At 36.0% G+C, this 121,901-nt stretch overlaps 10 protein-coding genes and 1 long non-coding RNA gene across 14 annotated transcripts; 7 read left to right on the forward strand and 4 right to left on the reverse strand.

Moving 5' to 3' along the window:
- Positions 1 to 9,672: 9,672 nt before the first annotated feature.
- LOC105232827 (SET and MYND domain-containing protein 4) lies at positions 9,673 to 13,783 on the forward strand. The gene is made up of 3 exons (XM_011214698.4): positions 9,673 to 10,525; positions 10,583 to 11,706; positions 11,784 to 13,783. Exons 1-3 carry the CDS (start codon positions 10,262 to 10,264, stop codon positions 12,118 to 12,120), a joined length of 1,725 nt encoding a protein of 574 aa, XP_011213000.1. The 5' UTR covers positions 9,673 to 10,261; the 3' UTR covers positions 12,121 to 13,783.
- A 117-nt stretch (positions 13,784 to 13,900) lies between these two features.
- Positions 13,901 to 37,976, reverse strand: LOC105232828 (uncharacterized). Its single transcript, XM_011214699.4, has 2 exons — positions 37,286 to 37,976; positions 13,901 to 15,889 (listed from the first exon to the last, which is right to left on the reverse strand). Exons 1-2 carry the CDS (start codon positions 37,416 to 37,418, stop codon positions 14,871 to 14,873), a joined length of 1,152 nt encoding a protein of 383 aa, XP_011213001.1. The 5' UTR covers positions 37,419 to 37,976; the 3' UTR covers positions 13,901 to 14,870.
- Positions 37,977 to 41,611: 3,635 nt separating this feature from the next.
- LOC105232830 (proteasome subunit beta type-6) lies at positions 41,612 to 42,469 on the forward strand. Its single transcript, XM_011214701.3, has one exon. The coding sequence runs from the start codon at positions 41,710 to 41,712 to the stop codon at positions 42,367 to 42,369; it is 660 nt and encodes a 219-aa protein (XP_011213003.1). The 5' UTR covers positions 41,612 to 41,709; the 3' UTR covers positions 42,370 to 42,469.
- Positions 42,470 to 42,665: 196 nt separating this feature from the next.
- Positions 42,666 to 44,037, reverse strand: LOC105232829 (enoyl-[acyl-carrier-protein] reductase, mitochondrial). Its single transcript, XM_011214700.4, has 2 exons — positions 43,659 to 44,037; positions 42,666 to 43,592 (listed from the first exon to the last, which is right to left on the reverse strand). The coding sequence occupies exons 1-2, from the start codon at positions 43,894 to 43,896 to the stop codon at positions 42,733 to 42,735; spliced, it is 1,098 nt and encodes a 365-aa protein (XP_011213002.2). The 5' UTR covers positions 43,897 to 44,037; the 3' UTR covers positions 42,666 to 42,732.
- A 155-nt stretch (positions 44,038 to 44,192) lies between these two features.
- LOC105232831 (rac GTPase-activating protein 1) lies at positions 44,193 to 47,150 on the forward strand. Its single transcript, XM_011214703.4, has 5 exons — positions 44,193 to 44,335; positions 44,445 to 44,547; positions 44,618 to 45,575; positions 45,642 to 46,453; positions 46,516 to 47,150. The coding sequence occupies exons 2-5, from the start codon at positions 44,460 to 44,462 to the stop codon at positions 46,584 to 46,586; spliced, it is 1,929 nt and encodes a 642-aa protein (XP_011213005.2). The 5' UTR covers positions 44,193 to 44,335; positions 44,445 to 44,459; the 3' UTR covers positions 46,587 to 47,150.
- A 358-nt stretch (positions 47,151 to 47,508) lies between these two features.
- On the forward strand, positions 47,509 to 49,879 carry LOC105232833 (enoyl-CoA hydratase, mitochondrial). The gene is made up of 4 exons (XM_019992692.3): positions 47,509 to 47,654; positions 47,727 to 47,862; positions 48,749 to 49,467; positions 49,562 to 49,879. Exons 2-4 carry the CDS (start codon positions 47,766 to 47,768, stop codon positions 49,625 to 49,627), a joined length of 882 nt encoding a protein of 293 aa, XP_019848251.1. The 5' UTR covers positions 47,509 to 47,654; positions 47,727 to 47,765; the 3' UTR covers positions 49,628 to 49,879.
- A 2,429-nt stretch (positions 49,880 to 52,308) lies between these two features.
- Positions 52,309 to 74,353, forward strand: LOC105232834 (synaptogyrin). Of its 3 annotated transcripts, none has more exons than XM_049454042.1 (6): positions 52,309 to 52,554; positions 53,266 to 53,498; positions 70,171 to 70,405; positions 70,509 to 70,648; positions 72,328 to 72,505; positions 73,625 to 74,353. In XM_049454042.1, the coding sequence occupies exons 2-6, from the start codon at positions 53,370 to 53,372 to the stop codon at positions 73,666 to 73,668; spliced, it is 726 nt and encodes a 241-aa protein (XP_049309999.1). In that variant the 5' UTR covers positions 52,309 to 52,554; positions 53,266 to 53,369; the 3' UTR covers positions 73,669 to 74,353. The 3 variants fall into 3 exon arrangements, with proteins under 3 accessions (XP_049309999.1, XP_049310000.1, XP_049310002.1); XM_049454043.1 differs by having other exon boundaries at positions 52,309 to 52,547; XM_049454045.1 differs by having other exon boundaries at positions 52,310 to 52,474.
- Positions 74,354 to 75,494: 1,141 nt separating this feature from the next.
- Positions 75,495 to 81,323, forward strand: LOC125777898 (uncharacterized). The gene is made up of 2 exons (XR_007422453.1): positions 75,495 to 79,855; positions 80,031 to 81,323. It is a non-coding gene; the product is annotated as an uncharacterized LOC125777898 (long non-coding RNA).
- A 2,783-nt stretch (positions 81,324 to 84,106) lies between these two features.
- On the reverse strand, positions 84,107 to 84,658 carry LOC105232835 (protein CTLA-2-alpha). The gene is made up of 2 exons (XM_011214708.3): positions 84,471 to 84,658; positions 84,107 to 84,393 (listed from the first exon to the last, which is right to left on the reverse strand). The coding sequence occupies exons 1-2, from the start codon at positions 84,597 to 84,599 to the stop codon at positions 84,169 to 84,171; spliced, it is 354 nt and encodes a 117-aa protein (XP_011213010.2). The 5' UTR covers positions 84,600 to 84,658; the 3' UTR covers positions 84,107 to 84,168.
- Positions 84,659 to 87,859: 3,201 nt separating this feature from the next.
- On the reverse strand, positions 87,860 to 99,040 carry LOC105232836 (procathepsin L). 2 transcript variants are annotated; one of them, XM_049454040.1, is made up of 3 exons: positions 98,699 to 99,040; positions 90,849 to 91,216; positions 87,860 to 88,771 (listed from the first exon to the last, which is right to left on the reverse strand). In XM_049454040.1, exons 2-3 carry the CDS (start codon positions 91,184 to 91,186, stop codon positions 88,060 to 88,062), a joined length of 1,050 nt encoding a protein of 349 aa, XP_049309997.1. In that variant the 5' UTR covers positions 91,187 to 91,216; positions 98,699 to 99,040; the 3' UTR covers positions 87,860 to 88,059. The 2 variants fall into 2 exon arrangements, with proteins under 2 accessions (XP_049309997.1, XP_049309996.1); XM_049454039.1 differs by having other exon boundaries at positions 98,681 to 99,040.
- An 11,483-nt stretch (positions 99,041 to 110,523) lies between these two features.
- On the forward strand, positions 110,524 to 115,114 carry LOC105232837 (uncharacterized). The gene is made up of 2 exons (XM_049454041.1): positions 110,524 to 110,754; positions 114,109 to 115,114. The coding sequence occupies exons 1-2, from the start codon at positions 110,632 to 110,634 to the stop codon at positions 115,024 to 115,026; spliced, it is 1,041 nt and encodes a 346-aa protein (XP_049309998.1). The 5' UTR covers positions 110,524 to 110,631; the 3' UTR covers positions 115,027 to 115,114.
- Positions 115,115 to 121,901: the final 6,787 nt, after the last annotated feature.

The following is a 121,901-nucleotide window of genomic DNA, read 5'->3' on the forward strand; positions in this document are numbered from 1 at the left end:
AAATCGCATGATCTTGGTGGCCAACTTACGGGTCCATTTCTTGAGATGAATTGTTGTCCGAAGTTTTCCCTCAAAATGGCCATAGAATCGCGAGCTGTGTGGCATGTAGCGCCATCTTGTTGAAACCACATGTCAACCAAGTTCAGTTCTTCCATTTTTGGCAACAAAAAGTTTGTTAGCATCGAACGATAGCGATCGCCATTCACCGTAACGTTGCGTCCAACAGCATCTTTGAAAAAATACGGTCCAATGATTCCACCAGCGTACAAACCACACCAAACAGTGCATTTTTCGGGATGCATGGGCAGTTCTTGAACGGCTTCTGGTTGCTCTTCACCCCAAATGCGGCAATTTTGCTTATTTACGTAGCCATTCAACCAGAAATGAGCCTCATCGCTGAACAAAATAAAGCGCGAAACACATTTCGAACCGAACACTGATTTTGGTAATAAAATTCAATGATTTGCAAGCGTTGCTCGTTAGTAAGTCTATTCATGATGAAATGTCAAAGCATACTGAGCATCTTTCTCTTTGACACCATGTCTGAAATCCCACGTGATCTGTCAAATACTAATGCATGAAAATCCTAACCTCAAAAAAATCACCCGTTATAACTGTAGTGTTTCCCAAAAGACCTCAAACAGCCTGCTACGCTTGCGTCACCTATTGGTTTTCTCTATAAATTAAACTACCATAATACGAGGTATGACAATTAAGTAATGAGACTAATTCCATGAAAACCGTATATTTGAAAATTATTGTACAACTCTGCCATCCCCTTCAAAGTAGTTCCCTTGGGCAGCTATACAGCGATTCCAGCGCGTTTTCCATGCTTCGTAACATTTCTGGAACGCTTCGACTGGGATGTCCGCGAGTACCCTCGTCACGGCCGCCTGGATGTCCGTAATCGACTCAAAATGGGTTCCTTTGACCACCGATTTTGTTTTAGCAAACAAAAAAAATCACAGGGTGACATGTCGGGTGAATAAGGCGGCTGTTGTAACACGGCGATCCCTTTAGAGGCCAAATACTGGGACACGCTGAGGGCGGTGTGGCACGGCGCATCGTCGTGATGAAGAATCCACTTACGAGCGATGTCTGGGCGCACCCTGTTGACTCGTTTTCGCAATCTTTCGAGTACTTGGCAATAATAGACTTGATTCACAGTTTTCCCCGGTGGAACGAATTCTTTGTGGACGATTCCACGGCTATCATAGAAGGCAATAACCATCGTTTTCACCTTCGACTTGCTCATGCGAGCTTTTTTCGGGCGGAGGGCGCGCAGAGACAACCATTGTGAGCTTTGGCGTTTGCTTTCCGAGTCTAAGAGCACTATCACCATACACTCTTACAATTTTAGCGTACGTTTCCGAAGCTGTTTCGCCCAATCTGGGGCAAAATTTTATCGCGACGCGTTGCTCTTAATTTCGTTTTTTCATTTTCGTGACGGCCACTACAAGCACACGTCTACTCAACTTGACGCAGCAGGCGAACTAAACAAGCTAGAGCGATGGTACATATATCAATGGAGAGGGGATGGATGCCGGAAAGGAGAAAGGTCACAGGTTTACCACAAGTGCGGTCTCATTACTTAATTGTCAAACCTCGTAGTTAAGTTAGGGTGGGCTAAGTAGTCAGTCTTAACAGTGAAATTACTTGAACCGGTCCGTTGACTCATATAATAGATCACCCTTACAAATCGACAAACGTTCTAAGCCTTTCAAAAATTTGTTAAGACGATTCGCCGAAGGTAAGACTAACGAGATTTTCAACCTTAGTCTCGCAAAGGTTGGATAATGGAGGAGAAAGTATCTGGATATTTCCCCCACACGCTCTTCCGTCAAGGCTTTTAGCCTTATCGCATGAAAGCTCATTGAAAAAGTCAAGTAAGACCCCTTTCGATTGCTACAAGATAAAATTTGGTAAATTCAAGCACTTCAGAGAATCTCTTGCGTTCTATTCTAAGCCAAAAGCATCTTGCAGTCCAATAGGATCGGGTTATCGAACAAATACGAAATACGAAATTTAGTACCAGATAACTTAAAACACGTAGACAACATATTTAGTATATTTTCTTTACTCTTCGTGAAATTTTTTGAGTATAGAATGTTCCAGATCAGCAAATCAATTCAACATCGAATCGATCCAATAAATACTACCAAGAGTACGGGAGCGCTCTGTGTGACAAAGTTGCTTTTGTCTAATAGACCATACCTTGGAAATCCTCCCCAAAAGCTGCTTCATAACTTTCCCGCCCGATATGATAGTCTTTGTCTTTCGGAAGCAGGTTCGCCGAGTGAAGTCCAGTGTTTTGACTCTTGACGTCATATGCATATGAATGTACAAGCGAATGTACTTTTCATCGACGATCACGACCCGACGAAAGAACTCCAACGGATTATGCTTAAAAAACGACAAACACTGCTTTGAAGTGATCTCACGATTGCGATTGTTCTTCCGCGTTAGCAAACGCTGGAAATCATTGCGCTAAAACCTTTCGCTTACTCAATATTTCATGTTATGGGTTTTTTCAATAGAGACGCTACAAAAGTAGACCGATATGGACAGCAAACGGCGCCACTCTTTTGACATTTATCTTCAAGAAGGTTTACCATTTCATCACGAAAAGATATACAATCCAACAACGAGTCGAAAATAAGTCGTAAATTTCCGGTTCAGTGGGACAAAAAAGTGCCCGTAGTGTCGAGAATATTGCTGCCGCTAGCTCATCAATTGAGGAAGGCCTAGACGTCCTCCATGAGTCACCATTGCATTCCGAAAAAATTACAGTTTCATTGGGCCGTACTTCTTCCATACTGATCAAGACCGGCACGTTACTGTGAATGGGAATCACTACCGCTCAATGATAACCGAATATTTTTGAACCAAATTGGTTGATATGGACTTGGACAATATGCGGTTCCAACAGCGCGGTGCCACAACCACAGAACGAATGTCACAATCGACTTATTGAAAACCAAGTTTGGTGAACGTGTTATCTCACGAAATGGACCAGTCAATTGGCCGCCTCGGTCACGCGATTTTATGCCGTTAGGCTATTTCCTGTGAGGCTACGTCAAGTCTATGGACTATGCCAACAAGCCAGCAACGATTGATGAACTTCGTATGAATATCGAACGTGAAATTGCAGCAACATTGGTCGAATTATGCTTCGATACTGTGGTAATGCGTAATAATTATTGAAAGCTTTTAATTGCAATGCGAGTGACAATAAATTTTATACGATATCATAAAGTATATCCCTCGCTTCTGGCCGGTAATTTGGATTTCAGTAAACCCTCAACTCGCGCATTTAATCCTCAGGAAGAAGTTCTAAATCCTTTCGTGTAAGCTGCTTCCGCATATCACGCATGCGATGCTCATAAAATTCCCATCAAAAAATTGCAATAAAATATTATAAACCTTTGAAAAGTGTCCGCTGACGGGGAATTTGGATTAAGTAATACATACATACATATATACACATAAAAACACTTACGGAACTTTGGATGGTTTTAAAGTTAAGACAGAACACGTAAGAAAAGACGAAGTTGAAGCGAAATCGAACATTTCAAAATTGCATGGAGTGGAATATAATTTCGATAAAAATGATGTGTGAAACTAAACTTAAAAAAATGCTTGTATTTTTGCGATAGATATGAGATTATGAGCTTAAAGCTCAGAAAGCTCACGCCTCCGATGTAAAGCTTTAGTCAGAGATATTACTACAACACAGGGCTTCGGTTCGCCAAGTTCAAAATTAAGCCTAAATATGAGTAATATTTACGCCTTTGTGTTAGGTAAGAAATCTGGAGTTAAAAGCTCGGAAAGCTCACACCTTCTATCTATGTAATAGAGATGAGGTTAGGAGCTGAAAGCTCAGAAAGCTCACTACTCCGCCGTAGTACTTTGGTTAGAGGTACATCCAACCGTAGAGCTTCGGTTCGAGCACAGTTTTCGAAAGGCAACAAAAAGTTTTTTGAATGTGGATCCTTGAGCTTTAGGCATGACAAAGCTTTGAACGGATTTCTGCGATGAAAAAGTTTCAGCTATTATCCGTCGCCATCGGTATTCTTAACTCGCCCGTTAAAACCGAGACTCCTACTACAAATAACAGAAGGAACTCTATCAAATCAGCAAAATTGGAATACCTTTCGCAAAATATAGGCAACGGGTACAAATAATGGAGAGTGGCAAGTAAAGACGATTATTATATGCCATAATTCCAGAATTTTTATGTAAAAAATATAAAAATTTATTGACTTACATGTGTACCATCAGAAGATATTTTAGGAAACCACGTCCCAAAGCGGATATGCCAAGAAGCTTTATTAGGTCTGTGGAGCAAAGTTTAAAGGCTATTTTCAGATTTTAAATAATCATAAAATTATGTGTGGAATTTATATAAGTTTTTCTATTTTCAGTTAATAATATTACATAAAGTAATTAAAGCTTAAATTGATTAGCTTTTTCCGACTAAAGATGTGTAAGGTAGGCTTAGAAATATATATTAGAACTAAAGCTATCACAACTCCCAGAAAATAAGTACGAGTATGTCGGTCTTTTCAAGCAGCTGTAAAAATTATTCTAAAAATTAATCATTTCCTGAACAGGGACCAAACTCAAGTCCTTGTATGGAAAGCTTTTTTATTTGTCAAGGTATTTTTACGAAATTTGGCTCTGATTTTTATCTTATACATCGCTACAATCTACTGCCAAGTTCTTCATTCGATCAAATCCAATCTAAGTCCAAGAAAAAAATCTTTTTGTGTGGTTATATAAATGACACCGGTGAACCGTCTGCTACCTTCGATGCAACCGAGTTATTTTTCTTCTTTTAAAAGTATTTTAATGTCGTTCTTTAACATTTACATATATTATATAACACGCTTGCATACGGCGTGTTAAGGTCAAAAAGCGCACATTTAAAATATATAAAAATTGAAAGCTACACTAAACCCACATAAAAAAGCGCAGCGTGTGCGGCCGTGTATTAAAGGATACAAATGGCCTGCAGGAAAGTCGTAACTTGAAGCGAAGAATCGAATCGTAATTCCCGCCGAAAAGATGCGGCGACTAGCAGAAGGTTTGAATATCGGAGAGTACCCTTGTAGAAATAGAGAGCATACTGAAATTATGCAGGGTACACTTCTCCAACCTGCTGAATGGCAGTGAAAGCATAGCACCTGGGGATGGTGAACTCGATTCCCGAGTAGATGACGATGGAGCAGACGTTTCATTGCCCAACCATGAAGGAGTTCGAACAGCAATTACTCGTCTCTGAAGAACAACAAAGTGGCAGGCCGATCAATTACGGGCAAGCTATTCAAATGAGGCAGCTAAGAACAGACAAAGGCATGCATCAGCTTCTTTGTAGAATATGGTCGGAGGAAAGCATACCTAACGATTGGAATTTAAGTGTGCTCGGCCCAAACCACAAAAAGGGAGGCCACGCAATCTGCGCCAATTACCGTGGGATAAGCCTCCTCAACATCGCATATAAGGTTCTATCGAGCGTACGGTGTGAAAGACTGAAGCCCACCGTCAACAAACTGATTAGACCTTGTCAGTGCGGATTTAGTTCTGGAAAAGTCGCCCACACTTTCACCATGCGCCAAATCTTGGAAAAGATCCGGGAAAAGAAAATAGACATCGTCGATTTTAAAGCTGATTTTGACGGAAAGTAGCTGCCTTTTTGCCGCTATGTCTGAATTTGGTATACCCTCAAAATTAATACGGTTGTGTAAACTGATGTTGAGCAATATGAAAAGCTCCGTCAGGATCGGTAAGTACCTCTCTGAACCATTCGACACCAAACGAGATTTCAAACAAGCCGACTTCTTCAATCTACTCTTGGAGAAAATAACTCGATCTGCAGAGCTGAGTAGCGAAGGTACAAGCTGCTGGCGTACGCCGAAGACATTGTCCTCAACAACCGCGCCTTTAGTTCTGTTTTCAACAGGTTGAGCTAGGGCAAGACGAAACATTTCCTGTCATCAAACAAACAGTCGTCGCACACGCGCCTTGGTTCAAACGTCACTGTTGACAGTGATAACTTTGAAGTCGTCGATAATTTCGTCTATCTTGGAACCAAAATCAACACCAACAACGAAGTCAGCCTCGAAATCCAACGCAGAATATCTCTTGCCAAGTGGTGCTACTCGGAACTGAGAAGGCAATTGAGACGTGAAGTCTTCTCTCGAGAAACAAAGAACAAACTCTACAAGTCACTCATCATCCCCGTATCTGACACAGCTCGTGACTGCTGCTGAGTGCTCAGTACGTACTTTCCTACAGGGTATTCATTAACGGCGAATGCCAGACGCAAAGCAGAAAGTGCGTATACTTAAGTGACTTTGACGCAAGGATGCCTAATGCTTTTGCACGCATTAAATTCTAACCGCACATGTTTACACACACACACACACACACACTTATATTAATACAGATATAAAAAATATATATATATTTATATGTATATTCAATATACGTGCTGATATTCGCTTTATACTTCATACTTGGTAGGCATAAAATTAATGACAACCATTTTCAAATAATTTACAGTACGCAGATTTTCCTATAAAGGTCGGCTATGCAGCTGGAGAGTGGAGAGTGGCGAGTGTAGAAGGCAAGTAAGTAAGACAAATCTTCGGATGATAACTGTGCTGCAAAATACGGTTATAAAGGCAGGGTAAAGCCTAACGTGGGGTGTAAGTTTCAACAAGTGATTTCATTTCTTTGCGGAAAAGTGGGGAAAGACGGCAAAGAAATAAGCTTTGCTCTGCTGTATTTACACATACACATAGGCAGGTAAGTAGTATATAAATATTCATCACAAAGAGGTTAGCAATATTTTATGATTTCTGCACCTCCGCTCAGTGCTGGCAACAATTTTCGTTGAATCACAATCCACTTTCAACGCGCTTAGTTTTCACGCCAATTTAACCCACAAACTCGTGGTTACATATGGAAGAATTGTGTGTGCATGAATAAAAATCAGTGCAAATTGGCTTTATGCTTTAAATATATGTATATATGTATATAAATTAAAAGTGAAATGAATTTTCAACTTCATTCGGCAAAAAATGGTTTGAGGGTCCAGTCTAAAGCACTCAAAACCGTCCTTTGGACTTCGGATGCTAACTTCGATAAACGAAGAAATTACTTTTTATACCCTGATCATTGGAAACAGAAGTAAACGTCGGAGACCTTATATAAAAAAATATAGTATGTAACAGGGTTTTCAATGAGACCGCTACAAAAATAGCGATACTGCTGCAATTTCACGTTCGAAGTTAATCAATTGACGTTGGCTTGTTCGCACAGACTGTAGACTTGAGGTAGCCCCACAGAAAATAGTCTAACGGCCTCAAATCGCACGACTGACGGGACGGGAACAATTAACTGGACCATTCTGTGAGATAACACGTTCACCAAACTTGGTTTTCTATAAATCGATTGTGACATTCACTGTGTGGCTTGTGGCGCCGTTCTATTGGAACCACATATTGTCTAAGTCCATATCATCCAATTCGGACCAAAAATATTTGGTTATCATTGAGCGGTAGCGATTCCCATTCACAGTAACGTGCTATAAGCTTCGCAGAAATTGTTCAGCTGCCATACGCACGGATCGATCAAAATCAAGTCCTTGTACGGAAACTTCTTTATTGGCGAGGGGTATTCTGGCTTCCGTGCAACCAAAGTTAACATTTTTTCAAGTTTTCAATTCTTATGAGAAAGAAACTGCCTCCGAAAGTTGAACCGCTGCTATAGCGCTGCTAAAGCAAGAAAGAAAAGGAGAAGTGAAGATATCCGCAAAAAAGGATAAGAGGCTTTTTCTTCTTAATTGCACACAAACTAAGGAAAATATTTCCAGTTTTTTGTTCATTTACGAACATGCGATGTATATAGACCTAATACAGCGGTGTATGTTGTCGTTTAGCAACACTAAAAGCTACGTCAGGCTCGAGCAGATCCTCTCCCAGCCCTTCGATACCAAGCGAGATTTCAGACAAGGAGACTACCTATAGTGTGACTTCTTCAATCTATTGCTGGAGAAAATAATACGAACTGCAGAGCTGAACAGAGAAGGTACAAGAGGACAGCACGCCGCTCCGTTAGTTCTGCTTTCTCCAGAATGGATAAGGATGCGTTGCAAATGGGTTTGGTAGTGAACGAGGGTGAAACGAAACATCTCCTGTGATCAAACAAACAGTCGTCGCACTCAAGCCTTGGCTCCCACGTCATTGTTGACAGTCATACTTCGTAATCGTAGATAATTTCGTCTATCTTGAAACCAGCATAAACACCAAAATTCAGCTCAGAATATCTCTTGCCAAGTGGTGCTACTTCGGACTAAGTAGGCAATTGAGAAGTGAACTCCTCTCTTGACGAACAAAGACCAAACTCTACAAGTCACTCATCAACCCCGTCCTGCTCCAACTGAGGAGTCGACGGTACAAGTTTTCGAGAGAAAGGTTCTGCGGAACATTTATGGTCCTTTGCGCATTGACAACGACGATGCCGGAGTCGGTGAAACGATGAGCTGTATGAATTATACGAAGACATTGACATAATTCAGCGAATTAAGAGATATGCTAGGTCATGTCATCCGTATGGGTGAAAACGCTCCAGCTCTGAAAGTATTCGACGCGGTACCCGCGGGGGGAAGCAGAGTTAGAAGAAAACTTCCACTCCGTTGGAGAAATCAGGGGTAGAAGGACCTGGCTGCACTTATTATCTCGAAATGGCGTCAAATTGCGAAAAGAAGAAACGACTGGCGCTCTGTTTTAAACTCGGCTATAACCACGTTAGCTGTGTCTACGCCAGTAAAGAAGAAGAAGAAGTTCAAAAGTGAACGTCTATCTGCTCCTTTCTCACGTCATCACTGCAAGGATTTTAAAACTCTACACTGTTAAGTCCTCAGCAACCATCTTTCCTAACATAAACGTTGCTGACTTCTTACAAAACAAACGGACGGACGTTTATATATTAGGTAGCTCCAATATGGTCGCCTAGCTGTCGCAGAATGTTGTTGAAAAAGATGCAGACATCGCTTCCTTCCGCTTCCTGGTCTCTTTAATATTTAAATCCTTTTTATTAAAAAAGTAGTTTGGTTAGTTAAGAACGCCACCTGTTTTTCAGCGCCATCTATCAGTAAAAGCGTGAGCCAATACAAGGTGAGAGACAAGAAACGAAAGATAGTATAGTTAAGACTTTCTTCCCATTTATAAACAATATGACATTTTTTATTTATTTCAATTAAGGGTTAGAAATGAAGCATTTTATACTCTACTTTTATTAAAAGAATTTTTTAGTAATACCAATTAATCAACCAATCGACCCTACCAATTTATCGGCTAATTAGAATCAAAACACAACGCTGGTTCGAACGCACTGTTGCTATTCCAAATGTAGCCATATCTACAATAATATAAATAAATTGCTTAAATTGTTTTTAAAGTTAACGCCTTCATAATAAGTACATTTTGTTAAAACGAATACTGCGATTTGGAGATGCTATGAAAATGTTTGATTTTCTTTTAATGTCACGCAAACTATTAAATTTGACTGTAAATTTACAAAAATACTGTTAACGCGCTCAACAATATGGCAGCATTTCGGCGCATACCACGAGCAAACCACGAGAGCCGCACGCACACACTCTCGTTACGTATTGACATTTGTGACAGCTCGAGGAAAAGAAGATGAAATCTTCGAACATATTTTTGTGATATATTTAAAACAATTTTTTTGGTTAAACTACACATATTGTTTTATAAAAATTAATACGTGACCACTGATATTTCATATAAAAGTGAAACATATTTAATTAACTCCTGGTTTTCGTCAATAAAACGTTATTGGAAAAACAGGCGGTGTACGACGGGCCCCTGAGTGCTGTGAGCTAAAAGAGAGTGTAGTGTGTTGCATGCAGTGTGCCGACTTTGCATGCGGCTGCTGCCATAAGAGCCCCAACCACGAGCAGCTGTCAAACGGGAGCAGAAAATTCTCGCACAAACTGTTGGTGAAAGAACGGCATGCACTTGCGGCTACCAGCAGCAGTACGGACGTATATAAGAATTGAAAGTTACATTTGGATTACGCGACTTTTCGTTATTCGGCTGCTGTACAATATTACTTTATAGGAAATCGCTTATACATTTTTATATATTTTGATTGCTGCACACGCTAACTAACCGTAACTATACCATCTACTGCCAGGCGAAGAAGCTGAAGCCACACGTTTGTTGCAAACATGGATGTCTATGATGTTAGTGATGATCTTGTCAAGAAGCTGAACGATTGGAAGCTAATTGGCATAATATCAGGCAAATTTAACGAACTGAAAGAAAACTATTCTAAAGTTAACTTTGTTGAACATGTACTGATCGATTTTAAATATATTGACAAAATTATGTTAAATAACAAATTGCGCGAGGAGAAGTGCGATAAAAAGAGCTCCGAATATCGTATGCTTGGAAATGAGCAATTTTCACTAAAAAATCGCAAATATTTTCAAGTAGGTTAATCACATTTAAATTAAGCCAGCAAATTAATTAATATATTCTATTTTTAGGCATTGGAGCTCTACAATAAAAGTATTTGCTATTCGGAGCCTGGTTCTGAGAATCTCTCTATCGGATACGCTAATCGCTCGGCGGTGCTTTTTGAATGGAAACGCTTTCGGGAGTGTCTAGTTAATATTGAACTGGCACGTAAAGCCAATTATCCAGAACGTTTAATGCATAAACTCGATAAACGCGAAAATGATTGTCGCCAACTGCTGGCAACACAAGCGCCCGATGTTCAACCATATGAATTTCAAATGTCCTTTGAACCGCATCCACAAGTACCCATCATTGCGGATTGTCTCGAAATGCAATATACCGAAGAGGAGGGCCGGTTTATAACCACGAAACGTGATCTGGTCGTTGGTGATCTAGTCGCCACCGAAGAACCATTTTGTTCAACACTCTTGCCACCGATGCGGTATATACGTTGTGCCACCTGCAAAGTGGAAAACTACTTATCACTTATACCCTGTGAGAGCTGTTGCTCGGTGATGTTCTGCTCGGAGCAATGTCGCGAACGTGCTGTCGCCACTTTTCACAAATACGAATGTCCCATCATCGATTTACTGCATAACATGTTCAATAAAATTCACGGCATTGCGTTGCGCGTGTGCCTATCAGCAATAGAAATCTTTCCCACCATTGAAGAGTTGATGGCGTTCTGTGAGGATCCGGAAAATCAAAATAAGTCTGCATTCGATTTGGACTTTACGAATTTTACGCCACGCGAACATTATCGCGCCATACATGGACTAGTGACGAATCGACACTTACGTTCCGTATCGGATCTATTTCAGCGGTCAGTGGTGTGCGCAGTACTGAAGCATTTTGTTATCGAGTTTACGCCATTAAAAGAATATCTTGGTGGTGAGGAGGGCGAAAACTTTTTCACCGAATTATTATTCAGACATCTGCAAACATCGCCATCGAACATGCACGGCATCGATTTGGTGGAACAGGTGAATGAGACAAATGACGATACCACACATTCATCCGGTGCTTTTGCCTTTCTTTCGCTGCTCAATCATTCGTGTGCACCGAATACACTACGCGTATACCTGGGCACCAAGGCATATCTCTTTGTCTTCCGTCCAATACCTGCCGGCGGAGTGCTGTACGACACATATGGGTGAGTAAAGGCATAATTTGCAATTATTTTAAAATCTACAATTTTTGACGTGCTTTTATGCATTGCTTCATTTGTAGTGTACATTTTGCCGTCACTACACGTGCGCAGCGTATACAAAAACTATCTTTGCAATATCATTTCACCTGTAAATGTGAAGCCTGCGTCAACGACTACCCCAACTATGTGCATATGCAACCTAAAATATCCGTGCCCTATGCGAATGATGAGACGGACAATGACAGTCTGATACGTTATGACTACGATTTCGCCATGGATAATTACCGTAAATACTGTGAATTCCTGACGAAACATGCGAACGCCTACCCCTGCGCCCAAATCAGCTCAGCAGAGGAATGCTTAAAAATGGCATTGCATATACTCGTCGATGCGGTGCCGTTAAAAGCTAAAATGTAAACTGCTTAAGCCACCAGAAACACACATCTAGCCACAAGCACGCAACATGTGTATGCTAACAATGTTCGCTTGCAATAAGTCAAATTTTCTTTAGTTTTTTTTTATTTTTCAATTGATTCATACATTTGGAACACAACATCAAAACACACACACAAAAAGTTGCATTTGCATATATTTAGTATATATATAGACAATGAAATATGTTGCCATTAATGATGAAATCGATGTGGCGTAAAGGATTTTCGGCTAAAAACATCATCAAACGTTGATACTTGTGACATAATCGTTTTTTTTTTTCCTAAAACGCGAAGTGTGCGCGTACAAACTAGCGTGTGTCGAGTGTTAAGAAAAACCAAGCAATTTATTCGGCGCTCAAAGTGTTGCACATTCAATGGCGGCTTGCATAACAACCGACACTCTGGAAAGCATTAGTGCGGCAGCGTTTTTAGCACCTTATTGGTGTGGCCACACAGAAATGCACGCATAAAAACCATATCCAATTGCAAAAAAATAATTGTTACAACTTTTCACTTTCATACATATGTATAGAAATATTTGTGTGCAGTGGTATGTAGGTATATGAAATTAAAACAAACAAACAAAAAAACAAGAATTGTATTCGTTTTGCGGCATTTTGCAACAGTATAACGCCAACAAACACAACATAAGTTTTATATATTATTAACATATTGAACAACTTCATTTAGTCTTAACTACAAACTTATATACTATGCTGCTGAAGTATGTTTTTGGAAAAGCTTTTTGTGTATATTTTCTGTGCCGCACGGTAAAACGGTATTACTACTTCGAACAACAAGAAAAATGTAGCGAAATAATTGCGATATTAAAAGCGAAACGCGTTTATTTAATTTATACGTAACAATTTTTTTTGCAAAGCATAAAGTATAAGTATACAAAAAAATTTTATTTAATAAAAACTAGAGTTTGATATGACATTCGAAAGCTATGTAAAAAGTATTTAATTGCAATATAAAGTTTTTCACAAATGTTTACTTTTGAAGTGTAGAAAATGTGAAATTCGACGGGTTTTCTCAAATACAATTTTTTTAGCGTAGTATTTAAGCCGATATCTGATATTAACATAGTTTTCGAACGCAAAAAAAAAATATTTGCACATTATTTAACACTCAGCGAAGTGACTAAAACTCAAAACTAGTGGCATTAACTTGCTTGCGTATGACGAATACAAGTGCTACATATTGTTTAAAAAACTCAAACAAATTGTATGATTTCATGCAAGTAACGGTAAATGACTGAAAATACACACAAAAGGTTTCTTAACAATTTCTAATCAATATCGTGTATAAATGAAACACATTATTTTTAAATTTTCATTATTTCTAGTGTTTATTCTTAAATATTTTCAATACATTTAGTGCACTACGGTGCGTTCTTAAATCTTATTTTCATTTTATATATTATTTTTCTTGTTTTTAACAAATTTTGTAATTTCTAATTTATTCTAAAGCATTTTATTGTATGTTAAAGCAGTTAAAAAGATATAAAAGCAAAGCAAAACAAAAAAAAAAGAAAACGAAACGAATATTAAGTAAACCAGAAAGCAACAACACTAACTTCACAAAGCAAACCCAAATGAAAAAAATAATAATAAAATAAAATTTATTTTAATAGATGAAACTAACTGCGCATAAGAGCCGCTTTTTTTACTCACAACTCCACACTTATATATGTATTTATGTAAGTATATATATATGGTATATATGTATTTACATTAGGGTGTGCAAAAAAGTCATGTAATCTCAGATACCGTAATAGTGTCATCCCTAATGACAAAATCAGGGTGGAGCCATGTGCAGAAGTCCTTGCAAGTGAGAAAAGTTCTCTGAGCGTCATTCATTTGGGAGTCGCTAGAAACGATTCTTTTACATATGGCTCAAACAGCTCACAACTTTCGGTCTTAGACCAAGTAACCTCTGGATAGCCAAAAAAACATCCGTTTGAAGGCGAGCTATAGCGAGAAGGCGAAACATTCTCTCCACATGGTTGTGCGCTGGGTTTGAGACCCGCCACGTAAAAAAACCTTACATACAAATTGAAATATGGTATAGATTATTATCTAAAGAAACGGCATAATCTCTGCGGAATTTGTTTAGATCGGACCACTATAGCATATAGCTGCCATACAAACTGAACAATCAAAGTCTAATTTCCCCAAATGCGACAATTCTGCTTGTTAACGTAACCATCGAGGTGGAAATGAGCCTCGTCCGAAAATATGATTTTTCGGTAAAATTGGCCATCCTCGGTCAAACGATCTTCTGCCCAATCTGCGAACTGTAGAATAGTGAATAGCGCCCCATTTCGTAGATTTTAGACTTTTTACTGAATATCTGTCACTTTCCGAATGGTATTTGACGTTTCCAATGTCGAAACATAGATAATTCAAATTTAAAACGTTAGATGGCCCACCCGTTATTATTCTCCAGGCCAACTTTACAATATCAGCAGAAATTGTTTAGATCGGACCACTATAGCATATAGCTGTCATACAAACTCAACGATCAAAATTCAGCTCTTATATGGAATATTTTGTGTTTGTGAAGGATATTCAAAACTTTTACTTATTTTTTTCTTAATTTCTTACGATGTTTTCACGGTATCTAACGAAAAAAAATTAACTTTTTTTTTGCCCACTCTAATGGTATACATACATTCAAATGTATGCGCATGCTGAAACCATTTATAGCGCCCTCCTTATGCTCGCCAATTTAAAGTATTTGACTATATAAATCGAGCAAATCCCGATTTAGACCCAAAGCGCCGGCGCGCCCAGCATCCGCATTACGGTTATACGTCGCCGGCAATTGTACAAACTCGCCTTGCGCTCGTCTCTTTGACGTTGGCAACATCGTCGAGGAATCGGGTAATATCTCACTATTACCAAAAGCGCCAACGAAGTCATTCTCCGTTGCTACATCTTTCTCAACCGCATACAGCTCCTCTTTAGTGTCGTCTCCGCCTCTACTGATTGTTGTCGTCGCTTCATTCACATCCAAATCGAAGAATAAAATATTGCACTGTTGCAAATTCTGTTCGAATTGCTTTTGAAAATTATTTGCATCGATCGGTTGTAGATCTTCGCTATCCGATTGCGGCAAATTGAAAAGCTCCGCCAACGGATCGGCGTGTTGCTTCGTCGTCGCACGCGTGCTGCTGCTGTTCTCTTGACGCTGTGCTTCGGCAATTTCAACACTCTTCACATACACATTCTCACCGATGCTCTCAACGAATTCCTTATAATAGCTGGCCTCCATGGCACGCACAAAAGTGCCATCGAGATTTTGGAAACCGAGGCGTATGAGTAATGATATTTTCGTATTGAAACATTGTAGCCACGCTTTGTTTGTTTGATAGACGCCCCATTGACCGTCATCGCTCAACACATTCCAGAAATCGAGCAGCACATTCTTGGTGAAATCGACCAACATTGTGCGTTGCGCATCGGGTCGCAGTCGACAAATCGCGTCCAAGTGTCTGAAAGTTATATCGAGTAAATGTTGTGGATGTTTCGAGTTGAAAAGTTGCCATTTGTAGATCATTGTCATGAGATTCCATAATTTATCCATCGAACTTTTGTCGAGACGCATGATTGATGAGGTGGCAATATCATTAAGCATATATTTACAATGATCGACGGTAAGTAATTGCGAATTGTGATGTGTCGAGCCGACAATCAGGGAATCAAGGAACTTTGGCTCGAGTAATACAACGGTAACATCGTGAATAACTGTAAAGAGGAGAGAATTGGGAAAAATTAAAATAGAAACCAAATAGCGCATATTTGTCTGAAAATATATGAGGCGGAAGCTATTTTTCAAAAATTAAAAACTGTACAGTTGAGCCGAACTCGATTCACCATAACCCACAAAATAATTTCAAGTAAGAAAGACTTTGAGTTATGAAAATAAAACTTGCATGAAATTTGACCTTTAATGTCAATTCAAGGATTCGAGTAATGGAGAACTTCGAGTTATAAAAGTTCGAGTTATGAAAGTTCAACTGTATTTATATATATGTATGTATGTTTGTGTATATATGACTCAAGAGTAACCAAAGAATATCAAACGGATTTGGTTAAACTTATTTTTACTTTAGTTGTTATAAAATAGTAATTATTTCATAAAGCTTTTGTCACCTCCTCTCTCTTTCCACTCTCTCAAAGCTTTTGGCGAGTCATCAAACTTTTGTGAAGTCTCGCATTATACTAGTGGAACGCTACACCTCTTCTACTGATCAATTCTGGTGCAGTAACAATGAGCTTCAAAAATGGTTCACTTATTTGAAACTTGATAAGAAAATCACAGTCGTTAATTCGACCAATAAAATTTCGTCCTCTGAGGACAAGAGGAAGACTCATGTCAAGCTTCGATATTAATCGTAGACTTTTCATGTGCTCGTGAATGGTCAGCATAATCGGTACACTGAGCGAACAATTCGCAACACCATCACCCATCTTGAGACCCAGCATTCATTATTGGGCAATATTCGATCGCGTAAACCAGGTCCAGAACGCAGTAAGGAAAATATAGTAGCGGTAACTGAGAGTGTACACAAAGCCCGTGGAGGGTCGATTCGGTGCTCGGACTGACGTATTAAATGACTAGATGCATTTTCGTCGAAGTCTTAAATTGAAGGCTTACCAAATACAGTTTGTGCAAGAACTGAAGCCGCTGGACCTTTTCCAAGCGGCAACCCCTTGTTCTATGGTATCTTGAAAAGTTCTAAGAAGATCCGACGTTTTCGTTGAAAATTTTGTTCAGCGATAAGACCTATCTCTGGCACAATGGGTATGTAAACAAGCAAAATGCCAAATTAGGAGAGCTACCTGAAAAGATTCAAGAGCTGTTATTCCATGCAGAAAAAATAACGGTTTGTTGTATTTTGTCGACCAGTGGCATCTTCAGTCCATATTTCTTCAAAAATGATGCCCTTGAGAACGTAACCGTCAAAGACGACCATTATCACGCCATGACAACCGACTATTTGATGCCTCTAATTGAAGTTCATGATCTCCGTGATGTTTGGTGTTCAACAAGACGCAATCACTTTCCACACATCGCACACAATCAATGAATTTATTAAGAGATCACTTCGCCGAGCATATAATTTCACGTTTTTGGCCGATCGATTGGCCACTAAGATCGTGTGATATCACACTGTTAGACTGTTTTCTGTGCGGTTATACGCGGTATGCGGGTAGTCTAAAGTTTATGCCAACAATCCCGCTCCGATTCAGGTCTTGGAACAAAACATCACGCGTGTAATGCGCCAGTTACCAGTCAAAATGCTCGACCGAGTCAGCAAAAATTGAACTCAACGAATGGACCATCTGAGACGTAGCCGCGACCAACATTTGAAAGAGAAAATCTTCAAAAATTAATTGGCAAAGAACATTCTTTCGAATGCTAATAAACATTCCCCATTAATTTTGAAGCTTCTGTGTTTTTTCTTTAAAAAAGTAGGAAATCCCGAAATTGATCAACCAGTCTTTTTCAGTTACAGAGGACGGACCGTTCATTTCAAATACGATATTCCTGTCCGGCCTAATATCTCAGATTCAACTCTCAGTACAGCTGACAAGGAGTTTGCCAAATAGACGACTATGTTCTTGGTACTCATATGATATTAAGCCCTTATCGAAATACCCTTATAATTAATATCCGATTATATACAATTATTTATATGAATATTGGTGACATGTAGGCATAAGAACATATACATTCAAAAACTTACTTCCTATGCATGTAAGCAATTATAAAATAAAGAGTAAAAACTAACGGTATATAATAATATAGCAATGAAATGTAATTATCCTTGCGTCAAATGCATTAAGCCGTTTGACCGCTCAGTGCAAGGAGCTGCTACCTAATCACTTTTGTATATCCGTAAGTATGTTATAAGGAAATGCAAGCAACGACAAATCCTTCGGAGTCCGCAAATTGGCACGTTCGCGTGATTGCCGTTATGGTAAGGAGTATGGTCCGTCGCCACTGAGAATGAAAATCAGAGCGAATTAACTCGAAGAAGTAAGGATTGGCAAAACACTAGAGGAACCGGAATTTTAATAAGAAACAAACTGAAGATTGAGGCAAAGGTTCAAAATACAAATGATTTGGGGAACTAAAGTTGTAACCATACTCTCTAATAACGATCTGAACTGAAATCAGGGGCTGATTTTCAGAGAATATTGAAGTTATAAAGGGAACTCTTCTCTAGACTGCTGAACGGCAGTGAAAGTATAACATCTGTAGATGGTGAACCCGATACCACAATCGATGACGATGGAATTGCTCGACTATAATGAGGTTCGAATAGCAATTACCCGCCTAAAAAACAACATAAAGACAGGGACCGATCAATTACCGGCCAAGCTATTCAAATACGGCAGTGAAGAACTGACAAAGTGTATGCATCAGCTTCATTGCAAGATGAATGGTCGAATGAAGCATGCCCGACCACAAAAAGGGGACCCCACAATCTGCTCCAATTACCGTGGGATAAGCCTCTTTAATACAGCATGTATATAAGGTCTTATCGAGCATAGTGTGTGAAAGACTGAAACCTACTGTCAACAAACGGATTGGACCTTATCGAAAAGGATTTGTTTTAATGCTGCTTTGTCTGAACCTGTTATGCCCGCAAAGCGAATACGGCTGTGTAAGCTGACGTTGAGCAACACCAAAAGCTCTGCCAGGATCTGGAAGGGCCTCTCGGAGTGGTTCGATACGAAGTGAGGTTTCAGACAAGAAGACAATCTCCTGGCATTAAACAAACAGTCGGGACTTGGTTCGCATGTCACTTTTGGCAGTCATAATTTTGAAGTTGTAGACAATTTCGTCTATCTTGGAAACAAAATCAACAACTATATTAGACCTGAAGCTCAACGTCGAAACACTCTTGCCAGCCGAAGCCACTTTAGACTGAGCAAGCAAGTAAGTAAAAGTAAAGGCTTCTCTCGACTAAAAATACCAAGCTTTACAAGTCCCTCATCATACCCGTCCTGCTATATGGTGCGGAGACATGAACAATAACATCATCTTATGAATGGGTCTTAGGAGTGTGCGAAAGAAAGATTTTACGCAAAATTTATGGTCCTTTGCGCATTGCCAATGGCGAATATCGCAGTCAATGGAACGATTAGCTTTGCGAGATATACGGCGACATTGACATAGTTCAGCAAATCAAGAGACAGCGGCTGCGCTGGCTAGGTCATGTTGCCCGGTTGACAGGTAACACTCCAGCTTTGAAGGTTTTCGACTCAGTACACGCCGGTGAAAGTAAAGATATAGAAAGAAGTCCACTCCGTTGAAGAGATCAGGTCGAGATGGACCTGCTTTCACTTGGTATCTCAACAAATAATGAAAAGAAGAAACGTCTGGCGTCCTGCTGTTCACTTGGCTATAATCGCAAAAGCAGTGTCTACGCCAGCAAAGAAGTAGAAGAGGCTAACGACATTTTTTCGACATGCGACGGTATCCTTGATCCATACCTCGAAATTCTGGGCATTTCAACGTACATAATATACATACATATACATATGTATAAACAATAAAATAATTCCAGTGTTTCTCTTAAATGAAAAACATAAAATCTAAAATTTTTTCGAAAGCCTCCTTTCTGCTCTCCAATAAATTTTTATCATCCCGTTAAAAGCAATCATTGCGTACACAATGCATTCCCACTTTTGTACATATGCCGCTAAGAAAAATCGGTTGGCACTCAACTGTCCTTTCCTTTGCGGTTGGCTTCTTTCTTGCCTGCTTACGAAGCCTTCTTCGGGCACTTAAGTCGCTACTAGCAGCACTTTCTGAGTATTTGCAGTGGGTATGACGCATATGGTCAAAAGGACAAACAGCCTGTGTGCAAATGCATTTATAATCTGGTCATTAAGTATATACATATGTATGTATGTATGAATGTATGAATGTGTGTATGTATGTATGAATGTATGTATGCAAGTATATATGAATGTATGTATGCATGTATGAATGTATGCGTGTTTAACTTAATGTTATACGAGTATATTGTGTCATATGCCCGCATACCCATACAGATGTATGTATGTAAATAGTGTTACTTGTTTAATGGCCTAAGTGACACCGCACAACCACAACAACACCAACCGCAAACTAATAAAATGTTGCTATTACAAATATTATTGCTTTTAATACATTTATGCCATGCTTTGTTGTTACTGTTGTCATGAGTGTTGTACGCTACAAATGTGAACATATGTAACTAAATTTTATCGGCAAATATTTGTACGACAGCAAAACGACGACCGTACACAATTCAGAACGAAAGCGAATCACTGCCACCGCTAAGTGAACGGACAAACAAAGGCGGCCAAGTGAACTTGAAGTGAACAAAATGTTGGTCGGTTTAATTTGAAAATTAAACAAACCGAAAATGCCATTGCAATAAATTCAAAATATCAGTCACAACCCCAATCGAGAGCGTATTGTGCGCAGTAGCTTGCAATTGACTTTGGAAATTGCAGCAGCAAATGAAGAGAATACTGAAAATAAACAGGTAGACGACGGCTATATTGGTGGCTAAGTATAAGCAAGTGCTCTTCTTAATTTTATACATAGACACTGTCGAACGAAAGTATGGAGACACAGAGCACTTTTTCAAGATCTAAGCCGAACTGTCTGTTAGCTAGTATGATAGCGAAACGAACGAGCATACTTCGAAAATTTATTGAACTCCCGATCCTAAATTTAAAGCATACAAAATACAGCTTGTGAAAGAACTGAAGCCGCTTAATCTTACCAAGCGACAACGCTTCGCTCTATGGGCTCTTGAAAAGCTCCAAGAAGATCCAAAATTTTCGAGCGATGAGGCCCATTCCTGGCTCAATGGCTTACATACAAGCAAAATTGCCGCATTTAGGACAAAGAGAAACCTAAATTCATTCAAGAGCTGTCACTTCATCCAAAAAAACAACGGTTTGCTGTGGTTTGTGGGCCAGTGGTACATACATAATGATGGTGAGAACGTAACCGTCAATGGCGACCGTTTTCGCGCCGACTATTAGATGCCTGAAAATGAAGCTTGTGATCTCGGCAACATTTGGTTCACCAAGATTGTGTAATATCATACTGTTAGAAGTCTAAAGTCTTCGTCGACAATCCCGCTTCGATTCAGGTCTTAGAGAAAAACATCACGCATGTCATTCGCCAGCTATCAGTCGAAAAGCTCGAACGAGGAATCGAAAATTGGATTCAATGGATGGACCATCTGAGACGTAGTCGCGGCCAACAATTGAAAGAGATAATCTACAAAAAATAAAGGCCAAAGAGTGCTCCTTCGAAAAAGTCTTTAAACAGTAAAGTCAGTCTAGAGCCCTCAAACGTTAACAATTTATTATATCTTTATATCTTTAGGTAATGTTAAAAAGTCGATTCTGTAACAAAATCAATAAGAATTTTGAACCGCTGAAAAACACCAGTGAGTTTTGATACCTTAAGAGTTAGTATAGATCACAAAACCACTCACTAATCGACAAAGTGCTTGAATTTGTCACAAATTTGTTGAGATCTCTCAATCTCAATCTCTCAATCAATACCGCGTATTTGAACTGGTTCTCTGAAAGTATGATTCCGCTTTAATAAGGCACCTAAATGAGTCTAAAAAAGAGTTAGCCTGATGATATTAAAAGTGATGGCAGGTACCTCTTGATTCACAGTCAAGGAGCTCAACGCTAGTATTGCCGCTCTACTAGCTGAGTGGATGCTCACCTTCCTGAAATACTGTCACCTCTGTCTCAAAAATACAGCAGTGATGCTGTGGCCTGAAACTATGTTTCATAAAGAGCTTCCTTCAAAAAACTTCACCAGACCTTCTTTCAATCTCTGAAAAAGCTTCCTGCCAACAACTTCGTCCCGTTCATATATCAATTGTCTATCTTTGAGCAAAGTTAAAGTTAAAGTAGAGCCACAAAAGAGCAGGCTTCGCGAAACAGTGGGATACAGTCGAAGAAGGAGTCGATTTCCGAATAACTCTGATTGAACCTGAATTGTAGTAAGGAAAACTTTTCAAATGGCGTCCAATAGGCCACTCTTTGGTGTCACCTTTTTCTAGTCAGACAATAAGGGCAACGCTGATTATGGCAACTCGCAAAAAAAAAAAAATAAATATCGCGAAGATCAACAATAGCCAAACAGCACTTAAAGCGAACTCGCTAATGGTGCAAATAGTCCGTTAGATCGTAACCAAGTGCAGCTTATTTAGGTGACAGGTCACAATGATATAGCCGAGACGAGCTTGCGCGCTCTGCAGTTGTCACTAGAATAGTAGAACCGGAACACTGTATTGCAATTGGTCCCCATACCATAAAGGCGCTACTTCGCAAGGAGGAAAGCCTAAGCAGGGAAAATTATTGGCAACAACTCCAAAGTACACACCAGGCCAAGTTGGCAATGGTTGGTTACAACCTCACCAGGTTTAAAAATATAATCGATCTTAAGAGTGACAAGTACCGGCTACTTGTCGCATTTTACATTGGGCACTGTAAGCTCAAGAAGCATCTATTTAACATGGGTCTAGCATCTTGTGCAAACCATCGGTTTTTAAATATGGAGCCGGACACTTCCGAGCCCTTGATGCTAGATTGCACAGCTATCTGCGGACGCAGAATTAAGGCTATTGGATTCAGTCTTAGGCTCTTATCGTCTCAATAACGCCTAGAAAAATACTGAAATTTTATCAATGTGTTGAGTCTATGTAAGTTCTATTGTGACAGAGAGGAGCCTCTCTGCAATGGTATTAAATGTTTCCAAACCGTATCAAACGGCTGAGGTATTACCCAGTATGGCGGAGGAGATTATCAAAAGCATTACAATCTGGCTGCCACGGTGACAAACTCAATTGTATGTGTATCCTTCTAACCATCAGAAGGAACCGTCGTATACTCTATAAAATATATATTTATAAAATATTAGCAATGTCCTTTTCTTCCCAAGAAGCTCATTTATCGGACCCTATAGAATATAGCTATCAAATAAACTGAAAGATCAGAATCAAGATCTTGTTTGGAAAACTTTTTCATTTGACATGAGATATTCTCTAAGACAACGGTGCAATACCTGAATTCTTGTAAGGAATATTTTGAATTGTGAATGGTATTATAAGTTCGGCACAAGTGAAATTTTCTTGAGAGAATAAAATGCAGGTACACGGCTTGTCCGGAAAGTAATAGGACTGTTTTTCTTCCGTCGCGACTGTACTTTGGAGCGTGAGCGCACCGACTGGATTCGGTAGAAAACGTTCCTAATTAACAAACAAGCGGATGGTCAATTGTCTCCCAAACTGGAGGGTCAGGACAAACATTTTCGCACGACGTGTTTCTGTTTCAGTGAGTGGTGCAAGCCGAAAATGCAGTGTTCGTTAGAGCAGAGGTACGCGATTAAATTCTGTGTGAAACTCGGTAAATCTGTGACAGAGACGTTTGATATGATCAAGCAGGCTTACCCAAATATCGCTTTAGCAAGAAGTGGTGTGGTTCGATGGCAACAAGCCCTTTTTGGAGGGACGGGAAGAGGTCGCTGATGAAGACCGGAAGAAAGAGTAAATCCAAAGCCGTGAAAAAAATGCTTATTGGCTTTTTTGACATCAAAGGCATCGTCCACCATGAATTATTTCCTCCTGGACAAACCATCAACGCCAAGTTTTACCTGGAAGTCCTCAAGAGACTCAAACGAAGGGTCAATCGGGTCCGACAAGACATCGCAGCCGATTGGAAGTTGCACTACGACAATGCCCCGGCTCATCTCGCCTTTTTTGTGGACAGTTACCTTACCAAGGCCGGCATCCCAACGCTTTCGCGGCCGCCCTACAGCCCAGGTGTGGCCTCCCTGGACTTTTTTGTTGCCTTGCCTGCAAAGGCGGATGAAGAAAAACATTTTGAGATGGCAGAGAGGATCCAACCAGCCTGCACCTCGGCTCACAAGACTATTCCGAAGAATGTTTTCCGTGACACCTTCAATGCTTGGAAATCGCGCAGACAGCGCTGCATCGACGCAGGAGTAGCCTATTTTGAAAGTCTTTAAAGAATTGTAACGATTGAGTCAGTCCTATTACTTTCCGGATAAACCCTGTAACTCAAATTGAATCATCATCTCGTCGTCATTGATGATCGTCTCTCCAAATGTTGTTACATAAATCGCCATAAGTATCTCGTGTAACCATACTTTTATAACCCAGTGTACCTCGATAAGCATACGAATTGGACTTAGTCAATAAGAATCAGTATCAAGAACTTGCAAAGCAAAGCAGAGAAAACTACAATAATAAGAAATAATAAGAAAAGGCTGACAAATGAAAGTGAATTGAACCAGCAACACCAAAGGCAATTAAAGATATGTATTTATATGCATATGTATGCACTGCAGTCATACCATATATGCTTACTAACATAAGTACGCAAGCCTAAATGCAGATGCTTTGGGTGCGCAGGGATCATACACATATGCATATGTGCGTATGTGCGCCAATTGTATATGGGAGATATTGTTATTCTACCTGCAATATTTATCACATAGCTCAATACATAATACAAGTGACAACCAGTTTTCATTAACATACCCAAAATCACAAAATCACAATTCTCCACTGTTGCACAACAAAAAGTACACGCAATCGCGCATATGAGCAAACAGCCATGTTCATATGTGTGTTTGTACGCACAAGTACGGAATGTACACTTACCTACAGGCAAACACATAAAATCGAAAAATAAAATAAAACAACAACAAAATCAGAGCCTAAAAAACACCCTCACCCTAGCGCGTCCACGAACTAAGCAGCAAACAAAAAGTCATAAAGAGTCATTAAATCTTAATACGTCTTAAAGTCTTGCGTCAAAAAGGGCATAAAACGATTGGGTCAACTGTGGCATGTTGTTGTTGTTGTTGTGTGCGGTTCGGTTTAATACAAACGGAAATTTAGTTTTTTATACGCCAATGTTTAATTTTGTGTTTAGTACTTAAACGAGTACATAGAAATATTGTACACACACGAGTAAGTGCGAGTATGTACGAGTTGTGTACGCCGTAATCACAACTGTACCCCCAGAGGAGTGAAGGAGTGGGGATTTAATTGGCCGCCACAGACATTTGAAGGTAAAGACCAAACGTATAATTTTTATAAAAGTGGATGGCAAGAGGCAAGCGGTTAGAAGCGCGACCAAATGCTCAAATGCGTGTAATAAATGACTTGAGCAAATTATTATTGTCAAATCATTTTGAGTATACGAAAAGTTACCCCTAACACCTAGACTTTACCAACAGTCCATTAATATTCAGCCCAAGCTCCGGATATTAAGTTGATTTGTCCAAAAACTTAATTCATAGATTTATATAGGGTGATTTTTTAAGAGCTTGATAACTTTTTTTTAAAAAAAAAACGCATAAAATTTGCAAAATCTCATCGGTTCTTTATTTGAAACGTTAGATTGGTTCATGACATTTACTTTTTGAAGATAATTTCATTTAAATGTTGACCGCGGCTGCGTCTTAGGTGGCCCATTCGGAAAGTCCAATTTTGGGCAACTTTTTCGAGCATTTCGGCCGGAATAGCCCGAATTTCTTCGGAAATGTTGTCTTCCAAAGCTGGAATAGTTGCTGGCTTATTTCTGTAGACTTTAGACTTGACGTAGCCCCACAAAAAATAGTCTAAAGGCGTTAAATCGCATGATCTTGGTGGCCAACTTACGGGTCCATTTCTTGAGATGAATTGTTGTCCGAAGTTTTCCCTCAAAATGGCCATAGAATCGCGAGCTGTGTGGCATGTAGCGCCATCTTGTTGAAACCACATGTCATCCAAGTTCAGTTCTTCCATTTTTGGCAACAAAAAGTTTGTTAGCATCGAACGATAGCGATCGCCATTCACCGTAACGTTGCGTCCAACAGCATCTTTGAAAAAATACGGTCCAATGATTCCACCAGCGTACAAACCACACCAAACAGTGCATTTTTCGGGATGCATGGGCAGTTCTTGAACGGCTTCTGGTTGCTCTTCACCCCAAATGCGGCAATTTTGCTTATTTACGTAGCCATTCAACCAGAAATGAGCCTCATCGCTGTAGACCATAAATCGGACGTAAAGCGCGAAACACATTTCGAACCGAACACTGATTTTGGTAATAAAATTCAATGATTTGCAAGCGTTGCTCGTTAGTAAGTCTATTCATGATGAAATGTCAAAGCATACTGAGCATCTTTCTCTTTGACACCATGTCTGAAATCCCACGTGATCTGTCAAATACTAATGCATGAAAATCCTAACCTCAAAAAAATCACCCGTTATATAAGTAAAATAGACGTTCCAGGCTTGCCTGCTACGTAGATTTATATTTAAATAAAATAGTAAGTTTTAGGCTTCAACGAGACCTCGAAGATGTGGTCCGTTTGCCATTGTTATCCCCGCAAAACTAATACGGCTGTATAAACAGACGTTGAGCAATATCAAAAGCTCCGTCAGGAGCGGAAAGGTCCTCTCCGGGCCATTCGATACCAATCGAGATATCAGAAAAGGCGACTACCTATTGTGCGACTTCTTCAATCTACTCTTGGAGAGAATAATTCGAGTTGCAAGACGAAATATCACCTGTCGTCAAACAAACAGTTGTCGCACTCGCGACTAGGCTCCCACGTCACTGTTGACATTCATAACTCCGAAATCGTAGATAATTTCGTCTATATTGGAAGCAGTATTAAAACAACAACAATGTCAGTCTCAAAATCCAACGCCGAATAACTCTTGCCAACAGCTGCTATTCGGACCGAGTAGGCAATTGGGAAGTAAAGTTCGCCATCAACGAAAATATAAGTCACTCTATAAGTCATTAATCATCCCCCTCCTGCGATATGGTGCAGAGGCTTCAACGATGATTCGACATTACGAGTTTTCGAGAGAAAGGTTCTGTGGAAAATTTATAGATCTTTGCGTGGTGGCCATTGCCATAGTTCAGCGAATTAAAAGACAGCGGCTACGATGGTTAGGTCATCTCATCCAAATGGACGAAAACACTACAGTTCTGAAAGTATTCCACGCAGTACTCGCCCGGGGAAGCAGATGAAGAGGAAGATCTTCACTCTGTTAAAAAATACCAGGTGGAAAAGAGCCTGGCTTTCCTGAACCATTTTGTTCGGAGATTTTTGCGTTGTCTATAGCATAAATAGCTATGCCAAAATTCGAACAGAGATCTTGTCAAATGAAAAGGTGTTCCATACAAATACTTGATTTTGAGGTCAGTTGGTATGGCTGTTATATGCGAAAGTGGTCCGATATCAATGGCTCTGTTGAAAAATCAGATCGATATCTCAAAAAATAATGGACTAATTCGTCTGTATATAGAGAAACGAGCTTACTATATCTTGTTTTCTTTCAACAGGAACTGGACGATATCTTCCAAAAAAGGATAGTATAGTACATGGTGTGGTAGATCTTTGGAATAGGGCTCTTAAAACTAATCAGTTAATCGAATGGTCGACGACTTTAGTCTATCAGAACACTGCAAAGCGAATATTATTATTCAAATAATGCCTTATCCCTTAATCCGGTTATTGATTAATAACAGCTTAACGAGAGATTTACAAGATTTTAAACATCCTTCTTTTTCTTTACTAGCATAGACACCGCTTACGTACATAGTTATAGGGATGGTAGAACGGAGTCATGTGTAGAAGTTTACGCAAGTGTGGATAGTTCTTCAAGCGCCATTCACTTGGAAGTGACCAGAAACGATTATTTTACATATGGCTCAAGCAGCTCACGACTTCCGTTCTTGGAACAAGTATCCTCTGTGTAGTCAACGTAACTCGCCACATAAAAGGTTGTTTGTTTAGCTTTTGGTTCGAGTATGTTCTTCGTTTTTAAGTAAAGAGTTAGAGATGAATCCAGTATAACAGATCTTATCAAAACAGGTATCATCAGTAAAAAACGGTGTAACTAACCCTGCTTTGTTGGAACTGTATAGATTACTACCTATCGCCGACGAATTTGAACTGGAAGTTATAAAAACGAAACTATTTCGTTTTCAAGGTTTGGCTAATTTTTCACTGACTCAATGACAGGATCGTTGAAAAAATTTCATATCATAAAGACCAACAGTTTGTACTCTTAAACCACAAATTTTCAAAGTTTCACTTACGCCACTATCCAACTATAATACTTTCCACGTCACAACAAAAGTATGACAAACAATCAAACATTAGAGAACCGACATTTGAATTAAGGAAGACAAATTGGTTGTTGTTTTATTTGAATATGTATTCAAAAAGGGAAGAAACAGCAAACTTTTTATGTCGATTAATACTCTAAGCAAGCCTTCGAATGACTCTTGTGACCACACCTTGTAAAAACTCTGCTCAAAGGATTGGTTGAAGGTACAACTGCCCTTCCTTAAATTCTTTTCTTTCTTATTAATTTTTGTTTTGCGTTTAATTTGTTAATGTAAGGGGATGTTTGAAAAGCAAGATACATTGATTTATTGTGGTAATATTCGAATTAAGGACTTACATTTCTTAAGACACTAACTTACTTAGAGAAATATACCCTCCTTATTTTTGAAAGCTATAAAATGTATATTTAAGCATTAAGGTGTGTCATTCCATAATTCGAACGAGTGAATTAGTCCAATCGATTACTGAAAATTAATGATGTTTAGGTGTTTTAAGAACTGACAGAAGAACAAATTCATGTCATGTCATATTGAGTTAGAATATATACATTCGAAATCGAAACACCGATTACATCGACTTTTCAAGTTTTACCACTGTCAAGGTTTTTTCTACTCCGAAGAGACATGACGAACGAGTTGAAATTCAATTCAATGCCTTTCCTCTTCGGACTCAAAGAAGTGCGTGACGGCTGCGCAAAATGCCAAAAGACTACGCATTACTTACTTTCACCGAAGAGGATCTACGCTCCCTCCAGGATTGAAGAGGTGGACCATGAACTACTCGAGCGGTTGACAATAATCTGTACTGTTTCGAGGCAAAAACTCTAAAATGAGAAGAATTAAACAGGGAGTTCCGTAGGATGATGTCCTCTCCCACTTGGCGTTAAAATTCTGACTGTCAACAACCCTAATATTTTAGGTATTACACTCAACAGACTGTACTCCATAACTCCTCACACGACCGCGATTATTGCTAAAGTACAGTGCAGCAACAAAATTCTCAAATCGCTAGCCAGCAGCAAATGGGGAAAGACAAGAAAACGTTGTTGGCAACATACAAGGCAATCGGCCGGCCGGTCCTTAACTACGCCACATTAGTATGGCCACCTGGATGCAGTGAAACGCAGACGAAGAAGCTTCAGACATGTCAGAGCACTGCACTCCAAACCATAACGGGATGTCTCCCTTCGAACATTTGCACAGTAAGGCTCATATGTTCCCAGTTAAGGAGCATAATGAACTTCTCTCCAAGCAGCTTCTGCTGTGGTATTTTCGTAGAAATCAAGCGAGTCCTTCATGAACTACGTCGATGACATAAGATAATACGCCGACCAGACTTCGAACGTAACTAATGAACTAACTAAGCCATAAATATATTCACCGACTCGCTCCCAGTGAATAGCGTACTTGAAGTCCAAAGTGGCCCTTGAGCTGGTTCGTTCTGAATACTGCAGCAGGTTAAACTCCTACTTATCCAGAATCGTTCTCGACATATCAAATATATGTCCAGCATGCAACGGATCCCCGCATGACATTAAACACCTCTTTGCATGCCCAGCTAACCCTGCACATCTGACACCCCTCTTCCTAAGATCCGAACCCGTCGAAATAATACATTTCCTGGGCCTACCACTGGATAACCCCGATGACGACTTATCTGAACTTTACCGCCTTAATGGGGACTAGATAACGGTTACAACAACAACAACCTTCCAAGTCTTCTTCACAGAGTTAAGAACAGGATATACTTATATACAATACAATCCATTAATATCTTGCAGAGTAGCAACAGTCACCATTAACCTCGTTTTACTGTGAGATAAAAAAATTTTAAGTATTTTTTCAAGCCTTCATCCGTAAGTCCTCCGTTTTCGAATTAATAGAATTTTTACTTTTATTCCGGATTATGCCTAAACATACGTCTCTCCAAAACTATAGCAGAGATTCAGATTTCGGAGTTAAGGACCTTAAGAGCTTAAAAGTTCGCATTATAAACAAACTCCCCTAAATTAAAATCCCCAAACGTCTAAACGTGCTGGAGCCAACATTTATAATTGGTTCGCAACAACAGTCAAAGCTGTTCTGTAGTCCGATTTGAACGTCGATTTTGATACCTTGGAACATTTTTTTTGGTTTCGAAAGTATGTATTGTCTATTTCAACATTAAAATTGTTGGGAATCGTATATTTTCAATTTTCAAACATAGTCGGTATACAGTAGGATCTGAAATTATAATTCAATTCTGCGAAATTCAATCGAATCCCAATGTCCAGCAGGCCTGTATATACTATATATAGAAATAGTCTATATGAACCCACATATTATATATATTTGCTCGCATTCTCACAATATCTGTTAATTGATGTTGTTTATTAGCTCTATTTCAGTATAATTTGCTTTCGATATTCTACATAAGCGATCAATAAAAATCAATCAATTGATAAACAAATTAATTCATCCGTTCCTAACATGAAATTTTATGTTCTCGTTGTTCATTCTTTCAGTATCTACAATGTCTGGGCGAAGAGTGAATCCAACTACACTGGTGCACTTGGTTTAATTGTGTGCTTACGAATGATAAGTTTACTAATCAATAGATCTTCTTCTTTTACTGTAAAGTAAGGAGAGCCGTTTATTAGCGGTTTAGGAAATAACGGTCAATTTGATTTTAAGTGGACCAGTCTACATCGCGAAGAAGAATGCTTCACTTCGACAATTTATTCTGGGAGTAAGATAGAATTAATCGAATTTGTCTCGTTCAAATATTATTACAGATTTATTTGTGTCTATACAAAATTATTATTAATATTTTATACAAACAAATTACGATTACTTGACGAATCTTCAAAATCAAAAGACGACAGGGAGTCCCTTCCGTTCCTACGACTGTAGGGAATAAGTAACCAGAACGTTCTTAGATTTTTATGCGGCCGACCAAGAACCGTAAACACATTGTTATAAATGGTGCCCAAAAACTGAAGGACCCTACTTAAAACGCAAAATTTTCAGATTTTTGGCTTGGCGGTACCACTTTTAGTATTTTCTAAGTTTTTATAGTTACTCTTATAGATATATAGTTATAGCTAAGATTTGGGTTCACGGATACTTGAACGAATGCCCATTATGTTTTAAAAATTATTTCGTGGCAAGTAACCACCGCGGCTGACTTAAATAAATTCCAGCGGGTAGGCCCAATGTTAGAGCATTCAGTAATAGTGTCAGCAATAGCGGCCCGAATATACTCTTCCAAGGAGTCAATCGTCTCGTTTTTATTTCCCTAGGTAAGCGACTTCACATACCACAAAAATCTTGTCAAAACCAAAGGTTGTCCACCTCAACATCCTCCAATTCAGGCCGGAAAAGTTGGATTATACAGCAATAGGTTCCGCAATAACGGACCGAATATTCTCTTCTTAGGAGTCAATCCTTTTATTTTTATCTCCCTAAATAAGCGACTTCAGATAGCCCCACTAAAATAGTCCAGTTGTGCTAAATTGCAGGATGTATGACATGTAACATCGTGTTGTTCGAACCAAAGGTTGTTCACCTCAACATCCTCCAATTCAGGCCCGAAAAGGTCAGTATTCATGGCTCTATAGCATTCCCCATTGGCTGTAACATTGGCTTCATTTTTGAAGAAATATGGACCGGGAATCTACCCATAGAGCAAACCAAACAGTAACTTTTTGGAAATGTAACGACATCCCGGAAATAGCTTGTGGATTATCATCCCTGCAAATACGTCAATTCTGTCCATTAACGTACTCTCTTGTGAAAATCAGGATCGGTTGCTGTCTCATTTTCGGTCAATTCACGATGGTCGTACGAACGAGTTAGCGACCTAATTGGCGCTGGGGTCGCAGGAGCACGCACGAACTCTCCTGTGGGTAGCAGAGGTCTTTGTTATAAGTCGGTGCGTACAGATAAACCTTCAATGCAAGTATCAGAATGAACGTCTAGTTATACTAAGCGATAGTCAAGCGGCAGTTAAAGCGATCTCTGTCCCCCTTTGGGTGCCAGGTAACAAAGGTATTGCCGAAAATAAATTGGCTGAAACTCCAGAACACCTGCTAATTGACTGCATAGCAGTTTGTAGTGGCAGGATAAAGGCCCTAGGATCCATGTTTCCTAATAGGGATCCCATCGCTTCATTAGCACCTAGCCCTAGATTGGAATTTATCAATTTGCTGGGGCTAGGTGAGTCGTTGTGACTTAGAAGAGGACATTACCTTAAGTCGCAGTGCAATTCTCATTTATTAATCTAATCTAAGCCCTCAAACCAAGATCCTTTCGAAAAGCCTTCCTCATTCATTAATCTAATCTAAGCACTCAAACCAAGTTCCTTTCAGAAAGCCTTCCATAAACTGGATGAGCAGTAAGTGTAAATCAACTAGATCCAGACAAAAAGAGCATCTCCGAAAAGACAGAAAACCACACGTCTAAAAAAACACAACCACTCATTTCTCAACTGCATTCATAATTTCGAAAAGTTATTGAAATCAAAAATTTCCTTTCATTTGTTAACTAGTGCCAACAACCAACTGCTGATTGCCTGCAACTCCCTCAACACGAGCACAAGAAAAGCGTTAAATATTCAGCTTCGCGAGTATCAAGTTTTTTTGTTTTCTTAAACTTTATTAACAGCACAAAGTTGAATGAATGCAATATTGCGATTTCAATGAATGAGCAATAAACGAATGCTCAAGATGCCAAGAGTGACAATTGCTGGATTAAGAAAAAAACGGCGAGCGAAAAATTAATAACAACGAGAAAATTGCATGGTTCTTGAAGAAATGCTCGCATGTACCAAGCAGCGCAATAAATTCGGCAATCAGTAACGGCACTAAGCGTGGCGGGTAGCATTGTGGAGCGGCAAGAGGACAAGCGAAGTTCATTGCTGATCATGAATTGGTTTGAATTAATATAAATTAAGGATTAATTTAGTCGGTTCCGTTGTGACAAAGCTGATCACTATACTTACCTACATATATTGTATGTAAATACATAATGCAGGTTATGAGCACACCATATGGCATGTAAATTATGCATGCGTTGAAAGAGTTACGTCCAACGAGTCTTCAAGTCAAGTGATCCCTTTTGTGCTTGCGTTCAATATCTCATTAATCATGAGTCATTGTGTTCAAAAACTGTTTTGCGACAGTAAAGTGGCGACACAAAGCCGCTATTTTCTATATGTATATGTTGGCGTTTTGGAGGTGTATAACCTTTTTAAGGGTTAGCTGCTAATCAGCTGTCAAAATAAGAAAAACAGGGTTTAATATTTCTGTTCGATATATTTGAGTAGATATGCTACGAAAAATTAATTCGTAACTCTTTGGTTTCCCAAGTAAAGTCACTCTACTGCGTGCTAAATTTCAACAGAGCTTTGCAATAAATCCCACCTCATATAGAACCACACAATCTCTATTGGAGCGAAGTTCGGTTAACCAAATTATAGCATCAAATGGGCCATATAGCCATCTAGATCTTATGACTTGATTCCGTTTTTCCATTCTTTGTGAGAGTACCATATCAAGTCGATATAGACCTTTGTTAAACCAGCTATGACTTATCCAACATTCGTTGCGTTCTTGTCGAGTTAGAGCCGGCTATACTGGAATAAGTGGGCTGTATGAAATCCTAAAAAATCTATCCGTACAATATATGTATATCTTAAAAATTTCAAACAAATTAAGTCCAAAATTTTGTTACTTCTTTAATTCTATGCCGTAAATTCCAAGTCACTTGATTTGTTTTATTTTTTCCTCTAGAAGTACATTAACCTTGAGTTTGAGCGTATGACCCACCAAGTTATAGACTTTTCATACCCAGAATAGTGTACCAGTCCTTCAGTTTTTAAGATATCAAACTGAAACTTTATACACGTTCTTTTCTCCGCAAAAAGATGTTTATTTGCCGAAACCGCCAATATCGGACAACTATAGCATATATCTAACATATAAACTGAAATATTAGAACCCCGTTGCCACGACAGTCGGGCCTACGTAAACGAAACGGACCCGCATTTTTTTATCCGGCCAAAGACTGTCAACTCAGCAGAATTCTGCCGCTACAATAACAACGGTTGGAATCAGGTGCTTGTATGGAAAACTTTTTAATTTTACGAGATATCTTCAGGAAATTTGGCAAGTTTTATTATCTAAATTAATAATATGATCTCCGAAAAAAATTGTTCAGATCGGATGAATGTAGTACACAGCTGTCATATAAACGCGAATATCGGTATCAAGTCCTAATAAATTTTGTCACCAATATTTTTATTATTATTATTTTTTGTCTTATTTTATTTTTAATTTATAATTGAGTTTTCAAGTTTATTAGTTTATTTCTTCATTATTTATTAATTTTTTGATTTTTCTTATTTGTAAAAAAAATTTTCTTAATCGAAAACACTTTTTTTTAATATAACAAAAAAAAATTATTTAAAAAACTATTCAAAAATTTATTTAAAATAATTATTGTTCAAAAAATTAATTAAATTTTTTATATAACTTTTTTGTAATTTTTTAGCTAAGCCTTATAAAAAATTTAATATAATATTTAAAATAACTAAAGAAATATTTAAAAAAAAATTATTGGAAAAATTGTTGAATTTTGTTTCATTCTAAATTTTTTATTTAATTTTTTAGTTTATTTGTTTTAACAAAAATAAGATATTATTTAATATAACTCAAAAAATATTTAAAAATATTATTCAAAAATTTATTTAAAATAATTATTGTTCAAAAAATTAATTAAATTTTTTATATAACTTTTTTGTAATTTTTTAGCTTAACCTTATAAAAAAATTAATATAATATTTAATATAACTAAAGAAATATTAATTAAAATTTTATTCGAAAAATTATTGAATTTTTTTTTACTCGAAATTTTTTATTTAATGTTTTAGTTTAATTTTTTAGTTTAATTATTTTAACAAAAATAAGATATTATTTAATATAACTCAAAAAAATATTTAAAAATATTATTAAAAAAAAAATTATAGTTTTATTTTTAATTTTAAATTTTTTATGATTTTTAATTTGAGATTATTTGCTTTTTAAATTCTTCAGCTACTACATCTTTAATTTAACACTATTTATAATTTATTTTATTTTTGTAATTTTTTATTGGATTATTTTTACTTTTACTTTTATCTTTATTTTTATTCTTTTTTGAATCTGAATAATTTTTACTAAATATCCATTTACTTGTGTTTTTTTTGTTTTTAATTTTAATTTTAAGATTTTTGTTTATTTGTATGTTATTTATTACTGTTATTTACATTTTTTTTTATTTTAAATTTTTTATATAATTTTTTTTTTATTATTTAATTTATTTGCTTTTTAAAATTTTCAGTTACTTTATCTTTAATTTAATACTATTTATAATTTATTTTATTTTTATAATTTTTTTATTTGATTTTTAATATTTTTTGGATTTGATAATAATTTTTACAATGCATCTCCTTTTACTAAATAATCTTTTACTTAATTTTTTTTTTTGTTAATTTTAAGATTTTTATTTTCTTGTTTTTATTTGTAACTAACTTTTAAATAATTTTTATTTAATTTATTTATTTTTTATATTATTTATTTATTATTCAATTAAATTATTTTTTATTTATTAATTTAATTCTATTTTGTACATTATGTTTTAATTTTCTGTCACTTTTTTAAATTTGAATTTTTTATATTTTTTTATAACATTTATTTAAAAATAAATTTTTCGTAATAAAAAATATATTTTTTTTAATATTTATTTATTTAATAATTTAATGTTTTTTTTTAATTAAAAATATATATTTTTTAATTTTTATTTATTTAATAATTTTATGTTTTTTTTGTAATTAAAAATATTTTTATTTTTTTATTTTTATTTATTTAATAATTTTATGTTTTTTTTTTGTATTTTGAAAATTCATTCCTTCTATTTACATTTTCTGCATTTCATATTTGCATTATTTATTATGGTCCATATTTACTTTTGTATAATATTTCAAATTTTACACTTCACTTTTTATATATTTTAAATTTAGCAAAATTATTTTGTATTGTTAAATTTTATAATTTTTTAATATATGTATGTATTTATAATAATATTAATAAATACTTACTAAATACTTTCTACATTATTTTTTTTAATCTAACACTTCCGTTTTTAATTCTAATGTTTTATATTTATTACTTTTTAGTACTTTTTTTTAAATTAATTTTGTTTTTTAATTTTTATTTTCTTTTATTTGTTTATTTAATTTATTTTATATATACATACATATGTACATATATATTTTTTTTTAATATTTATATATGTATGTATTTTTAATATTTATAAATGTATGTATGTATGTACTTATTTAATTTTTATATTCAGTATTATTTTATTTAATTCGTACTAATTTATTAATTTAATAATTATATTTTAATTTACATACATTTTTTATAATTATTTTTTTATTAATTTATTTTTTTATTTTTAATTATATTTTCTTTTTCTTTTTTTAATTTTTTATTTTAATTTTTTTTATTTTAATTTTTTTTATTTAATATTTAATTTCTTTTTTCATATTTTACTGCTTATATCAATCACACTATTTTATATTAATTATTATTATCGAACAATTGCAATATGCATACCGTTACTTCCAAGAAATACACGAAATTCACATTGTTATTAGAGTAACGACAAAATTATTGATTGCTTTTAGTAGTATCATAAAATTTATTGACACCCAACGGCAAGTGCTCTCGAACATACGCACACCTGTGTAAGAATTCCGCACACCATCTGATGGCTCCCATAATTAGACGCTTAATAGTCGCGAATTTCAAATTGCAAATTTCACCCAACACAACTACACATACATATACACGAGTAAAAGTGCATTCATTTACCCCCGAACCCACGCTGTTATTGCTTTTTTTGTTTTGTTTATACCTTGAGTTGACTTTTCCTCGCAAATTTGTTGCGCCTTCAGGCGTTGATCAATCACATAGAGCATTTCACAGCCCAAATTGACCATTAGAAAGACATTGGCGCGCGGGTTACACTGCTGACTCAAGGACGCCATGCTGCTATTCTTGTTGTTGTTTGTGTAAATGTGAATATGTCACCCGCTGCGCGCGGGAAAAATTAACGATTATCAGCTGTTTGCTAGCAACCGACAAAATACTGTTATTTAAAGACACTTTCACACTGCCACACTGCAATAACAAAGTCTCGCGCGATTTTATCGAGTTTCTCAACAATTTTGTTTACAATTGAAGCGGAGCGCAACGTCTAGCATGCTAGCGATCCAATTGAACACTAACTAAAACAGCGTGAAGGCGCACACAGGAGTCAAAATGTTACACAAGCGCCCCCACACACCGCCACCGCGCACACACACACAGCGCCGCGCTCGCATTGCACAGTTCAACGATAAGAGTATGTCCGGCGGTTCGCTTGCCGTTGTCACTGTTTTCATTGTCGGTAAGCGCGCGCGTACCGCCGCACAGCGCCTGCAAGGCAAAGCGCTGTAGGCAATGAACCGCAGTTGGTTGACGGCGTCAGTTTACGAGTTCGGGTTGGCTTTGGCGTTGTCGCCACATTGGAGCTGGCAGGACAATTAGTTACGGCAGCATTGCTGGCGCGCAAACAAGTGAACAAGTCGCCGGCAGTCAGGCGATCGGGCAGTCTGTCATTCAGGTAGTAGTGAGGCATGCTAACGGAATGCTAGCAACTACCTGCCGTCACTTTAGTATGTGGGAAAATATGAGTTTCTTATATGTACCATATAACATATAATACTCACATTTAATACTATAGTTACTATAGTTTGACGATGTATGTATGTACTATGTATATTTTTTTCTTTCCTCTTTTCTCCAAATTGTTGAGTCGCACGGCACGCGAGCCCTGCATTATGGGTTAACACTCAGCGCCACATGGAATGCCGTGTTTCGGTTTCGTCGGGTGATAAAAGGCTCGTAAATGCTATATTTGGTTACATGCTGTCGTTGGTGGGGTAAGTACAGGGGTTAGCGCCAAGATGTAGACTAAAAAATATATGATTATAAATATGCGCTCACACAATATATTCGAAAATCTGCATATATGTACGTTCGAGTACGTTTGTATGATTTGTTGCGTATTTACGTGTGTGTGTGACGTGGCGCCAAAGTCAAAAGTGAGTGCAAGCTTACGAAATGATAGATGTGACCGTATAGGTACACATATAAATATGTATGTCTACATACATAAGTGGGTAAGTTACTAATGCAGCAGAAGAGCGCACAAGCTTTAGTTTTTGTAGTGAAAGTTATTGATTCACAATTTTTGTAACAGTATTTTATGCAGTACTGTAACTATAACAGTGGTTAATATGTAATAACAGTGCCGTTAAGTTGTCATTAAATAGTTTTACAAATATATTGTAGATATATAATACTACTGTGGGCAAAAAATAGTAAGACTTTTTAATTTAAATTTCGTCGATGATCTTGATAACATTGGCCTGTACAACCGCGCAGTTAGTTCTGCTTCCTCCAGACCGAATAAGGAAACGAAGCCAAAGGGTCTGGTAGTAAACGAGGGTAAGACAAAACATCTCCTGTCATCAAACAAACAGTCGTCGCACTCTCGACTTGGCTCCCTCGTAAATTCCTTCGAAATCGTAAATAATTTCGTCTATCTTGAAACCAGCATTATGACCAACAACAACGTGCGCCTCGAAATCCAACGCAGAATAACCCTTGCCAACAGATGCTACTCGGAACTGAGTAGGCGATTGAGAAGTGAAGTCCTCTCGTCGAACAAAGACCAAATTCTAAAAGTCAGTCATCATCCCCGTCCTGCTAAATGATGCGGAGGCATGGACGATGACAACAACTGATGAATCGGCTTTAGGAGTGTTGAGAGAAAAGTTTTGCTTAAGATCTACGGTGCTTTGCGCATTGACAACGGCGAGACTGCCGTCGATGGAAGGATGAGCTGTACGAGATACGAGTATACGGTGACACTGACATAGTTCAGCGAATCAAGAGGCAGCGACTGCGCTGGCTAGGTCAAGTTGTCCGGAAGAAAGAGACGACTCCAGCTTTGAAGTTTTCGATTCAGTACCCACCGGTGAAAGCAGAAGAAGAGAACGACTTCCAGTCCGTTGGAGAAATCAGGTGGAGAAGGACCTGGCTGTGATTGGTATCTCGAATTGCCCTATCGTTATCTCAGCTATAACCGTGTAAGCAGTGTCTACGTCAGTACAGAAGAATAATAAAAAATTAAAACGAAATGTTCCATCGACTGATGATTAATATGTCAATAAAATGAAGGAATTGGTGCTTAAGAATCGACAATTAACTGTCAGAGATCTTACTGGCATCGTTGGAATATCGGAAGCATCAGTGAAAACTATTCTGAAAGATCAATTAGGGCTAAGAAAAGTAAAAGCACGATTGGTTCCAAAATCACTAAAGTTTCTCGAAAGGCAGAGTCGCGTTAATGTCTGTGATACAATGTTTTCCAACTACTAGGATGTCATGAAACATATTATTACTGACGATGAGTCTTGGATCTATGGATCTATCTTTCAACCTGGAAACCGACAATCAATCGGCGGAATATCGTGGCAAAGGTGAGCCGAAGCCGAAAAAATCACGTCAAAGCAGGTCAAAAATCCAGGTTATGACAGTTTTGTTCGCTTATCGAGAAGTGGTGTACTCCGACCGGCCAACCTGTCAGGAAGTAATGCTATTTGAGTGTTATGCGTCGTTTGCGCGAAGCTATTCGTAAAAAGAGGCCGAAGTTATGGACTGACTACTCTTGGTTTTTGGACCACGATAATGCGCCGACAAATACTGCATTGATTCCTCGAGATTTTCTCGCAATTTCGACCTTGTTTTTGATAGATCAGTTTGTATGGCAGTTATGTCTTTAGTGATCCGATATATACATTTTATTCGAAGCTTGTACTGTTTTACATTCCAAGTGCAAATAGTTTGCTATGTACCTGGATCTTTCATTAGATGCGTGGTCGCCTTTGCTTCCGTTGTCCACCCATGGGTCTCGAATATTTGCTGCTCTTCGCCAGAGCATAATTTTCTCTGCGAATGACATGGCCTAACCAGTATTTCCATTGGATTTTCATCCGCTTTACTACATGCATGTCCCCTTAGAGCTCATACAATGCATGGCTCCATCTTCTTCGATATTTATGGCTCAGGCGGACGGCTCCAAATGCCTTGCGGGGAACAGTTCTCTCGAATGCTTTAAGTGCTTTCTCATCTCGGTTCGCCATCGATCCGATATATGTATACCGATCCCAAAGTATACGTAGCATTGCTGGAATATTCTGTTCCGAGATAAAGTACTCAAAGTCCTTAACATTTTCAGAAATATACCTGCCAACAGTGACATATTTACCACCACGCGAGGAATCTCGATTCCATTAACGAAACAAAGATCAACTGATTTGGATTAGAGACAGAACAGTCGAAACAGGAGAATTTACCCCGGTGAAACAGCTAAGAAGATAGCTAACACTGTTCTAAGGCTGGAAAGGTGATAGTCATGACTTCTGAGATAAACAAGGTGTGATCCATATTGACAGCCTGAAAAAATTTGTCACGTAAGTCGGAATTATTTCACGCAAATCCTAAAAACAGAGATCCATTTCGGCAAGAAAAATATGCAGTTCTTTCAAGACCGTATGGGTATTTTTCTTCCAATCACTTCATCTCATTCCATCTCACCCTGATTCGTCTGTCAGCCCTTTCGGATACTATAAACCCTGCAAGACGGGTAATAGTTAGGTAACTGGTCACCGATAGGCTATCAGCAATTAATGCATTCGTTATCTCATAGGTTACTTCGACCTCTCTCATTGATTTTTCAATTTTTTTTTGGTTAGCCATCTGTTTGTTGGGTTATTGTTATGGTCACCTATGGGTTACAGAAAACTGATCGATAGGTTATTTGTTTCGTTATTCATTGGTCACAGAAAACTGGTGCACCGGCTACCTCGCCATTTGTAGGGAATATACGTATTCTGCTCAAAAGAAGCTAGCACTCGAATTTATATTTTTATAATATACATTTATTCTACATTTAATTGGATTACATGGTAGTTTTATTCAAATGATATGATGATGAAATGGTTTTTTGAAAACTTCGCATCTGAAATTTTTTCTTCCAAATTAAAATAAACTGAAATAATAAAAATATATTTAAAAATAAAAATAAAATATGGTAACGACATAAATGTCACGAAGATGACTTTACTATTTGGCAGCCGCTGTCATTTTGAAATACACACAGTCACCGGAGGAAAATCGCATTTTTGTTTGTGTCTATCGTTTCGATAAAATTTATTAAAATAAAATAGCATGGATTTCTCACAGGATTATGGTATCCACGACAATGCCGTCAGCACAGGTACAACTATTATGGCAGTTGAATTCGATGGCGGTGTCGTGATCGGAGCAGATTCACGTACCAGCACTGGTCTCTTTGTGGCCAATCGTGTCACAGACAAATTGACTCGGATTACCGATAAAATATATTGTTGCCGCAGTGGTTCCGCAGCAGACACACAAGCTATCGCTGATATTGTGGCATATTCGTTAAATTACCATGAAAATCAAACTGGCCAGGACCCATTAGTAGCAGAGGCGGCATCAGAATTCCGAAATTATTGTTACAACTATCGTGATAGTTTGCTGGCGGGCATTATCGTGGCTGGTTGGGATAAACGTAATGGCGGACAAGTGTATTCTATACCATTAGGTGGCATGCTGAAGCGCGAGTCCGTAACCATCGGTGGTTCAGGTTCGAGCTATATTTATGGTTACGTTCGTGAAGCTTATCGCCCACAGATGAATAAGGAAGATTGCGTTGCATTTGTTGTTAAAGCTGTGAAACATGCTATCTACCATGATGGTAGTTCAGGTGGTGTGGTACGAATTGGTATTATCACAGAAGACGGCATCGAAAGAAGAGTGTTCTTTAATACAGAGTCCGGAAATCCAGTTGAAATAGGCAACTAGATACCTTACATAAATATGACTTATGAATAATAAGAAATGTATATGAGTTTTTAAAATTAATATGGATTATTTCAAATAAAACTTCTTAAAAGAAAAAATATATTTTGATTTTGAATTTATTTTCCACATTAGTGTTATCCTCGGTAACAAATCACAATAAAAAGATATTTAAATAAGCTTTATAAGCGTCATTTCGGTTTACAAACGAAGTTTTTATACAAACAGAATACAAAGTAAGCATCGAGACAAGTACATTTAAATGCCGACATTTCTTTTTACAAAATTGGATTTTTACCAAAAAAAGTAAGCTTGCTAAGGAACTTTGCATAACAAATAAGTGTTTAAAAAATATATAACGATGTATTAGTTTTGCATATCTAATATAAATTTCTTTCCAGCGAAACCTTTGAAATCCAGAACAGCAGCCATGGCATCCTTAAATTTTTGCAACGGCACCATCTCATGAACCGGTGCCACGAACTTGCCTTGTTCGATCAATTCACACAATTCTGTAAACATATGTATACGTTCGGGAGAGTCAGCGTTTTCTTTAGTCCAGCGAGTCATCCAGAAGCCACGAAATGATACATCCTTGAAAATCAGCGCAGCTGTACCCGCAATTACTGGTTCTCGTGACATACCACCGTAAGTAACCATTACACCCTTGTCGGCCAAATGACGTGACACCTCGGTGGCACTCTTACCACCAACACAATTCAAAGCTAAAAGTGGCCGTGGCAAATGATTTTCTTTAAAGAGCGTGCTTGTACGTATTTCTTCCTCTGTTAATACTTCTGTAGCACCTTGGGATTTTAAATATTCTTTTAAAGATGCTATATCTGGACGGTCGCGTACAATGCCAACGGATTTTATATTCCATGCTCTACACAATTGATGAACTGCTTGACCTACAGCACTATTCGCACCATTCTGTATAACACAATCACCTGGTTGTAGAGCTACAAAATCTTTCAACATACGATAGGCTGTACAAGGATTAACCGTAAGGGTGGCAGCTTCTGCAAGTCCAATTTTTGATGAAACCGGCATCAATTGCTCTTCGGCAAATATAGCATGTGTGGTCCAAGTACCCAATCCAGTAGCAAAAGGTATAACATGTTGACCAGTTGTTAGTTTTGACACATTCTTACCAATGGCAATAATTTCTGCAACGCACTCATTACCACCAACAGCAGGAAACTTTGGCTTAACTGGATATTTACCTACAAGAAGGGGTGAACTTAAATAGATTATAAATATTAAATATATTCTAATGACACAACAATTACCTTGTATGGTATTTATATCAGCCGGATTAATAGGTGCGGCCAGTACTTTTACCAATACTTCATTATCTTTTGGGTCCTGTAGTTGGCCCTCTACAATTTCCATTACATCAACCGGCTCGCCATGTTTGGAATATTTCAGTGACTTTACCAGTACACTCATTTTGCGTGTAAGTTGGAAGGTTTTTGGTAAATTTGGAAACGCGTAGCGTGTAGGGTGAATTAAACTCTTAACGAACATGCTGATAAGTTATCACAAAATATTTGGATTAAAATCCTAAATTATCTTTTAAAGTTTGTTATCACAATATCAGCTGTTTGTCTCTGCAGAGTTGTATGTGTCTACAGTTGACAGACTCCAAAAGTTATAAAAATATTTGCGAATCACATTTTTTTAGATATATTTTCTGTTCTATTTGTCATTTTTTTCTATTTAAATTTGAGTTACCTTGGTGTTTAAATGTCAAAGAATTTTGAGAAAACAAAATTTTTAGTTGTGATTTAAAACAAAAAAAATTGCAAAACATTTGGTAGAGCTAATATTTTTGTTTATTGCATATCTGGTAACCTCTCTCCACTGAAGTGTAACTCACGCCATTATATTTGACAGCAGCTGCGTTTTTTGTTGTTTCAATTCAACGGTCAACTGTGTCAAACAATCGTTCGAAAATTTAGTGAAGGTGTGCTGTTTTCAATTTTTTCATATTAAATATATACATAAAAAATCTGAAAGTGTTAATATATTATATTTGCAAGTGGTAGGTGTGTACTTAAAGTATTGTTTTGTAGAAACCGAGTTTAGATATGTCGGCTGCCGCGTTGTCCACATTGGCAACATTCGACGATATTCGTCGTTGTATTCAGGTATTGACTGATGGCACCGCAGAGGAAGGTAAGAATCTTTAGCCTAGCTTAAGACACCAAAATAAAACCACATTACATTTTTATGCATTCATCATTAGAATTTCTACGAGTTTTGCGTTTACAAGAACAATTTCGGCAGGAATGCTTAGATACCGCAAAAGAAGCACAGCGTATACAGAAAGAATTAGATGCTTCACTAGAATCAATGGCAGATTTGGAAACGAAGCTTTATCATGCGCGTCGTCTCCTTGAAGTTGAAAGTAAGTTACGTCGTGAAGCTGAACACGAACGCGATCAAATGGAAAAGAAAATAATTGCTGTAGCTGACTTAGTACAGAAGGATGCCAATTTAAACAATGAGACACGCGATAAATTAGCCTTTCTAAATACTTTACCGCGGAAACGAAAGTCAATGAACCGTGTAATGGAGGAAAAATACGGCAATGATATCAATTCGACAGGCTCATTTCTTTCTGATTTATCTATAACACAATCTGAAGATGATTTTCTTGATATGCGTCCATCCACGGGCTGGCAAAAGCATCGTCCCTCTTTGCCTAAAAATTCAATACCATGCGTGGGCGGAAAACGTTCACGTGTTAGTGGAGGTGGTATACAAACAACACCTGTAACCAATACAAGACGCTCCACTACACGACGTAGTGGTGTTGGCACACAACAGCAACATATGGTGGATGTAGCACCTGGTGCTGAACGCATATGTGCAACTACTAAGGTGACTATTCCACAAGATGGAAATGGTGCTATACGCGCGGAATCTACCATTGAGTCTATGCCTGCTGTGCCAATTGTTGCTACCGTGGCTTTGGATAAAGAGGCGAGCACTGAAGAAGCGGCATGCACCACACCTACAGGCTCACCTTATAAACAAGCAACTGCACCGCCAATAACACCGATGACAGCAATTAAATGTGGGCCGGCTATTAATTTATGTTCACCACAAGTGTCCAGCCTACGCACACAGTTGATGCGACCACATAATTTCGCTTCGCGCACTTTCATACGAACGGATACTTGCACACATTGTCAAAAAAAGTAAGCATTTATTTAAACACTAACTTCAATAACACTTATAAATAAATATATTTTTTACAATTATAGAATTCGCTTTGGTACGGTAGGTGTCCGCTGTAGGGACTGTCCAGTACGTTGTCACGCAGATTGTCGTATTGCGTTGGCAGTAAGTTGCGTACCACAATCGGGTACGCCCACAATTAAAGGTATGATGAGTTACATCAGTGATTATGCACCGAACGTGTCACCGATGGTACCAGCACTTATTGTACATTGCGTTAATGAAATTGAATCACGCGGTCTCAATGAGGTTGGTATTTATCGTGTATCGGGTTCGGAGCGTGAAGTCAAAGCACTCAAGGAACGCTTTTTACGCGGTAAAAACACACCACATCTGGGCAATATTGATGTACATGTATTGTGTGGATGTGTAAAAGATTTTTTGCGTTCCTTACGTGAACCACTCATACCTACCAATTTATGGAAAGATTTCTGTAATGCTGTGCAACAGCCCACAGAAGTTGAGATACAAAAGGATCTCTTTAAGGCAATTGATGCTTTACCAGCAGCAAATCGAGATACATTAGCTTTTTTAATACTGCATTTCCAACGTGTTGCTGAATGCCGTGAAGTTCTAATGCCAATTGATAATATTGCGCGTGTATTTGGACCAACTATTGTTGGGTATTCATCCGCAGATCCCGACCGACACGCCATCTTTACTGAAGTATACATGCAGTTCACCACCATGCAGAATTTGTTGAAAATTCCAGGCGATTACTGGTCACAATATGTGATATTGGATGTAGATAAGGAGAACAATCACACAAATGGCTCAAGCAATACAATAACGCGCACACCGAGCCACAATACTAAAGAATCTCTCTATTCCTTGTATGGTGAGTTATTTGTATTTTAAATAACTCACTGTTTTACTAACTTATTGCGATCTTCCATATAGCAACTCCACTCAAAGGCACACTTAAAAAGCGAAAATTCCATGCCACACCGCCATATCCGTATAAAAAATAATTAATAAGGAACTTTTCGAGTCATTTCAAAACCAGCCGTCAAACGTCCGTCTTAAACGCGCCGTCACAAAGAAACTTGCGTACTTTATTTTTCTATATTAATACATATTTTTTGCAAAGTAGCAATTGTAATATTTTTGTTAGTCGCCGCAAAAAAAAAAAGAAAAAACATACACTTTTTGGCGCATATTTACATTTATTTAGCAATTAATTTGATTTTGGTTAACATTTTTAATGTACCTCATTTGAACTTTAAGTACATACATATATGCTCTACTTTGAATTAACTATTTTTTCTGTTGTTATAATTTTGAATTATCCTTGCAAATCTCAAGCATATACGGAAATATATTTATTTATATATGGAAGGAGAAGATAATTGGTTGTGGGCCCGTAACATCTGTATGTATTTACTATGTGAATACTTAATATTTAATATATGAAGATATTTTTATACTTGCACATCTTTACAATAACGCCTAGAATAAGGTATTTCTTTTATGAACAAAAAAAAAAAACATTTTAATAAAACTTCAAATGTTGAATATTTCTGAATTAAAGTTGGTGGGTGTTTTAATTTGATTTTTAAACGAAAAAGTGAACGGTTTAAAAAAAGTAACTGTCTATGATTATTTTCTTGGCTAACTGCAACCCTGGTGCGCCCGGGTAAATGAAACCAATGAATAGTTGGGAAAAAAATAACTATTTCTACCAATAGACATATTGCAAATGTTCTATTGTTATAAAACCACGAAATGTAACTTAAATACACATTTATGTACTTATGTACGTACTAGTTATATAAAAATGACAAACGTATGTGAAGTATTGCATGAATTGTTATCAACGATTATTAGTGGCGTTGTACCAAAAATTTTTTCACCAACTCAAGTTTTTTCCTACACGGTATGCTCGTCTCCACAATAACAACCGGCATATAAATAGAACATGTGTTATCTCGTTTGCACGCGTTGAGCTTCATAGCAAAACAAGATCAGTGCTGTCAGAATTTCTGGTTCCCAACATAGCACAGTCATTAATATTTTATTCTGTTTCCAGACCTTGCAGCGTAAGTAGCGTTCTGCTGATAACGACATTTCTAATAAGAAACTCATTAAGTGTTGTTGTGTTTACTTTGCAGGTGTGTGGCATTCGGTGATTTCAATTAAATAGTGCAAAGATGGCGAATATTGCAAAACTTTTGGCCGGACGTGCCCAACATGTACTACAAGTGGCCGCAAAGCAGCCACAGTTGGCACCGCGTTTCTTTGCCTCTGGTAAGTCCAATATACATATGTATGTACATAAGAAGTTAAAATTTATATAGAAGATTCCAAAGCTGCAATCTCTTGTGTCTCCGGCTATCTTTGTGCCCTTATGAACTTCCATACATATTACATGTATAGCAATGTATACATGTGAAAGTAAAAGCTTGGACTTTGTACATTATATCGACTGTTGTTTTTACTTCTTTTGTGCAAAAATCAAGTGTTTTGATCATATTTATTTTAGAAAAGTATGTACATATGAACGTTTGTTGAGTTCAAGTGCAAGGTGTTTAATTAAAAAAGGAGGTGTGACAAAAAATAAGTAGCTGTCACTCGTTTGTTTTTGGTTAATTTGACGACAGCGTTATGTAATGACATTGACGTGTTAGAGTTCACATGCTTATTTGTTATTGTTTTCATAGTTTTTTTTGCTTTGTCGGATGATGTTTATAAAATTAGTAATGAAATAGGAAACCGCATTTGTTTAAATTAATTGCATATGGTTAAATACATACATATGTATGTACATACATTTGTATGTAATTTATGCAAAAATGCCGGTTGTTACCTAAGTTAGTACAGAAATGTTTGTAAGTGGAAAATTTAAACAGAATATACATACTTATATGTATGTATAATACATTGTATATGTATGTATAAATGCAAATGTATGTACTTACATATGTATATAACGATGCTTTGCTGAAATTTTTCTATGCTCAAAACTAATAAAAACAATGTGATTGGATAATATGCAAGTGTTTAACCATACAGCAATGAATAGTATCGATATATAATGAGAATTATATTATTTACCAAAATATTAAAAAAAAAAATTATATATATATTTACTTGTATTTCAATAACAAATGCGGCATGTACTTTTCTTCCACAGCCGCCAACTTGGAGTACATCAAGCACGAAGTGACTGGTGAAAAGAAGAATGTCGCCGTTATCACATTGAATCGCCCCAAAGCGCTTAATGCTCTGTGCAATGGTCTAATGTTGGAACTGAGTCAAGCACTCGATACGTATGAGCGGGACGCGAATGTTGCCGCCATTGTTATCACAGGTAGCGAGAAAGCATTTGCAGCTGGTGCTGATATTAAAGAAATGCAATCGAACACCTATTCCGACTGCATTATGGGTAACTTCTTGAATGACTGGACACGCGTCGCACGTTGCCAAAAACCCATTATTGCCGCCGTGAATGGTTATGCCTTGGGTGGTGGCTGTGAGTTGGCTATGATGTGCGACATCATTTATGCCGGTGAAAAGGCGAAATTCGGTCAGCCAGAAATTGCTTTGGGCACTATTCCCGGTGCTGGTGGCACTCAACGTTTGACACGTGCTGTTGGCAAATCTAAGGCTATGGAAATCTGTTTGACTGGCAACATGATATCTGCCGTGGAGGCGGAGAAAATGGGTTTGGTCAGCAAGGTATTGCCCGCCGATCAGTTGGTTAGCGAAGCTATCAAATTGGGTGAGAAGATTGGCACACACTCAGGCTTGATTGTGCAACTGTGCAAAGAGGCCGTAAATACAGCGTACGAAACTACATTGCAAGAAGGTCTGAAGTTCGAACGCAGAACCTTCCATGCTACATTCGCAACTGTGAGTAAATGTGATTAATTTAATTTTAATTTTATTAAAAAATTTAAATGTTATCTTTATTGTGCTAACACGCTTATTATCCATATCTTTGTAGGAGGATCGTAAGGAGGGCATGACTGCTTTCGTTGAGAAGCGTCCAGCTAAATTCAGCAATCTTTAAACTATAAGCAAAAATTAAAGCATTTGGTTCATATATGGATCCTTATGTCTGGAACTTCATGCCAGTTATGCATTTATATGTTATTTTATCTTAAATATTTTTGTAAACAGAAAAATACTGCAATTTCTAGCAACAAAAGTGAAAAATATATATTTTGTTAAAGAACGTATACATATACATGTACATAGTATATATAGAGTACACATCATGAACTTGTTATATATAAAATAAATTACCTTTTTAATTAAAACATTTGCAATGCTTTGCTATTTCAGTGATTCTTATACAGTACGCTAAAGCTATGTTGTTCGGGTTAAGTAGACACAACTGTAGCGGAAACGGTTTAGGAAACGAATCGGCTTCGTAGTTTTTGACTATGACATACAGAAATCCCGGCCCATTGCTGTTAAATAATTGCTTGAGGTAATGCCCAAGAAAGTAGCAACCAGCTTAATTAAGGAAAACTTTCCACCTGAACAAACTCCGCAGATTCTTCAGATCGGTCCACTGACTTTTTTCCGTTACACAAACAGTTTCGGTTTCAATTAATAAAATACTCTCTGAAAATTGGCGAAAAAAAAAAATTTTTGTTGCATACTTTGAGGCGTTAAAGCTTCAAAATGCAGAATATTCGTGTAAAAGAAATTTCAAAATTAAAATTTTAATAATCACAAGTAAAAAAATTCCTAAACTATATATTTTCTAAAATAAATTATAATAAAATATTGTTTATTCAAGAAATCAAGAGACAAAAATTCTTCCTAAAAGTTTTAAATAAAAAAATATATTTAATGCATACCTCTTGGCGATAAACCTCAAAAACTGTTGAATAAATAATCTCAATCGATACATCACTAATTATAAGTAAGACAATTCATAAATTTGATAAATATTTTTGTTTCAGTTGAAATTCGAATTAAATATTTATTTTTCAAATTATAATAAAATATTTGTATTAAAGTAGTCAAGAGACTATTAGTTCCCCTAACAGTTTCAATTAAATAAATTTAATTTTTTATTGCATACTTCTAGGCGATAAATCTCGAAAACTGTTGAATAAGTAATTTCATAATCGATAAATCAATGGTTATAAGTAATAATATATATTAAACATATCATTTTTTTGTTTAAAACTGAAATTATAAGAAAATATTTGTTTTTAAGCTGGCATGTGACAAAAATTTGCTGTTAAATGTCCAAATAAATAAATATAAATTTTTCGCTGCATACTGCTAGGCGCTAAAGTTCAAATATGTAACTTATAGAAGAATAAGTAGTTTTATGAAGTATAGAAACTGCTATGTTTTTAATATAAATTAGTATTTAATAAGTTACATTAACATTTTTGTTTCAGAAAATTAAAATTTTTCACGCTAAATACATTTTTATGCAAAGTTTTGTTTAAAAAATTTAAAATTATAATAAAATATTTGTTTTTAAAATAACATGAAACAAAAATTTGTCGTCAAAACGTTTAAATAAATAATTAAAAAAATCGTTGCATACTTTTAGGCGCTAAAGTTCAAAAATGTGGCTCAATGAAAAAGTAATATTGTAAATATAGAAACTGTTATGTTTTCAATATAAATTAGTATTTAAAATTGTGTTTTAAATTTTTTGTTTCAGAAAATTTAAATTTTTCCCGCTTAATACATATTTATGCAAGTTTTTGTTTCAGAAAATTAAAATTATAATTAAATATTTGTTTTAAAACAACATGGAACAAAAATTCGTCGCCAAAACGTTTAAATAAATAAATAAAAAATTCGTTGCATACTTTTAGGCGCTAAAGTTCAAAAATGTGGCTTTAAATTAAAAGTATTTTTATAAAGTATACAAACTGTTGTGTTTTCAATATAAATTAGTATTTATTACGTTATTTTAAAATTTTTGATTCAGAAAATTACAATTTTTCACGCTAAGTACATATTTATGCAAGTTTTTGTTTAAAAAAATTTAAATTATAATAAAATATTTGATTTAAAACAACACGAAACAAAAATTTTTCGCCAAAACGTTTAAATAAATAAATTAAAAAAATTCGCTGCATACTTTTAGGCGCAAAAGTTCAAAAATGTGGCTTTTAAATGAAAAGTATTTTTATAAAGTATTCAAACTGTTGTGTTTCAATAAAAATTAGCATTTAATACGTTATTTAAAAATTTTTGTTTCAGAAAATTTAAAACTTTCCCGCTAAATACGTATTTTTGCAAGTTTTTGTTTCAGAAAATTAAAAGAAAATTTCGTTAAATATATTTTTCTGCATTCGAAGCAAAATTATCATTATACTGAAACGTTTAAAGCTCATATTATGAAATTTCGTTGCATACTTTTATGCGCGCAAGCCCAAATAATTATATTCTTAAGTTCAATAACAATAAAACGATTTATATTTGTCAAAAAATCATATTCCCGCCAAAATGTAAAAAACCCGTTTTTGCACAATTAGTTAACTACCGTTTATACAATTTGAATTAACCGTTATACAAAAGCATTCGTTTGATTTTTTTTTAATATTGTGATAACTTCATACTTTTTATTGTGTTTACACATTTTTATCAGCAAATCAGTGCTACCAACCGCAAGACTAAATTGACACTTGGTAGTGGTAGTGGCGCGCGTACACACAGTGCACAGAATTGCAGACCCACCCTCGCATTGGCGTGTTACCTGTTTCGTTCGCTTGCACATGACAACTTGAAGGAGATGAAAAACAGTTAGAAAAGCTCGCGCAACGATTTCAGTACATTTTGTGTTTCCGTTATTTGTGGCAATAGCACCACGGCTAGTAGCTGTGCTGCAATCCGTGTGAACGAGCAACAAACAAACATAGTATACATACAAAGTGTAAGGAATTGTACGAGCGACGACAACGACGCTGCTGCTATAAATATTACATACAGAGATATTACATACAGAGGTGCGAGGTGTGCAATGAAAAGCTATAAAAATTAAAAAAAAAGTTTATAAAAATAAAAATAATAGTAAAAATATGTGGTTCTAGTTAGTGCCAGTTATTTGCTATTATTTGTGCGTTAGCCAAGCGAAATTAATAAAAAAAAGTTATTTTTGCCATACATACATAGACAATTGCGCATATAAATACATACACAAGTGAAAACGAAATATTTCAAGCGCAATTTTCTTTTTGCGATTTTTTTTGTGCGAAAATATTTCTTGCTAAGTCTTTGGGCACATAAATATTTCGCGTAAATAGACGGCAGTGTGTGTGTGTGCAAGTAGTTCTTGCTGCATATTTAAATGCTATTGAAAGGTTAATTTCATTAACACTGGCATGTGAAAGCGTCAGTGCGCTGTAACGGTTATATACATACATATATATGTATATGTATGTATGTATGTGCGTTGGAATGCCGTTGTGTTACACACCTTCACAGCCACCGAATCGCGTTTGTATTTCGCTGTGTGCGTTCGTCCTCTAAACTCGCTTGAAAAACGCGTACACGTGCCTGTGTGTGTGTGTGTACACGCTGTTTTGTAATCAAAAACTGTAAAAAATAGAAATTGTGCATTTGCTTTCAAATAAACAACAAAAAATCAAGAAAAATATGGAATTCCAAGCAATTGTGTTTTTCTTTGTTAAAAAGTTCTAAATATTTTAAATAATTTTCTTTCAGATTTGTGCAAAGTAATAGATTTTTAATAAACAAGTTACGCTTGAATAACAAAAAAACCATCGACCCATTCCACCCGCAAACACACACATACACATATTAATAGCATGGATATCTTAACTCAAATACTGAATATGAATGCTGGCGGCGCGTATGGCGGTGGCAAGGCGGGTGGCGCTTTCGATCCGCTCACATTTGCCATGAAACCGCAAGTGGTGATACGCGCTCTATGTTGGGTAAGTTGACAGTTTTGCGCACATTCTGCAGCTTTTGTAGAAATTCATGCACATACAGTTAGTATTTTTTATATATTTAATTATTATATATTTTAAACATATACTACACATGTAAAGTATACATATGTATATACGAAATCGTCATCTAAAATGCAAAACAACGTATTATCAAAAATATCGAAATTGATTATTTTATTGCTTACGAATAACATATACATATGTATGTAGCATAAAATTGTCTGCTTCCGTTGTTAGATATGTATAACCGATATATAACCAATATATAACAGCTATAACCGCTATAACTGATATATAACCGATATATAACCAATATATAACCTTTATAACCGATATATAACCAATATATAACCGCTTTATAACCAAAACTCAAGTTTTGTTTCAGTTATGTCGTTTTTCCTTCCCTGTACACTTATGAAAAGTGTTGTTACGTTGTTTTGCATTTTAAGTGACAATATACAGTTACAATTTTTGATACATTTATGAATATGGTTATAGATAACTGGAAGCAAGGTCGCATCAAAATTTATAATGGATTATGTCGCTCTCTGGTTATGAAAAAAACGCTTGCTTTTGACAATTCATTCTAAGAGTAAAGAAATTCAAAGCAAATCTCTGTCTTCTAAACTCTATTAGACAAGTATTTACTACATATATACATATAATACAAGGCGCTCTCCAAAGTAAACAGGTATTTAGCGCCCCCTGGTGGCGTCATCTACATATATGTCGACTGGTTTCATGACATTCCTTTGATTGGAAGTAGAGTTATTGCGTTTTAAGTGTCAGTAAGTTTGTGTTATCGGTGCGAAAATGAGCTTCGATCAAAGAGCCAACAATTTTTCGGCAAAATTCGTTTTTTATTCAACATTGTTCCCTTCAAAGGTGATACACTGATTATAGCGACCCTACAACTTTTTACGATTTGACCTCTGCTGCAAAATAGGCATCAGTGTCGGCAATTAACTCTTCATATGATGGAAATTTCTTCCCAGCGAGCATTGTTTTGAGATCTGCGAACAAGGAATAGTCGCTGGGGGCCAGATCTGGAGAATATGGTGAATGCAGGAGCAATTCAAAGCAGCCATTTTTCGGCGATTTCGTCTTTCAAATGATTCAATATATAATAGTCGCTGTTGATGGTCTCTTCTATTGCAAGGTAGTCAATAAAAATTATTCCATACTTAATCTTATTTGGCGTAGACACCGCTTACATGATTATAGCCGAAGTTTTCATTGGGTTTTTTTTTACGTGGGGGGTCCCAAGCCTAGCGCACAACCCTATGTAGGGGATGTTTCGCCTTCTCACTTTAGCTCGCCTTAAAACGGATGTTCTTAGGCTACCCAGAGGATACTTGGCCAAAGACCAGAAGTCGTGAGCTGCTTGAGCCATATGTAAAACAATCGTTTCTGGCCACTCCCAAGTGAATGGCGATCAGAGAACTTTCCTCACTTGCTTGAATTTCTACACATGACCCCATCCTCACCCCTTATTCCATACACATCTTAAAATATAGACGTCATAACCTTGCCAGCCGACTGTTGTGTTTTTCCACACTTTGGAGCGGGTCCATCGTGTGCGGTCCATTCGGATGACTGTCGATATGATTCTGTAATGAAATGATGGAGTCATGTTTCATTATTATCACACTCGGGTTTATTATGCTTGAATATCTCCAAACACTGCTACGAATCGTGAACTCGTCGTTGTTTTTGGTCAAAAGTGAGCTCGCGACAAAATGCTGCGCAGAGTTTTCTCATAGCAAAATACACGTTCAGTTGAAATCTTTAGAGTCCTTGTTAGCTCGAACAACTTCACTTTACACTCATTCAAAATTATTTTGTGGGCTTTTTTGATGTTTTCGGCGGTAACAACCTATCTTTGGGTATCCACTGCGTTCACCGCCTTCGGTGCTCATTTCACACTGTCTAAGCTTAGCACACCAATCCTTGATGGATAATTTTACTGATCCAGACAACAAATAATATTGATCAATCCAAAACTTGTCTATAAAAGTATTTTTTCCTCCCAAAAAGCAATGCTCTATTAGCAGACGAGAATCATTTAATCCAGTTAGTAAACCAACACAAGTTGCGTCATCTAAAATATATGGTATCCGAAAAATGTCAACTTATTGTTTTTTATATTTATAATGAACGTTAATGAATCGACCACTTTTTGCCATTGTTCCGCTAGAGACATTAATCCATCAGTGTAAAACTTTTTTGGTTTCTCTGAGAAAAACTGCGACTAGTAATTGCGAATATTTCTCTTGAAGCCAATTTTACTCCATAAAGGGAGTTCTGCATTGCCTAAAACAAATGGTAATCCGTTGGTGCAAGGTCACGGTTATATGGTGGATGCATTAAAACTTCCCAGCCAAGCTATCCCAGTTTTTGCCGAGTCATCAAAGATGTGTGGGGTTTAGCGTTGTCCTGATGGAAGACGGAGCCTTTTATTTAGATCAGTTCTCTCCGTTTTTTTTTTCGATTGCTTGCTTCAATCTCATCAGTTATTGATAGTAAAATGTAGAATCAATCGTTCGACGCGGCTGGAGCAGCTTATAGTGGATGATTCTTTTCCAATCCCACCAAACACTCAGCATAACCTTTCGAGGCGTCCATCTTGGCTTAGCGACCATTTGTTGAGCTTCTCCACACTTAGACCATTATCTTTTTCGCACATTTTTGTCGTATTTAATCCACTTTTCTTCTCCTGTTACCATTCGCTCAAGAAATGGTTCGATTTCATTTTGTTTCAGCAAAGAATCGCAGATGTTAATTGGGTCCATTAAATTTTTCACAGACAATTCACGTGGTACCCAAATATCGAGCTTCTTTTTGTAGCCAACCTTTTTTAAATGGTTCAAAACCATTTGATGATGTATATTAAGTTCCTTAGCGATGTCATAGCTACTTATGTATGCGACGGTCCTGGTCAATCTTTTCCATAATTTCATCGACTTTTTCAACGATAGCTCGACCAGAGCTAGGTGCCTCTTTCACATTGAAATTTCCAGAACGGAAGCGAGCGAGCCATTGTCGTGCTACACGAACTGATACAGCATGGTCTCCGTAAACTTCACAAATTTCATTGGTGGCTTGTGTGGCATTCTTACCTTTTTTATACAAAGATTTTACATAAAATATAGCGAATTTCTTCATATTTTCATTCATTTTTGAACAGCTGTAACTTTTTTTCAACTTTCTCGAATCTTTTTTTTTGTTAAATGAAGCTTAAAATCCCACCTTCCCAATACTTTATGATATGACTCAATGTGATTGTAAGCACTGGAGATAAACGACTGCAACGACATCTATTAACGAAATACGAAAAGACTTTTTCGACTACGCATGGAATATCTAAACTATCAAATTATAAAAGCATGTGACAAGAATACGCCCTTACTTATGTATTTCCATTTGCGTAGCGTAGTTTGTAGCCACATTTCCGCCTCTCATACGTACCATATCAGCGTTTTCCACTTCACTTTTATAGCTCCCTAAAGTAATCGCCGCTTGGTTAACACATTTCGGGTAGTTTGGGACGCATGTGACATTTCTGTGTTAACAACTTGCCATACAAATCAGGCGCAAGAGCGTGTGCTTCAGATTTTTTTGCGTTTGTGGTAATTAACACAAATCATAATAATAACACGCACGCTTATTTACCGTTACGCGAGTTAGTGTGTTGATAATTATAGTCGCTGTGAGCTCTTCACTACTTGCTAAGCGTGTGTGCTGTGAGAAAAAGTACATGAAACTTGGTTGTACTTGAAAAAAAAAATGTTCTGCAGTTAAATTTAAATATTTTAATTTTTATATATTTTACAGAATTTTTTTTTATTGAATTTACTTTTTTATATTTTATTTTAGCTTTTATTTTTTTCTACATATTTTAATTAGCAAATTGCTTTAATGTTTCACTGCTTTCGAAATTGCTGGAATTTCGTGTGAGAACTATTCAATGAAGCGTATAAAATTAGAAAAAATTCCACAAACTTTCACATATCAAAATTTTACCCTTTTTCATGCCCCACATAAATATATGTATTATAATATATACATACATACGTCACTTGATTGCTGACAATATGATTTGTGTAGAGTTTGACTTTGATATTCACATTGTCAGCGTGACAGCACTATTTATGTTTGTACATGTACCTACCGCCTACCTATGTGGTATCCTAAGTATATGTATTATACTATATATGTATTATATACAATATATTCCATACTCTATGCAAATACTTGTAGCCAGGTCCCCAGTGCATTGGTTGTCATACAATTTTGTGCTCACGTCAGCGCTGTCACTACATTGCTATGTTCTGTCAACAGATTGGCTGGCTGGCTGTCACCCCATACATAGAGCTACAACTCCTTTGTAATGTCAGTTGGAGGTTCATTATTAATACAAGCTGAAATTAATGTCGTACAGCACCTTATCACTTTTTACGAAGTTTAATAGAGACTTGATATCCAATTCTGATACTTCATGCATTCCCTTGAACTGCGAATCTGATAGATATCGAAGCCGAGTTCTAGATAAGGCCTGACATAAGCAGATGAGGTGTGCGAGCGTCTCTCCCGTGTCTACTTCCATGCACTTTCTTCATGTGCCATCGTTAATATTGTTCATATGGTGTGGATGTGTTGATAGTAAGCCTGTAAAGAGACTAACAACCGTTCTGCAGTCTTTTCGTAGCTTGCGGTTTTCCTTCCTGCAGCAGCTTAAGGCATTTCATCTCATCCTAAACCGTCTGTCAGCCTATTCGGAAATTTCATTGCGTAACATTTTTAGCGTTCTGCATATTTCCAGAACTGTTTCTATAGCTAACCATATGACAATTTTTGCAATCTCATCAGCTATTTCCTTTTCCCACAATGCCTTTGTGGCCTGGATATATGTAAGTAGGTATTTACAGCCGGTTCCGACAACCACAATATCTACTGCCTCCCTGCTTCTAAGAACATACTTTGACGCAATGTGATATGAGATTATCTATCTAATTATATCCTGGTATACTTTATGTCATTTCCTTTGTTATTAGCTCTCTTTGTAGTTTTCCTTAACGCAAAGATTTCTGCCTGAAAGATGTTGGAGTATTTCGGCAGCTTGTAGGTTCACTTGCTCCGCGAAATAGATTCCGATGCCCACACCAGCAAGCAATTTTTACCCGTCCGTAGAGGTTGAAAGTTCCACTAATGGGTTGCATGTGCTAGCGCTATCCATTCTCTCCTACTCCTTATTTCCTAGTTCAAGTGAGGGTATGTGGTTTATTATCCACGATCTTTTGCCTATTGAGCTATATCCGTAGGTTTTTGTGGAAAACCCACCTAACTCCGCCAATCTTACAGCTTCGCTGCCGAAGTTTCCTCTATAATGTCGATTGGCGGTTAGTGGTTACTACCTATGGCAAACTCTTTCAAAATAATTCTTGCCAACAGGTGCTACTTCGGACTGACCAGACAATTGAGAAGTAAAGTCCTCTCTCGACGAATAAAGACCACATTCAACAAATCACTCATCATCACTGTCTTGCCATGTGGTACAGAGGCATGGATGATGATAACATCTGATGAGTCGGCGTTATGAGTTTTCAAGAGGAGGGTTCCCTTTTTTTCGTTAAGCATGGGTTAAATTTGATCTAATCGTGTGTATTTTCTGTTGGGAAGGGAGTGCAAATTAATTTGTCATTGAAATCAGCCAACGGGAGGTCTGCGAAGTGTACGTTTCTACTGGATTCTCACACCGAGAAGATACTGTTAGTTGACTAGGCAAAGAGGTGGTTTTCTATGTTGTTGTTGTTTTAACAGATACCTAATTCCGTTTAGGATGGTAAGGATTAGCTAAGTCATCGTCGACGTCCTCCAACGGAAGTCCCAAGAACCATCCTGTTTCGACGTCGTCGGACCAAACGGAGAGTGGTGTCAAATGGCTGGGGTTGATGGGGCATGCAAAGAGGTGGTCAGTGTATATTGGATATGTCGGGGTCTATTCTGCATAGGTAGGAGTTTAACCTGTTACAGTATCCAGAATGAAAGCCAGAATCCAGCACGAAGCAGCGTAAAGGTCACTCTCGCTTCTCACGGCAACTCGAGCTCTTCGTCTGCAAAGTTTCTTGTTTTCGTCATGCGAGTGTTTCTTACGTGTACAACCAGTCATGGAATGTGATTATATAATTTGAAATCGGCAAAATCTTTGATTTGTATAATAAGTAGGGTCATAATAAGATTTTCAAACTAATTATATAATATATTAAAATGGAAATTTGTGTGGTCAATACTGATTTCCAATATGCAAGGGAAAGATATTCATACATATACATATGTATTTGTGTTTATGATAAATATATGTATTTACCTAAGTATTTATATGCACATAGTGCTGTATATAAGTATGAGGCCACATAAATCACTTGATGTCCTTCTGAAGCATGTCTCTTCGCTTATCCGCCCGCACAAGGCCATACAAGGCCATCTAATGCACAACATTTGCCTTTGTCATTCACGGGAAATTTCAAAAAATAAAACAGAGAAAAACTGCATATGTATAAAAAAGATTGTATATAAAAATATATATTTCTCTCACTAAGAAAGCTTGCCACAGTCCACTACCCAAAATGCCACCCATTATGGGGCATGATTATGACACGTAGGCGTCAGTTGTGCATTGCCTCATAGCTAACAATTTACAAAGTTTTTGCTTTTGCTGCTGTTACTGTTGTAATTACATAAGTCTCATGTTGGCAGTGGTTTACATATTTCAATTTGCTTATTGTTGACAAGATATTCTGTACAAGCCTATACAATTTTATACATATGTATATACATATCCATATGTATGTTTTGCAGTCTGAAAATTCAAATATCGAACAGCTTTTCTATTTAATTACTTTTGTTGGTGTTGCTGTTGGTTGGATGCTTTTACTACTGTGCTTTAGCTTTCTTTTATGCTTCTTCTATTGCACTTTTATTACTTTAGTTTCAGTTATTTATTAGCAAAAGTCCTCACCACTTGCTTCAGCATTAACTTTTAATTGAACGCAAAAACAGTTGGTCCGGCAGCCTTGCCAACGTTGTGATAGGCGGTTGCTATCGGAAACCCCCACTGGCTCCTGTCAACTTCACTCACTATTTATTTAACTAACATGTCTTCGCAAACTTGGCCTTGACGCCAGCAGGCGGCAGAAAGGAAAGTGAATTTGCTTTTTTTTCTTCTTTTCAATTTAAACTAGGTCAGTGTGGGCCAATTTCCCACATTTTTGCTATTAAATGTTGATTCATTGCGGTGGTTTATGGTGTGTGTCGTGCATTGGCGCCACAGCTGTCATTCTGTCTGTCACACCATATGTTGTGGGTGGTCATGCGCATATTCCTGGTGCTGAAATCAAAGAGCGATTCATGATTCATTAATTTTATAATAATTATTGTTAGTATTTCTAACGGTTGCACATTTTCCGATTATTTTCAGTGGCGCAATATGGATTTTTACACCCTGAAAGGCGAGGGTGTAGAACATATAAAGTATATATATCAGAGTGACGAGCTGAATCGATTTAACCATGTCCGTCTGTAAATATGCAAAATAGTCTCTCACTGGCATTGGTACAATCTATGAAGAATTTCTTTAGATCAAATCAGAAATACATATAGTGTATAGCATTCACTTCTTCTTTAAAGAAAAAACACAGAAGCTTCAAATTTAATGGGCAAAGTTTATTATCATTCGCAAGAACGTTCTTTGACATTTATTTATTTTTTTTTAATTTTCTCTTTCAAATGTTGGTCCATCCGGTGCGTTCATTTCTCGATGACTCGTTCGATCATTAACGGTGGCCATTGACGGTTTCGTTCTCACGTTGATTTTTGTAAAAATATGATTCGTTGATTCCAACGGCCCACAAACTAAGCCAATCGTTGTTTCTTTCTGGACGAAATGGCAGCTCTTGCATCTCTTCACTTTGCTCTTCGTCTCAAATGCGTTAATTCTGCTTGCTTATATACCCATTAAGCCAGAAATGGGCCTTTTCGCTGCACAAAAATTTGAGTCGAAAAAGTCGGAACTTCTTGGAACTTCTCAAGAGCCCATAGAGCGAAGCGATGTCGCTTGGGAAGGTTGAGTGGCTTTAATTCTTGTACAAGCTGACAGCTACTGAACCTCTACTTGGATCACAAAAAAATACACCTGTGAAGGATTTCATAACTACGGTGCAGACGAAGTTAAAGTTCGCATACGCGAATTAAATGAAGAAATATAGAATGAAGAGCTCATTTGATAGAAATATACATACCTTACTCTGTGACGTCATTTCTTTGGAAGTAGTATAAAAGTTTGAAAGTTTCTTCATATTTCCATTTTTTTAATTTTTGTATAAAAAGGGAGGAATGCCACGCAAGTCACCAATGAAATTTGTGAAGTTTACAGAAGAAGTGATGCTGTATCAGTTCGCTCGCTTCCGTTCTGAAATTTCTAAATTTTGATTTACACTGATGAAATAATGTCTCTAGCGGCAAATTATTCGACCAAAATGGTACATAGTTTTTTAATATTTATTATTATAAATAAAAAAAATCAGTTGAAGTTTGTTTAGAAATACGAAAAGACTTTTTCGACTACCCAATATATGTATTATATATAATCATATATCCATATTCATATATATTTATGAATGTATATTTTGATATACATATGTATTAGAAATGTGCTTAATCTTGTTATAATTTTTTTATTTGTGTATCTGGTCTGTTTACGCAAGTGCAATCGATTATTTATACAATTCAGAGTAATTGACACTGGTTTGGGAGCTTGTGCTTGTGTCGTCAACAAGTACAATGATTGTTTAATATTAATTGATGTGATAAATGAAATGCAACAAGGACATAGCATATACAGCTGACAAATGTTACAGCTTTTTGGGAGGTTGAATACACACTTACATAAGCACCTACAACTTACATATGAAATTACAGTCTGTCAAGTAAGAGCGTGGTCGTGTTAATTTATAAAAAAAATTATTTTATGAAACTTTCATATTTATATACATATACATTGTACACTTTACAAACAGTGATGCAAGTTGGTCAATATTATGCCCAGTTACCACCGGCGTCAATAATTGCCTAACATCTTCTATTTAATATGTGCCCACACATTTTCAATAAGGTTTGCATCAGGCGACTGCGACGGCCAATCCAATGTAACGATGCCAGATTTAGTTTTCCACTGAGTACAGAGCTTGCGCCGGGGTTAGGGTCGTTGTCCTCCTGCAGAATTCAATCATAATTTTTTCTGATGAACCATCATTTGGCAGATAGCAGTAAAGCCTTTTTGTAGATTTTTATCATTTTCTCTGCATTTAGGTTGTCTGTAAAAAGGCACAAAGTGCCGAATCCCTGCTTTGAGAAGCAGCCACAAAGATGCACCTATATTCCATGTTTTACGGTCCGCTGAACAAACCTATTGGTGGAAGTTGACCTGGCTCGCGTGAGGACAGAACGTGCCCATATAGAATATTCATCAGTAAAAATGACATTTTCAAAACCTCTAATCAATATTCTCATGCGCTCAAGCGAGTCGCTTTGTCACAAGTTTTTCAGTCAACAGAGGCTTCTTCGTTGTGTTGCGCCATTTCAGATCATGAGTATGAAGAAGGGTTCGAATAGTTTCGTAGGATATATCTAAACCTTTTGCCATTAATTTTGCTTGTCCTTGCCGCAGTGTTAAAGCAGGATTCCGCGAAAACAGATTCACTATTCTATTTTCATCTTTTTTGTTCACTTGTACTCGATAAGAATCAATGCAGTATGCGACGGTGCATTATCGTGGTGGAAAAACCTAGAGTTGTCGGCTCATAATGCCGGTCTCTTTTTACGAATAGCTTCGCACAAACACATAACATTCAAAAAGTATTGTTTGGTCGGTTGAAAGGAATTCCGAGTGCACCACACATCGATAATCGAAGAAAACTGTCAACATAACCTTAATTTTTGACTGCTTAACGTGTTTTTTCGACTTCGGCTCACCTTTGCCGTGATATTCGGCCGAGTGATCATTTGTTTCCGCGTCGTAAGCATCGATCCAATACTCATCGCCAATAATAGTACGTTTCATGGCAGCCTAGTTCTGACTACTACTACATTGTTTGAGAGATGTCAATGCGATGCTGTTTTTCGAAAAAATTTAAAGATTTTGGAACCAATCGTGCTTTTACTTTTCTTAGGTCCAAATGATCTTTCAAAAAGGCTTTCACTGATTCTTCCAATATTCCAACGATGCCAGTAGGTTGATGTTGATGACCGCCCTGGACCTCGTTCGTCGTCAACTTGTTCTCGACCCTCTATGAATAATTTATACTAATCAAAAATACGGTGTCAATCGTCTCGGCCCTAACAGAGTAGATAAGCGACTTCACATAACCCCATAAAAATTAGTAGAGCGATCCTAAATCGCACGACCCACAGACCCACGACGAGCGTTAATGTGCTTCATTGATTGTATGGCATGTAGCACCGCCTTCTCGGAACCAAAGCTCATCCACATCAACACCCTCCAATTAAGGCACACAAAAACCCGAATCATATATGTAGCTCTATAGCGTTCTCCGTTGATTATAATATTATGGCCGGCTTCATTTTTGCAGAAATATGCACCAATGATTTCTTTGGCCAAAGAAAACAATTTTATTATTCACCAAAAGTGAGCTTCATCTGTGAAAAAATGTTTTTGTGAGAATCCCGATCGGTAGCCTTCTTGGTTTGGGACCATTCACCGAACGTGTGTCACGCTTAATGGTCGTCCGGCTCCATTCATACACGAGCTGGATTTTGTAAGGCCGCGAAACAAGATTCTTTAGCAAAATCTTCCATAAAGTGGACAGGCATAGCTCCCATTGTTGTGCGCGATGGCGGATGGTGGATGGCCTCATACGAGGCCTAGTTCACTGTACGGCTTGTCTATCCATGTTTGCTCGAATTACTGTTGGAGATTATGTCGACATTATTTTGGTAATCACGATTTGCAAACGTTGTTCCGAAATAAGTCTAATTTTTATAAAATGGCAAATAAAACTGCTTATAAATCAAGTAACGACTATCAAAAAGACAAACTCCAAAAAAATAGTTTCTGATTTATATTCGAAAAATGGAATTTATTGTCAAAAAAATAACAATTCTTGGAAAAATTACTAACGAGCTAAGTGAAACATATTCTTAGAAAACCACACGTCTAAAGATTACCCGTTACTTATTTTCACGAGTTCAGTTATTAACATTTCATCTGGTTTCGTAGACCCGACTGTCATGCAACGGCGCTCAAAACCATTATTATGGTATCAGCAGATCAAAAATTTCAATTATAATTGCTAAAAAGGCTTCTAGAAAAATTTACTTTTTAAAATGTAGAAAAATAGGGGAACATACATAAGTATTCATGCACACCGTGTAAAACATAAAAATCCATTAATACACAGGTATAACTGAAAGCAAGTACAGTTCTATATTTATCGTCTTATGTTGGCCTCTATTTTGAATATGTTTCCTGGTACTACTGCTCATTGTTCGCATTCACTTTTTATGCTAATGCATTTGTATTCTTTATGTCTTTTCTGTTTTTTTGTGTGTTTCCTTGCCAACCGCTTTCAAATATCCAATAATGGCATACCATGACTCGCCTTATAGCAATAATCGCCGCACGAGCACTTTCTGCAGTTATTTCTCAAACACATATACATACATAGCTTAGTAGTAGTAGTTCTCAAACATATGTACATATATCTGACTTGTTTCCTTTCCTTTGCCATGCTTTACTTCCTACTACTTATTGCAGCGAACATGTCTAAATAGCAGCAAAATAAGTAGAGCAGAAGATTTTTTGCGACATTCCTCCATTACTCTGCGTCGCATTACAATGGCGATAAGAATGGAGGCGACAACGCTGGTTTTGCCGACAACAAGCGGAAGAGCGAATAGCCATTGTGTGGGCATTGGACAATGCGTAAGGCAAGAGAAGTGGTGGTGTTGGTGAAGAAAAAAAGGTGACGTAAAACTGAAGGCAGCTGGTAGCGCTTGGTGTATAGTGGAGGCACTCCACTTGACAGCTTGGTTAGTGGGCGTGTGTAGCACATATAGTCGAGCAGGGTAATAAGTAGTTACAAGTACATAAATGTATGTATGTGACTGTATGATTTTTTATTGCTGCTGATAATAGGGTGTTTTTTAGGGGTATGGGATTTTTATGAAAAAAAAACAACTTCACAGAAAAGTGTATGTTATTTTAGAAATTGAGCTTTTTTAGCGCAAAAATTTTTGACATTTAGTTCTTGAATAAAATTTAGAGTAAATACTGTCCTGTCGTTAAAATTGTTCAGAAATTTCTTAAGTTGTCAGTCGTAATGGTTTGTCTCGGGATTCTATGCTAAAAACCAGTTGAGTTGGAAAAGACTTACGTTGTTTCAGTTTTATCAAAAACACAAGCCACCGAGTGGCGCAAAGCCTTCAAAGACAAGACGATCGAGAGATCGGTGAAGACATGTCTCCTTCTGGACGACTTTCGATAGTGAAGGATATGGTGCTTGAAAAAGCTCGCGAGTTCCTTCGAATGATTTTGGTGAATATTTTTGGTATGAAAAGCATTCTTGCTCGACTCGTCCTAATAAAGCTGATTTTTTTTTTCAAAATTAGTACCGTAAACAGGTCTCTTTGGACATGCTTGAGCGTGCGAATTCCGATCCCACATTCATGAAGAGCAGTATAACTGCCTAAAAGAGATGAATTTATGAGTTTAGCATGCCAACAAGTCAACAATCCTGGGAATGAAAGGGAAAAAAACGAGCCGAAACCAATAAAACCACGCCAAAGCCGCTAAAAAATCAAGGTGTTGCTTATTGTTTTTTTTTTATATTAATAGTTTGGTGCGTCAGGAATTTATCGTGGCGGGACAGACGGTCAATAAGGAGTTCTATTTGATCGCATTGAGGCCTTTGCCTGAGAAAAGTTGTCGAAAAAAGCCGGAATTGAGAAAGAACAACTCAAGGATTTTACACGATAAGAAGCACCAACGCATTGAGCCACGATTATGACCGAATTTAAGACCAAAAATGCAATGAATACCATCGGTCTAACGTTGTATTCCCCAGTTATAATATTTGAAACATCTTAAAAAACACCTTATCATATCTATATGTAGGAAATTGTGTGAAAAACTCTTAATTATTTATATTTAGCGCATTCCACGCGCTCGTGACTGTGTAAAGAAAGCTCACCAAATTGTTTGGTGCGTGAAAATTCATTATTATGTATATTGATGCTTTGATTGAAGTGGCACTTGGTCACGGTTAATAACATTGAGTATTCGTCGGAAACTTGAACAAATATATAGGTTGTGATCGTATCAATTTACGAAGCGAGATTAGTTTCTGCTTAGTTGTCTGCTCTTAGTTAAAAGTGGCGCCTGAAGGACACTACTATTCCCCATTATATTATTATTTCTATTACTATCTGCCGAAGGTTGGAGCTTACAATATAGAGAATACCTTAAATTGTTGTTTGACTGTACTTTGACTTGTACTACTGTGCCCAAAAAATAAGGTGACATTGTATTTATTTTGAAAATTCTTTATTTATTCTTCCAAACCAATTTCATCCCCTTCAAAGTAATCCCTTCCCGATGCAATGCACTTATGCCAACAGATTTTCCAATCTTCGAAACACTGGTTGTAGTCACTTTCCGGGATGGCCTTCAGTTCCGTTTTCGCTGCTTCGGGCTTGAATCTCCTCTATCGTATAAAAACGGTGTCCCCGGAGCGGTCTTTTGAGCTTGGTGAACAGCCAGAAGAATACGGTGGTTGCGGAACGATATGGGTTGAGTTTTTGGCGAAATGATCACCAATTACGAGGGCAATATGGGATGGTGCATTATCGTGGTGTAAAAACCAAGAATTGTCTTTCCACAATTCCGGCCTTTTTAGGCGGATAGCGTTACGCAAACGACGCATAACGTTCAAATAATATTCCTTGTTGGCTGTTTGACCGGTTGGAAGGAATTCATAATGCACAACACCACGATAATCGAAGATAATCGAACAGTTAACATGACCTTGATTTTTGAGCAACTTTGGCGCGATTTTTTTGGTCTCGGATCTCTTTTGGCACGATATTCTCTCGATTGATCGGTTGTTTCGGGGTCGTAAGCATAGATCCAAGTCTCATCGCCAGTTATAATGCATTTCATGACACCCTGGTAGTCGGAAAGCACCGTTTCACACACTTCAATGCGACGCCTTTTTTCCGAAAAATTCAATGTTTTCGGTACTAGTCGAGATTTGACGCGCTTGAGTCCCAAAACATCCTTCAAAATGGTATTGGCTGAGCCTTTCGATATGCCAACTTCATCAGCAAGGTCTCTAATTGTTAATCGACGGTTTTTCAACACCAAATCTTTGATTTGTTGAACGTGAGCTTCGTCGGTTAAAGTTGATGGTCGCCCTGGACGCTCTTCGTCTTCGACACGTTCACGGCCGGCTTGGAACTCACTATACCACTTGTAAACATTTTTTTTAGACATAGCCTCATCATCAAAGGCTTTCTGCACCTTCCGCAGCAGAAAATTGATTCCGTAAACAAAATTTAATGCAAATTCTTTGCTAAACAAATTTCGACATCGGAAAAAACGAAAAACTCACTTTTAGCAGCCCACAAAACGATCTCTCAAACACTAATGAATATTTTGACATGAAATTTGACATAAATGTGACTGACAGTACTACCAACCTAAAAATAATTCTCCAAATCCTTCGACGCGCGCAGTTTAAATTCAAATGACACCTTATTTTTTGGGCACAGTAGTATATGTTGTGATGTAAGAGATTTGGTAGTTGCGAAAGCGTTAGAAAATATTTCCTCATGAGAACGAATACAACAGATATGACCTCCCAGAACCGGATATCAAACTGGATCGTATGTGGCTCTGTACTGGAGGAGATTGTCAAGAATGATCTACGGTTGCAACACTCCTGTGGCGGCATACGCCTACAGAATGAGGACGACATATCGAGAAGACAACAGATATTTATTCTCAGGAAGATCATGTTTTGTTTCGGAAATTTCTCCGCCAGGTCACAAAGGCAATGGAGGGCAATGAAATAATGGACGAGAGAGCCCAGAGTGGTGTACGGGTGTTTCTGTTTAGAGTCTACGCCTGTAGAATGGAACTGACAGACGACCACAGAAATTTTTTCTCAGGAAGAGCATCTTGCATCTCTTGTGCCATTGTCCCGCATGGACAAGACGACGCATCAAGTCATAAGAGACACTGGAAAATGTTTTGTTGGGTCTACTGAAATTTGCCTCAAGCGCAGACATCCTAAAGTGTGACTACTGCTCATGGTCTTCGTAACGGGTCTACAACTGGTATCGCAAAGCATCAAAACTAGTCTATGCGTAGCTCTAAGCGTACCATGCTAGCATTTGCCAACCCAGGAGCGAATAGCTTTTGGGGGGTGGGGGGCGGTAAATAAACATTTACTTGACACATGAAGATTAATACTGTAGTCAGTTTCTGTATTGAATAGAAAAATTTCACAAAAGAAAACGATGTGGGAATCGTTCGAGAACTTCTTCTGCAGTGACTGATCAATCTATATTGAAGAATGTTCATCCTCAGCTACGTTTTCATGTGGCGAAGTATCGAAAAAGAGCATTCAGAGCTCGCATTGTTCACAGGAATTGTGCAGAATATGCGAGTAAAACTATGAATTATGAGGTTTAGGTCTACATCGCAGTTCTTCAATGCAGTAGTCGGTAACTTGTTGCCTTTGGACATTTGCTTCTGGCTCCAATGGCACTGCCAGTGATCAAGTTCGCCTTTGAGCGTCGCACGACGTTGTCAATAACCAAAACACCTATAAGACTGTTCATCAAGCCGTCGATAAGATTTTCCATTTCTTTGGTTTTCAAAGCACATACTTTTTCTGGCAGCAGCAAACTCAGTTGAAATTCATTTTTGGTCCCTGAAGAAACTTCATCCGTATAACACATAGTTGATTTAATTGCAATAAGTTTTAATTTTTTCTGGAATCCTGACGCTATGAAGTGCGCACGTACCAATTCTACTATGGAAATTTATATTGCATTTGAGCATAATAAAAATAAATTTTCATGACTTCAATTGGATTGTATGAAATGCCGAGTTGAGTGTTTGTGTTGTGTGCAGTCGCTAGGGAAATGGGTCAAGGTGTTACATGACAGAAATTGTCAATATTCAATAGTTGTTTTACTAAAGACAAACGAGCGTATGGCATTTGGTTGCCACTTGTGAAGGTTAAAGTTGTCAGAGTTTGCGGAGGGCATATATATAATATATATAAGCCTTATTATACCATAAATAAATACGTTTGTACAGTGCCTCGTGGAAGTAATGAACTTAATTTTCAGGGTTAATTAATTTCGCAAAGTCACATTACTTTTTCAATCTAATAACATTATACACACTTAATGAGAATTTTTAATTGAAAATTCATTCAGACGGCGCTTACATAATAATTATCACGTACCATCTAACGCTGTTCTACATACACACACACAAACACACATACCTACACTACACCTACAATATCTCTCTATTCTCTATGCTCAATTTTCATATTACTTTCAGCTCTTTTCCATCGTTGTCTTTGGCTGCATTTCATCGGAGGGTTGGCGCACCGACGAGAATGGCAAGGAGGTGTGTCTGTACAATGGCGATGCCATGGCGTGCAAATATGGCAATACAATCGGTGTATTCGGTTTTTTGGCGTCGATGGCCTTCATCGCTGGTGAGTACCTGTTCGAACGCATGTCATCGGTGAAGAGCCGGAAACGTTATGTGATGGCGGATATGGGATTCTCAGGTGAGTGTGAATTGCTGTGACTTCGTTTTGAGCGAAAAGCTCAAACTCAGCGTTGTGATTAGTGTTAAAGAAGCATAATTTTAATTTTGTGTTTTACTTTTAGCTTTCTGGGCCTTCATGTACTTCATTTCGTTTGTGTACTTGTGGTCGCAGTGGTCCTCTGCGCCTATGCCACCAGGTGGTGTTGGCTCTAGTAATATGGAAGCGGCAATATTTTTCTCTTTTTTCTCGATTTTTGTGTGGGTGAGTAAAAGGGAATGTAACTGTAAACAAGTTTCTATAATTTCGTTATAGAATTTATTTAATTGGATCCATAGCTAAAAAAAAGTTATTATGACCCTTGGTAGATTTTCCAATTTTTCCAAATTTTCAAAAGTCTTTCAAAATGTGAAAACCCAAATATGTACATAATCAATTTTGTGAATATTAATGCTGATATTATGTAAGTTAAATATCGGAGAAGATTAGGAATTGAAAAAAAGTTAAGGTTAATGAGGTTAGGAATTGAGAAACAAAACTGCTGCGGAGGTCGCTGTACGGCTGAGGGATGTTGGGTACATGAAAGGATTTAAACAGGGACATTTCGAAAATACCCTTTTTTCCTACATTCCTGAAAGCGTCTAAGTGTCTATACTTGATGGTTTTGTCTTTGCTGGCATACCGTCAAGGAGTTTGTGAACGGGACGAAGTCTCTGGAAAACTAGAAAAGAGGCGCTCACGGATGGGTCGAATATCGAAAGGAAACTCTGGGTCAAGTTAAGTTTTAGGCTAAAGAAAACTCCCACTTCAACTTTCCTTCCGAGATTTGACCCATTCGGGAGCGCCTCTTTACGTAGAGCTAGTTTAGTTTTCGACTAACGAATCATTGCAGTGTTTTTAACGCAGAACTGCCGGCCATAAAGATAGCAGTAGATAGACTGCTCCAAGAACAGCCACTTTCAGAGTATTGAGAATTCACTAGAGTTGAGCTCGCTCACTACGCGCTCAAACTAAGGCATGGAGTGTCTATCCTTAAAATCAATAGTTTTGAGCTAAATCATAATCAGACTCTTTTGGGTGCCTGCTCATAATGGAATTGCTGGTAACTGCAAAGCCGGTGAGCTCGAGAGTGAGCCTTGTCCCGATTATTTGGCATTGGAAACTAGCTGAGTCTCCGTTGTCCTTTTGCTTTCAAGCGTTGGTTAACAACCAGCTTCTGGCCATAATATCTTATTAGCTTAAAGTGGAATGCAAGAGATCCACTGAACTTCATGCTCTTAGCAAAGTTCAGCTTGCCACAATCGAGGAGTTCTTAGCGGACATTGTCCAATAGGGATTAAATATCTTGTCGTACGATAGGGTTAAATATCTTGTCGGACCTTAATCGTTAACTTTTTATGGAGAAAAGCACTTTCTCCTCCACAATTTAACTTTTGAAAGACTGAGATTGAAACATTTCGCCAGTTATACCTTTGGCGAACTTAGTGAATTAGACGAAATTGATCTAGCCGCCTGAATAAAATTGTGGCAGGCTCAAAGCCCTTTGTCGGTTGAAAAAGATCTTTACGATCAATACTTTGGAGTATTTGGGTATCACAATATACCGACCTCTCCGTTGGTTAGGTGCGGTACATTTTGGCTTTTATCACAGGATCGACCTTTTAACCTACTTACATGAAATAAGTTTCTTTCGATATCGTTTTGTTAGTCCCATAACCTCGATCTGAAATAGCTGTTGTCATTGGTACTAGTTTGTAGCTAGCTTCTTTAATAGAATAATCCTGTCCCTGTTTCATATCTTACCAATCTTCTGAGTTTAGTAAATGTTAGTTTGTTATTTCTGAGATATCTTTCCATTTTGTAAATTACTTCATACTCTTTTATCTATCTACGTACTCGTACTTTGATATTGAATATATAGTATAATACTGTTCTTCATCTAGGCACTTTGCGCTTTTCTCGCCTACAAACGCTTTCTGATCGGCGCCGGTGATGAATTCACATCCGCCTTTGAAACAGATCCAGCGAACGTAGTGCATCAGCAAGCATACACAAGCTACTCCATGGACAACGACAATGATCAATACAGCACGTCACCGTTTAGTGGCCAACAACAACAAGGTAGGACATGAATATACTTGTATACTATATATACGATGGTGGCTCACCACTCAAATGTTACTCTACTGTGTGTTATTCTCGTAAACGCTACTGTTACAATTTGAGACGAATCCGAGTCGTAGTTTTATTTTGACCTCGCTTGCAAGCATACTTGCCCACGAATTTTGGAAAATAGAATATCGTTTTTTGATTCGATTCTTATTTTCGGAAGAAAAGATCCAAGGATCCATAAATATTCACTGCAGCAACTTTTCTGCCTTGATTATGACTATTAAAAATTGGTTGACCAAGCGGTTATCACGCACGACTACGTGATAGAAATCCAACATATTAGAAGATCACCGATTGAAAGTTTGAACTGAGTACTGAGGATAACAACTGAAACTGTGAGATCACTTCACATCAGTGCTTGGCGCTGTTTCTACGCAATTCGAAGAAGTCTCGCTAGCAAAAAAAAAGAGACAAAGAAGCAATAGAAATAGCTCCGCTCTGAAGAAGATGAAGACTGGCCTATCGGTCGGTAAGGTAAAAGCCTTGAACGAACCCCAATACCAAAATTTCGTGCCAGAAACTTCGATCTTGAGAATGGAAGGATTCTTGAAGCTGATGTGGATAAAAAAAGTTGTTGGTCGATGCAAATCGTTGAATAACATCGAGAGGTTGCTGAAAGATTACAAACCATATAGTAGGACGGGAATGATTAGTGACTTGTAGAGTTTGGCCTTTGTTCTTAGGGAGAGGACTTTACTTTTCAATTTCCTACTCAGTTCAAAGTAGCACGTGTTGGCAAGAGTTATTCTGCGGTAGATTTCAAGGCTGATATTGTTGTTGGTATTGATGCTGGTTCCAAGATAGATGAAACCATCTGACTGTCAACAGTGACTTGCGGGTCGCCAATGCGATGACTGTTTGTTTGATGACACAAGATATTTTGTCTTGGCCTTGTTTATTACCAGGCCCATCTGTGGTTTAATATATCAAGCTACAAGGAGACCGTGTTGAGCAATATATCCTTATTTTTTTAATTTTTATTTTCTAAGCTAAATATTTATTGAACCAACCATTTGTTGCATCTATTTAGATTCAAATCAATTCTGGTTTTTTGTTTTTATAAAATAGGTATGGAGCAGCAAGGCATGGAATACCAACAGCCCACCTATTAAAGTCAGCGAGCTAATACTACGTGTACAACATTAGCATTATAACTAATAGGCTAAGATATAATAACGTGTGAGCGCCACTAAAGCTCAAGCAATTGGGCATTTGTGAGTTAAGTATGCTTTGCGCTGTACAGATTTAGCAGAACAAAAACAAGTTAATTTTTAAATGAAAAAATGAACCGTAAACACCGATAGTAAACATATACAGACATGAATACATACATACATGTTGAAATAGTAACGTAACATAAATATAAATAAAATTTATAAAAAATATTTGCTAAACGAACGACAAAAGGAAGTTACTCACAAAAGCCACGAAAAAGCTGTAAAGCTGTAAAAGCTGTAAAGCTCTGCTCATAATCCAAACAACGCACATTCAGAGATGAAATTAGGCCGCACGCTTCATTGGTATATCAGTAAATTGCAATAATTAGTTGCATGAGAAGTGCTATTTTGAGGTTAGCGAAGCTTAGTTAAGGATTCTTGACGTTATTCTTGTCGGTGCTGAGCTCTCAAAATAATGCGTAAATCTGAGGTACTTATGGAATTGTGGACCATGAACTTAAAAGCGTTTATGTATTATAAAATGACACTACAGTAACTATTTGATTGTTTGAACTATGCATAGGTACATGCATATATGCGATTTTTCTTGACTTTGCTTTCATTTTTATTTTTTTATATTACGTCTCAAAAATTAAAAAAAAAATTGTGGTAAAACTAAAGAATTTTTTTAGGTTGATATCTAAATAATTATATATTAAATTCAACAAAAAAAAAAAATAAATGAAAAAAGATTAATATTTTTTATTGAATCCTAAAAATATTTGAGTTCAATAAAAATATATATTTTTTAATTCAAAATTTAAAAAACAAATTAAAACTTAAAAAAATATGTATGTATTTATTTTTTAATTAAAATATTTTTTTTTTTATTTTTTTGCATTCAAAAAAAGTTGAATTAAAAAATATATAATATTAAAAACTTAAAAAAATAAAAAAAAAAATTATTTAAATAAAAGATTAAAAAAAAATATATCAAAATATATATTTTTTTTTAAGTTTTAAGTTTTTTTTTAAATTTTGATTAAAAAAAAATTAATTTTAAATTTATTTGTAATTATTTAAAATTTTTTTTGTATTAAAAAATATATATGCATATACATACATATGCGTATATATTTATTTTTTTTTTATTTTTATTTAAAAATTTTATTTAAATAAAAAATTTAAAAAATATATGTGACCTGGTCTACGAAAAGGGAGCTAACGTGCGAAAACTAGTTTTCTGGGAAAAGCTGTTAAAAATATACAACTCGTTTCGTCAGTTATCTCATTAATTGTTTTTTTTTTGACACCTAAGCCCCCTTTCCGTAGACCAGGTCACATACATATACATATGTATATATTTTTTAAGTTTTAAATTTTTTTTTTTAATTTTGAATAAAAAAAATAATTTATAATTAATTTTGTATTAAAAAAAAATTATAAAAAATATATAAAAAAAATATATATTTTTTTAAATTTTTATTTAAATAAATTTTTTTTAATGAAAAAAAAATAATAATAATATGTATTTTTTAATTAAACTTTTTAGAATTAAAAAGAAATAAAATAAAAAATATTTTAATTAAAAAATTATTAAAATTTTTCCATTAAACAAATTAATTTTAAATTAATTTTAAATTTTTATTTTGAAAAATATACATATTTTTTTTAATTTTTATATAAACAAATTTTTTTAAATAAAAAAAATGTAAAAAATTTTTTAATAATATACATTTTTTAATTAAACTTTTTTTGAATTAAAAAAAAATTAATTTAAATATAAAAAAATTTTCAATTAAAAAAAATTAAGTAAAAGGTTTTTTTGTATTAAAAAAAATATTTTTTATTAAACTGAAATATTTTTAGCATGTGTAAAAAATATGAAAAAAATTAATTCTCAATTGTTTCGCACTTAATCATATTACCTTTAACTTTAAGCGCGCCCATAACTCATCCAAATTAGTTCACATAATCGAGTGGCTACTGTTATTGTTCTATAAAAACCTTTTCGACTATGGATGTACGTACCATATTTGCTAAACAAAAAATACAAATAAATCAAGTAAATGACAAAGATAACGAAATAACGAAAAACTTGTTAGTAATTATGTAACTGTAATTACGTAAATTTTATAAGTGAATTTTGTGTCGCATTTAAATATTAAAATTGCTGTGCATCGTTGTACGTAGCGCGTAAAAATATTAAAAAACAAGAGAATATAATATAAATATATTTGCAAAAAAACTAAGAAAAAACATAAAAGTTGTAAAATGCTTTGGCTTCAACTTTAGCAATGTTCGCATAAGTGCAAAAACAAAACTCAAACTACAACAAAAAGCAAAGAATTGTTTTAATGAAGAAAAGAAAAAAGATATTTGTTAAAAAAAAGTTATAAAAACGTAGCATAAAAGTACACTTATTAAAACCAATCACCGACTCGTACATACAGACACATACAAGTATTTTTGCAGCGACAAATTGTTAGCTACCCCTGGCTGATTAACATATGTAAGCTTTGCATATTAACAAAGTATTTATACTGAGACATTAACTATGTACACGACCTTTATGTATACAAAAGTATAAGAAATAGTAGATAATGCGAGGAAAAGCTCGTTAACGTTGACATATTTACATATAAAACGTATTGCCTGTTGAATAAAAGAGTGGCATAACTCAAAAAATTACACATTTCATTTATATATGGTTAGATAAAACTATAAAGGAGTTGAACTACGGACACATATATCATAACGGTACATTTTAAATACTAGTTATGCAGGATTATTTACTTCACTTTCCACTCTGTAGCTGTTTTCGATTCGCCAAAAGTTAGAAAGTAGCGTAGCGATCACCTTAACTTAAAATTTTGACTTGTCAGTCATTATGAGGGCTGCTATATATATTTCTGGCCTAATAAGGAAAATAGGAATATTTATCAACGAAAATGGTTTTATTGTTTTTCAAAATATTCTCCATCAAGATTTATACACTTTTGCATGCGCTCAAACAAATTTTCGAAGCACTTTTTTCACTCCGATTGAGACACCTCCTAAACATGGTTTTTGAATGCTTCAACATCATCTTCTGGGGACGAAAATCGTTAGCCACGCATTATTTTCGTGATGTGTAGGAATAAAAAGAAGTCATTGGGTGCCAAGTCAGGGCTGTACGGCGGATGACTCATCAATTCGACGTTTTGGATGTGTGAGAGCTCGCATTGTCATGGTGCACAATGATTCGTCTTTTCTTGTTCGTTTTTAGAATTTCTCCGAAGACTTCAGGCAAACAAATGGTGGTGTACCACTCAGAATTGACCGTCCTACGCTGCTCAAGCGGAACAGTCGCCACATGACCAGTTTTGCCGAAGAAACAGGCGACCATTTGCTTCGAAGTGCTTCTTCCAGGAACAACTTTCGTTGGATTTGGCTCGTCTTGGAAGACCCACACGGTCGATTGCTGTTTTGTTTCGGGCTCATACGCATAGATCCATTATTCGTCACCTGTGACGATCTTATAAACGTCTTTTGAACCACCGCGATCGTATTTTTTCAGCATTTCTTTACACCAATCCACACGAGCCTTTTTTTGAGCGATTGTCAAATTGTGCGGGATTCAACGAGAACAAAACTTTTTTACGGCCAGGTGTTCATGCAATATCGAATGTATGCTGGTGGAAGAAATGCATAGGCATGCCTCTATCTGAAGGTATGTTACATGACGGTCTTGCGTCAGTTAACATACGGCATCGATGTTTTCTGGCACAACGGCTGTTTTTGGACGATCTTCACGGAATTCGTCTTTGAGCGAGCGTCGGCCACGATTGAATTCGTTGTAACAGTTTTTCACAGTGCTATAGGACGGTGCTTCATAGCCATACAAAGATTTTAGTTCATCGATGCACTCTTGTCGTGATAATCCACGTCGAAAGTTGTGAAAAATGATCGCACGAAAATGTTCACGAGTTAATTCCATGTCAGATTGCACCTGGCAACACTTAGTGTTGCCTAGTCCAGAAATATATATAGCAGCCTCCGTATAACGTTACACCATTTGAATGAAACTTTTCATACTCTCTTACGTAGTTTTTTCGTCACGCAATATTAGCGTACCCAGTAGTGGTGCACCGAAGGTAGCTAGAGTTTAGCAATTTTAACATTTTGAGTTGTGACACTCTTCTAGTGAGCAAGCGATATGTAGATTTACAAAATAAGAATTGAAAATTCACAACTAATATCATGAATACATACATATGTCGTATATCTTTCTATACAAAAACAAAACAAAAAATGTAAATCATTATATACACATCTATATATAGTTCATATATACATATTTATGTGAATATTTATGTATGTATGTACATACAATAGCTTTGAAATGTAAATGATCACTAAAATACACTTCACAAAAAATCAAAATTTTTGAATATTATATTTTTGCATAATTTGTTGTTTACTTAATGAAAATTTATATTAGAAGCTAATTTTAATAATTATTTAAACCAAAAGCGTATTTAAGTGTTAAATTAATTGATATTTTCGTATAGAAGAACTAAGGAGCTATACTATATATAAAGCTAGCACAGCTTATGTTGTATTCAAAAATATTTTTTTTAAAACAAGGGCTGTTGTCAGTTTACTTAAATTGATATTTGAATGTCATTAACATTTTGATGCGTTTCTTGCGTTGGCGGAATGCTGCTTTTCTGAGGTGCATAAGTTTTTTCAATTTTGTTTTAATTGTTTAAGGTCGCAAATATTATATAAATTCTAGATTAGCTTTTATAGTAATAGCAATATAATTTATTTTAATTTAATATTATTTATTTTAATTATATTAAATATATTAAAAAAAAAATATTTTGTTTAAAATCATATTGAATTTTAATCCATTTATAATTCATTCTGTATATATTTCTTAAACAAGAATATTTATTTTTAAAGTGTGTATGCTTTACGTTTTTAAGTGATTAGGCCAGTCTAGCGCTTTAAGAAAGGCATAACTTTGATTAGACCTCCGTAAGCCATAGGTATACCAAAGGTTTATTATGAGTTAAAACTCTACCATATCCTAAAATAAAATATAACTCCTTACTTATAAAATTCTTTTGTTTTGGAGATATGCTTATGCCATACAGTATACTCTATTTTTTTAGGTTTTGCACGAATTTATTTTTTTTAAACAATAAAAGTTTTAAAGGTATATAACCATTAACTAATTGGTATATAACCGGTAAAAAATGGGTATATAACCACTAACTAATTGGTATGTAACCAGTGACAAATGAGTATATAACCACTAATTAATTGGTATATAACCAGTAACAAATGGGTATATAACCACTAACAAAATCGGTACATAACCATTAACTGCTAACTAATTGGTATATAACCACTTGCTAATCGGTATTTAACAACTAATTAATTGGTATATAACCCTTAAATACTCGGTATATAACCACAACACTAACTCTTTGATTACAATTGATTAGTTGATTTGGTTGATGATTTGTGAAAGCACTAACCAACACGCTGCACTCAAACTTTTTCTTCATAAAGTACCAGCAAACTTTTGAATTCTTCTTAATTTCCAACATTATAACATATTTCTGGCAGGTGCCGTTAATTTTAGAAGTTTCCGTTATTTCATAAAGATTAAAAATGACAACGATGATAACTTTTACTACACAAATTATTATATTTGTGTACTCTACTGTTTATCACGTTATTGACAACATAGTAACTTCCAAGAATTGCCTGACAATTAACGTAAATAAACCGCTACATATGTACATACATATATACTCGTTTATCATACGAAAATAAGAACTTCAAACAGTTATTATTGTTATAATACCTACAAACACACATAAAAGATATTTTATACCGCTCAGTATTTCGTTAAGCAGTTTAAGCATGAAAGCTCTTACGATTGTACGAGTTTTCAAGTTCTTAATTCCAACTGATTCAAGTTTGGAGGAAAAGCTGTAAAGGTATATTAATTTGATAACTTTTTCCACTACATTCCGTAGGTTTTTTTAACAATTGTTTATGAAAGCTTTCACTTATTATTTATTACTTACGGGTTAATTGAGTAGAAAGCAAAAAAGGCAGAAAGCTTTTAAGGGCAAATTAAGTATTGCATTGAAATTTCACACTTTTTGCAAACGTTATGAAACGCTTTAAAAAGTTGCTTAATCGTTGCTTAGTGAAAGCTTTCACGTAGCTTAAGTGAAAGCTTATTATTTATAGGTCAAACGAGTCATTTCGAATAAGCAAACAAAGACAGACAACTTTTGAAGGCAAATTAGGTGTTCCATTGAAATTTCACACTTTTTATTGCAAAAGTTAGAAGCGTTATAGAATTTAAAGCTTTCATTAGACTGGGTGATATTTTTTCCGATATATTCGGTGGTTTCTTTTAAAAATGGTTTATGAAAGCTGTTACTAAGCAAATAAGGTATTCCATTATAACTTCACGTATTGAATGGCAAAAGTTTTGTAAAGCTTTAAAAAGCTTAAAAATGAAGGCTTTCACTAGCCTGGAAAATAAACGTAAAACTTCATTATTTTATGGCAAAAGTTTTGAAAAGCTTTGAATGAGAATGAAGGCTTTCGCTAGGCTCGAAAATATGCTGTAAAACTTGACATATTTTCTGGCAAAAATTTTAGAACGCTTTGAAAAGCTTACAAGCGAGATAAAAATGAAAGCTTTCGCTAGTCTCGAAACAAAGCTGTGAAAGCACATTAAGTTTACAACTTTTTTCTGATATATTCGAAAAGCTTTTTAAAATTCGTCTATGAAAGCTTTCACTAAGCTAAATCGTGAAAGCTTTTCATTTTTATAAACGTTTATAATTTTTAGTTTCTTAGCACTTTTAAAGTCGTTTAACGTGCTGTTTTCAATATTGATTATTTATTTTAGAACATAAATATAAATATCCTCGAAACATTAAAGTATTCTTCCTTTATTTTAGGGCCGAAATCTTTTCAACTATTTTTCAATGTCGTTATGCTCTATTTTCTTCGTATTTTATTTATTTATTGTCAAAACATATTTAAAGCAATAATTTCACACTAATCGTAGTTTAAATTATACATATGCATATGTACATACTTACCTAAATAAGTATGTGTACATACAACTGTAGTTTCTTGTATTTACTTGTAGTAGATGTGCGTTCCAACATTAGATCAAATATACATACATACATATATTTATAAAAGAAAATTTAATGCGAAAGAAAGTACAGCCAAAACTAAACAAGAAATAATACCCACTACGAAATCCCCAAAAAGTGACTATTTAGTAACAATACTGATAAAAAGAATAGCAAACTTAAAAACAACAACAAACAAATACATAAATGAATTATATAATATATACATTTATAAATAAATACAAAATATAACTGGGCGTCAAGTACTATAGTAAATTATATGAAATTGTAAATTTTTCGCTGAATGACAAGTACTCACGCATACATTTATAAATATTTTAGTATTGTAAAATTATACTTGTTCAGTTGATATTATTATTGCATATATGAGAATAAAGAATATACATATAAAAGATAAATTGGTGAAATTAAAAAAAAAAATAACGGTATTACGAATTTTTATTGTAAATTTTTAATGGAAAAATATGGAGTATGGAAAGAGAGTAGTGCACGTATAAGAGCATGCGGTGGAAGTGCCCATACAAAGATCACATCCGGTTAGCCAGAAGTGTGTGTCAACACATTTTGGGTTTTTCATGATTTTTGCAATAATGAAAAAAACATTTCTTTGTATTTTTTGAAAATTCGAAGGCTTAAAAAAATACTTTAAAGCTTAAGGGGTTAGATGGGTTTCCTGCGTTGGCAGAATAACTCCTTACAGGATCATCTAAAGTAAAGAAAAATACGTGTCTTAGTTGAAATCTTAACTTAGAACTTGGACGAAGCAGAAAAAACTAAAAATTGGATTATGGCAAACATTTTAATAAAAAACGAAAATTGCAATAGAAATTTGAAATCGAAAAAAAAATTCGTCCAAGTCTTTAAGAAATATATCTCAAAGACCTGTGTAAGATTTTATGAAGATCGGTTGAATAGTTCTCGAGAAATCTTGCCAACCGTCGTCAAAGACACAAACGCATTTAAAGAGGGCGCACATAGTCTGGGTAGCGCTCACAAGTTCTCCGGGCTGTATCTCTGAAACTATTAATCGCATCAACTTGAAAATTTAGGACAATATTCTAAAGGAGTTATAGAGTTATAGATAAAACAATAAAAAAAATAGATTTTTTGAAACCCGGAAACCCATGCAACTTCTTAAAAGCCTTTTCAGTTCGACCTCAACTCTGTCGTATTTAGCAAGCTAGAGTCAGTATAGATCAAAAATAATAGTGCTTAAATGTCGTAAGTCGACTTTTGGAAAAGATAAAATTATCGAAATCTAGCCTTTGTAATAACAAATAACAAATTGGCGACAATTGTATAAATCAAGCGCAGCCAAGTCTTTTTTCAGCTGATCTCGGCGGTATTTGTCGTTGCCACAGCGAAATTATCTACGACTTTAAAGTTATGACTGCCAACAGTGACGTTGGAGCCAAATCGCGAATGCGATGACTATTATTTGATGACAGGAGATTATCTACGATTCGTCTTGTCCTCGTTCACAATAAGACATCCAGTCTGGAGAAAGCAGGACTAAAGGCGCGGTTGTTGAAGCCAATGATATCAATACCATCGAAGTACTTGTATGCCAGCAGTTGCATACTCTTATAGAAGATTGCACCTTATCTCTTTATAATAGTTCTGTAGATTGTAGAAATCATATGATAAGGAGACTACTTGACGGAAATCTCGGTTGGTATCGAACGGCTTGGAGAAGTTATTTCCGATTCTGTTCTGTTGGAGCTTTTAGTGCTGCTCAAGATCAGTGAACAGAGCCGTATTCGTTTTGTGGGGATGCCAAATTAAGACATAGCGGAGAAGAGGTGGTGTGCATCGATCTTTTTTCGCAAATTCAACGCATGGTGAATATTTGGTCTACAGATTTTACAGGTATAAAATCACACGAATAAGGTCCAATCAGTTTGTTGACCGCTGGCTTTGGTCTCTGACACTTTACGCTCGATATAATATTATATACTTCTATTTATAAGGAGGCTGGGAGGCTTATCACCTGGTAATTGACGAAGATTGTGTGGTCCCAATTTTTGTGGATTGTTCAGAGCTCACTATAGTTCTAATTGTCGTTGATGCTTTCATCCGATAATATCCTGAAAAGAAGCTGATGTCAGCAACTTTTCAGTTCTTCGTTGTCGTATTTGAATAGCTCCACCGACAATCGCTTTGTGGTTGGTTAGAAATCACTTCGGTAAATTTGAGAACTAATTGGACTTAAAAAAGCTGCGGCTGTTTGAGGAAGAGTGTATTGAGTTTATCCATGAATGATTCGAATCACAAACACTCCTACATCAGAGTAGCGATCTCGAAACCACTTTTTTCGGTACAGTCGTCACGTTATCTCAATTTTAGTCTAATCCACATGAAATTTAGCTTAAATAATGATAAAAAATATCTTTATCGTATGAACTAACAAAAAATTATAAACTATAAAATGAAAAAAAATAAAATAAAGAGGATCGAGCTTCTACTTTCAGGTACACTCAATTTTATAAAAAAAAAAAACATTTTTTTCAGTTTGGTTTTTTTTTTGAATTGAAGGTGTCTGTTTTATACTCTGAACAGGCTATAGTACTAAGTTTGCCACGGCGTTTGTAATACCTAAACGAAACATCGGAAATATAATTGATCGGTGCGGAGAGCTGAGTCGAATCAGCCAAGTCGGTCTATCTGCCCGTCTGCATATACGCGAACTGGTATCTCAATTTTTGAGATATCGGTCTGAAATTTTGCACACGTCTTCTTTCCACCAAAAAGTATCTGATTTTTTGAAATCTTCTATATCAAGCTACTGTAGAATATACCAGCCATATAAATTGAACGATCAAACTCAAGTCCTTGTATTGAAAGCCTTTTTATTTAAGAAGATATCTTCACAAAATTTGGCATAGATTTTTATCCAAGACATATGTAGCTATGCTCTCCAAATAGATTGTCCAGATCGGACCACTATAGCTTATAGCTGTCATACTAACTGACCGATCAAAATTGGAATTAAATTCTCTTCATACCCTTTATGATATAAAAAATGCCGCTATGAAGGGTATTATATGTAGCTTCGACGCAAACGAAGTTGTCATTTATCTTGTTTTACCAAAGAAATGCTTGAAATTCAGACCTCTAATTTAGAATACGCTCCAATATTATCTAATATAGTACCATATATTATTCACAAATAGTTTATTCATGTATATTTATTGTATAAAAACTTTAATGTAAATATAGATTACTTAGTACCTTTCTAGCTTAGCCGCACAAACACTACAATACTGTTCTATAAACTTGAAAGTATACTGCCGTTATCTCTACTACCGGTATGCAGCCAGCGGAGAAATTCTTCATGACTCATGTCGGCAAACTGATTAACGCCCATCTCGAAAGTCACCTCACCCCTCTTATAGCGTTCATTGTGGGCATCTATCATGCGTAAGTTTTTGCAAAATATAATGCGACGATGGGCGTCTTCGAGGTTCGAGTTGTACTGCTTTTTGTATTCAATCTGTAGCGAGCGTAAAAAATAAACAAATTAAGAGAAAATATAAAAACAGAACAAAATCTCTTCAGTTCACTGCAAACCTTGTATAGCTGCCATCTTTGAGCGCTGCAATCGTCCTCGACGCAGAATTTGCTGTAAGCCGTCACTATCATTAAAAGAAGAAGCAGCAGGGCGCGCTTGAAATGTGTCGAGTGAAAGAAAGCGCACATTTTGTTCTAGGACTCGAGTGTTGTGCGGCAGGTTACGAAATACTTGACGCTTAACAACGGCGCTGTGATTTATACTACACCTCAAGCTCTGTTTAGTGGGTCCAAGCGGTGATTATGTGCCCGTATATAGGCCTGTATAGGTGGGTGTGTATACGTACGCATGTGGGGTCCATGCTCGCGTTTCAGATAACCGTTCAATGCAATCAATTTTTTACACAGTTTCCTTTGGAAAAAAAGTAGGCAACCTGATAATGACTTTCAAAATATATATATTGCATTGACGAAAGCATTTAACACAAATTATTACTCATTAACATCTCGACATTGTTCTGACATTTGTATTTAATCAAACTCTAATTGATTTGGAAAATATTTCAATGGCGATAGAGCGCAAACTCGCACGGGCGTACGTCCTATATGAATATTAACTATTAATATAATTTGTAGATAGCAACACTAATTTAAAGAAAATGCTATTTGTGGGTGTACTCTCAGCTAACTAATTCAATCTGGTATTTAAATTCGCGCGAATGACAATTCGTCGAAATATTTTTTTTTTTTTGAGGTTAGAAAAGGCTTTCGGATGATTGGTTCCAAAATCGCTAATTTTTTTGAAAAACAGCGTCTTGTTAACGTCTCTGATAGAAGACTACCAGAAACGTATTATTAATGGCGATGAATCTTGTATTTATGATTACGACCCCAAAACTGACGATCAATCGGCCGAATATGGTGGCAAAGGGAAGCCGAAGCCACAAAAACCCCCTCAAAGCAGATCAAAAAAAAAGATTATGTTGACAGTTTTATGCGATTATCGATGTGTGGTGTACTCCGAACTCCTTTCGACCGGCTAAATTGTCAACAAGGAATACTATTTGAGTGTTATGCGCCGTTTGCGTGAAGCTATTCGCTAAAAGAGGCGGGAGTTATGAGTCCGGGAAGTCCAATTCTGAACCGATTGGAGCCATATTGCACCGATATATAAAAAATAGTACAGCGGTGTTATTATTTATAGCACGAGTTTGGAGACTACACCACAAGCCGAGGGCACGACTGTATAGCAATTAGCGCCGTCTTGTGGGATTTGAAGGTCGTCCACATCAAGTTCTCAAAGTCATTAAACATGACGAATTGAAAACTAGTCCTAAAAAACACCCGTTATATAACTAAATCGGATAACGTGACCGGCTAACGGTTTGCATCCAAGGAAAAACGTCTTGTTTTCCAGCCACGCTTTTGGATATAAGTTAGCTTGAAGCCGAATTAAGATTACTTTTAAAAGAAAGAGATGTTTCATGAAGATCTGTGTTGATTTCATGAAGATCTGTTGTGAAATAAAAAACTTTTCATACAAGAATATGACACCGGTCGTTCAGTTTGTATGGCAGTTCTATCTTACGGTGGCCTAATGTTTGCCGTTCTGGAAAAAAGGTCGTGTGCAAAATTTCAGATCAATATATCAAAATAAATTATGACCCGATCTTAATATTCGGTATAAAGACAGAAAAGGTAACTAAAAAGATGGGGTTGGCTCGGGTATTCTGAAACGAGAATCATAACCCGGAACACTGCCACTGTAATATTATATATAAGGCAATCGACCTGTTCTAGCCTGTAAAATAAGTTTGGACATCGAAATATCCAAGATCTAAAACATAATCAATTTAACGAGCTGCTTCAATTCTGTCAGATTTCTGATTTTTGTATACCTCTTGCTTTACATAACCCCATAAAAAAGAGTCTAGTGCAGTCAGGTTCCATCTTACTGTAATCAAACGCTATTGAAAGAGATATGTCTTCGGCGAAGTCCTGGGTAAAAAACCTCATTCAACATTTTTAAATAACGGTTCCCATTGACAGTTACTATTACACCGCGTTCTTCAACTGCGCACTCAACAGTGACTCGTTCTCGAGTGGATTATTTCTGGATTTCATTCACTCCATATGCAGCAATTTGTCTTGTTTATATTTCCGTTTAGATCAAAATGGGCCTCATCAGACATAAACAGACAATTTATCAAGTTAATGTCTGCTTCGGCCATTTCAATAATTTTTTGACAAAATTGCAGGCGAATAGGTAAATTTTGAGAGTTTAGTTGGCTTGTTATTTGAACTTTGTTCGGAACCAGGTTAAAGTCATCATAAATTATCCGAAGTAATAACTGCCTACTAACTCCAAGTTGCGCCGATGAGGTGCAATCGAAACTATTGGATTTGCCTGAATTGACAATACAGCAGCCGCGAATGTTTCTTGAAGAGGAACACACGGATCTCGATGGTACAGTGTTCTTGCGATGGCCTCTGAAGAGTGCCGCCAAAATCCCGTCTGCATTCATTATGATACTTCCTGATTCGAAAAGTATGTTTGCCAACATCATAATGATCCATCTACTCCGAAGAGTGCCTCCAAAATTCTGTCTGAATTCCCTTTGGACGGAAATGACGGACTGCGCTCCCTCTTATCGGTATTCCAATCATTCTTTGCGATATTTCTTCTTGCGATACTTCCAGATTCCGCAAACAGGTCCATCTACTTGGGGGAGTTCCGCGCACATGCCGTCTGGATTCCCTTCGAATTTCTGAGATTCTGATTGTTTGAGTTTTAGTTTAGAATGATATGTAGGGAGTATATACTACAATATTTATTGGGCAAGGTTAACAAACTTTCCAAGATATCAATTCGACTAGAAACCTATAAAATGACAGACTCAAGTGATGCTTAGCAAAAGTTAAATAAATACAAAATTAAAAAAAAATAGCAACCTCACCAAAACTTATAAAATATGAATATAATTAATTTATTGTAGCCTCATTTAAAAATAATAAATATGATAAGCTTTGAAAAATGCATAAGATCAATAACATGTGCCATGAGTGGGCCAAGAACCTTTGAATTGTTTTCGAGATCAGTGTGTTATCAATTCGAAATTTATTATTCTATTTGCTGCTATGTGGCTTTGAAATCGCTAATGAACAAAAGATGCTATGGAATTCACAAATAACTCAGTTGGTAACCACAACAAACGGAGACAGCAACAAAGGTATGCAAATTAGACAAATGCCAGATGTGATAAACCAAGCAATAAATTTTGAAATTCTCTGTGTTCGTTTGACCTTTACCTGCGGTATCACAAAATGACACACCAAATAAAAAAAATTTAAAAAAAAATAAAAAAATATTAAAAAAATATATATATATATATATAAAAAAAAATAAATAAAAAAAATATATATATAAAAAAAAAATATTTAAAAAAAAATTTTAAATAATCTCATTTTATTTAAAAGTAAAATAAATAACAGTATATAGTACACATTACAATATTTTTTACTAAACTTAGATTAAAATTTTGCTAGAACTCATTTCATTGCATTAAACAATATAATACTATTTTAGTTATAAATAGCGCCATGCCTCCTCAAATGTTTTTGTTTTTTTTTTTTGTTTTCTTAACTAGCTCTACAATATCGGATAACTGCACTCGCTCGCAATGCCGCAAAAACTATTCGCATTCCGCAAGATACGCATAAAACCGCCTTCGCCCCAATTCTCCGAATACGAATTCTTTATAATCCAATAGTCGCGACCATTCTCAGTGCCATAACCGACCACCACAACCGAATGATTCACCTCTTCCTGATTGCATTCATTATCATCATATATACCGCCCATATATTGCTCAAACGATATAGGCGAACCGTTGATGGAACACGCCAACGGTCCGAGCGTTGCAATGACCTCTTTCATTTTCTCCTCATCACCTGGTTTGATGCGCGCATAGTCACGTATTTGTACACCCTTACCCGTATCGTTGCGATGACACTGTGCATTCTCCATTTGTGTGTATGGGTAATTGTTCGCTATCGAGATGCCGTGATCGCGTATATATTCGAAGCCATACTCCTGAAAACCACCATCACAACCCATATTACCATACTCATCGGCACAGTCGACGAGATTTTGTTGCGACAGCGGCACCAGTATGCCGGTGCGACGAAAGAGATGTCCCTCTAGTGCAGCAGCTGTGGCGAAAGACCAACATGAGCCACAGTCGAAACCCTGAAAGCCGGGCGGTGTGACACCACCTTTTTCGCGCCAATCAAATGAGTCAGGCAGATTTTGTAGATTCGCCTTGGCAGTGACGAAGTTTGTGTGCTTAGAGGTGATTTCCCTGCAATTAAATGTCGATAAAGGTTAAGCTGATCTTCATTGCAATAATCTAGTATTTTATGTTAATTTATGGCAGTTTCTCATTAACTAATCTAAATTGTGAAAATCTAGAAGGTCAACCTTGATTTAATAATCCGTGAATCGGTTATAATCGCATAAGCAGTGTCTACGCCAATAAAGAAGAGGAAGAGCAGAAAAAACTACCGCGAAATAAATACACATGGATACATACATACATATATAGTTGTATAGTCAGCTCGAATTCCGGTGTAGGTATTATTCATCATAGCGTTCTCGAAATCGGCCAGTGAATATTGGAAATCACAAATCACACAACACAATTGAGGGTTCTCTTCTGCTGCTCTAGATCACAGTTCTTAATAAAGTGCTGAAATAAAATAACTCTGAGAAACTATCGCTTAATTGCTTATTCTGACGGTGAAGCTCTCATTACAAAACGGATAAACAAACGTTCTGGTTGAGACGTCCAGATCATCAGAGTGCTCATCCAAAGATAGATATAAGAGCAACGATTATGGCCTTTAGCTTATTTATCGTGTCCTTGGGATTAGCCTATCCACGACAACAACTCATCGAGAATTGTAAAGCTAGTGAAGGTTGGCGGAGATATCTATGATTGGGAAGAAAGTCCTGGTTCAGATTATCAAGGTATAATTTAATCTAGTGGTCCAGAATGAAGAGTGCTCATTTTGGCTCAACCAAAGATAGATATCAGAGCGATAATCCTCGTTAGGATGGTAAAGATTAGATCATCCTGTGGTAGGCTCAGGAAATGGATTTTTTCTGCGAAAGCTCCCCAGCAGGAATTGCTTGGAGAGGAGTTCATTATGATGGGAGCATACGGGCTTAATTAAGCAGGTTTTCGATAGAAGACATCAAGAGGCATCCAGTCGTAGTCCGGAGTGCAGTGTTCTGACAAGTTTGCAGCTTCCTCTTCTGCGTTTAACTGCATCCAGAGGATCATATTGGTGCGGCGTAGTTAAGGACCGACCGGCCAATTGCCTTGTACTCGTATATTGCCAAAAACATTTCTTTGTTCTTTCACCTTGTGCTGCCGGCTAGTGACTTGAGGTTTTTGTTGCGGCTCTGTATTTTGGCGATAATCATGGTCGTATGAGGAGTGAAGGAGTATAGACTGTGGAAAGTCACACCTCAAATTTTAGCATTATTGACAGTCGGAATCTTAACGCCATCGGCTGCTATATTAAAGTCAAGCCTGTACTCATTTGTCCCGTTTGTGAATATGGAGGCTACAGATTTAGTGGGGGAGAGTGTTAAGTTCCGTGCAAGGAGGAAGCGAGAAAGGTCGGAGAGATAGCCATTAACGTTACGACCTAACCCGTAAATAAATTGTGATTAGTTAAGGTGCGGAGGCATCAATTGGTTAGTATTTGAGTTAAGTGGTTTTCGGGCATTACAAAGAACTTCTCTTTTTAGCTGTTAAACCATGAACCAACTCCAACCATTAGGCATTATTTTATTGATTTGATATTTCTTTAGTTTTCTTATCGGCATCGTGGAAGCTTGGCCAGCGCTGGGCCAAGTCGTTTGGCCCAAGAATAATCTCAGTAGATCTAGTGATCCCTTTACGCCCAGTACGGCTAACTTTTCCCTAGTTGTGGGGCTTTTAACAGGCCATTGCCCTATTCACGTCCATGCTGTAAGGTTGGGAATTTTACCAGATACCTGGTTTTCTTTGCAGAAGCCGTATGGAAGAAGATGAGATGAAAACAACTCAACACTTCCTTCTTGTCTGTCCCTTATTTGGGAGGACAAGACTTAAGCCTTCAGACATCTCACTGAACTGGCGGCTGTTGAAATTAAACGTCTATGCAAATTTGTATTGGCTGCGTTTTGCCAATTTATAAGTTCGAAGACAGAAGTTATACTTTTCTATGGCTTCACAAAGGACTACATAAATATATATAGCAGTCAACGTACGATCTTCGATCAGTCATCTAACCTAACTTAACCTATAACACCCCCGGAGTTCGGAGAAAATTTGTAGGTAACTTTATTTATTTTTTTGATTTAAATAAGATTTCTTGTTTACTTACTCTCCAATAAATGTAATCCTTGATCCCGTCAATCTGCCAACTTCCCGACGCGTCAAATCCGCCAAAGGGTTAATGGCTAAACGGAATGAGCTCAAACCGGAAGCAGCATATTTATTTGTCAAATCCACAAGCGATTTTTTAGCAATAAATATCGATTCCCGATATTGCCGTTCTCTGTCGTCATTATACACTTTTCCGGTTTGTGACAAATAATCATCGAAATTTTGTACATCACACAGTTTGTTGAATGTTTGCTGTGCCAATGTGGGCGCTAAGCAAATGACGAAGCAATACGATATTGCCGGCAATAGATGAGGTAATAAACGTGTGGTCAACATTTTTGTTGCAACAGGTATTTCTGTAAAAAGCTGAGGCGTGGAAATTTTAATTAAAAAAGAACAATAATTTACGCTCGTAAAAATAATGTGTCATAAAATTAGTTGTAAGCTAAATATATTAACGCTGCTAAATTGTCTGCATAAACAAAGAAATATACTTGAAGCGTGGAAGTGCTAAGCTTACTAATGCACAATGTTGTATTTGTACATATTTATGTAAGCTTGTAAGCTAGAAGTTAGTTGTAAAGTTTCCGCTAATAAGAAAAACAAACAAAGGCAAAGCAACGATATAAATATATGCAACCTAATATTGACAATGTTACGGATCTGTAAGTTAGTATGGTATTTTATACATTGGAGGACAAATAAGTATAAACTATTTCTTCGGATATTACTGCTTTGTCTTGGACAATAATTTATGCCAACCTTCGTTAAAATATCTTCTGAAATAAAAAGTTTTTATGTAAGAACTTGATTTCAACTTTTCCAATAAGAAATTGCAAAAAAAAAAAGGTTTGGGATATCAATAAAATTCTTTATTCCTGTGAAAGTACATTCGATTCCATTATGTATGGAACTCGATTTCTTTGCATGCCAACCACAGGCACGCTTGCCGAAGTCTAGACGCTGAACCCAATTTACGACGGTTTTCAAGCATAAATCGGTCGATACTGCTGCAATTTCACGTACGAATTTCATCAATCGTCGCTGCCTTGCGGATATAACTATACCATAGACTTGCCGTAGCCCCACAGGAAATATTCTAACGGCGTTAAATCGCACGACCGAGGCGGCCAATTGACTGGGCCATTTCGTGAAATAACACGTTCACCAAACTTGTCTTTCAACAAATCGATTGTGAAATTGCTTGCGACACAGTCCTGTTGGAACCACATATTGTCCAAGTCCATATCATTCAATTCGGGCCAAAGCTATTTGGTTATCATTGAGCGGTAGCGATTCCCATTCACAGCAACGTACCGGTCTTGATCATCATCTTGATCATCGGAAGAGGTACGGCCCAATGACGCCGTGGGCCATATAGACTCATGGAGTACGTGCGGGTTGCTGTCTGACCAATACCGAAATTGATCGCTGAAAATGATTTTTTGATGAAAATCCGGATCATTTTCAAGTTGTTGCTCAGCCCAATTCGCGAATATACAAAGATTCTGGTGGTCAAACGGCTTCAGTTCTTGCGTCAATTTGATCTTCTAAAGATGTAGGCCAAGATCTTTCGCAAAATTAGCCCCAACGACGACACAGAGATCCCCAACGCTTGAGAACGACTCCTAAACGTCTGATTTGGGTCTTCCTCAATTGATGCGCCATCGGCAGCAATATTCTCAATATTTTCACTTGATGCTCAATTGTTGATCTGACAGGACTCCGAATTTCGGTAGTCTTTCTTCTTTACTGGCGTAGACACCGCTTACGCGATTATAGCAGAGTTAACAACAAGGCTGTCGTTTAGTTTTCATTGGTACTGTTTTTACGTGGTGAGTCCCACAACGCTGCGGAGGGAAGGTTTCGCCTTCTCACTTTAGCCCACCTTCAAACGGATGTTCTTAGGCTACCCAGAGGATACTTGGTCAAAGATCGGAAGTCGTGAGCTGCTTGAGTCATACATATGTAAAATAATCGTTCTGGCCACTGCCAAGTGAATGGCGATCAGAGAGCTTTCCTCACTTGCGTGAACTTCTACACATGACTCCATCCTCCTTCGGTAGTAGATTTTAATAATTTTGACTCGTTGTTGGATCGTATATCTTTCTATGATGAAATGGCAAACCTTACTGAAGAGAAATGTTGAAACAGTGGTAAAAATATGGCGTCATTTGCTCTCCCTATCGGTATTTTTTTTGTAACGACGCTATGAATAGACCTGATATGCTATATAACAGCTGTTTGGGTGGACAGACGAACGATCTGACAGACATGGCTAAATCAACTCAGCCCGTCGTGATGATCATTAATACATTTTATGAGTCGCTGAGCTTTCTTTCCGGGTATTACAAACTTAACAGAAAGCTAAATATATGATCTTCAGGGCAAAAATATATATTATTCGAATATGGAGATCATTTTGTTTTTTTATAGATGAAAATAAGCAGCAGTGCTAACGTAAAAAGATAAAATGTCCGAAAATAAACAAATTCGTTTATAATTAATTGCCGATCATTGCCTATTCTCGCTTTCTACACTTTTTCAGCGATTAAAAATCTTAATCTTAATCTTAATTAATTATTTTTTTCAGTGTTATATTTTCTTTGGCCCTTCGTATAGGTTGTTACAGTATTAATAATCATATGTTATTTTAATTGATGACACTTGAAATTTTGACAGAATATTATATCATCACAGAACGAATTATATAGCTCGTTCGAAAATTTTTTACATGACTTTGTTTGAAAACATTTTTCAGCAATACGAGTATTTCATATGCCTTATTTGAAAAGAGCACAATTCGTCAGAAAAGTGTCTTTAGAAAGTGATAAGGTAAATAGATGAGGATTACACCGCGACCTTAGTTCTATTGTGCCTTCAGAAAGTGATGACTTGAACATATTGGGAAAGCTAATCTTGAGAGAGATTTCAAGAAACAAGAAAACTCGATTATCAAATTTACGAAAAGTTAAATTAAAAAAATTAAATATATTTTTGATGTTGGGAAGTGAAGTGAATTTCACTTTTGAAAAAAGTATTCCATAATCACTAGAACATCAATAATTTGTACTCGTATGTAGTCAGGTATGCTGAGTAGACCGCTTGATGCTACAACTTAAGGTTTTGTTAAGAATGTCTCACTCTTTGCCTTACTTAAAATACCGCGATCGAAGTGATCTAAATAACTATATGAAATTTAATATTTAGTATATTTTATATTTAGTATTACATAGCGTTATTGAACCATTTGAATGACAAAATCTTCAACGGCAGCATTTGAAGGAACTGAAAGTGCTTTGTCGCAGACAATGGACCTTATCACAAGTCAGTTAAAACGATGGCAAAAATCCATGAACTGGGCTTCGGATCATTTCCGCGTCCAGCGTACTCTCCAAATCTAACTTCCAGCGAATATTTCCTGTTCTCAGGTCTCAAATGAATGCTCACTGGGAAGAAATTTTTGTAGTATGAATAAGTGATTACCGAAACTGAGGCAAAATACAAATCGTACGACCAAAATGGTAACGAAAGCTTAGAGAGTAGCTATAATCAGTGTATCACTACCCATATTAAATAAAATAACGGATTTTGCTAAAAGAATGTGTTTTATTATGGTAGGTAGGATTTTTTTTTCAATTAACCTGTTAGTCAACTACTTCTTCTTTATTAGTGTAGACACCGCTATAACGGCGCAAGCTGAGTTTACAACAACATTGAGAAGTTCTCTCTCGACGACCAAGACCAAACTCTATAAGTCACTCATTAGTCCACTACTGTTGGAGCTAAACATTATTGATATTGGAAATGAATTTGCCATGGATTTTCCTCATATTTGTTAATTAAGACATTAATGGTGACTTAACGGCAATATATTCAGCGGAACAGAACTCATACTGTCAAAACCAGACGCAGTTAAAATGCTATATGTACCTCCCGACCTACACAAACCTTAAGTATTTAATTTACAACTTTTCGAAATATTTCAAACTTTTTTAATGGCCAAAAGCGGCGAAAAAGTACACGCGCAATTTCATACCTATTTAAAGCACCAAAACGCCTTCAGTGGCAATCAAGCGTCACGCATTATACATAGATTAAAGAGCACTTTGAAAAGTGAAAGGAAGTCAGTATTACCATATACACGTGCAAACATATACAAATTAATCATTTTTATAATATTTTTTTAATATATCCCACAGAATCGTGTTGTGTTAATGAAAGCGAAAAAGGTGGCATTTTCAAGCATCTGCACTCCCTCCTACATAAACACACTACAGACCTACGGTTATTATTTGTGCCACTTGTGTCATTTCCTGCGTTACAACAACCGTCAAATTGCTGCTCATACGGTCAATTTTTTGTGCGATCACTAATTATAAAATCGTAGAAAGGTGAAATTTTTATGCATAATCATTTTGAGTTAACCAACCAAAGCAACAATAATAAAACTCATCTAAGACATCAATACCACAAAAGCAATAAACAAAACATAAATCAACTGTACATATGTTTCATACAGTTGTCTGTCAACTTCATAACTGAACTTCGCTTACACTTGGGTGAGCATATCGATGAGGAATGGCGGGTCGAAATGAAGCAACTAGTTGGAGTTTTATGTAAATTTGGCTTGTAAAGTGATTTGCTAGCGGTCAAAATAGCCGGCTGAACTTTTGCATAGCCGCAACAGCGGGTATTGAAAGAAATACAAGAAAACAGCTTAACTCGGTTTTACCAAGATACGAACGACATGTTTGCGTAGTCTTCAGAGATTGACAAGTTATAATGGAAGTAAAGCAATGTATTCGAATATTCAAGTATTTACAGACTTTATTAGACATACATAAAAATATTTAAGTGAATAAAGGTTTTACATAAACTTTTTGACATGATTGATTAGTCCATCTTTGAAATAACTGTTTTCAAATTGGCCTCAAGAGCGATTCAGATTCTAATGGGTGATTCAAGTAGAGGTGCTGTTTTCAATAGCTTTCACGTCGAGGTACAGTATGTACAAAATACAGCTTGTGGAAAAGCTGAAGCCGCTTGCCCTTCCCAAGCGACATCACTTCGGTTTATGGGCTCCTGAAAAGTTTCATGAAGATCCGAGGTTTCGAGCCAAATTTGATTCAGCGATTCAGCATTCAGAAATAGGTTCTGATTCAATGAATAAGTAAACAAAGAAAATGTCCAATTTGGGAAGAAGAGCAACCTGAAGAGATTCAAGAACTGGCATTTTATCCAGAAAAAACAACGGTTTGGTGTGGTTTGTGCGCTGTTCGAATTATCGGTCTATATTTCTTTAAAAATGAAGCCGGTGATAACTGACTATTTGATGCCTGAAATTGAAGCTCGTGAACTCGGCTCCACTTCCCATACATCGCGTCAATCAAGGGAATTATTGAGAAAACACTTCGAAAATTTCACGTTTTTGGCCGTTTGATTGGTCACTAAGATCATGTGATATCACATCGTTAGAGTTTTTCCTGTTTCCTGTGGAGATATGTAACTTGTAAAGACTATGCAGCCAATCCCGCTTTCATTCAGTCCTTGGGGCAAAACTTCACGGGTGTCCTTTGCCAGTTACCAGTCGAAATGCTCGAACTAATTATCGAAAATTGGACTCAACAGTTGGACCATCTGAGACATAGCCGCGACCAATATTTGAAAGAGGTAATCTTCAAAAACTAGATTCCGAAGAATATTCCTTCGGATCATAATAAAAATTCTCCATTAAATTTGAAGGTCAGCGTTTTTTTCTTTAAAAAAGGAGGGACCTCCTTTAGTTACTTTCTGAAACAAAATAAGAAGTGACATCTTCAGCTACATAAGACTGGCTGATAAAGTTTGTATGCCTTTAGCTTTATATACATTTTTGCCAAAATATTTTTTTTTTTCGGGTAGATTGAGATCTAAGTAAAGAGTGATTTTTTAAGAGCTTGATAACTTTTTTTTAAAAAAAAACGCATAAAATTTGCAAAATCTCATCGGTTCTTTATTTGAAACGTTAGATTGGTTCATGACATTTACTTTTTGAAGATAATTTCATTTAAATGTTGACCGCGGCTGCGTCTTAGGTGGTCCATTCGGAAAGTCCAATTTTGGGCAACTTTTTCGAGCATTTCGGCCGGAATAGCCCGAATTTCTTCGGAAATGTTGTCTTCCAAAGCTGGAATAGTTGCTGGCTTATTTCTGTAGACTTTAGACTTGACGTAGCCCCACAAAAAATAGTCTAAAGGCGTTAAATCGCATGATCTTGGTGGCCAACTTACGGGTCCATTTCTTGAGATGAATTGTTGTCCGAAGTTTTCCCTCAAAATGGCCATAGAATCGCGAGCTGTGTGGCATGTAGCGCCATCTTGTTGAAACCACATGTCAACCAAGTTCAGTTCTTCCATTTTTGGCAACAAAAAGTTTGTTAGCATCGAACGATAGCGATCGCCATTCACCGTAACGTTGCGTCCAACAGCATCTTTGAAAAAATACGGTCCAATGATTCCACCAGCGTACAAACCACACCAAACAGTGCATTTTTCGGGATGCATGGGCAGTTCTTGAACGGCTTCTGGTTGCTCTTCACCCCAAATGCGGCAATTTTGCTTATTTACGTAGCCATTCAACCAGAAATGAGCCTAATCGCTGAACAAAATTTGTCGATAAAAAAGCGGATTTTCTGCCAACTTTTCTAGGGCCCATTCACTGAAAATTCGACGTTGTGCTCGTTAGTAAGTCTATTCATGATGAAATGTCAAAGCATACTGAGCATCTTTCTCTTTGACACCATGTCTGAAATCCCACGTGATCTGTCAAATACTAATGCATGAAAATCCTAACCTCAAAAAAATCACCCGTTATGTATAAATAATTTTTACTTATTTCTAAGTTGACTTTAAAAATCGAAATATTTGCTTATGAATTTCGAAATTAAACTTCAATAGTGCAAATCATTTTGGGGTCAACCTTACTCATGAAGATTTTCGAAGTTAGCTTTCAAAATCGAAATATTTGTCTTCGAATTTCGAAATTGAATTTTTATGCCGCAAATCATTTGGGGTCAAGCTTACAAAAATGTAGCTTTCGAAGTCGAAATATTTTTCTTCGAATTTCGGAATTAAATTTAAAAGGCGCAAATCACTTTGTGATGAACCTTGCACATGTAGTTTTACGAAGTTAGTTTTCGAAATCGAAATATTTGTTTTCGAATTTCGAAATTGAAACTTTTTGTCGCAAATTATTTTGGCATAAACGCTAAAAATTTTGAGGTCAACCTTAAACATGTCGTTTTTCGAAGTTAACTTTCAAAATTGGAAAATAGTTCTAATTCGAATTTTTAAGTGTTAAACTTTTATTTTTCAAAACTTAAAATTTTATTGTTTTCGAAGATGCCACTCTGACTCCTTATAAATAAAAAACGTGGATGATGTCCACATTATTAATGCTTTTAAATGTATGCTTATTGTCTTTTATTTTAACAAAATGTAATTTTTTTAATAGACACTGCTGGCACAACACAAAATCCCAGTTTTTTACAAACTTTTTGAAATTATTTTTGTTTTTAATTTGCATCTAAGACAACAAGAAATCCATTTCAGATTCATAACCGAAAACTGTTGATTGCTCTGTCTTTATTGCCCTTAATGATGTTAGTAATTTCTATTTCTTTTCAAACTACATTTTTCCATAAGAAATGCAGGATCAATTATCTGTATGCTCTTCACTTTCTAAATAGTAAAAAAATTAAAAACACCAAATTTTCACAAATGACTTTACAATGTCGAAATTAACACTTTAGTTATATATAATTTATATTTCAAATTTGCTATTTCGCACCTGCACAAACACACTTACAGCGGCTCAACTGATTTTGCCTCAACGTTCGTTGTGTTCGCTTCGATTTCGTTACACTTCCGGCAATACAGTTAAAAAATACAAATCGTAACAGGTTTCCGGTTTCACGTTAAATAACGAAAAAAGTCCCTCAACAGCGATTATTTAATTTCAGTGGCAAGCTATTCACCAACGCGAATGCATTTGCTTTTATTATTTTTTAATAACTCCACACAGTTGCGCGCGCCAAACCGTTGCACCGTCCGTCAGCATCCAGCGCTGAAGTCGAAATAAACCGATTTTAAAGTTTGAAAATGTTTTTATAACGACACCACAGTTTGATTCAATCTTCGATTTGGTCGGTAAGCCGGCGCGTGTTGGATTGCCCCGCACGAAAATGTTTACATTCATTTATGAACGGCCATATACATACATATGTATATACATATGTTGACATGTGTGCAAGTCTGCTTAAAACATTTCTGTTATATGTGCTTACGTACATACATATGTGTGCAGGTAAAGGGTTTCCCAACGGATACGTCGCATCTCATGACTCAAACGCTTACGTTTTCTATTAATTGCGGTTAAATAAAAATATCTATTAGTCCAAATATAGGATGGCACAAAATATGTGAACGTTCAGTGAGTAATTCGAAAAGTTCATAAGACAATTTAAATTTTGTACGAGAATATTAAAAAAGTCACCATTTTTTATGCTTATATTTATACAGGGAGTGGCACTCCTTTTTATACTCTGGCAACCTGTTGCTGTGGAGTATAATAATTTTGTTCACCTAATGGTTGTGTGTACTCATCACCTAAAATTAAGCGAGATAGACATAGTGTTTGTCCGGAAAGTAATAGGACTGAGTCGATTTAAAAAAAGATTAACCAATCGAAAAAACTTTCAAAATAGGCTCCTTCTGCGTCGATGCAGCGCTGCCAGCGCGATTTCCAAACATTGAAGGCGTCACGGAAGGTATTCTTCGGAATAGGCTTGAGAGCCGAGGTCCCCTCTGTCGTCTCAAAATGTTGAGAGGATTGCCTCTTTGTGTTGGGATCATATTCAAAGATCCATGACTCGTTACCTGTGATTACGTTATTGAAAAATTGGCGGTCACTTACACACATGTTCAAATTTTCTCGGCACACTTCCACTCGCCGCAATTTCTGGTCGTCAGTGAGCACTTTTGGGACAATCTTCGCGTGCACCAAGCGCATGTTCAAGTGCGCCCTCACAATGTCATGAACCACAGATTTTGATAAATTTAACAGCTGGGCAATTAAACTTAGTAGACGGTTTGAGTTCAAAGACGACGCACACGAATCACATTGTTTGTCGAAGTCGCAGGTCTCCCAGCAAAGTGTTCATCAGCATCCTCTTCCCGGCCCTCCAAAAAGACCTGGTGCCACCGAAACACACCAATTCTTGCTAAAACAACATCTGGGTAAGCCTGCTTGATCATATCAAATGTCTCTGTTGCAGATTTACCGAGTTTCACACAGAATTTAATCGCGTACCTCTGCCCTAACGAAGGCTGCATTTTTGACTTGCACCACTCACAGAAACACGTCGGGCGAAAATGTTTGTGCTGATTCTCTAGGTGCTCGGAGACAACTGACCAGCCGCTCGTGCGTTAGCTAGGAATGCCCTCTACCGAATTCAATTCTCAATTTTGGAAGTTGACTACAAAAAGGGGAGAAATTTATTTTTTACAAAACTCAATATAATAAATCGATTTTGCCATATAATGTATAATTATGTAGGTTGCCTTTTATATTTCGGGATTTGGCAACATTACTTTTGAATCTGGTGACTTAAAATTTTATAGTAAGTTTTGACATTTTTTAAGGCACGAATTTTCATAACTTTTTGACATACGAGGGCTATTTGTGTTCTTACTAACGGGTGATTTTTTTGAGGTTAGGATTTTCATGCATTAGTATTTGACAGATCACGTGGGATTTCAGACATGGTGTTACAGAGAAAGATGCTCAGTATGCTTTGACATTTCATCATGAATAGACTTACTAACGAGCAACGCTTGCAAATCATTGAATTTTATTACCAAAATCAGTGTTCGGTTCGAAATGTGTTTCGCGCTTTAATTTTGTTCAGCGATGAGGCTCATTTCTGGTTGAATGGCTACGTAAATAAGCAAAATTGCCGCATTTGGGGTGAAGAGCAACCAGAAGCCGTTCAAGAACTGCCCATGCATCCCGAAAAATGCACTGTTTGGTGTGGTTTGTACGCTGGTGGAATCATTGGACCGTATTTTTTCAAAGATGCTGTTGGACGCAACGTTACGGTGAATGGCGATCGCTATCGTTCGATGCTAACAAACTTTTTGTTGCCAAAAATGGAAGAACTGAACTTGGTTGACATGTGGTTTCAACAAGATGGCGCTACATGCCACACAGCTCGCGATTCTATGGCCATTTTGAGGGAAAACTTCGGACAACAATTCATCTCAAGAAATGGACCCGTAAGTTGGCCACCAAGATCATGCGATTTAACGCCTTTAGACTATTTTTTGTGGGGCTACGTCAAGTCTAAAGTCTACAGAAATAAGCCAGCAACTATTCCAGCTTTGGAAGACAACATTTCCGAAGAAATTCGGGCTATTCCGGCCGAAATGCTCGAAAAAGTTGCCCAAAATTGGACTTTCCGAATGGACCACCTAAGACGCAGCCGCGGTCAACATTTAAATGAAATTATCTTCAAAAAGTAAATGTCATGAACCAATCTAACGTTTCAAATAAAGAACCGATGAGATTTTGCAAATTTTATGCGTTTTTTTTAAAAAAAAGTTATCAAGCTCTTAAAAAATCACCCTTTACATAACTTAAAATATTCTTTTCAACCAAAAAATGGAGTTAAATTATGGGCATTTTCGCGCGATTATTTTTTATAACTTTCGACGTGAATGAACTCACCAAGAGGGCATAGATGAACTTAATTCTATTTTTGGCGATGAAGCTCCATCAAGGACCAATGTTTATCGATGGTATGGTGAACTCAATCGAGATCGTAGATCATACCAAGACGAATTTCGGGAAGGTATTCCAAAATCACTTGCTGTTGTACGTAAATCTGAAAATGAAAATGGCCAACGGTTTGCATCCAAAGGAAAGTTTGAGCGGAATTGTACTTACTTAAGGAGGCAGCAAGATCATTTATGAAGATCGCTATCAGTGTAGATATATATATAGTAGCTATATGCTTTGATGGTTGGATCTAAACAATGTATAAGGAGATTGTAGCGGACAATAATCTACATGTGCCAAATTTCGTGGAGATATCTTTTCAAAGAAAAAAGTTTACCATACAAAAACGAGATATTGATGGAACAGTTTGTATGGGAGCTATAGTATATGTTTTAGAGTTTCGATCTGAACAATTTATACAGAAATTCTATCGTTGTTTCGGACAATAATCCATGCCGAATCTCTATATGCTATTTATCTTATCCAAGAAAATGTCAATAATTGTCAATATTCCATAGAAAAACTTCATCTCGATCACGCTGCTCTAAATAACACTTTTAGCACACCCTATACAGACAGCTGTGTATATTAGGCTCCCAGCATCATTACTGAACCAATTTAAGATACAATGCTTGGAAAAAAATTAAAGCGAAAGTAAAAAATTTAAGTTCACTTGCTTACTCATGACATTAATGCTTGTTTGAGTTATAAGCATTATGTATCTTATTATTGAATTTGTTGTAGTTTTGATGCAATTTGATCAATATTATTTCTATTATCTGCAAAAATCACCAAGCTACCGGAAATACATATAGGAATATTTATGTATATGAAAAAATGTATTTGTGGAAATCGCAAGGCATGTTTAAAGTGAGCGGCGCTGAAATTTTAATTCACATTTCTATTTTTAGACCAGTACAAAATAGAGCAGGTGTTTTTTTTCTGAGAAACGGCGTATGAGGGAAATATTCTAAGCATCATTCTGAACAACTGTGCCCAGAAATCGCTGTTTTCGAAACAGAGATTTTTAGGTGAAGTTTAATTTTTAGGATATTCAAAAATTTCTTTTCCAGTTTTGGAGATATCCGAATGAAATTTGGTACATAGCTGCATTCTATTGATCTATTCCATTAAATATTTTTCGGAATCGACCAGATCTGACAATTATATTTCATATTTCCCATATCACCGATTATTCAGTTATTTTATTTTCCGGTTGTCTACCTTTGATTAAACAGCTAAGAATAAGTAATTTTGTGGAACTGTTCTCTAATACATATAGTATGTACTTAAACTGACACTGAAAAAGAAGACAAACGAAAAACTGTATTACATACTACCACGATCAAAAAATGGTTGATTTTCTTCATATTTTTAGAATTCTTAATATATTCTTCAAAATCTATGCCCGGGGAGGGCATACCCCCTTTGTACCAATACTCTTGTAGTTATGTTTTTTTCATTAATCAAAACAGTTGTTAAAGTCACTTTTCGGAATAGTATTCAATTCCCGTAGTGATTCACGTTTAATGTCTCCAATTGACTCAAAACGGTTACCCCGGGACGGTCGTTTGAGTTTACTAAATAGCCTGAAGTCACACGAAGTTAAATCAGGCTAACACGATGGTTACGGCACAATATTTCCTGAAAATTTGTCGAAAAACTCACGAAGAATCAATGCAGTATGCGACAGTGCATTATCGTGCTGTAAATACCAAGAATTGTCTGCCCATAATTCCGGCCTCTATTAGGATTAACTGCACGCAAACGACGCATAGCACTCAAATAGTATCTTTTGTTAACAGTTTGACCGATCGGAAGGAATTCGGAGTGCATCACACCTCCATAATCGAAGAAAACCGTCAACATAACCTGATTTTTTACATCCTTTGTTGTGGTTTTTTCGACTTCGAAGATTTGACTTACATATGTATGAAGATAGATCCAAGACTCAACGCCAGTATACGCTTCATGACATCCTGATATTCGGAAAGCATTGTTTCATAGACGTTATCACCATGCTATTTTTCAAAAAAAATTGAGTGATCGATAATCGAAGAAAACTGTCAACATAGCCTTGATTTTTCACCTCCTTTGACGTGGTTTTTTCAACTTCGGCTCACCTTTTCCACGATACTCAGCCAATGGATCATCTGTTTTCAGTGTGGGAAGACAGATCCAAGACTTAATGTCAGTATACGTTTCATGACATCCTGATATTTGGAAAGCATTGTTTCATAGACGTTATCGCCATGCTATTTTTTCAAAAAAATTGAGTAATTTTGGAACCAATCGTGCTTTCACTTTTCTTATTCCCAAATGATCTTTCAAACTGGTTTACACTGATTCTTCCGATATTCCAATGATGCCAGTAAACTCTCTGACTACTAATTGCCGATTCTCAAGCACCAATTCCTTTATTTTATTTAAAGTCTTACTATTTCTTTACCACAGCAGTATTAGCCTACAAAAGATGAGATTTTCTCCACAGGTTGTCAATTTTATGTCTTGTTTTTTCCAATAGATGGCTTTAATCAACTGTCACTCGAGCATATGGTTCTCTAACATAAAGTTTCCATTCTCCGCTGTTACATGATTCTGTGACTTAATTTTATGCGAGAGCTTGTTTATGAGGTGCTTCCAGCAAGGTTTATTGTATGATATAACAGTTATTATAAAACCTAACGCACACATTCACCGATAGATTTGTATTTGTCTGCACATATGTATGCACAAACATGCATACTCTTATGTATATTTCTTATACATACACATGTTTCTTATGGTAATTTATTAAATGGTCAAAATATTGAATGACCGGCGGCTAAAGGTCGACAGCAGCAGCTTGTTTGGTGAACAGCACCTAGTTTACTATTGAATTAATCATACCAAATGGTTTTCATTGAATTAAATCATTCGTTTATGTTTCTTTGGACATTCGTTGCTTTGAATTAAATTCGTGGAATTTGCCTACGTTTAAGTTGATATTTACATAAATTGGTTTTCCTATTGCTTTTAGTTAACAAAACGATGAATATGATAATTGGTTGCCAAAAAACAACAATAAATGAGGGATATAAATAACATTTATTGCAGACAAAATCAATTAAAAATCGTTTATATTGTTGTTTTATTACAGAAAGTGATAGTTTTTAATTTATGACGCCGGCGGAACTAAGTATATGTGGTACGGATAACGGATAAAATACTAGGCCACAGGTGGTATTAGATAACTTCAAATTGTAAAAAAATTGGAATATACTGAATATATAAAGTATCGTTTTGACTATGAGTATACAGTACTGTGCATAAAAATTAGTCAGGCAGTTGCTACCACGTTAAGGTTGAGTAACTTTGCTCTTCTTAATTGGATTGTCATGCAATTTGTAGATTGTATATGTAGTGCTGTAAGGAGTTGACAACCAGGACTCATCTTTAGACTCAGTATTCATTATTGGTTAATATTCGACCGAATAGATCATATCCAGCAAGCAGTGAAGAAAATATAGCAGCTGTAGCTGAGAGTGTACACGAAGGCCGTAGAGAGTCGATTCGGCGCCGTTCGCAGCATTTCCAGACTGATGTATAGAACGATTTTGCGCCGAGATCTTAAATTGAAGGCGTACAAAATGCAGCTTGAGCAAGAACTGAAGCGACTTCACATCGCTCTATAGGCTCTTGAAACGTTCCAGGAAGGTGCGACGTTTTCAAACCAAATTTTGTTAAGCGATGAGGCCCATTACTGGCTCAATGGGTATGTATACAAGCAAATTGCCGCATTTGAAACGAAGAGTAACCTGAAGAGTTTCAAGAGCTGCAATTTCATGTAGAAAATAAAGAAGATGTAGTGTGATTTTGCGAACCGGTGAAATCTTCGGTTCATATTTCTTCAAACATGATGCCGGTGAGAACGTAACCATCAATATTGATAACCGACTATTTGATGCCTGAAATTGGTAATAGTTTAGGTTCGAACAAGACAGCGCCACTTCCCACCCATCGCACCAATCAATGCTTTTGTTGGAAGGAAACTTCGGTGAGCAGATAATTTCACGTTTGGACTGGTCGATTCATCACTAAGTCTTACCGTTAGACCTTTTCCTGTAGGGATATGTAAAATCTAAAGTATATGTGGACAATTCCGCTTCGATTCAGGCCTTGGAGCAAAACATCACGCGTGTCATTCGCCAGTTATCGTCAAAATGCTCGAATGAGTCATCGTAAATTGGACACAACGAATGGATCATATGAGAAGTAGCCGTAGAAGGAGATAATCTTCAAAGCATAAATGCCTAAGAGTTTTCATAGGAATGACAATAAAAATTCGCCATTAAATTTGAAGTTTATTTGTTTTTTCTTTAAAAAGATAACCTCCAAATGGATCATCCTAATTAAAAAAGCATGTCAAAATGACGACAAATGACTAATGCCACTAAAGGGCAAATAATAGACGTATCGCAATAGACTCAAAGCTCCAGACAAATATCCGCCATTGTAGGATTCCGTCAGACTACTTTTGCGGATTTTTTAAATACATTTCGAATGAGGATTCTTTTGACCGCCCAAAACAGACTCACGACGTAAGACTACAGTATGTTTACTGGATCGCTTTAAATTCTCTTCCTTCTGCTCCTCTTTTTACTAAAAATTTCAGTAAATATGTATGATATATGGTGTATTTGAAATTCGGAGAGAATTCTTTCCTGTTTGTCTGTATGCCAAAAATGTGTGGAATCGAATCAATACTTTTTAAGACCCCATATACCTTATATACAGATATTCGAACTTGTGACTTTATACCACATACTTACATGAATCACTATTTAGGTCATCTCAATGAAAATGAAAGAGCATGTTTTCCTCATAATTCCTCATAATAGAGTATCTTGCGACCTAAAATGAATTGTATGAATACTTGGCCTTGCGTCCTTATAACTAATATCAGGCTTTTCAACAAAATTTTGCCAGCACCTGAAGATATTTATTCGGCCTTGATCCTTGCAATTTGCAAGAGTATGAAATATTCGGTTGCACCCGAACTTAGCCCTTCGTTACTTATTTGTGTTTATTGGTTAATAAACTAAAATCTTAATTTTTATTTCTCAGTTTATTATTCCTCGGAAATTTCATATTATTTCAGGCGTAAAAATTGGGTCAGTAGGTCTTAAGGAAATAAAGTGTTGAAAATGAATTTCAATTATAATGTGTTATATTGCCTACAATTTGCATTGTGTTACTACTGGTATTCTTAAAAAAGCACAGTTATACATACAACTAAATATGTTCGCATGTATGTAAGAATATATGTATGTATATAGGCATAATCAAAAACCAGCTTAACCATCGTACATCTTAAGAGATCATGTATCTAAAAACAAATACACAAGAAGCGCGTCTGTGGGTGTGTCGCTTTAATATTTGTCTGTTAGTCTGCAGAGCAGGCTTTCTTTGCATAGATCAACGCATTAATTGACACCTTTGGAAGTCTTCGAATAGCATTTACACCTTTATGCTTGTAGAATTGGAGGCATGTGTACATACCTATATTCATATATGTATGTGTCGGATTGTAGGTATGAAGTACACATGTTATTGACACATAACTTCTAGTATGCTGTGACTATTGCAGTCTCTAACATTTACCGTTAGTTTTATACTAAGCAAAAAAAACCATCTAATATGGGCTTATAACAGTGGCGTACGTTAAAGGTTCAATGCGGGGGTTTTGAATTTTTTTTTTACAAAACAGTTATAAAATCATGATTTTAAATAATGATTTCTAACCAAATAGAGAATATTTGAAATTTCTGCAATAATAAAAGAATTTTATCAAATATATGTATATTTTTTAAAGTTATAGGATTTCTTAAAGCTGCCAAACCAGTTGTCAAAGCAAATACTGTTGAACCGGCTTTTTCTGAAAATAAAATACTAATTTTGATTGCTAATGTAAAAAAAAAAATAATTCAAAATATTTTTTACACATTTTGACCACATTTCTGGCACTTTGTGGATACCATGCCGATAGAAATGTTCGTCTTTCGAAGCGAATCAATCAGACACCCAATTTTCTCTGAAAACAGTTCAGTTACATTGTCATCCAACAAAATTACTTTGCGGCGTCTTCTGGGGATTCTGATCGTTTTTCGTTCAATGGTTCAAATTGATCATTTGTTGCTTGTAGCGATTAGTATTAACAGTTTCACCAGGTTTCAGAAGCGCATGGTATATCACAACCTTTTGATCCCAACAAGCATAGTGCATTGCCTGCTTACAGAGTCAATCTGTTTTTGCAATCGATGTTAATGGTTGTACCGCCCCTGTAATCCATGATTTCCTACGTTTAGGATTCTTAAAATAAAAAAATTTTCATCGTCATTAACAATTTGTTGTAAAACTGATTATCAAGTGTTTCACAAGTGTTTTTTCGATTTTCCATTTGTTTTTCATTCAATTCTTGTGCCATCCATTGAAACCGTATTTTGCCCGCATTTAGATGGGCACACTTTCTCAATATGGACTTTCTGGTTGAGGCTCGCGTTTATCATTAGACCAAGGTAGTTAGTGCTGATTGTGTTGTAATAATATGTCCATCAATATTAAAGGATTATTCTCGAGTTTTTTTCTAATTGTACAAAGCACTGCTTCTGGTTTTTGTTCTGCGAGTTAAAGTTTTTGGTGCGATCTTACTACACACGTACATATATACTGAATTTGGTAAAGTACTTTTTCTACTATGGTTACTGTTATATCATCGTCGTATACGATAATCTGTACTTATTCAGGCAGCCGAAGGCGTAGGATTCCATCATACAGGACATCACATAAGAGTGGACCCAATACGTAACCATATGGCACACCACCAGTATAATATACCTCTTTGGACTTTCAGCCGTGTCATAGAGCAGCAGCTTTTCGGACAAGCAGCTCTGTATGATGTCTAGCAGGTAGTTTGCTGCTTTTTTGGTCTCTAATGCACGCAGTATGTGGTGCCAGTAAGCCGAATTTAATGCGTTTTTCACATCGAACCGAAACCGCGGAGTATTCTTGGTTGTCGTACATCCATACATCCATCCATCGCCTTAAATGATATTTTTCCGCAATACCTGTGAGCTTCTTAATTGAGTTAACAGCATTTTCTGCTAAAGCCGTATTGGTTGTTGAATATGCTCCAAGCCGCCTCTTGTTGTCTTTCTAGTCGAACACAGATAATCCAAACCTGCATTTTGCACATTGTGTCGATGATGCATAGTGGGCAATAAGAACCGGTTCCTCTACTGGTTTGTTTGGTTTCTGTAAAAGCGCTAGTCGTAGCATTTTCCTTGTCTGGAGGGAAATCCATTCTGACAGACATCGTGTCAATAGCTCCATAAATGGTTTAACGTTGTACATCACTGCGAACTTTAAGGCCCTGTTTGGGATTCCATACAGGCTTGGAGTTTTGAAAATATCGTACTGTTAAGGAACTTGCTGCACTTCTAGATCATTTACTTGCGCTGCATCTGTGACCTCTGCGTTTTCAAATAATAGAGTCCGAAATGAATCAACAAAGATATGAGCATAAATTTGGACAAGCCCCCCAAGCACGATTTTTTGTTGCTTTCGCTTTAAGAATTTTTGCCAAGAGAGTGAGGCAAGAAAGCGAGGAGTGAAATAGCGAATCGAAAGCGCCCGTAAGCTGATGACGTACAACTTTTTTCAGCTTTCCACACAGTTTGTGGTATCCAAAAGGCAACGTTAGAGATCTTATGAAGTACAACATGTATTTATAAATGATAAATGATGTATTATAAATGATCGTGACGAGCTGAGTCGATTTAGCCATTGGGTCATTTGACATCTATCATCTACAGTGACAGGGATGACATCAACACCATTAAAATCCTGGAATTGTTCAGAGTACTGAACCTTTGTGACATACATATATAATATAGGAGAGGGCACTATAGACCATAAGTCGCACTGCAAATCCTCAATTATTTTCTATCTATCGGGTTACTATAGCATATTAAACTCATTATATTTGTATGGAAAACCTTTTTATTTAACGAGATATCTTCATTTATATAGATTATTGTTTAAGGCAACGCTACAATCTCCGAACATAGTATTGCGCAGATGGGTAATTTAAAATTAAATAAATGCTTTAATGTCATAAATCCAAATATAACAATTAGTAGGCTTTATAAAATTGTTATAGATGGTGATCTGTAGGAATTTAAAGCTAAAAACTAACTATTGTAGTGTATTTTCTATGGAAAATTTTTACAGGCCTTGATCCAGTTCTTAATGTTAATATTAAGGGCTGAAATTTTTAGGGAATTTTTTTAAGGTATTTCCAAGGAAATTTCGTGATGGAACTGAAAAAAAATTAATTGTTCAAAAAAAAAACACTATAATATATATAGTATATATAAAGTACCCCCCTTTGCAATATCTTCCAGTGGCTGCAGGTGCATTCACATTTATTCAAAGTATTTACTAGTAAATCCATTTATGAAGTTTTGTTGACATAAAAAAGTTGTGTCCATGTCATAATTAACACTACAAACTAACGCGAACTCTAATAAAAATTTACCGCAGAAAAATTGTGATTTCAATGGCAAAATAGATTAGAACCACAGACAACAAAAGTTAGATGTTTACCTTTGAAGAAGACACCGGTGCTATACTCCAGCGTATACGAGCATGTGTGTGTTTATGCATTTATGCGCTTAGATTAGCACTGTTATCTATTTATTTTCACTTTGTGACACATACACACACACCTCATACGTATGTTAAACAAACATACAGGTGTGTTAGAAATTTCACCTAGAATTCTTTTCTTCAGTATAAAAATGGTAGTTACGAGACTTTCTCCACTAGTCGTGTGCAGACAACTCCTTTGGTTGTCTCGAGTTTAGTGCTTATTATTTGATTTTGATTTGAAAATTTAGTTTACAGTGAATTGTCCTTTAAGCATGTACGGTGTAAAGGAGTTATATGCAGTGCTGCTGCTAACAACTATTTGTAGTTTCGAATTTGGTGATACGGTGATTGTGCCGGCGCTAACGATTAATTCGGCTGAATGGAAAAGTTATGTTGTGAGTGAATTTTTAAAAGACTGAAAATACTATAGTAAATGGAGATATATGACACATGATTATGGATAAAGGAATTGAGTATATTGTGTTTAAGTCATATACAAATGTAGCAAAAACAAGAAAAACGTGAAGATAACTTGTCAAATAAAACCAAAATTTCTATACACGGACTTGATTGTAATCTATCAATTAGCATGGCAGCTGTATATTATAGTAATCTGAACTAATAAATATATTCGAAAATTATAGCATTGGCTCGGAAAACTATTGGTGCTAAATTTAGTCAATATATGTGACCTGGTCTACGGAAAGGGGGCTTAGGTGTCAAAAAATCAATTTATAACGAGAAACTGACGAAACGAGTTGTTTATTTTTAACAGCTGCTTCCCAGAAAACTAGTTTTCGCACGTGAGCTCCCTTTTCGTAGACCAGGTCACATACGAGTATATTGTCCTACGGCTATCTGATATTGACGGTTCTAACAAATGAATAGTTTCTTAGTGAGAAGTGACGTGTTCCAAAACAAATCGATATCTCAGAACTAAGGGACTTCTTCTGCTTCTTTATTATCGAGACACCGCTTGCGCAATTATAACCGAGCTTAAGGGGGAGCCTACTTTAGAAGCTTCAAAATCGAAATTCAAATCGATTTTTTTCTGTTTTTGCTTAAATCTCTTTAAAAGTTATCGAAGAATTGAATTCAAAATATTTTGGAAGCTAGAAGGGAAATAGTAACCGAGCGTCTAGCAGATATATTAGCGCTTGGGCAGAAAGCGAAAACTTTGACGCGCTAACTAAAAGATAAATTATTAGAAAATATGAATCTCTTTGAATTTTTTGTTTTCGATAGAAATTGCGAGCTGCATCCTACCCGCCGTCCGACAGATGCACATGCGATATGCATCAGGCAATTGCTTCCCAAAGGCAGACTATCAAAGATTTCGTATCCAAAAAATTTGTGAAACCCTAGAACTTTTGCTTTAATCAAGTATTTCTTTCCCTCCCAAAAAAATCCTTAAAAAAGCGATTTTTTGAAGCCTCTAAAGCAGGCACCAATTGAAGTGTAGTGGTCTTCCTATTCCTTCTACTACCCCCAGCGAGTACTGCTTCGAAGACTACTCTCCGAGCTGCAGTATTTGCATCTATTCGGACGACATAATCTAGCCAGCGCGCTGACTCTTTATTCACTGAACTACGTCAATGTCATCGTATAACTCGTACAGCTTATCGTTCCATCGAATGCAATACTCACCGCGGCCAATCCGCAAAGGAACATAAATCCTCCGCAGAACCTTTTCTCGAAAATTTATAACGTCGACTTAGATTTTTTCATCATCCATGCCTCTGCATCATATACCAGGATGTGAATAATGAGTGACTTATAATCTTATATTTTTGTTCGTAGAAAGAGGATTTTACTCCTCAATTGCATACTCAGTCCGAAGTAACACCTGTTGGCAAGAGTTATTCTGTGTTGGATTTCGATGTTGGCATTGTTGTTGGTTTTAATACTGGTTTCATGAAAGGCGAAATTATCTACGACTTCGAAGTTATGACTGTCAACTATAAACGTGGAAACCTAGCGACTTGGTATTGTTGTATTGCGACGACTGTTTTGTTTGATAACAGAAGATATTTCGTCTTGCCCTCTTTCACTACAAGACCCATTTGCTTCGCCTCCTTATCCTTAACGGCGTGAATGTCAGGGTCGTTTCAATATCATCGGCGTACGCCAGCAAGAAAGATTTTGCCTTAGATGTCCTTCTCGATCCTGATGGAGCTTTAGGTATTGCTCAACGTCATTCAGTCAGTTTTTCGGGGATAAAAAAACGGGTCTCTCACCCGAGACTTTTGCTTCCTTATCATTGGGAGCGTTTTTTATGTGGCGGGTCCCAAACCCAGCACACAACCTTGGTTAGGAATGGTTCATTTTCTCACTTTAGCTCGCCTTCAAAGGTCGTGTTCTTTGGCTACCCAGAGGATACTTGATGCAGTCTTGGGCTGCTCTTCATGAGCTGTCATATGTAAAAGAATCATTTCTGGCCACTCCCAAGTGAATGGCGCTCAGAGAACTTTCCTCACTTGAGGGCACTTCTTCACAAGAATTCATCCTCCGAACTAAGAGGCTAGTTCGTGTTTTCACAGACAAATGACCAGACTAATTCGACTCAGCCCGCCAAGATATTCATTTATATATACACTTTATAGTCCAGAAGCCATTCTCAAGTTCTTACTTAGCTAGAAGAATTTACACAAAGTTTTATTAACATTTTTTCAAAATACTATAAAATATACTTTGTTTTTTTCTTTTTTTAAAGCATTTTTGAATTGAGAAATAAAACTGTCAAAGGTAGTTTTTTTTGGAAATTGATGGCTTTACAAAATTCCGGTAGGTAAAAAAATTTCCCCGAACCCTTCAAAAGTTATGGTTGGATTTATTTCTGTGTTATTTATGGTATATGGGTATCCTTCACAGAGGTATCTATTCACTCCGATAGCCGAGGTGCTACACTGACTCTTTGCTCGCTGACGCTGCTAGTCAAGGAGTACACGTACTCATTAGCAATAGTTTCAAGCATTTTCAATATTAGACTTGTGTGAGTGCCCGATCACATAGGAATCGCCATAAACTGCAATACCGACGAACCTGTTAGGACATTCTTTCTCCAATTTCATTGAATTGCAAGCGAGTTGTTTTCCCATGTCCTCTTGCATTCTGACGTTGGACCTTTAAAACTGCAATGAGCCTAGCAAGCGCTGGTCAACAAACAGAACTTATGCGACTATGTATCCTTCTAACCCAGAGTGAACCGTAAGAAGTCCCCGAACTATGGTACTTGCTCTATGAAAATGTGTTCTGACTGGACACTGTCTGGTAGGCTCACACGTCTAAATATGTATTTTGTGTGATGCTCCTTTGCAAAAGCTGTATCGAGGAATGCGAGATGGTATCATCTTGTCACTTTCTACTTTATTCTCGCTCTTTCACTAAACTGATATTGAAATATCCAAGTAGACGTAAGTACGAAGTAAGGCGAATCTATCGAAGTGGCTGGGATTATTATTAATCGCCTTTTTCACAAAAAGCTTCATGGATTTATGAGGATCTGAAGATCTAGAGTTAGGAGTTTGGATCCATCCTAGAATCTGATGATCTAGAGTTAGGAGTTTATGCGTAACACAAAGAACGAATATCTGTGCAAATGAGAGCCTTCGATTTTGGATCCATCCTATGATTTAACCTGACACACTTAAAAGTATAATTTTAACCTTTTTAATTACTATACACACACATAAATACATACATTTACATATACAAGTAAGTATGTTTAAAATCATATTTTTTTATTCCAGAGCACATATGGAAAAACATACACCACCATTCCAGAATCATATGCGGTTTTCTATTATAACTACAATAACAGATTGATAACTGCGCACAATTTGCAAGCGGATCGGAATCCAAATACGGTCACATACAGATTAGGTGTAAATCAATTTACCGACATGCGTTTTATACATTTCAAAGCATTGTTCCCCAAAACCACTCTACCAACAACGGCCCCTTCAGCAACAACACCGCCTACAGTGCAAACTGCCGCAGCGTCATTCGATATTATAACAGAACTACAATTAACCATAACCGTAGAAGATCAGGGTACAGTTTGTAATAGCGGTTGGGCCTATGCTACAGCCAAAGCCGTTGAAATATATGCTGCAAGTTTAATGGTGTCTACAGAACGGCTTTCTGCGCAAAATTTAATCGATTGCGCCGGCTCTGGCATCGGTTGTACAAGACAAGTAGCGCAAACCGCTTTCGAATACCTTGTCGGCTATGCCCAACCATTGCATTCTGTAACAGATTATCCAGATAATAACAAGCTAGCGACCCAAGGCATGTGTGTAACACCCACATCAACGACATCTACACCCGTAACTTTGGCTTCGTATTCGCGTGTTGATAATCCCGATGATGATATGATTATGCAGTATGTATCAGCTCTATTCCCCGTAGTCATTGAATACGATCCGACTTCTTTTGACTTTATGGAGTATAAGTCGGGCATTTTCCAACAGCCACACACAAAAGGCGGTTCCCATTATATGGTAGTTGTGGGCTACGGCACGGACACAACTACAAATCTAAATTACTGGTTGGTGCTCAATTCATTTGGCACTACTTGGGGTGAAGACGGCTACATTCGTATAATACGCCAGTCAAATAAGCCATTAACTACGGTGGCCCTCTTCCCAACTTCATTCGGACCATAAAAGAAACGAGCTAAGACAACTTTTTAGATTAATATTTAAGCAATATATTTATAATATTAAATAAATGAACTGTTATCATAAAAACTTTTGTACGATTTGCGTTTGAGTTTATATTGAAAGTTATGAGTTTTTTAGATTTTAAATGGTATGATTGTAAGTAGTTAATCGACCGGCCGAAAGCGGGAAAATATCTGCTGACCGAAATGTGCTTTCAATCAATCAATTTCAATTGATGCGATTTGTGGCAAATGTTGCCGAGATCACGAGCTTTAATTTCAATCATCAAATAGTCGGTTATCATGGCGCGATAACGGTCGCCATTGACGGTCACGTTCTCACTAGCAACATTTTTGACGAAATGTGGACCGATCATTCCACCGGCACACAAACCAAACTAAGCCTCTGGATAAAATTAAAGTTTTTGAATCTCGTCAGGTTTTTCTTCGTCCCAAATGCGGCAATTTTGCTTGTTTACATACCCATTGAGCCAGAAATGGACCTAATCGCTGAAGAAAATTTGACTCGAAAACGTCGCAACTTCTTGGAACTTTTCAAGGGGCCATGGTGCACAGCGACGTCGCGCCCAGTCGTTCCATATGTTAGTCCGAGATGCTGGGAACGGCGCTGAATCGACTCTCCACGGTCTTCGTGTGGACTCTCACTTACGACTGCTATATTTTCTCCAATGAGTGTTGAACGTCGTCCATAAGGTCGAATATTATCCAAGATAATTTAAGATTTTATTTAGCATTGTAGGATCGATGCAATTTAATTCAAATATTTTGTACCATAACTTATTGCCATTTTGAGCGCATTATGTCTCACCCATAAATCCCTCGGCTCCATTGATTTAAAATTGGTGAATTCGTTGTTCAGCTGTTTTTATTTTTGGCGAAACCGGAACATATAGTAATCACTTGCGACAGATCTGCACTATAAGGTAGATATATAAAAACCTTCCAACCAAGCTCTCAGAGCATCTAACAAGTCACTATCCTATTATGTTAGTAATAAATCTTGACAAGTACTAATTTTGGTTTTTTGTATTTAATTTATTTATTGATTTCTTCTACAAGCGGAGCTTTACAGACTTATTTACTAGAAAATAACAATTTCTTCAGAATTCATTAACAAAATATTGATAAACTTATCAACAGCATGATTTTCTCCATAATTTTTTATTGAGTTAATTTCAACTACTATTTTCCACATGACAATAATAGTTGCTTCAAAAGTTTCTTTCGGTTTTGCATTATTTATAATTTCATGGAGATAAACAATAATGTCTTCGTCACATGTTCATCTTTATTTTATTTTTAGCAACATATAAGTAATACTGGTTGAAATGAAGACAAATACAAAACGGTAACATTGAGTTAACAGGTATACTGTAAGCTAGCTGTTAAGTTGAGAGAAAGTCGTTGTATTTATACATAAAAATATAAGTGAAATTATAAATGTATGCAAGTGTAATTTGTTGCAAAAATTAATGTACACCAAAAACAGTTTTAATTACTTCTATATTAGTGGTTAAAAACACATACGATCATTTAGAATTTATGCATATTATTCTTATATTTTATTACAACAGTTTAGTTTTGGCAGCCACTGTCGCTTGCTTTTATTATTAAACACATGCGCAGTTGTGCGTCCTACTCGCTGCAACGCGTTCAATTCAAAGTTTTTCCATTTCGACCAATATTACCAGGTTCATATGATAAATCCGAAAATTAAAAAAAAAAAAAATAATATATAATTAATTTCAATGTATAGGCGAGAAGCCTAAATTTTTATCGAAGCAAAAGCTTTTGATAGCTGCTTATTGCAAAAAAAGAAAATTTGTTGAACAAAAGTTTTAATTTGAAGAGGATAGACATTTGTATAAATGCTTAGATTTCATTCTCCAGCTAAATTTTAATCAATTTGCACAGATTTTAAGGTGTGAAGCCAGACTATAGTCCTTAAAAATGCTCAACTTTGAGAAAATATTCTGTAAACAACAAATGATTTTCTTTACCTCAGGCATTAATAAACGTGCATTTGAGTGTATTTCTTTACAAAATGGCACCTGGGCTATCTTCGTAATCGCTATTTCATTGCGCTTCATTTACGACTGTTAATACTTCGGCTCGCGAACTTCAATAAATATATTAGCGCAGCCATGATTCACAGCTATTTAAACCACATTCCTTTATTAAATTAATAATTAAATATTTTATAATTAATTGTTTATTATTTAATAAAAATTAACATTTGCACGCTTTGTTGTCAATAAAAATAAGTACATTTAATACACACGCTGCTATAGCAGCAACATTGCAGTGACGAAAATTGCACATAGAAATAAAACAAAACTGTGGAACTTCTCAGTAAACCGACACGTATGAATATCATGAACCACGAGTGAATAGAGCGCAGCACGAGCAGTACACTACAGTTATGTAAATGCTGCGCGAACTGCTGTTTACCTTTTGCATGCTGTAAACAGCAAAATGCAAAAATACAGAAAATGCAGAAATCTTATTTAACAACTTATCAGCTGCCAACGTAGCAGCAAAAGTTAATGAAAATGTTTAATTTCACTGTTGTTGATGCATTACCATTGGCTGCTGCAACTTTCTGGTGCTGAATACAGAGAATGTTAATGCATTGAGTACCAGAATGTTGCAGCGGAGAACTGTTTTGTTTTTAACATTTTTTTTTTGTTCTCTGGCCGAGTATGCTAATGAATATTCTTCAACATTTTCTATACTTATGGCACTGACTCATTAACATTAACTGCTCGTTTTGGCTGTTAACATATTATTCACTGCTGTCAGCGCTGCCCGTTCATTGACTTGCTTCTGTAAACATGTTAGTAACATTGCGCATCCTCTGTATGCAAAATTTCGCTGCTTTTTGACGTTGTTAATGCAAAGCTTGTTACTTGTAACAGTTTACTGTTGTTTTTATATTTTATTGTTTTAGTTTTTAATTTTTTATTGTATATTTTTTATTAGTTTATTTTTTAATTATTTCAATTTTTTATTATCATTTTTTTTATTTTACTTGTATGTTGAGTGCTGTTTTCTTTGTATGGCAGAATACATTATATGATTGCCTAGTAATGCCTAGTAATGGGTGTTAACTTAAAGAACGTGTATACAGTGTTTATGTAATATTTAGATCATCATTATGTTGTTGGCGTTTCGCCTAACAACGGTGTCAATTTGTTTTTTTTGCAATAGTTATTAATTCAGTATAATTCGCTTGCATTTACTAACGCAATCAACTCACTTTCGTTAATAAATCAATTTATAATATTTTATCTAAATGTAGTGAAGAATTATATATTTGTTTTTTTTTTGTTTTTTGTTTTCATATTTTCTCATAGTTTTGCTTTCGCTCTAAACTTTTTGTTTTGCATACTTGCTTTATTATTTTTTAGCATTACTGCTGAGTTTTACTTGCCTGCTGCACTCGTCTACATAATTAGTTAATGATTTGTTTTACTATTTCATATTGAAATAATTATACTTTAGGCTTAATAACTTTTTTGCTTTTATTTTCATTACTTATTTATATAATTATATTTACTTTTTTGCTTAGTTTTCGTTTGTTTATTGTATTTTATGTTTTTTTGGTTTTTGTTTTTGTTTTTGTCGGCTAGTGTTTGTTGTTTCTTGAAGAATTTTTTCTTTTTTTGTTATTATCATTTCGTTTAATAATTTAAATTTATTTTAATTTTTAAAATTAGTTCATATATCTACATAAATTTCAAGTTTATTAAATATATTAATCTGTTCGTATTGTGTTTTCTCAATTTCAATGTGTTAATTATTTGTTGTTGCTTTTCATTTTGTGTTTGTGTGTGCTTACATTAATCTCAATTTCCTCTTTGGTTTATTAAGTACTTTTAGTAAATAACTAATTATTAAATTAAAAATATTTTTTTTTATATATTGTTTCTCTTTCTTGTTTTATTTTTGCTTTGTGTATACCCACAAATGTGTATGTATGTATATACATAATTAGCTTGCACGCATATATGTATGTATAAAGTGATAAACACATGTACTTAGCGTAATTGAATTCAACACATTGTCTACATATACATATGTATGTTCAAAAATCGGGTGTAACATTGCTGTTGGTTTGCAGAATTCATTCACCTTCAAATTCGTCGACTTCAAAGTTTGCGCAACATTGCTCGCCTTTTCGTTAATTTTTTTGTTTATTTATCATTTTATTTAAGTATATTTTTTAATAATTTGTTAATAATAGATTTGTTGCTGCTATGAATGACTGACATTGTTCTAACTGTTTTTTAATCCAGTTGGGTGTGTTTAATATGCGCGTGAGTGGTGTGTTTATGTGTAAAGGCGTGTTGAGTAGCTTAAAGTTGTTGGTAAAAAGACTTTCCGTTGGTGAGTGTTCTTGACATAAGCACTATACTAAGTGTTAATATATTCATTATAGTAATTAACAATAAATTTAAATGATTTTTATTACGCTACATACATTTTTTATGGTCACAAAGTTAAGCTGAAACTATCGTATATTTTAACGAGAACAACATACCACTTGTGGTAAGATACGAGTAACTGTATTGAATTGAAAAAATGTGAAAAAATATATGAAAGTATTCAAAACCTAGCACCAATTACAGGTCCGTTAATTAGCGGAAGTCCCAACTCGTGCGCTCATTTCACTAAGTAGAAGATATGCTCAATGTAATGCCGTTATATTGCTTATCGAATTGAGTACATTATAATAATTGGAAATTATTTTTAATTAGTAGTAGTTTAATTTCTAGACTATATAATTGGCGAATGATTATATCACACAACTGTTTAGAAATCACTGAATATCTTAAAGTAGTTTAAAAAAGCATGAAATATTTGCACTTATTACGAAATCGCATCAATCGGCGGCATATAAAAATATACAATAACACAGTAAGTTTTATGGAAAAAGCAGAGTTTTAGTAAAAATGATATTTAATATGCAAATATTTGTACATTATATGGTTGATAATTAAATACTGCAGTGAAATTATGATATGTAATTATTTTGAAATATTTTTGATTTTTTAATTATCAAAAAAAAAAAAAAATGGGCACAATAAACTGTAACAGAAATCATATATAAAACAAAAATATTTTGAAATATCACTAATGAGTGTGTGTATGCAAATGTATGCTACGAGTGTTCTGCAGGGTTGCAATTTGTTTTAATAAAAAATTTTAGATACTGATTACATTTTCAATTTTTGGATTTTGAAACCAAAAAAATTGACAACTGAAATTTTTTAAGGTTTTTTACAATATTGGAAATTAAAAATTGAAAACTGAAAATTTAAAATTTAGAATTAAAAAATGTTCATTAAAAATTTAAAACTAAAAATTGAATAACTGAAAATTGGAAACTTAAAGTTGTAAACTAAGAAATTAAATCTAAAAATTGAAAACAAAAAAGTGAAAATTAAAAAGTGAAAATTGAAAACTGCAAATTAGAAACTTAAAATTAAAAAGTAAATGTTGATAAATAAAACTCAAAAATTTAAAATTAAAAATTTAAAACTAAAAATTAAAAATTTAAAAATAAAATTTAAGAATTAAAAATTGGAAACTAAAAATTTAGAAAACAAAATATTAAAAATTAAAATCTAAAGATTAAAATTTAAAATTTTAGAACTAAAAATTGAAAACTGAAATAAAAAATTGAATTTGAAAAAAAAAATTAAAAACTAAAACTTAAAAATTGAAAACTAAAAATTTAATATTGAAAATTTAAAATTAAAAATTGAAAAATAAAGTTTAAAAATGGAAAGTAAAAATTAAAATTAAAAAAATAAAAAATAAAAATAAAATATTAAAAATTAAAAACTAAAGATTGAAATTTTAAATTTTAAAACTAAAAATTGAAAACTAAAAACTGAAAATTAAAAATTAAAAATATATTCAAAAACATTTTTTTTAATAATAAATTTGATTTTTCAGGTTGGTAATTGGAATTAGAAATTTAAAAATAACTTTGAATTAAAATTTTCGAGATTTCTAAATAAAATAAAATTAATTTAAACCAGGCATGGAAAATAGTATATTCAAAAAAATTTTTGTTTTTTTAATTTTCAATAATAAATTTGAGTTAATATTATTTTATTTTTCAGTCCGGCAATTGGGTCCAAAAATTAGTTTTCAAAAAAATTAAGATTAGAAATTTGAAAACTATTTTTTAAATTTATTTTTAATTGTTCAATTAAGTTTCGAAATTTTAAAATTATTTTTCTCGGGATTTCAAAAATAAAAAATAATTGAAATGTAAGCGTCAAAAAATAAACATTTCTTTTTTTCAATTTTTAATAATATATTTTTTTTTTTAATAATAAATTTTAATTTTTTTTATTTTTCCAACTCAGGACTTATTTTTTTATTATTTGAAAATTATATTTAGTCAAGATTATTTTTAAAAAACCATTTTTAATTTTGCAATAATGTTTAAAAACTTAAAACTTAGTTTTTAACAAATTTTTCGGCATTACATAATAATAAAAAAAATGTAATTGAAATGCATGCGTAAAAAAATGTAAATTTCGTAATTTTTTTAATTAGCCAATTTGAATACTTAAATAATTATAACTGTACTTCAATTTAATATACGTGTTTTGGAAAAATTTGAAATGTTGAAACATTTTGTATGTAATTTTTGCCATATTTTTTTGTTTTTTTTTTTGCTTTGCTTTGCTTCACTCTATGGTATTACTAAATTGTGTACGTGTTATTGTTTTTCGATGAGTGTCGTTATAAATACTAATATTATGCGCAGCATTATGTTCATACACCTTCGTTTATATGTTTTCATTAAGCTTATACTCATTACATACATACATATAC

This window comes from Bactrocera dorsalis, chromosome 3 (assembly GCF_023373825.1).
Source record: "Bactrocera dorsalis isolate Fly_Bdor chromosome 3, ASM2337382v1, whole genome shotgun sequence".
NCBI lineage: Eukaryota > Metazoa > Arthropoda > Insecta > Diptera > Tephritidae > Bactrocera > Bactrocera dorsalis.

What these genes read in the sequence shown, in the direction of transcription:
- LOC105232830 (XM_011214701.3), top strand. Translation starts at nt 41,710, where the DNA reads ATGGATTTCTCACAGGATTATGGTATCCACGACAATGCCGTCAGCACA.
- LOC105232835 (XM_011214708.3), bottom strand. Translation starts at nt 84,599, where the DNA reads ATGTGCGCTTTCTTTCACTCGACACATTTCAAGCGCGCCCTGCTGCTT. An exon ending in AAAGATGGCAGCTATACAAG is followed by an intron (nt 84,394 to 84,470) that starts GTTTGCAGTGAA and finishes CGCTCGCTACAG; the next exon opens with ATTGAATACAAAAAGCAGTA.
- LOC105232836 (XM_049454040.1), bottom strand. Translation starts at nt 91,186, where the DNA reads ATGTTGACCACACGTTTATTACCTCATCTATTGCCGGCAATATCGTAT. An exon ending in AGGATTACATTTATTGGAGA is followed by an intron (nt 88,772 to 90,848) that starts GTAAGTAAACAA and finishes ATTTAATTGCAG; the next exon opens with GGAAATCACCTCTAAGCACA.
- LOC105232831 (XM_011214703.4), top strand. Translation starts at nt 44,460, where the DNA reads ATGTCGGCTGCCGCGTTGTCCACATTGGCAACATTCGACGATATTCGT. An exon ending in TGATGGCACCGCAGAGGAAG is followed by an intron (nt 44,548 to 44,617) that starts GTAAGAATCTTT and finishes ATTCATCATTAG; the next exon opens with AATTTCTACGAGTTTTGCGT. An exon ending in TGCACACATTGTCAAAAAAA is followed by an intron (nt 45,576 to 45,641) that starts GTAAGCATTTAT and finishes TTACAATTATAG; the next exon opens with AATTCGCTTTGGTACGGTAG.
- LOC105232828 (XM_011214699.4), bottom strand. Translation starts at nt 37,418, where the DNA reads ATGGCGTCCTTGAGTCAGCAGTGTAACCCGCGCGCCAATGTCTTTCTA. An exon ending in CGAGGAAAAGTCAACTCAAG is followed by an intron (nt 15,890 to 37,285) that starts GTATAAACAAAA and finishes TCCTCTTTACAG; the next exon opens with TTATTCACGATGTTACCGTT.
- LOC105232833 (XM_019992692.3), top strand. Translation starts at nt 47,766, where the DNA reads ATGGCGAATATTGCAAAACTTTTGGCCGGACGTGCCCAACATGTACTA. An exon ending in ACCGCGTTTCTTTGCCTCTG is followed by an intron (nt 47,863 to 48,748) that starts GTAAGTCCAATA and finishes TTTCTTCCACAG; the next exon opens with CCGCCAACTTGGAGTACATC. An exon ending in TCCATGCTACATTCGCAACT is followed by an intron (nt 49,468 to 49,561) that starts GTGAGTAAATGT and finishes ATATCTTTGTAG; the next exon opens with GAGGATCGTAAGGAGGGCAT.
- LOC105232837 (XM_049454041.1), top strand. Translation starts at nt 110,632, where the DNA reads ATGTACGGTGTAAAGGAGTTATATGCAGTGCTGCTGCTAACAACTATT. An exon ending in CTGAATGGAAAAGTTATGTT is followed by an intron (nt 110,755 to 114,108) that starts GTGAGTGAATTT and finishes TTTTTATTCCAG; the next exon opens with AGCACATATGGAAAAACATA.
- LOC105232829 (XM_011214700.4), bottom strand. Translation starts at nt 43,896, where the DNA reads ATGTTCGTTAAGAGTTTAATTCACCCTACACGCTACGCGTTTCCAAAT. An exon ending in TGATATAAATACCATACAAG is followed by an intron (nt 43,593 to 43,658) that starts GTAATTGTTGTG and finishes CCCTTCTTGTAG; the next exon opens with GTAAATATCCAGTTAAGCCA.
- LOC105232827 (XM_011214698.4), top strand. Translation starts at nt 10,262, where the DNA reads ATGGATGTCTATGATGTTAGTGATGATCTTGTCAAGAAGCTGAACGAT. An exon ending in AAAATCGCAAATATTTTCAA is followed by an intron (nt 10,526 to 10,582) that starts GTAGGTTAATCA and finishes TTCTATTTTTAG; the next exon opens with GCATTGGAGCTCTACAATAA. An exon ending in GTGCTGTACGACACATATGG is followed by an intron (nt 11,707 to 11,783) that starts GTGAGTAAAGGC and finishes CTTCATTTGTAG; the next exon opens with TGTACATTTTGCCGTCACTA.
- LOC105232834 (XM_049454042.1), top strand. Translation starts at nt 53,370, where the DNA reads ATGGATATCTTAACTCAAATACTGAATATGAATGCTGGCGGCGCGTAT. An exon ending in TTTTCTCGATTTTTGTGTGG is followed by an intron (nt 70,649 to 72,327) that starts GTGAGTAAAAGG and finishes TTCTTCATCTAG; the next exon opens with GCACTTTGCGCTTTTCTCGC. An exon ending in TAGTGGCCAACAACAACAAG is followed by an intron (nt 72,506 to 73,624) that starts GTAGGACATGAA and finishes TTTATAAAATAG; the next exon opens with GTATGGAGCAGCAAGGCATG.